Raw genomic sequence first — 143,661 nt, 5'->3', positions numbered from 1 at the left:
TCTATAGGGGAGCAGAAGCCAGATTATTAGAAATTTTAATTTCTGCCGAATGTGTTTTTTGTCGAATCAACATAAACTGAACAGACAGTCTTTCAATAGCGAAGGCTGGAAACTGAACCATTTGTTTAACTAATTTGCTCAATTTCCTTCATGAATGCAAAACATTTTGCCATTTGAAAATTTATTTGAAAATATATTTCAGGTTTCATCTAGCTCTTAAAAATTATATCTCAGGGCTAAGATATCATTTGGAAAATAAACTTAAAACGGCCTTATTTAGAGAAAAAAAAAACATGAATTTGGCATTGGTCAATTTAGATATGTTTTCTTTTCAAATGCAAATAATTTGAAAGAACATTTGACGTCGCAGTCGAAAACTGGAATGGAGCCACTACAATAACTTTGGGCGTCACTGCCTACGAGTCACGTTTGTTAACATTCAATTCGCTATATAACTTAGTAGTGAAATTATTTTAACTAACAGAAGGTATAGTTAATATCAACATGCGCCAGAAAGAGTGAAGAATCCTTCAACAAGTTCATCATTATTCAGTGGGAATCGAAGGACTGAAGAAACAGCAATTATATTTTTAGAGGCTTTGAACAAATCTTCGCCAGCATCTTAAACGAGTGATTCAGGCTTTCGAACAGCGAAATATCGACTGGTTCCTTCAGCTGTTGCTCACTTTGAAGACCACGGTAACAAATTGTAATTTCTCTGAAACAATTTCCAATCGTTGCACCATCGAAAGCGGAAGCTGTAGACAACGAAACAAATCAAGTTTGAATAAGCCTTGACTACATTCAAATTAAAATGAACAAAACTGGTATCCCTGACAGCTTCGCTGAGAAACTACCAATAGGGATCAAAGTCGTCTTCGTTTCTTTGTACGCTCTTCTCACAATTGGCACTATTTTCGGCAACCTTCTTGTGATAACAGCGTTTTGGAAATTTTCAAATCTCCGGAAGGCGTCTAACAGTATACTGGTGAGCTTGTCCGTAGCGGATATGTTTATCGCGGTTGTCTCTGTGTTGCATATTACTAACATCTTGGGCCCCAAAACATCTCCTCACCAATTATGTGGCGCCACATCAATGCTAAACCTCACAATCAATTCCATCATCATTCTTCACCTCGCGTTGATCAGCGTTGAACGTTTTATCGCCGTCAAGTTCTCCTTGAGGTACCAAAGCATAGTGACAAATCGCAGAGCGCTGATAGCTTCCATCGCGGTCTGGCTTTGGGGAATTGGAGTTTGTATGGTTTTTCCTGAGCCGTTAAAAGTAGACGGGTTGAAAACATTCACACAATTTTTGAAGGCCCTGACACCCTGCTTCGATCACTTCAAAAGCCAACCATTCATTCTGCAATCAAATTCTGTCAAAGCCTACCTTATTTTCTTGGTCATGACATTGTTGGTTGTGCCTATAGCTATCGTAGTAATTTCATACAGTTACATCTTCAACATTGCTTGTAAGCAGCGAAAACAAATAAGCCACGAAGAAGGCAACTTGCAAGTGATCATGAAGCGTGAGATGAAAGCTGCCCGTACTGTGGCCATTGTTGTGGGCCTGTGTCTCGCTAGTTTCGTACCGTTGGTAGTAATACTGTGCCTCCGTTTCCTCACCTCAACAATAATCAGCTCAGAACACATGTACGGGACATATTTTGCAGCGAGCTTGAACGCCTTATGGAACCCTCTCATCTACTGTTGGAGAAACGAGAGCTTCCGAACAAATTTTAAAAGACTTCTGACGTGCAATAATACGTAGTCAGATAGACTGAAGTTACTTTTGTTGATTCGAATGAATGAAAAAGAAATTCTTATCCGAAGAAAATGACATATCATACTTTAACAAGCCCTGTGCATTATAGGTAATGTTGTCGGTTTATTAAACCTAATGAAAATCATCATTAAAATGAAGGTTCTTCCTACCGTCTCAGGAGATGTTTATCGTTGCGGCGGACAATCTTTGCACTGAGGGGCGCAGACGGAAATTGTTCTATTTCAGTATGTCCTTTCTTCCTGAGTCAGAAGAAGAAAATATGAAGAACAGACGGCGTACCGAGATGTCAAGCTCGGTTTATATTAAGTGGACGGCCGGGCAAAGTTAAAGCCACGATATAAATAGCGCTTGCACCACCCATATTGACGACGAGTAGACTTAGTCTTGTTCACACACTTAGGAGAATAACATTCGTAAGCTCAAGCCTTGGTTATTGCAGATCAACAATGGATAAGAACATTTCATACTATCGAGAAAAGGAACGATCTACCTTAGAAGGCTTCAAACGTTAGAAATGTTAATGCTTTTCAGTGCATCGTTTAATTATTACATCTTATTGTATATTTCTCAACTATAATTATCTATTCTTAAGTAGTGCAGCTATTATCAGTGTGCATCAAGGATTCGACCAGAGAACATATCTTCCTTTATTCTCACAAGAGAAAGATTTCTAATAAATCAGTTAATCTAAGTGGGGCACAGAACCATAATAAGTTAATGGCGATTTTTCCATGTCTCAATAATTGAAGTTTAACATACTCTTGTAGGGAATTTTAGCAAATCTGGAGGAATAGTTCCCGTTAGTAATTATAATAGAAATAATAATAATAATAATATTTAATATTTACATTGCGCATTTTCTGTAAAAATAATCAAATGCTCATTACAGACATTACAATAAAATCCAAAAGAAAAAAAATAATAAGAACCCGTTAACATTACAATTACTATGGACTAAAAAGACGAAAACTACAATATTTACAATTTGTTATAAGATGGCAATATTTACAATAGCTGTGAGAAAAGTAATTTACAGAAAACTATACAAAGCTAAAAGGCTAATTATAAACTAATTGTTCTAAGAAAATGCCTTACTGAATAAAAATGTCTTCAAAAGTTTCTGTTTAAAATCACTTGTGGTGCAAGCAGATCTAATGCTTGCGGGAAGACTGTTCCAAAGCCGTGGCGCTGCCACGAAGGATCGATCCCCCATGGTAACTTTTGTGGGACGCTTTGGGGTGCTCAGAAGAATTCCCTTGTTATTTCGCCGTAGATCATAACGGGATAACGGTAAAACAGACATTAAATAACAGAAATATTTAGGAGCTGAGCCTTGGAGTGCTTTAAAGGTGATCAAAAGGATCTTAAACTCGATACGTAGGCGGATAGGCAACCAGTGAAGTTGTTGAAGGAGTGGAGTAACACTGATACCGACAACACTGATACCGATAACACTGATACCTATGACAGTGTTTAGGTGCGCAGATCAGTCGCGCACTGGCATTCATGACACGTTGGAGTTTGTGCATGTTATAGTCGGGAACTCCTTACAGAAGGCTGTTGCAATAGTCTAACCTACTGGTTATAAATGCATGAATCAGTTTCTCAGTACATTCACTAGTAAGGTATTTTCGTATGTGTCGGATATTATACAGATAAAAGAATGCGCTACCACAGGTCTTTGTTATATGCGTTGCCATATCCATGTGCGAGTCGAACCAGGAACCCAATTTTTTGGCCGAATGTACAGGAATTACGTCAACGTCGCCGACCCTTATTCTGCTGAGAGACACTTTAGATAACTGCTTGCTCGTGCCAATCGCCAAAAACTCAGTCTTATCATCGTTCAACATCAACTTATCATTAATCATCCATGAACGAACATCAGATGCAATTTTCTATGGCATTTAGCGCCACGGGTTCACTCGTACCCTCTAACGGGCGAAATGACAAGAGGCACCCCACATTCTAGGGAAAACGTTTTGGAAAGAGCACCATTAATTGTAATTTGTTGCGATCGACTTCTCAGCTAGGATTGAAACCATTCAAAAGCTAACCCCATTAGTGCAAATTTATGTGCAGTGGAGCCGAGCCCCTAAAAAGCTTTTGCAGCTTATTTCAGCAACGAAAACACAAAAGAAAAATAAAGGAAAAATAAGAAAAAACAAAGAAACGAACAAGAGAAGAAAAAGCAGAGAAAGAAAACTACCACTAACTGCGCCAAAGGCTAAAATTTAGTGGAATGTACCTCAGGATTGAGTGCACCTTTATTAAGTGCGCCATGCCATTAAGCTGCTTATAGAGCGCAGGAAGCTTATTAACAACGTTTAACCCTATCTAGACCGCGCTTCTTTTTCTCTTCGGTGACCGGAGAAGGCGGATGCCCCCCCATTGCAAAGATATTTCATTTGAGGTCCGCAAAGGAAAATGATGACGTCGTAATTACGTCATGATTGCCAAATGGCAGCCATCTGGGATTTCTTGGTTTCCCCAAAACTTCAGGAAAGCACCAAAATTGAACGAAAAGCAATCAAAGCAAATAAAGAAACACTAATATGAGCTAAAAACATACAAGTTACTGTAAAAAAAGGAATTTCTTCATTTTAAAACGTAATTTTCCATCTTCTAAAAAAATTATCAAGCATGGGTTAACATGGCACAATCAAGGTCAATGAACACCATCCAAGCTCGTCAACTTTTTCCCCAGACAAAAAAAAATTCTTGAAGTTTCATGCCGTTTGCTCTACTATTAAAAAAGTTATTCAGGTTCAAAGTTGCCGCGGCAGAATCCACCCCCACCCCCCTCAGACCTGTAATGATATATATATTTTTTCATTTTCATATTTCAAACAAGAAAAGCCCGAGCCCTTCAACGACATACAGGTTGCCATTAAGTTTGCTTGTCGACTGGAATTGGTGGTATTACAGTAAATTGTACGCGTGCCATTGGAATTAAAAATAGAAAATAGCCCATTTTACAGTTGTGTGCTAGGTAGCCTCCCACGCAGACGTCCTTAGGGGTTTTCATCACACGTTGGGAAGGAAACGCGTGACGAACCCCTAAGGACGTGTGCGTGGGAGGCTATGTGCTAGGTGACAGGCTGGTCTTGGATTGGATTTTAAAACCCCTTATTCAAAGATACTTCCGGTAAAATATAAAGGCCAATCAGATTTCGATTCGCTGGATTTTGGCATTGATATTAGCCCACAGGTCTTGCTTCCTTGGTGCTGACCAAAAGGAACGCAGCCTCTGGGAACGAGATTGGGCGGCAGGCTGCTGTAAAATTAGCCCCTGCGTATGCGGGTCCTAGTAAGCTTTTCTGTACAAGCCACTGGCTCAAACTGATGAGGCTTTTAGTTAAAAGCCAAGTTATGGTGAGGCTTCTAGTCAAAAACCAAGCTGAATAATAATCCCAAAATTAAAACTTCTCTTTTCCTACGCATGAAGAACTTGTCTTCGAACTGGAATTGGATGTTCAGCTGTTGAAGAAGGAGAATTAGAAAGGCTTAGCTGTCAAGAGATGATGTATTTACTCTTAGTTGTGACAGACGTTTGTGGGTCTTGTTTTCTTTAGATCTGGAAATAGCCAAATATCTTGTTAGCTTCTAAACTGATGTAGAGTACAAAAAAAAAAGGGAAAAACAGGTGGTTTATTTAGCCCAAACATCCCACGGATAACAGTTGGGTGTTGCGTTTATTCTGATCCGTTCACGTAAACACCCAATAATAGTGTGGGACAAAATGGCGACTGAACGCGTTAATAAATTTCGCCTCAAGGTGTGAATTGCATTTAGTTTCTTTCTCAATTTTGTGTAATCAAACCGAAAATAAATGACTCGACAGTTCCATAACAGCCTTGTGCATCAAAGACCCCTTCCAGCTCACATCCTTAAGTCGCTTTTTTTAGAAGTTGCACTGATCCTGATAACACAAGGTTCTGACTATAAACTTGTAGTCTCGGTTGCTTGGGGCGACAAAAAAAAAGAGACACCTTTAACTTGCTATAGAGGCGCAGATACAAGATTATTAGAAATTTTAATTTCTGCCTAACGTGCTTGATGTTGAATCAATATAAATTGAAATGTCAGTATTTTAAAGACGGAGGCTGGGAGCCTAGGTCTTGAACCATTTGTTTAGTTAATCAATTTCCTTTACGGCTACAAAACATATTGGCCATTTGGCAATTTAATTTTTGGGCTTAATCTCCCTCTAAAATTTATTGCACAGAGCTTAATTATCATGTGGAAAATAAACTTATTATAAAAGCCCCATTTACGGAGCAAAACATGAATTTGGCATGGACCAATTTAGAAATAATATTTTCTTTTCAAATGCAAATAATTTTAAACAATATTTGAAGTGGCAGTCGAAAATGAATTGAGCCACAAGAATAACTTTGGACATCAACGTCTTCGCGGTCAAGTTTGAAAACATACAATTCATTATATAAGTTGTGAAATTTCTTTTAACCAATAGGAAATATATGTTAGTTGATATCAACATGCGTCAGAAAGAGTGAAGAATCGTTTGACAAGTTCCTCATTGTTCAGTGAGAATCGAAGGAAGGAAGAGCAAATTTATTTACATTGACTTTGAACAAATCTTCGCCAGCATCTTCAAACGAGCGATTAAGGCTTGGAACAGTGAAATAGCGACTGGTTCCTTCAGCTGTTGCTCACTTTGAAGAACACAGGGACAAATTGTAATTTCTCTGGCACAATTTCTCATCGTTGCACCATCAAAAGCGGAAGCTGTAGACAACGAAACAATTCAAGTTTGAATAAGCCTTGACTACTTTCAAAACGCATGTCCCTTCTTACAAAATGAACACAACTGGTATCCCTGACAGCTTTGCTGTCGAACCACCGATCGGGATCAAAGCCGTCTTCGTTTCTTTGTACGCTCTTCTCACAATTGGCACTATTTTTGGCAACCTTCTCGTGACAACAGCGTTTTACAAATTTTCAAACCTCCGGACGGTGTCTAACAGTATACTGGTGAGCTTGTCAGTCGCGGATATGTTGATGGCGGTTGTCTTCGTGTTACATATTACTAACATCTTGGGTGCTAAAACATCTCACAGATTTTGTGACGCCACATCAATGCTAAACCTTTCATTCAATTCTATTATTATTCTTCACCTCGCATTGATCAGCGTTGAACGTTTCATCGCCGTCAAGTTCTCCTTGAGGTACCAAAGCATGGTGACTCATCGCCGAGCCCTGATAGCTTCCATCGCGGTTTGGCTTTGGGGAATTGGCGTTTCCATGGTTTTTCCTCACCCGTTGAAAGCAGACGGGTTTGAAACTTTCGAAGAATTTTTGGGGGCCCTGACGCCCTGCTTTGATCACTTCAATACTGACAAACCATTCATTCTGCAATCAAATTCTGTCAAAGCCTACCTTATTTTCTTACTCATGACATTGTTGGTTGTGCCTATAGCTATCGTAGTCATTTCATACAGTTACATCTTCAACATTGCATATAAGCAGCGAAAACAAATAAGCCATGAAGACAACTTGCAAGCGAGCATGAAGCGTGAGATGAAAGCTGCCCGTACTGTGGCCATTGTTGTGGGCCTGTGTCTCGCTAGTTTCGTACCGTTGTTGGTGATACTGTACCTCCGTGTCCTCACCTCAACAAAAGTCCGGCCACAATACTTGTACGGGACATATTTTGCAGCGAGCTTGAACGCCTTATGGAACCCTCTAATCTACTGTTGGAGAAACGAGAGCTTCCGAACAAATGTTAAAAGACTTCTAACGTGCAATCCATAGTCAAGTAGACTGAAGCTGTTTGATCCAAAGGAACCCAAAACTTACAAGTTCAGAAGACTGAGACATATCAAACTTTAACAAGCCGTGTGTCTCTGCTGCACTGTTCTCTCTGAGGAAAACCTACTGAAAATGTCTTCAAAATGAAGGTTCTTTCCATCGTCTCACGTCATGTTTATCGTTGCGGCCGACAACCTCTCTACTGAGGCGCTCAGACGGAAATTGCTCTATATCAATGTGTGGAGGGTAGGTCCTTCCTTCCTGGGTCAGATGAAGAAAAGACGACGTGTTAAGATGTGAAGCCTGGTTTAGATAAGGTGGACGGCCGGATGAGGTTAAAGTAGATAGCGCTTGAGCCACTCAAAATGACCCAGAGGGTGTTGCTAATACACTTAGAAGAATGACACGCAAAAATGACATTCGTAAACTCAAGTCTTGGTCAATGCAAGTACACAGTGGATACTACCATTCCATATGTTCCAGGAAAGGAACGATGTACCTTAGACTACTAGAAAGTAGTTTATCGTCCCGCAATGTCAAGCCCGGCTTAGATGAGGTAGACAGCCGGGTGAGGTTTATAGCCAATAGCGCTTGAAACACTTATACACATACACTTAGGAGCATGACACGCAATAATGACATTCGTAGACTCAAGTCTTCGTTACCGAAAAAAAAAATGGTAAGGAAGTCAAAGAGAAACCAAATGATTTATAGAAATTAGGCTTCGTCGTTCATGGCACAGGGGTTAAGTTGACAATACCAGTAAAAACTGGTATTGTTATTGACAGACTGCTGAAACGGATCTAGTGGTTTCTACAAATACAATTTTTTAAGCCTTGCTCGTACACCAGCCATGAGCCAAGAGAAGAGAGAAAGTTCGAGTTAGAAATATCTCTATCTAAAAAATTAAAATACTTAGGTTTTTGACAACTCACTAAAAACGGTTTGGTGTTTCAGTTGTTCTTCAAGTGAGCAAATTTAAAGCATGAGCATTACTCGTATTGTAGGAACCAGCTTGTGTGATTATTAAGTGGGAATGTATTATTTAAAACTTATCGTGGTCATAACCATAACCTTCTTGACGCCAATTTGTTACGCTTTTCTATGAGTTTAGATTGAATAAATTCATGTTTAATCGCAACAATGGACGCGGTGAATATTTCATTTCCAGGCAAAAAGAAGACAGAAGGCTTGCATAGTTTAGTCATATCCCTATCTTAACTATCTGAGTCCGACTAAAGGATATTCAATCCTATGACGTTCCTAAATACCGGTATTGAGGGGGCTCTAGCCAATGATCTACCGGAAGATGCATGGTGACCTGTAATATGAGACTTCCCAGCCTCTCCTCAGACAACGGGCTTGGAGGGGGGGGGGGGGGGTTCAAGGCCATTCGGACCCCAGAGATTTCACTCACGGATCTAGTAACCTCGTTTCCAGAGGAGAGGTTACTTATTGACCAGGGTTAGAGGTCTAAAAGAAAGGTTTATGTCACCAGCAAGCGAATCCAGTAAAAACTTAAAAGAGCTTGTTTAATACATTAAAATTGGTTGGGTCAAATCTCTTCTCGCTGCCCTCTCTGTGTTGATTAACATATTTTCTAACAGAAAGGGGTGAAGAAAACACAGGAACGAGAGGCGGTAAGGTATTCTAACAAAAATGTGTATCATAATGTGTGTTCATGTCACATACATGATTACATCCTACACACTGTTGGGAATAGAAATGTCCACAGCATCCTGCGTGATATAAGAATAAGAAGATGATATGGTAAATTTTAAGCGCTAGCTCAGCACAACATATGAAAGATCCGTGCGTTCTTTTTTTGTTTTGCGACGGAGTTCAAGTGTAGCCATTTTTATCTGTGTCAGCTCTATCTTTCAAGCTCAATACTATAGTCATTTGATTTTTTCCTTGGCGCGGGGTGGGTGGGGCGTGTATTACCCGAAATTCAATGTTTAGAATTCATAAAAACAGTAACAACAAAACATCTTGCTAAGTTTATTAATTGTCAGCATTAATCGGGTTGTAATGACTACTCGAAACGTATGAGCAAGGCCTTACACCCTTTTACTCCCTGAAACTTTAGCTTCTGACGACTTCTTAGAAATCGGGTTGCCAATAAAGACCATCTTATGGAGTAATATCAAAGCCAAATTAGCAAATTAGGAGAATTCTACGAACACTTTCATAGACCTTTCCTCGCTTGTTATCTTCAGAAGTGACCTGCGTTCACTTTCATTTGATAGTATAGTAGCTTTTCTCTTGACTCTACGCGTCTTTTGAAGGTGAATGTGTTAGTCACCCAATTCATCAAAACTGTTTTGCATAGAATCACCGTGGTAAATTATTTATGCTGCGAAAAACATAGCAACATTTTAACATCACCTCGCAAACAGGTGCAGGTACGGGAACTCTCATGTAAAAATTTTAAAATCAACTTGATATGTTTGGAAATAAAAGTGCTGATACACGGAGGTGAATTCTAGCTGACAATCTGGCAAAAATGAGTGAATCTATTCATCATCGAAATTTCAGTCATAAATAAAAATAAAATTATACAAAACATTTAATCGAGACAGAACACCGCTTTGCAAATTAAACCCGGGGTCCAAATGACATATCGTGCGTCAAAAAGATATTCCCATACGATATCGTAAAATAATAATTTTTAAGAGTTTCTATTTATCCGGTTTGCAAAATTTAAATTGCCATGTCTTTTGTGCTTTCTGTGACGTTTTAGACTGTTTGCGACTGACGTTGATTGAAGTACCGCTCTCTAAATGTATTCACTGTTTCTTCCACTCACGCCGTGTGTTATAAGGTAATTCTGGCAACTTGGTGCAATTAAGAAAATATCATTAATATTCGATGAACGTAGTTAGCTCTGAGCGGGATGACATAGCATTAACTTCGCTCAAGACACAAAAAGAATCATTCAAGGAAACGGAATATCCTAGTCAAAACTGATCCGCGTTTTGTTCTAAAATGATTGTCTTAAGTTGTGTGGTCCTTTTGACGACTCTCTCAGGTATAAACTGAAACCGTTAACTGATTTTATTTTTGTAGAGCGCACACATTTCCGTGTGTATAGACTGGGTATTTAACAACTCGTTGTTTCCCTTCATATCGTTTGTCCAAATTTCATATTTTTCGTTGAATATTGCGACGTAGTGTGTATTGATGATCAATTATTTTCTACTGAAATTTTTTCTTTTACTTGCTTCAGAGAAATAAATGACCGTAAAGTAAAATTGTTGTTCACGCGAAAGTTATTTAATATTTATTTTCGTATTTTTTTTTTTGCAGCGACCATTTCAGGTGTATCCAGCAACCCAAACCAGGTATTTGTAACGTGAAGTCTTTCGATTTACGACAATTTTCCAATTTTTGTTTTTGAATATTATGAAGAAATTTCACTGCGTTCCATGAAACTAAACGAACTAACAAGGTCATTTTACACGGCAACTGGAAGCAACAAAAGTTATTCAAATTATCTTCTTCGACTTCCTCTGGGCGTACTATCTGCATTTCATCCTTTGAAAATTTGCAAACGACAGGTGATATATTTTAGCGCCTTTGCACTAATGTTATGATTACTCGACTGAGGCAGGCGGAATTTTACTGGTGCCAGTTAACAACTGAAACTCAATATGTTTGTCGCTGCTCAGCCCGATATTAGCGACTGCGAATTTCGTCTGCGTATAAACGTTGACAAAAAAAAATAAGAAAATATACCTCTGCTGATTCAGAACACAGCATTAGTAGACTACTAGACCATAGAAAGAAGACGAAAGTCGGGGCTGCAACACTTTTATTGTTAAAAATTCGAGTTAAAATTTGACTAAAGTATATTTACTCGGATAGTGCAAATTAAATAGTTAAGATGCGAGACATTTTTTAATTACGATGTAGATTAATTCAGCCCATAAATTAACTACTTTCATCCCTTAGATTTCTTTAAAAGCTTAACGCTGTTCAGTTATATTAAACTGGGTTCTTTGTTTTCTTAAAAGCACTTATTTTGATAATTTTACAAAAAGACGAATTTACAGTTAATTGTCCGGCGTTACTTAGAAACCACCGTCATTTATGCAAAACTATATTATTGTTAGACGTGAGGGAGTTAGAAAAACACCTGAATTTGTTTTGGATATTATAGTAAATGTCTTTATTGGGTTTACAACAAAATACCAAAATTCTCTAGTCTTGAAGATTTAACTCAGTAAGTCAATCAGGGGAAAAAATTGATGAAATAAAATAAGTTCAGTTCCTTTGTTTACCCTCTGGTGATATATGTTGCTGTTGGTGCTTAGGAACAATCAATAACACAGCTATTAATAATGAAAACCGAAACAGCCCGAGTCAAACCTTTAACTGAATTGGGGGATATTTTGGTAAATTCTTAGCGAACGTTGGCAAGTGAAAGCTCTCCAACCGTACTTTTCACCAGCATTACTGTAAAAACGGCGCTGTTTTAAGGGGATGCCTCAATGACGGGGATTTTGACCTTTTATCGTGAAAATAGCGCGACAACACCTTCACTTTGTCACAACATAATTCTAGAATATCAAGAAAAAAAATAAACTGAATTCATGAAAGGAAGAACTTTATCAGATGACCTTCTCTAGTGCATTTTGGTATTAAACGAAAACGACAGAATTTCAAAACAGTTAGCCGAACTTTTTCAAGTTGCAGCCCGTTCTAGTCCAGTCCATCTGTGGCCAGAGACACTCATCGATATAGTCTTAGTACAGTGGGGTGATAATTTACAATAAATTTGAGCAGTATCTCTAGGTTTTCTGTTGATAAAAAAAAATGAATAAATAAACGTTTTGGAGATTTTGATATAACACCAAATTCTCGTGAGACTTCCCCTTAAAGTTATAAACATAAAGTGAACCCCTTTAATTCGGAAAGCGCTTAGCCGCGCCTCATCAGTACATCCTCATTCGTTTCAGGTTTTGCTGCCGATTGCGTTTCACAAGGTATTGACATCGCTGGAGGACTGAATTCTAAGGTGTAAACACTCGCACGCGGTCATTAAACAGAACTTTCCTTGAGCGCCATTTATTATGTTTTACAAGGTGGCTCTAAATATACATTCTGGGGACAAACCCTGCATAAACTGTCACTTCTCAGACGATAGCTATCGAAAAATTGTTTCTTCAGTGCTGTTTTGGTCTTACTTTGACTTCCAATTGGTTTCCAAGCGCAAGTTTTTGTTTTATACTGAGGGACAATGTCACCTATTTTAGCAGCACTTTGAAAGGCCAAAAAACATATTTGAATCGATGGATTCGTCAAAATAATAGTTCAGTGTTGTTAAATAACCTTGCTAGTGCACAGAAACTAGTTAACAATTATTCACCGAAGTGGAGGTAAATATCCATCACTTTCACCGACACTGAGGTAAATAATTGTTTTGGTATATATCACATAATTTGAATAGCTAGTGGACCAAAAAATTATTTAACTTCTGACAATATACCGACAAATTGTATGAAATTTAAAATCTCGCGCGCCACGCGGTAAGCGATTTCTTATTGTAGAAAGTTCGGTCTCGCTTTCTTGCAGACAAGTAAAACTTTTGCAGACAGTTGTTTAGTCCCTACGGTGTCATTTCGTCAATTTTCTGTGAAATTCGTCTTGCTGTTGAAACCATGCTGAAAATATTAGATGCTTCATTGCTTTCATTAGTGCTAGGCAGTTTTCGTAAACAAGGGATTGTATTTTTATTTTTCGCCTTAGAATATGAGGTTGAAAAGATTAAATAAATTACCATTTAATGCCGTCAAACCAAACTTTGTTGCCATTTATGTATTTTTTTAACAACCGCTTCGTTGATCGAAATAATTTCCTCTAAGTAACCGTAGCGAAACGGGAAACCATCTTGTTTCTCTTCGACCGCTGGGATGACTTGGCTAATCACCTCCGAGCTTGCCAATCAGCGCGCGCGAAAAGGACTATTCACTTGTGTGGTATATACTAATATCAATTATCTTTGGCAGCAGATGGCTAGGATAGATTGCAACTTGAAAAATTTTGCCAATTTTTTGAAAGTTCTTCTCGTGTTTTTTAGATATATCAATAAAAACTAAGTATAGTTAATTCTTCGTTAGTAAAATCCTTAATATTTTCTTCCCGGTGTTCAAAGAGCAATTTCATGCTAGCAATAAGGATTTTCGTCGAATATTTGAGCAATTTTGAGCAAAATACAGCAACATCACGGTAACAGAGTGCTCCTTTAATCTCAAAAATTTTGGAACGAATAAACTTTCTGGCCAAAAAAAATGTCTGCAACTTTTCCGTCCGAACAAAAACATAGTCCGACCGAACATTTTACCGTCCGACCAGTTCCGATTATGTATAATTTAGGTAAATGTACAAATAACTGCTATTCTTCGCGGGTATATTATGAACTCAGAACAAGACCAGCTCCCAGTTGGCTTGATAGCTCAGTTGGTAGAGCACTGCACCGGCATCGCAGAGGTGAGCCATGGGTTCAAATCCCGTTCAAACCTGTCTGGTTGCGTATATAACTGCAAGAACCTTTCCTCTATTTATCTTTCATCCGCAGTGCATTTACATGTTACACATGTATTTCATATTTAATATTTTAAGAATGTTACAACCACCAAGGCTTGAGGGAATGCTCTACAGTGTAACACCGTTACCCTAGGATAACCAAAATTTAACACATTTCATATATATCGTCTCCAGTCTTCAAACTGCGAATTGCGAGATTTGTTGGGGGAACATCAATTGTTAAATGCACGGTACTCTCCATTCGTGTTTTCCTCAAAATTTATCCTGTGGATTGTTGCGTTCGAAATAAATTGTCTCAGCGGAACAACATTAAATTAATTTAGCAGTATTTACACGTTATAGTTTCTCAAAAGAAAAAAAAGTGCGAAGTGAGCCAACAAATCGTCCGAAAGGTTTTTTGGGCGAAGTTTATAGTCCGAAAATATAAAAGTTCGAACATTTTCGTAGTTAAAAGGACTTATCACTTAGCTTGCAATTGGTAAAACAAAACCGAAGCAAACCCCAAATTCATTATTTTCGACAGCCACTTGATAACTTCTCCATCTTTCCTTTTTTGTTTTGGACACAACAGTTCTGGTGCAACTTGCCTGGCGTGGAGAAATGTGTGGATAAAGCAAACAATTTAACAGAGTGCAACTGCACAAAACAAGACAACAAGTATTGTCCCTCTAACAAAACGTGTGAACCACCAGAAAGTTACAACGAGAGTCAGTGCTGGCAGAATGCAAGCTGTGTTGTAGGTGAGTGCTACTAATAAAGTAAAGACCGCCGGGCTGATAGCAAATGGGAGCCGTCCACAATAGCGGAAGAGAGTTACATTAGAACAAGAGTTTGATTGTTTCTCGAGCACGTTAAAAGGTTTTTAGGCCGCTTGAGAATTGATAAGTTCCACATATGGCCACTTGTCAATACTCCCTGTCGAAACAGGAGTTCACGCCACTGAGGCCCTTATCAATGCATAAGAGTCATACGATGAAAGAGCATGAGACTTGTGGGCAAATAAGACTGTCAAAGATAACAAAAACTTGAGCACATTCAAGCTTCTTGAGAGTGGACAAGAGCGTGTGAAAGTTGCAGGTCAAACGGCTTTCAAGTTATCCAGAACTGTTCTCCGGTTCTATTAAAATGCGAATAGATTTAAACTCGATGAGACGGCATGAGAATTGTGAAATGGCTAAAGAGAACGAGATCCTTCCCCCCCCCCCCCCCCCACTTGAATTAACTGTCACGACTTTCTTTCTTTTTTTTTTTTAATTCGTCTTTAACTGTCTTAACAAGTCTGAATTATGCACTAATTGACCCTGAAGACTCAATATCAGATTCGAATTTATCCCAAAATTGAACTAAAAGGACAAATAACTCAAGGTGCCAAAGAAGAACGGATGAGAAAATTTGGAAAAAAATCTAACGGATTGAACCTTGGTTATTGTTGGACTATTGGCCATACCACGGGGATGGTACGTGTGTCTCAGTGCTGATAAGTGTTGTATACGGAATTTGCCTCCTATCTGGATTAGACTGATGTCCTCTCAAGGGTCGTGCCTTTTTGTGACATAACTGGGCAAAGACTACACTGTGAATTCAAACGATATGTTTTAGCTCCCAAATTGGGGCCTATTCGATGCGAGTGAAATATAGTACTTCTTTGCAGGATAATTTGGCTCTCCTTAATGAGGATCAATTATAGCCTAAATCTAAAGGGCTGAATGCAGCTGAGGGCCCTGAAAGCTATTTTGATCCTCATAAAAAGGGCCAAAATAGTTCTAGTTTCAAGCCCTGAACTTCAGACTTCAGTTTCTTGATGCGCCCAAGGGCTACAATGAGTTCCAGAGTTACGGCTTAAATGATCTCTGGTGATAACAGCATTTTGCTTCAAATTGTGACCAAAATGGCGTCAGCCTAAGCCACAAGGGCGATATTGTCAGTTTGGGCTGAAACATCTTTTTAGTTTACAGTGCATCTTAGCGTTTCTAACCGAGAGGTGGTAATGCAACCAGGTGCCTTAAACAACCTTTTTATCAGCCGTCACCGCATTTGGAGCGCCAGACGGAACTAAAAGTCATTGAAACTTGTTTGCTCTTACTTGTTTACCAGCCACATCGACGATTACACCTACTTCTGCATCTGGAAACCCCGTTAACAATGGTAAGAATAATTGCGTTAACAATATGCAGTGTGGATGGAACTCATCCTCGAAGACCCAGGGCCAGATAGTCGGAGAGGGGAGGGGGGGGGAGGATATTATGGGCGAAATTGGGATTAACGAAGTTTACAGGACGTCTTGCAAACTTCGCTAGTCCATTTCGCCCGCGAAATCTACGCCCCCTCCCGACTAACTGGCCCCGGCTCTACGAGGATGGAAAGTAGGATACTAAACTTATATTGTCGGTTCGCATGTGAGCAGGGCTGCATGGGTAAGATTCTGTGTTCCTTATGGAAGGTGTCCCGTTAGAAGGGGTCTTTGTCTAGATGCCACCGAAATTCCGGCTCCTTGTTAACATGGGAAACATCACCTCGCTTAATCCTTTTCATCCTAGTATGAATTGTTTGTATTGTAGAGTGTAGTTCTAACTTTTGATTGTGTGGATTAAATATGACAGTGAAGTCATTAAAATGAAAGCGTTTCCGGTGCTAATGTTTCGTAGGCTTTTCTTAAAAGTAGTTCTAGCTTTTGAGTCTGTGGATAAAATCCGAAAGTGTGGTCATTCAAATTAATGAAAACTATTACACGAAGTAGGTCTTTCCTGTAGTGATGTTTATGACGTTGTGCATAACGGTTAATACATTTGTGTATGTGGATAAACTCATGAAGTTTATTCATGCCTTTACAAAGCAAAATTTAGGGATGATGCATCTAATGGAGTTAGGGTAGGCTGAGAAACTTTCGTTCTCCTGCCTTTTCCCAGCATAACCTCAAGACATGACTCTGCAGCTGACACGCTTGTTCTCTCGTATTTTTAGGACAATCGGCAACGGCAACTGTAAACAACTCTATGAACGGTAAGAAGAACTGCTGCAAGCACGATAAAGGTTTAGCCGTCTTGCAAGAACTGAATTAAAATTAAGAGAGCTTTTAAAACCTTCCTTCAGCTCCAATTTAAGATCAAGACATTATGGGTGTCATGGGGAAGTTTAATTTAGTTTCTTGGTCAAAATATGCTAACTTTATATCTAGGCCGCCTAGCTCGTGCATGAATTGCTTTGAGATTACCAGAGAGGATGTGAATTTTCAAAACGTGAAACGCCGGGAAGCTGCAATCAGTGTCAACTGATTTGCGTTCTCAAGGAAACGAGGGAAGAACCAAGAAAAGAAGGCTCGACGTTTTGAAGTTGAAATCCATCCATCCATAGACTTGCAATTTTATACAGATTAATATTTATGGTAGATTACAAGAACGGTGGGAAGTAACATTACTTGAGAGACAGCAAACGTAACTCCATTTATTTTTTGCTAGTTTTCTCAGTCTGCTGTAAGCGCACAAATAACTTTTCTCTTATTGTTCAGCATCTTTCATGTGCATGCACAGACTTCTCATTGTTGAGTTAGCTCGCAGTGACAGATATCACCATTAAAGATTTAATATTTATTATTAAAAGCTGGATCATTGTATAATGCAATTCCATGGATTTGATTGGCTTAGCGGCCATGGTATATGAGCCATTATACCATGCCCGAGAAACGGCGACCATTAAATTGCCTTCTACTTGTTCTCGCAAAGCAAAATAAGCAAAATCTAGCAATATTTCTTGATTTTTTTTAATTAAACAATTATTCCATACACGCTTGTTGGATATGAGATGATCATAGCCAACTCGGCGTTATGCGCCTCGTTGGCTATCTATCATCTCATATCCAAAGCGCGCTCGTGGAATAATTGTTAAATATTTCATCTCACTTTAGTGTCAGCGAACTCAAGCGTCACGACACCTGGGACTCTGAAGTCAACCACAACAAGCAAACCCACTACGAAACTGTACGAGCTGGAAACGAACTACACGCCAATCATAGCTGCAGTTGGGGCGGGATTTGGAGGCTTCATTGTGTTCGTCTGCTGCATGTGCGTGCTTCAGTCATGGTGGCTGAAGAAGAAAAAGTTCACGAACGTGAACAGCAGGACGCTTACCGAGATAGAAAAAAAGAAAAGAAAGAGGGAGCTGAGGGAAGCCAGGCGGCAACAAAAGGGTGTGTATAATTTGCCGAAAGAAGACTACAAGCAATATTGTGTTTTCTCTCATAAGAAAGATACAGGAACGAATCGAAAAGAGAAGCACTTGAGGAAGCGTGAAATTCCTTTATCCCGCAAACTGAACTTGAGCTCGCTTGAAATTTCCTTACCCCGCAAACGGACTGCGGAGGTACCGCGAAATGACTGGAGGTGCTGTGGGAATAACGAACTGTGTATTCTTTCCCTTCTTCCGTTCTCTTTCCTGTTGTCGCTTATTTCCATCAATTTTACCCCCAAACACTCAATCTTGTCCTTGGGTATAGCTAGCCGGAACAATTAACAACACCTCTCGCTTTTAGCATTATTTCAAAACATACTTGAACACATCGCCCAAAACACTTCAACGAGTTAATGTGCTTGCAAAACTCTCTCTCTCAAAATTCGGCTCAGTGACTGTACGTAGGACAAACTCTTTTAAATCATCAAGGTACTTTTCCCTTATAGGATACGAAAATGATCTTCCTGCTATTGACGCAAATTCCTCTTCAGTAACTAATTGTCTCTTTAGCTCTCGGTAATAAGTATAAGTCGCAAAATAAGAAAATGCGATGTAACCAATTCCAGCGCAAGAAAGCGTGCAAGAATTTTGGTTTTACTCCGGCCATTACAAATATTAATATTTCCCCTGAAAAGTTTATCGAACTGGACAAGACCATTCTATTATTATCCTAGCTTGTCTGAACTTTACATTGTTAAAGAAAATGACAGGAACATTTAAGGAACATTATCACAGTGTTGTCCAAAGTTAATTTGTCAACCCTTTTAAAAGTCCTCATCGCTGAGCATACTGAGGTCACCCACAGTCTCAATTTTTTCAATCTTGCTGCAACTCAGAAGCTTTTGAAATAGTTGATGCTCAGTTAAGCATCTCCAGGATTGTTTCCAGGCTTCTTGCTATACTCAAGTTTCGCCATCGCTCGAATCTACCATCTCCCTCCCTTTTCGGCGCCTGTCATGTAAGGTACACTGATGTGTAGCCAATCGAATTCCGCTTTCTTGTTCTATTACTGTCTGAATGATTTCCACTGCCAGATAAACATTAAAAAAAAATGAAAATTTATATATTTTTTTCTTCTTCCTGTTGTCAGCGGAAGAACAAAGAGAACCATCCAAGTTTGACATGGCGTACAGAAAGCCCCCAACAGTCAACGAACGCGCTTTGGCCAACTACGACTGGGCAAGAACTTCCTACCTGCCAGGGATGCTTGAACCAACAGCTCACGAGCAAAATCCCGCGGGATCAATTCCGAAACTCATTTGTGATGATGACGACACGGATGTGGGCGAGCTGGACCCGAACGAATTGGGCGAAGAGAACATCGGCTACGAACACGGGCGGGAAGATCCGAGCACGCGCAATGTAGCATCCCCTTCGGTAACATCCCTTTCGAGTGCATCTTTGTTTTCAGGAGAGGGAATGGAACCACAAGAGCCTGTTGTTGTCGAGCCTGAGATTTTTGAGAGCATGGAAGAACTCCCGCGTCCTCCCCCAGACGGTGATATGGACGTCGACTCACTACCACCCGGTCAAAGTCAGGATTACTACCGAATGATGGCAAGATTTTAAAAGGGTTCTTTGCATCTTGACTTACATTTCATTTTAAGCATACTTTCTTCATCTGGAGTAAAAGCTAAGAAATTAACGGTGACAAGGAAGCATAAAAACATGTAGGCAGCACGAACAAAGACGATAAGGCTATCCAACATGGATTTGTTGCAACCAAATAACGTTGCATAGTTAAATCTTAAAACTGTGCATAAGGATTAGTATGAGCGAGTTCGAAACCTAGTTCCCAGTGTTTCTCGAATGCCATCCGGACAATCCGGCACGACAGAGAACCCTTTGAAATAACCGATGACGTCATAATGTTGACTCCTGGTCGGAAGAACATGACCAGAAAAGGAAAGTGATTTTTTTTACGTTTGGAGAAAAAAGGAAGAAAGAAACCATTAGCCGGTGATAGTTTTAGTACATAGTTATATCCATGTTAGCGACCTACACTATTTAATATCCATTTCATTGTGTCACTTCTGATTCAGATTAGTTTAGAAATAGAAATCTAAAACATTATTGGTTTTTAAAATCGTTCACGCCTTTATATTCAAAGGGACCATCTCACGTATTTTTAGTATTACTTTTAAGATCTAAATGACACATGGAATCAAAGCGAATGTAAAATAATGGTCCAGTTCTGTTTCAAAGTGTTTTACTAGTTTTTCTTACATTATATATTGTAGGTGTCCTTGGCTGCGAATGGCCAGGATGAAAATAGGCGGCAATTTGCAAACTTGGCATCTGCTGCCTTGGAACTGAATCGCTAAAGAATGATTATCGTTTGAACTTCCTTGGACAAAACTAGTTTAGATCTTCTTCTCTAGAAGCACTTTGCGTACAAGAAACGGTGCATACACATATTTGAGCCCAAGAAACTGTGAAAAATATCATATGACATATACATGACATATATTGCTCCTTTAAGCCTACTTCCCATCAAAAATCAGACTCATACCCAGACTCACGTCTATGGTCCGAGACCGGAAAGAAAGGAACGGCAAGAAAATGTTATTTTCTTATACAAGCTACCTGAACCGTTCCAATCAGTTCATCAAATTCACTTTCGTAACATTTTTTCTTTTTCACTTGTGTGTGCTTGTGTATTTGTAAATACTCATTTATTAAGTACGCGTTGGATTAGATTGATGGATACCCTTATTTCAATTTGGTAACTCTGATCTTACAGTTCTGAGTTGCAAAAACCGGCCCTTAAACATAATAAAAGGCACTAGCAAAGTAACCGTGTCCTTAACAATGACAGTGTGCTAAGGGCCTCTTCATATGATCCCGGTTGACCGGGCTAGCCCGCTTACCAAGATCTCGCCTCATTCCTATTTCTTTTGTAAAAAATTCGATGTGTTCATATCAGAAGGCGGGCCAGCCCGGTTATCGAGATCTCGGTTTCAGTGACCGAGATCTCGGGAGTCCGGGACGAAAATTTTCTAATATGAACACGGTATCCCGGTTACCGGGATGAAGTCTATAACCAAACATTCGCGTCTTAGAACGGATATATTTGATTATTAAAGCTCATTTCTGAGATGTTCTAGTTCAAAATAATTCCTTTTCGTAGCAGAGATAAAGATATAATACTTTTGAGGTTTGTAGAACCGATAAAAATGAAAAATTCTTGCCGGGCTTGTTCGGTAAATGTCACGCTCGATTGACCGCGTCACCACTTTTCATCTCGGTAACCGGGATGAAATTTCCCATATGAACGGACTGCAAAATTGATCCCGCTAACCGAGCCATCCCGGTAACCGGGATCATATGAAGAGGCCCTTAATAAAGTAAAAAAGAAATAGAGCTATTTCAATTAACGTTGTCGGATTAAAATCAAGCTAAAAGACAAGACCGCAATGTTTTGTGGGATTATTTTTTATGAATAATTTCATCAAAATCATCCCGGCACGTGCAGGTCATTGTACTGCTCATTACAACCTATTGTTTTCTCCAGGCATGACTGATTTTGATGAATTTATTTATAAAAATCCCACGTAAACTTTCGGTCTTGTCTTTTAGCTTCATGCTTTGAACCGACAACGTTAATTGAAATAGCTGTGTACGGTATAAAGCTAAAAAGTAAGCCGGACTATTGAAGATTGGACACGTTTGGCAAAATGAATACATACTAGCTGTAGGTCGGTTCACAACAAACACCTTAAAACTTAGAGCTGCTGGAAAACGAATCGTTTTTTAAACGTTAAGTTCTTTGTCTCAATAGTTACTTTTCCATAATTTCATAATTCGTAATCTAATTCAGCCATTCCAAAGTGACCTAAGGTTGCACTACGAGTAAAGTGATTACTTAATCTATAAATAAATGTACAAAAAATGTAACGTGTTCGCGATAAACTTTTTCAGGAAAGATCATATTAATAAACTCTCAAGAGAACTTTGCAGAGTTGTAGTAGTTGTTTTTGTTTGCTTGTCTTTTTGGTTTGTTTTGTTGTTGTTTTTGCTTTTTTGTATCCAAAACATTTTTCCAAATTTCAGGCGGAGTGCAATACGCTAAATCCCAAGTTACATCACAAGAACCACAATGCAACGACAGCATATAAACCAAAACAAGATATTTGACAACAGAACAACACTTAAGACTCGGTACGTGGTAAAGATAAAGGCAAAGTCGCACTTCGCATCCAAGTTAGTGGCATACACTGCCGGAACTTAACAAAGTTTCCATAGCATGAAGCAACTAGAAGTATTACTACCCCTCCCCCTCCCCTGGATGGGATGCTAGTCCATCACAGTATACCCAGCACGAAAAAATTAGGAGTATTACTACTCCCCCCTTGAATGGGATGTTAGTCCATCACAGGATACCCAGCATGAAGTGACTTGGAGTATAAAGCCCCGTCTACACGAGCAATTTTTACATGGCAATTTTTTATGTGGCAATTTTTATTTTCCCGTGTAGATGATGAGAAATGATCAATTTTTATGTGACAACTGCATTTGCTGAAAAGCAGGCGTGTTAGTTTTTATGTGGCAAATAAAAATTGCCACATAAAAAATTGTCCGTGTAGACGAGATGCCACACAAAACGTGACAATTTTTTCAACGTCATCTGTAGAACCCAGTCCCTACAATCCCTAACATTTGCGCATCCAGCATGGCGCCATCTTGCTTTTTGCCTTTCCATGGTCATCTCCGCTGTACGAAATCATTACTGACGCGAATTAACAACAAATATTTGTCGAGCCATCTACACGGGCAAATAAAAATTGCCACATACAGTTGCCACATAAAAATTGCTCGTGTAGACGGGACTTAACTACTCCTCCCTGGATGGGATGCTAGTCCATCACAGGATACCCAGCATGAAGCAACTAGAAGTATTACTACTCCCCCCTGGATGGGATGCTAGTCCATCACTGGGACTAGCATCCCTTGGGATGGGATACTAGTCCATCTCATGTCTCTGGTAGCCATTTACAGACCTGGCCGCGGTTGTTTAAAGAGCAAATAACTCTATCCTCGGTATAAAATGTATTAGCATACCTCAGTGACCGACTATCGCGTAACGCGCAACCTGATTGGCTACACAGGTGCCGTCTATCGATCGATAGACGGCAGTTTGTCAGAGCGCGCGCGATTTAGCATGCGTCATTGCACAAATATTTCAAAATTAATGAAATAAAAAGATTTTTTTGTTTGATAGATCGATCACTGAGGTATGCTAAAACAATTAGACGGCTCGCTCTCGGTTTCTATCGCCTTTGATAGTTGGCTCGGGGCATCGCCCCTCGCCAACTATCAGCCGATAGAAACCTCGAGCTCGCCGTCTAATTGTTAATTGGTTGGAGTACATTTATCCGCTGGATAGCGCTCTATCCACTGGACAGAATTATCCGCTCTTTGTACAATCTGGCCTTGAACGGAGAGACAACGTGGTATGAATTTTCTTGTTTATACCTTCAAGCCACTTACCCTCCCATGTATCTTCCGATCGAAAGTCCTCCTCTCTGACCAGCCGGATCACTTTCCCGCAATCAACTACCAAGCAAGACTACGTAAAAAGCAAAACGAACATTCTCCCGTCAGTTCAAATTATTTTTTTTAATCATATTTTTGTTGTCCAATAGCCCATTTCGGAGTTGTTTTGAACCTCATTGCAAAACGAGGCTAAGTGCAAAGCTTTTCACGTGAAAGTTTCATAATAAAAACTATGTACGAAGGCTCACTTTCATAATGAAGTTCACAGCAACACGGAAATTAAATGGCCTTTTTATGATGTTTATCAATTAACCCATGAATGCGCCAAAATGACTTGCTCATATCTTACCAGCATGAGGACTATAAAAACAATTATCCTTGTTATTATTAGACTCTGCAGGGCTGTTGTTGTGGACTACTCTAAAATGACTGAGTTACAATTAAATGCAAAATTCCTCAAACTAATATCCATGTCATCAAGGCACTGGTTGGTTCAAAGACGCCGTTGATTCTATTTTGGGCGCTGATAAGGTAAGTTAACTGAATTATTCGTGATCGGCTTTCCATTTAGTGGTCAGCCAGTGATTTATTTATATTATTCATTAAATTAAAACTCCCGAAATGTTTAAGTGAAAGGCAAACTTTAATGTTTCAATTCATAGACTATTTACAAGAACATTTAGGTTTTAAGGAGTGAAACAACTGATTACAAACTATTTTAGATCTTTTATCATAGTCTTTTTTTCTTAGTTAAAACTGATGCTGAACGACACGTTTATGCGTTTAGCGCGCAGGTTAAAAATTTGAACAATGTGTATTTATCTCCCCATGCAGCTACCGGATTCATAGCATGTTCCAGGTGCGCGGACAGTGAAGAGCGAAACAAAAAGCTGTTATCGCCAGAACTGTGGAATGGCAGTGCAATTGAATTCCTTCAACTATTCTTTGATCTCTTGTCCTAGCCGGACCCCCTGCCCCATTTCCCCCTCACAATATTTTTTTGGTGACTTGTCATACTCCATTCATTTCCTAAAACCAGACCGCTTTCCATTTGTCAGAAATAGGCGGCCAGATCGTTCAGTTCGTTATCGGAACGTACCAATTTGACGGAAACGTTTTATCCTAGTCCTTTGAATTTCTTCAACATAGCGCGCACCATTTTCAAAGTGGTTGTTTTTCAAGATTTTGCGGCAACACCCCTTCAATGACGCGTTTGATTTACAGACTGGCCGTCCAGACCGACCAGCTCTGACAGATGGAAAGCACTCTTACACAACTGGAACAGGCTATTAGATTTACCTCCATATATGATACACTATCATCAGACCTGGGCTCAATTTCCGCTTGTATGTTTTATAGTATTTCCAGTATTAGCTTGTATTAGTATTAATATTATTGATAATACAGTCGGACCTCTATTAAGCGGCCACCCTGGGGACTTTGAAAACTGGCCGCTTAATAGAGATTGGCCGTTAAATAGAGGTATCGAATACAGCACTTTACTGACAACCGATTAATTCGGGACTTTGGAAAGTGGCCGCTTAATGGAGGGTGGCCGCTTAATAGAGGTCCGACTGTATTAAGCACTACTATGACAGATCTTGCAATGAAATGATTTCAGTTTCCAAATTTACTTGCCCGAAGGCTGTAATCTAGGCTACTCTCAAATCCGTGATAGAAAGTGAATAACAAAAAACTGCTTGACTCGCACAATTTCAACTTTAAAATAGCAATGTAATGAAGCAAAACGTTATACTTTTAATGAAACATTTATCAAAATGTATAGTTTAACAGTTAAATGAGTCTCTCTCGATTTCTGTGCGAGATAGACTTATTTTATTCGGGTTGTTCCTTCATCAATTATCCCGCGATAGGAATCTTGAGTTCATAAATTGATTTATAAACAGCATTAAGAGAGTGTATGTCAAACTCTCGGCGTAGTTAGAGCATGCAGATTAGTGGCATCTTTTGCATGAAGAATGCAACCGTTGTAAGCTGGAGCTAATTTGGAAAACTGAAAGTCAGAGGACGGTGACAAGGAAGCATAAGGGGAAACGAAGTAACAGCGAGAGCAAAGGCGATGACGTTTTCCAACATGAATTTATCGCAAGTAAATAACTTTGCATAGTTTAGTTTTAAAACTGTTTGCATGAGAGACATTTTGTGTACGTCAAAAGGTACTTAGTTTCAAATTTAGCACGGTTATGACCCAAAAAATGAAAAAAATATTCCTAAAATATATTGCTCATTAAATGCCACTTTCGCTGAAAAATTATTCTCATACCAAGACTACGAAGATAAACCGGACCAGGCAAAACTTGTTGATTTTCTTACACAAGCTACCGGATCTCTAAATGCTGTTTTGGATGAAGTATGCAACCGTTGTCATCTACAGCTAACCAAAAACAGTTTAAACTGATTATAACTTTATTTTCCATGTAGTGTTTTTAGTTTCTGTTATATAGAAGTTGGAGAGTTAGCAACAAAACGTGAAATGTCTACTAAATATTTGCATTATGCTACAGGAATACCAATAAGGACATCCAACTAAATCTGTTCAGCAAGTCTTTAGAACCCGGGGGAGGGGGGGAGGGGGTACACCTCGGAATTTTTAGCGGGGTGTGTGGTTCGGTACCCCAAACCCTGTCCCTATTTCAGACCAAAATAGGTAATTTTCCGGTACCTTTTTTCAGAAATGGCCTCTAAAATTCGTGCCCACTTTCAGACGTGGTTTCAAGAATCCATATCCGTTTCTGTAAAATTCATATACCCATTGTTGAACTTTCAGACTAAAATGGCTCAAAAACCATACCCCTTGGTGCCACACATACCTGTACAGCTTATGTAGGGGAGTCCCTTCCCCCTCCCCTCTCCCCGGGATTTAGAATCGCAATGTTGAGGAGTTTTAGCTGAAATCCTTAAAGAGGCCAGCTAGCATTTCATATGGAAAATTGAGTTGATTAGGTGAATTGGCCAACTTTATTAAAATGCTGATGTTTTGAGCGTTAGCGGTTTGTCAGACGAAAGCTCTGAAGAAGGTTCTGTGCTTCACGGCGGCCAGTTTTACCTTATGCGCAATATCGGCAATTCATTTTAATTGTCTCAAACTTCTTGGTATAGTTTGATAGCCAGCTCTATAAGCTTAAATTTGATATAAGGGTTCAGGTATTCAGGTATCTACAGTTTAAACTGGATTCGCTACATCACTTGGACGCGAGACACCTCTGAAGGCATATGGTAACCTTAAGCAAAAGAGAGCAAAAAGATCAAACTGTGATTCAGTTCACAAATATCCCTTTCAATCATCTATGTAACAAGCATGGTCAAAAAGTACAGAAAAGCGATTTCTGAGTCTTTCCTCATTGGGTGCCCTTTGAACGATAACATGCTTACATCTAGGTCGTCAAACACTCCTTAAGTTATGGTTTATAACTTGGTTTAGTTAATGCAAATTTTAAGTTAAAACATTACGTTTGTTGTTAATTAAATGTTGAGTACAGCGGTGCAAATATTCGCCATTAGACACTCAGGCGTTGAATGTAGATTGGTGTTATGCACGACTCAACTTTTCTTCGCGTTCATCATAATTAGGAGTTCCAGGCAAAGGTATGTCGGCTTGATGTAAAAGAAGAAATAAAAGAAGAAGAAATTACTAAAGCAGTATTTCGAAGTATTCAATCGAGTATCGAAAAACCAACACCAAAGTATTCAAAATTTAAAACAAATACATGTCACCAGCGCCAAGCGCGGGAAAACCCGTGCAAGGAAGTCGCGTTGGTTTGGGTTTCGCTTTTCGCTTCAGTCACAGAGCACATTAGCCTCACACGCAGACGTCCTTAGTGGTTCGTCACGCGTTTCCTCCCCTACGGAGTAGGAGGAGGAGGAAATGCGTGACGAACCCCTAAGGACGTCTGCGTGGGAGGCTAAGAGCACATTAAAGCAAATGCTAAAGTGCTGTCGACACTGAATTACAAACCGCTCTAAGGCCACATACCTTCTTCTCGAAGATGAATCATGGGGTACTCATTACTCTGCTTTTCCTCTGTTGACAAAAAAAATAATAAAATAATAATAATAATAATAATAATAATAATAATAATGATGATGATGATAATAATAATAATAATAATAATAATAATAATAATGATGATGATGATAATAATAATAATAATAATAATAATAATAATATCTATCGTACGCATGAGAATGAGAAAAAGCGCCTGTACTCAAGGAGAGTTCTCGACATTGAGCATGGAACATTTACACCTTTGGTCTTCACTACAACCGGCGGAATGAGCAATGAATGTTTGAGATACAATAGTCGATTAGCGGAGCTGATTGCTATCAAGAAAGGGGAGCAATATGCCAAAACCATGTCATGGATCAGATGCCGAATTTCATTCGCACTGTTAAGATCTGCACTCGTCTGTCTTAGAGGTTCTAGGACATTAAGAAGAATTCAACGTGATATCATGAACGCGGACATTGACATTGAAACTGCAGAAGGGGCCATTTGAGAGATGCTTATTTTGTTTATTTTTTTTTCTTTTCTTTTTATCAAGTGGAACTGATTTTAAAATGCCGAATTTAATTTTTTAGAAAAAAAATGACATTTTCTTTTTCGTTTTCTTTACAAAAACATTATTGCTTGAAAATATTATCTTTCTTTTTAATCGAAATGAATTGTGAATAGGTTTTTTAATAGCTCTTTTTTATATACTTTTAACTTGTAAATAGCAATTTGTGTGGAATATTTTAATAAAGAATTATTATTAATATATAATAATAATAATAATAATAATAATAATAATAATAATAAACAAAAGTAAAAAAATACGGCAATAGCACTTAAACTCATCTGCACGCAGAAACCAAAACTGATAGTTGACGGATAATTGATTTAACCAAGAGAAAATGAGGGGACAGAGAGAAAAACTAGGGGCGTTGGCTTGGATATGTGAATTTCACTTGATTTATTTTTAGACATCGTCTAAATGGAAGTCAGTTTCCGGAGACGTCCGCAAACAGTCAATGTTACGTCACGGGAAGTCATCGGAACGTGCTAACGTCACAATACATTGTTTAATGGCGGCTGTTGAATTTTCAGTATGGCTTTCCTAAGTGGCATTTACAGGCGTCTATATACGTTTGCAACAGACGTCCGTTTTCACGGCGTCTTAAAAAAACTCAAGTGAAATTCACATACCCAGAGGGCTATACTGGGGGTCTCCCGAAAGACTACAAAAGACGCGATATCTTATTCTTTTTTTTTATCAACTTCAACATTTACGGACAAAAAATGCCACTTTCTGATAAACAAGGAGGCAATATTTGTTAGTGTCCTCAAAGAAAAGAAAGAATTAAAGGAAAAAAGAGACAAGAAATAAGAATAGAAGAAGAAAAACAAACCAATTGTGTGCTGATACCTTTTCGTATTTCTTCATAGATAACTTCATTATGGTGAGCTAAAACACAAAAACAGAACAAAATCAATAAAAAATTTTGCAGTTTTTAAATAAAAGAATGTATTGTAACAGTCCTCTTTACAAAGATGATTTAATCCTGAGTGATCATTCTCGTTTAAATCTACCGTATCGAGAAACTCCTTGTAGACTGAAAACGATAAAACACGTATTTATTGGCTTGCTTCTTCTTCTTTTTTTGTTTTGTTTTGTTTTGTTTTGTTTTTTGTTGTTGTTGTTGTTGTTGTTTTTTTTTTTTTTTTTGGGGGGGGGGGGGGGGGCATTTTCTGTGTATTCTGAAAAAGGAATACACTGAAAAATCTGTTGTATCTGTTGCCCGGTAACGAAAATCTTCCAAATGGCTAAGAAAAAGAATCGAACTGTTTTTAATGTTTCAGAAGAATATATTTCATTTTGAAATATCCGAAAAATGTCCCCCCAAAAACGCACTTTATTTGTTTTGTTATCTGATAAATAGAGGATTTTTTCAACCTCAACTTTATTTAGGAACAGTAATCTTTTCAAGAGAGGATATTACATGACCGCGCGGAGATACGAAAGTTCTGTTCGAGTGTTGAAAAATATTTCACGGGTGAGCGCAGCGAACGAGTGAAATATTTTTCAAGAGGATAAGAGAAAATTCATATCTCCAAGCGGCCATGTAATGTTCTGTTTGTTATATAAACACCAATGAAATACCAAATCATTGCAAAAGGCGCGATTTATTATGTAACCATAGCAACAGCGATCTTTTCAAGTGTGAAGATATCATGTTTTCGCGCTAAAGCTCACCTGGTATTTCATTGGTGTTGATATAATGAAGTATGGTATTTCAAGGTGTTCTAGAAAAAGTTCAGCCAGCTATTTGAGCGCTCCGGCTTTAAACTCAAAACCCTGGTTTACGTAGAGTGTGAAATGCGTTAACCTGAATGTTTTTCAGTGCGTCAGTCATCAGAGTTTCGCGGTCTAAAAATTATAATCACCTGACAGAGGAGCCAGTTTGTTTTCATCCTCGTGAGGAGTAGTGTAAGTAACTTTAGAGAATTTGCTTCTCGCGTTTGCAATTAAGATCACGCCAAAGACAAAAAGTACCACGCCCAAAATTGAGCCCAAGATGATTCCAATCAGTGCGGCTGTGCTGAGTTTTGATGAGGTCTCGATCGGCCTTTCCTCGTCTCGAGTTGTTGTTGTTGTTGTTGTTGTTGTTGTTGTTGTTGTTGTTGTTGTTGTTGATACGGGGTTCTGGGAAGTAAGTGTCGTGAATGGGATCGCGGAGGACTGGAACGAGGTCGAATCAGCAACCAATGTCCGACCGTCTGCCAAAGTAACTGAGAAGTTTCCACTGGTCACCAACTCCCTTAATGTCGACTCGGCTGTTGATACATTAGTCTCGCCAGGCCCTCCCGGTAGCAAAGTGAACGAGACCACAATGCTTCCTGGTTGGGCATCAACGTTGGAAATACGAGATGCGGGGATTGCCATTGCGTCAGCGATCGCTTGCGTAACGCTGTTAATAAACTCTGGTTTGCTTGACTCGGTAATAAAGGCGTCATAATTACCAACGAGCTTAAACTGGAGATGAATTTGTTCTTCTGGCGTGACTTGTTGACTCGAGACAGTCGGCGATTGAGTGCTGGAAGTATGTGGTGGAAAGACCGAGGAATTAACAGCAAAAACTGCCATGAATCCAAGTTTACTAGATCTGCAGTCCACAAACGCATTTCCGTTACCGCTGTTGGGCATGACTGTGGTGGTGACACCATCTGCTTTCCATGTCAATGAGGACTTGTCCCACAAATGGCACTGAAACAAAGATGATAAAATTTGTTTGAATAATTTGTTTATGGTACCAGGTAATGTACCATTCGGGCACAACAGTGGCATTAAAGGGAACCTCCACTCCGACAACAAATGGACGGTAAATTGTTTGAAATAGTGTCTAAATTCAAAATTTTAGTTTAAAAAGTAGCAGTGACATTTAAGCGCGCTAAAAATTAATTGTGATTGTTGCCTATTTTCGCTTTCAAATTTCCCGGGCGCCGCCATTTTGGACTTTATGACGTCATAAGGTTGCCGCTATTGTTAGTAAGCAGAGCTTCTTTTGTGTGAAAAATCCAAGATGGCCCCGCTCGGGAAATTTAAAAGCGAAAATAGGCGACAATCATATCTAATTCTACCTCTTAAACTAAAATTTAGAATTTAGACACTATTTCCAACAATTTACCGTCCATTATTTTTCGGAGTGGAGGTTCCCTTTAACAACTGGGAATACCTCTATTGCACCTGGATTGGGGGCTAGCCCATTGCAAAGTTTACCTATGCAGAATATTGTCATATTTCCTACTAGAACCAGCGTATTGATACACTGGGTTGGTCAGAGACAACTTCAGGTGGAGCAGAGTCCGATCAGAGACCGTGCTCTCAGCACAAAAAAGATCTTATCAGATGTAAGGCTTACTGAACTTTTAATACAGGTACTACTGGAAGGCGAATTCAACGTAGCAAAAATCGGCGCGAAAAGAATTACCCGTAAAGTGTTTTCATACCTTTTTTTGTGATTTATGAGAAGAACGTACGGAATTTGCAGAACAAGTATGGCCATGTCAAACATGTATTTGGCTTATTCTTCTTGTACTACGAAATAACTGTTTAATACAGGTAAAAGGTAACCATGATCACTTAATAAAGATCACGTTTACAATAAATATAGGAACGATTTTTCGGATCGACTTTGAGAACTTGCTTCAGTCTGACAATTTTCATAGAGGGTCACTCTCAGAGATGATTTCAACTTTAACTTGGAGGAAACTGCCAGATATTGCTTTGTAATTTAAAGCTTTTTTGAATCATGTGCTTTTCCCGCATAGGCATAAACGTGCGAAAAAACCTGTGTAAGGAGGCACCATTTAAGTGTATTTATTAAATAAAGTCATTTTTATAAATTAGATTTTTCCGGGTCTTATCCTCGGTGCTCTAGAATATTTTCATCGCATTGCAACCGTTGCTATACAGAAAGTCAACTGAATTCAATAATTCTCGGAACTATCTACTACACGTGAGTGCACAGCGCTCAGTAGCTAACCATAGGCGTTTACATTGAGGGTGACGAAGAAAAGATATTACTCTGTGAAGGGAAACGAGCAGAGGATTAACAATCCCCCCCCCCCCCTCTTCACAAACACACCCCGGTTTAACCTTTCTCGTTTTTCCCATTTAGTACAGCCCTTTCTCCTCGCACGCAATAGGCCATTTCCGAGTTGCTTTGAACCTCATTATCAAAACGAGGCTAAGTGCAAAGTTTTTTTCATGCAACCAAAACTAATTTTCATATGAAAAACTTTGCACTTAGCCTCGCTTTCACAATGAGGTTCACAGCAACTCGTAAATGGCCTATTCCTTCATCTTCGCTTCCCACAAACTAATCGATCGCCTGGAAAAGACTATGAAGTGAAGCAATGTAATACATCGAGCTTAAAACATCACACTGTTGATAAATCTCGAACTTACCACAGGCACAGTGTCATTTGATGAATTGTAATTTCGCAGCGGAATCCTGAACGTGGCAGGTTCAGAAAGACCGCTAGCTGACAAAGGAGCAGCATTTTCTGGGTTGAAGAGTTTGACGTACACCACGTCACTGACAGAGCTTCCGTTATCATACGCCGCTAAGAGGTCATGAGGATACTGGAAAAACAAAAACAAGATTACACTGAAAACGGGTAATATTCTTTCCCAGTTGATTCAAATATGAGCTACAAACTAAGACGGGCCGCAGTCCGTGACCATATAATATGGACCTTTAGATTTGACTACAAGTACGAGATTGAGTACGAATACGACTTTTCTAATCTAGTTTGCGTGGTTTAGATAAGCGTTTATATTATCACACCAATCTTGTTTCTAAGGTCTCCTCATCTGCTGGTAAACAACGAAAAGGAGCGAGAGTTCTGGGGATCAGCTTGTCACACCAATCTTGTTTCTAGGGTCTCCTCATCTGCTGGTTAACTACGGGAAGGAGCGAGAGTTCTGGGGATGTGACTGATTTGAAATTCGTAAAAGTCGTACTCGTACTCTGATCTGAGGGTCCCTAATAAATGGTCTCCTACAAGCAGTTCCTTGCTTCCCTTGCCTAGTTCTTAGGCCTCTCACTGTCTTTCATCTCAGTCAATCCGTTTCGGATCACGTGGTCCAAGCAAATGGTCCCAGCTGTTCGTCTCAGATAGTCACCGGAATGAATTGGCCGTGACAGCCTGGGAGAAACCCATATAGGAACTGGGCAATTTTCTCTCCTAATTTGCGTAGTGTGCGTTTGATCTAGCAAGGAGAGCCGGCCACCAGTTTAGTTTTAAGGTACGCTGGCCGATGAAATTGACATTTGCACTGGTGAAATCAGTGGTGCTGCCGCCCAAATTTCTGTTCCTATCACTATGTGTGCCCAAATGTTTCAGCGCTGACAGGTACAAGCAGTATTTTAAATTGTTTGGGTCGGTTATTAAAAGACAGTTTAGACGGTGTTTAACAAAACCCCGTTGTAAGCCATTGGTTGAGGTCACACTGGAGAAAGTTAACCATGGTAAACTCAAGTTTACCATGGTTAACGGCACGGCAAGTGTGACCCCCAATTTTCAGTTTACCATGGTAAACCAAACTCTGGTAAGTTGCCCTGACAACAGCGGCAAGAACAAAGTTGACTTGACCCTAGATAAGAATCTAGTTACCAAAAAAATAGGTGGGTACATCTCTTGTCTATCTAAACCATGCTTATTTTGTTGACAGTTTGTCATCTTTTTGGACAAACGCAGTAGTTACAATACATTTGTGGATTCATATTTTATAAACATGAAATTTATTTTCCCGCTCATTCGCGCGTGACTTTGAGTCCCTTTCAACGAGCTGGCAAATGAAGTCGAATGTTTCCTTTGTTAACCTGAAATGGTCTTTCCAAAGGGCTCGAAGGAGCCGGTTATAATACATTTCCTCAAACCATCCCTGTGGTCAAGGGTAAACCCAGGCTTGCCTGCGCGCTCTTATTTGTCTGTGTCTTTGCCGTCTACGGTTAATTAACGAAACCGCTGCACTTTCTTTGGCCCCAAGATCTAAATAGTTGTATGTAAGAAGGAAGTGAATTCTACGTGCTCGTCTAAGCAGCAGAATTAAAAGCAAAATGGGAACAATTGAAAATACAACTCTCTTGTTGATCCATAATTTTATTACGCGCTAAGTCACAGTTCAGTAACTTACCGCCGATATGAACTCACGCGACATGTCAACATTTAGTGTACTCGTCACGTATAAGTTTACTGATCATGCGAAAAAGTGTACATGGAAAGCGTCAAATCTATTTTTTATGACTTTGACAGCTTTACTACGGTAACTGGGTGTTTGCGCAATTTACCTTGGTAAAGCAATTTTTACCATGGTAAAGCCTCTAGTGTGACCTCAGCCATTTTCAGTTTTGCCAACAGTCATATCTAAACATTGTCTGCTGCTGACGGTAACAAGAAGGCTTGCATCCCAGACGAGAAAACTATTTATCTACTTAAAATAAACCACTTATCAACAAATTTGGAGGCCCACTGATTGTCTTAAGCCGCGGCCTGTGTTAGACTGTTTAAATAACTGGCCCATTGTGTTTCTCTACACAATGATGTAAATTTCAAGTAAACGGAGCGACCGTTCTTTCAGATCCACATCTTTATCGAGAGTACTATTGAAAACATTAGTTGCAACGAACAAAGATGCAAACGGTAAAACAAAGACGCGTACTTAAACGCCAAGTATGGAGGAGAAAAGCTGCCTACGAAATAAAAAATATTTTATACAAAAGAAGTGAATAATAACCTGAGCCGATACAACGCATGCGCCGTTACATCCATCCTCGTCACAGTCCCATGTCTCATATTGGTCTTTCAAAGACTGTCCCAGCAAGACTTGCGCACTAGCTTGAACTTTGTAAGTGCAGTTTTCGCAGGCAACGTTAGTAAAATTTACATCCACGGTGTCGAAGCTGTTCTTTTCGCTCCTAATAACCGCAATATGAGACTCAGCTACCAAAGCTGTTTCTCCTGTACTGAGGCCCTGGCACAGCCCACGCCCCAGATCATCAACAAGAGCCACAAAGGTTTGTTTTACTGCCATAGATGAGTTGCTGAAGTTGCTAGGCTGAATGAGCGCGGAATATATGCTAAGTGTTGTCTCAACCTGTGAGGACAAAGCATTTGAAATCACTTCAGTTGCATTTATACCCTGTTTATGTTATTGTCACTTCTCACTCGCCCAGGATCAGATGGGGTCAGGGACAATAGTCCACTGAGTACCCCAGACAGTAGATAGAGCCCTAAGGTGTAACCAATCAAATCACAATCAAACAAAAGCTAATGAGCAGAAATATCCTGAGGAGTCGGTTTCTTTGCACTGCACAAGATGACTATGACTTTTTTTTATCTAAAATTATACAGAATTTATATATTACAGATTCGCATGCAAAAGTAACAATGAGAAGTAAAAGGATTATAACAGTGGCGAGGAGGCCTAAACGAAACTATGACGCTTATGCTAATCAGCCCTCCGAAGCTACTGAGCAGTTACTGAGCAGCATGTTACTGTCGTAGAAACATGTCTTCAGAATATCGCCTCGTGTAACCTCAGCAGCGGCTCAGCTTACTAAATTGAAAAGTGAAAGTTAGGATTTATCGCAACAATCTTTTATTTGAACTAACCTCCTCTTTCGTCTTCGCCTCAACTTCGCCTCCCTCTTCTTCACCGTTATCAGCAGCTCTTCGTTTTCTCCGAGGTACACTATCGCCTTTCTTGCGCTTCGGAGAGTTCATTTTCTTCACGTTTTCAGCCAACTCTTCTACATCCTCCAAGGCTTCGCTTCTCTTTCTCGCCTCTTCAATACGTTGATCGCCCTTACCTTCCTCTTCAGTTCCAAGTAAGCCAAGCTTTAGGGTCTTTAAATTTTCATTTATCTCCTCATTGTCAGGCAGTTCATCTTCGCTTTCTATGAAATTTTTAACTTGATCAGCGGCCTAAACAAAAAGAATAACATGTATTATTTATTTCTCTGTTCGTCAGCAGGCGGTATCTTGAAAATCCTACAATCTGATTGGCTCCGGGAGCGAGCAGAGATGGTAACCGAGTCCGTGGGAAATCTTGAAGTGAAATCATTTTACTCTGATCCGGCGCGACGATATTTAGATGAAACGAAATGAAATGAAATGAAACTTTTCGCTCATTAAACGTTGAAAAACGAACGAAAAAAATCAGCAATGGAATTAAAGGTCTGGGGCCCGTTTCTCGAAAGTTCCGGTAACTTACCGGGCCCGATTAGTGTCTTTGGTGATAAATGTTTCTAAAAAAAAGTCAATTTTTGTTAGCTTTGAATACTAAATTTTAAAATCTTATAATTGTATGAAACCATTGGCCAAGAACCATGTCTGTAATCACTTTGTAATCGGCGAAAAAAACATTAAGAAATGTACTATAGGGCCCGGGGGGCCCGTTTCTCGAAAAACCCTCGGATAAAAACCGGTTAAAATGCGAAAGGTATGCGCGGATTAAACGGAATTTTTCCGGAACAGACGAACATTTTCCGGATCAAACGAAAATTTTCCGGAACAAACGGCCGACCTATAGAGGTACTCCACTTTAACCGCTTCAACCCGTCGGAATGAAAATTACCATCCATTTGCACAAAATTTCCATTTCCATTTCTTCGTCTTTTCGCCCCATCATTGTGCCATCACCTACATCTTTTGCAAATTTGTAACGAATGGAAAAATAGCCTTCCTATTTGACAAGGAAAGTTTCCTGAACTTCCAAGCAAAAATTTTGTCTAAATAGAAAGCGCCCCAGGTCTTTTGAGGGTTATTCATCTGGGAGTGAAAGATCATGAGTAATTCAAAGCCTCAACTGTATTTTCTTCTCATTGAAATAAACCGCACCTCTGACTTAAAGGCGAAAAATCACGCAAATTTGCTGTCATTTGAAAACCTGAAAATGTTTGTCTGTCAGCAGAAACAACAAAATAATTGTCAAGTTTGTTATTAGCCTGCTCCAGGCTCCTAGAGAAACGCGCGAAGGAGAGGGCGAGGGGACGAAAACGAGGACGGACTGGGGGTCCGCTCGCCCTCTCCTTCGCGCGTTTCTCTAGGAGCCTGGAACAGGCTAGTTAGTTGTAAATTATCCCCCCAGTGCAATAAAACTGTCGATTATTGCCTCTGGCCAGAGACAGAGTAGGCCGGTATGAATTGAAACTTGAAAAATGTTAGGCTAATGTTTTTCAAGTTCTCGCATTTTTGTTTCCAAAATGCGCCAGAACAGATCACGAGTTGTTCCTTTGAAGAATTGAGTTGATTTCTTTCCTCTCGTCATTCTAGAATTATTTGTCAGCTGATTGAAGGTTTTATTTCATCATTTTTAACAAAAGATATCAAAAAACTCCATGATACTTCCCCTTTAACACTGTAACAGTCACATACGTTCAAACAAATTCACACCATCATTCCTATTTTCCTACCCCCATTGTCACACTTTTCAATAACTCCTCCTTGGCTTCTTTGTCGTTTGATCCACGCAACATTTTTTGGACTTGGCCTAAAATGTAAAATTATAGTAAATTGATTCGACACTGACCATTACAGTATAAGATAAAGACTATTAAAGGAAACCTCCACTCTTGAAATAAATTAACGTTAAATTGTTGAAAATACAATCTAATTTTAAATTTCGTTGGAAAACATAGAAAACATTTCTGTGTCGGACAGAACAGAATTTGATTATCGCCTATTTTTCATTTTAAATTTCCCGGGCGCCGCCATCTTGGATTTCATGACGTAAAACGGTCGCTCAATTGTTTCACACAAAAGAACTTCTGCTTACTGACAATAGCGGCAACCATATGACGTCATAAAATCCAAAATGGCGGCGCCCGGGAAATTTAAAATCCAAAACAGGCGATAATCATATCTAATTTTTAGCACACTTGAATGTCATTTCTGCTATTTAATGTAAAATTTAGAATTTAGGCACTATTTCCGAGAATTCACCGTCAATTTGTTGTCGGAATGGAGTTCCCCTTTAAAGTAAAACGATAAAGCCACACCAACCGCAGCTTATGGTTTTCGTTTAAGTCCCACTTATTCAGATCGAATGGGATTGTAACTACGTTTTTGTAATTATAGGCGCGTATGATCCTCAAGGCTGACTGAGCTTAACAGCATAATAAGCACTAGTTGGCCAAGAGATGAGACCAATTGCAATTTCATTTGCCCATTTCAACTTTTTCTCTGTGGTGGTAAGGTCCATTTTTAGCGCACTCAAATCACGAACTCCTTCCCTCATTTCGTGATGGATGGGTTCTTAGCGGGGAGGAGAAAAGGAAGCGGAGTGGGAAATGGGATAGGAGCTTTAACCTTTGAGGCAAACCCCTTGTTCTTTTTGCTAACTTTTTTACTGCACATTTCATAACCGCGCCAACTTTTTGAGGCTTTTTTCTTGAACGCCGCGAGGACTCGGGATCCTCCGGAGGCCGATCGTGTTCGATCGGAACCCGAAACCGCGTCGGAAAAAGCCTCTGGCACCCAGGGTAACCTTTTGATACCCACCTCGAACTTCAGGCATTTTGTTCTGGTTCATTTTTTCACTGATTTCTTCCGAGGCATTCTTCATTTCTTGATTGCTGAAGTTCTGAGGAAGAACAACAACTTGACAAGTAGTCCTGACTGTGGCTCCACGCGTGTTTCGCGCTTGTACAATAATATTTACCCTGTGACCATTGTCTGGATCGCCTGCAACATGAAAAACATAGGTACGCAATGAGTGCATTAAAAAAATTTTGCATCAGTAATTATTAAGCCGAGACCATTGCTTCAGTTTAAACTTTGCAGTTTTTGCAAGGCAAGCTGCGGGGCCGAGCGGTTAGGGCACCGGACTTGTAATCTAGGACGAGTTGCATAAAACTTAACGGCGGGCGTAAATGCTATCGTCAGACGTTAAAATACTGAATGTGACTGGGCTGAAGGTCTGGCGTTAGCAGTTACGCCCGACGTTAAATTTTATGCAACTCACCCCTGGAGGTCCCGGCTTCAACTCTCACCCAAACCGCTTGCTGGAATTGTTCTCGGTAGTCCAGAGTTCAACTCCTTCACTGAACTTGTAAATATCCAACTAGTCTGCCTCCTGCCAGTTGCGATTTTAGCTATTCTATTGAATTTGGATTATTTGTTTTCCATCATTTGAATGGAGTGCCTGAAAAGTAACTTGGTATAGCTTAGCTCACCTCCACTATACAAACAAGGCAGGCAGCAAGCAAGCAAGCAACGTTAGTTTTTGATGAACTAAAAAGTGAAATATCATCTTCAAAATCTATGACTAATTCAGTGGGACAGTCACAACAAATGAAAACAGATAATGGCGTGTGGATGAAATGCGTTTTCAAATAAAATGATTACGAGCAAATGCGTGTACACGGTACCTTAGTCTATGCATATGAATTTACGTGCTTCTCATTTCTCCAGCAAGGCTTACCAGAAATTTTGAAGTGTAGTTCATACCTGATGGTATATCCAAGTTTTCACAAATGCTGCTTGTGGACCATGAGATAATAAACTGTGGTTTTCCGTCCTTCGGGATATATCCACAGCGATACTGCAATACCTCCCCGGCGGGATCTTCAAAATCATTGGCTTCCACTGAAATCCCGCCATCTTCCGACCTCTCTAATTCGCTGCCTGAAAAATAAGGCAAAAAAAAAACGTAAAACGTTTACACTAGATCTTTTCTTGCAAGGTACGGCATTGCCTGTGTAAAGCCGCCCTCTTTTACTCGGCGTGGAGGGTGGCTGTGTACAGGCTAAGCACGACACTTCTTGTTTTGGCTACGTGAGAAACTTCTTACGTCTCTGTTGACACATGTGTATGTGGCTTAAATCAACTAGATGATGAAATTCTAGGAGTTGTCCAAAAACTTTCCAGAACAAAAATTAACATGTCCAAATTAGCCAATATTTACTAAAAAGCTGGTAAGATGCAGTGTAATCTTCACGGAATACAGACCAAAACTAAGTAGGTTTTTTTGTATATTCAATAGTGTCAACATAGTTAGCTGAAGGGGACTGTTCATGAAACCTAGTCAGCTTCAAAGGCGATGATAGAGGCGACCCAATTTATAATCAGAGACCCCAACTGTGCACAATCTTTTGTTTCACATTCACTTTATATAATAATGCTAACAATCTGTTGGTGAGTTCATCAAACACCGTTCATAACCTATTGCCTTTTTTGTTATGATTGGGTACAGCCAAAGTAAAGTAAAGTAATTTATTAAATAATCCAGATCGAATTAGAATTTGGAAACGTTGGTTTCTGAGGAGAGGAGAAAACTGGAGTACCCGTTTTCAAGAAGTATTATTAATTAGGAACTTACAGCGGCCCTCAATAGGTGGTAGATCATCTTTCACCTCTTCCTCTGCAAAAGCTTCCACTTCATCCCGAGACACTTTACATTTACATTTCACGTTCAATCCCTCCTGTAATCGTTTGAAGACAAGAGCCACTCGCCTTTTGATCACAAGTTTATTTGGACGCTTCTTCACGATCAGGGCAAATCGAACAAGGGCGACCGACTCAAGATCAAAGTCCAACAAGTTTCCTAAAAGAAAATTGAACGTTTGTTTGGAACGAGTTTTGTCAAATTAAGGGGAAAGATGTGATCTTTTCGCAGCCAAAAAAAAAAATGATGATGATGATGATGATGATGATGATGAAAAAATGTAAATGCTTTGTTTATGGTGGAGTTGCACTCAGCTATACCAAGGTAGTTTTCAGGCACTCCATTCAAATGATGGGAAACAAAATAATCCAAATTTAACAGAATAGGATAAGACTCCCAACTGGCAGGGGGCAGACCATTGGCTATTTACAAGCGCAGGCGAGAAGTTGAACTCGGGGCTGCCGCGAACAAATCCAGCAAGCGTCTAGAGAGGGAATTGTAACCCGGGGCCTCCGGATTACAAGTCCGGCGTCCTAACCACTAGACCACGCCGCCTCCACTTGCAACTTACAATGCGGGTGACTTGGTTTACTTTTACCAGACAAAACGCTGCACCGAACTAAATTATAGTTATCGTAAGTTGGATTGCCTATTACTGAAATCAGTTGCTTCCTTTTCTCTAGATTATTCATATCCATCAATTTTGTCGCCGTAAAAGCCTAGCGACAGTACAGTAATGAAGTTCATTTCGAAATCGTAATTTGTAAAATGAAAGACATAACTCTCTGTTAAAAAGCGGTTATCAATTGAGTGTCGAAAGCCCGCTGCGTTTCCTGTAGTTTTGCTCAGTTCAGACTAGGCTTTACTATACCACTTTAATGTCACTTTCTATACCAACGGTAAGAAGTACAACTAAAATCAATAATAACTTGCTCGCATTCGTTTCCCTTGTAGTACACCGGTTACATGTGATTACTTTGCCTTCTAATCAACTCACTAGGCTGATTCCATCTGATGCGATTGGCCAAAGTACTATTTTGCCAGTGTTGGCATTGCGACACTCAGTAGAAGTTATTATAGTTGAGCCTGTATTTTTTTTTTCCATTATGTTCTCGTGCTCGTCTTGTCCCGCCTCGACTAGCTTTGTGGCTATTTGCGGGACAAGCCCCTTATACAATCTGAGTTTGTAAATAAATTGTTGTTGTTGTCAAACATTTTTTTGCTCAAAAACGCACGCAAAGGAAGCAACAGGTACAGTATAGTGTAGAGGAAGTGCGGAGTGCTTAGTTTGTGTTGCAAACTGCTGTCAAGTGTAAAATACAGCTACTGACAACCGCCCTAAAGCTGAAGTCAAATTTTAGTTTTACCGTCTTCGTCCTTTTGCTTGCATGACCATTCAATCTTTAAATCGGGCAACGGGCTCCTAACAACAGCTATAAACACCACCTTGTTGTTTTTTGAAAACACTGTAACGATCTTCACGAAAGGAACTTCCTGCGCCTTCACGTCAAAGTAGACTGAGGTACTGGCATTCATGTCGCCCTTGAAGTACCTCAGTGTCACTGCACATCTGTCGATTAAAATGAATAATAATTAAATAACGAATGGTAAAGTAAAAAGGTAAAGTAGTTACTCGAACCAAAGCAACCACAGTGGGGGGGGGGGGGAGCTACACAGGTGAATTACCCCTTCTCGGGGGGGGGAGGGGGGAGAAAGTGCTTTTGGAGAACTGAAACGTCTGTTATCTTTTCTTTACTAGCAACCAAATTGCTTCACTTGTTCTAAACCTTTTACTGGAAATACTCTGGTATGACTTGTCATTGTTCTCCAAATTTGATGTTTCCATGGCGAGGACCTGATTTGATTTCGACAGAAACGTTTTTTGAAATTTTATTTTATTTTAGTATATTTTATTTCATCCATTCATTCATTTATTTATTTATGTTCACCTTTTAAGTTGATACTTTAAGTTGTTCGGCAATACGTTTACTATTTGATGACATTTTAGATTTCCTTTATTGCTATTAATTACGTTTGAGTCAACTGTCGCTGTTTTCTGAGGTTCCAAAGATAATGAAAAATTAAAGGAGCCCAAAACCCCAAATTGCAGCTGTCTAGAAATTGTGACAAAATTCCCGCGTTAACTGACGTCATTATATCATTTTGCGGACATAAAACAAAACGGTTTTGGATGCGCTTTTTGGCCTCTAGGCTCAGAAACTTCAAAACAGCGCTGACTAAAAAGGGGCTAGCATTTCATCAAAACGGGATGGTTTTAGTGAGTGTGGTTCATTGTAGGGTTACTCCAGCATTTTGTTATGTTTCCTCCCAGTAAATCTTGTAAGAGACGCCCTACTGAAATGAAAGGTATCTATCTAAAATGGTCATTCCATGAGAGACAAGACGTGTTTAAATCATCGGGCAAAATGACCAGACACTTACGCACATTAATGAGCCATGACGGCAGACTATTCGAATGGAAAGTTGAATGAAAGCGCCGCAATTAGAGAGAAAAGGGAGTAATTTGCTGAAGTAGGCTCGCTAAAACCGCCATTTCGCAGTAAAAAAACGGTTTTTAAAATGAAACCTGAAACTAATTAATATAGTCGGAGGAGGGAGAAGACTCTTACTTCTTATTTGCAGGGAAGGTGTCCGGGGGAATGCGAACCACCCGTTTATGTGGCAAAATCACTTGCTTGAGATGCCCAGTTGTCTTGTTCCTATGGATACACGATTTCCAGCCGTCATCATGTTTACATTTACAAGTCCAGAGATAGATGGGGTCGCCGCGAAGGTTGTTGGGATCGTAAGAGGCACCGCCATCACAAACTGCCTCGTCATGCGCACTTATCACGCGCTGTTCGCCGCCTGAAACAGGAAGTAAGTTTAAATTTGAGCCCTTTCAACCACCAGTGCTGTCGGAATTTTACCGTTCGGACTAGCGCGGCAAACTGGAATGGACTACTCACGAATTGGTTTACATTGCTTTCTGAGGAAAAAGACTGTTTTGTGTTCAGAAGCAACCATTTACAATTTTGTTTAGCCTACATTGTCAGGAGAATTTTAAATTCTTTGATATACTTAGTTTATTAGCGTAAGATTTGAAATGCATGTCAAAATTTTTATCTTGCAGTTTTTACCTTATAGTTTACACGACCCCACAAGCATTTCTATCCTTTAAACCTTATCACCGGTGTTTGAATAAAGGATGTCGGTTGTTATTGTTGTTGTTGTTGTCTTATAGGAAATGCTATCCGTGGTCCTACCCGAATACGTGATGAATCTATAAAGGGTTGCAATAGTCCAAGTTAAAAAAATAATCTACAAACTAAATACTCCCACGTGATGGCAATAATTGTTGGACTAGCGCTGCGCTATCAGTTATAAGGGCATTCTGTTTTAAGACATCCCACTTTTCCTAAATGGGCAGTGTCACCGATTTTTACTGTGCCTTTGAATAGCGCAAAAAACATTTTTGTATCAAAGGAAATGTAAAAATAACGGTTCAGTATTGTTGACAATTACCTACCCTAGAAGTATTGAAAAGCTAGTATTTGTTATCTATTGCTGCAGATGGCTTGGATGGAAATGGATTACAACTTGAAAAAAATTGGGGGAGGTGGTGGGGGAGAGAGAGAAAGCGGGGGACCTGGGTCCTTCCCCTAGATCTGCCACTAACACTGAGAAGGAGGGGGACATCTTGTTTTATTAAAAACCAGGGATTTGATTGGCTAAGCGTCCATGATTTATAACCTATTATACGAGAAATAGAGACCATTAAATTGTCTTCTGGTTGTTCTTGCAAAGCTAAATCAGCAAGATCTACCAATATTTCTTGATTGTTTCTATAAAACTATTATACCATTTGCGTTTGAGATGATTATAGCCAACACTCGGCTCTATGCCCCTCGTTGGCTATCTATCATCTCATATCCAACGCGCGCACGTGGAACAATTGTTTAGTATGACCACGCTTACAAGGGACAATGAAAGATTCCTCACCCTTTATTTTGGCAACCATGTTCTTTTTCTTCACTACTATGGTCAGTCTTGCGCGTGCACGCAACAAAGCGTCCTTTCCTAAGGAAGCGGTTACATGGCATTTTAATACCTGAAAGGAAAACCAACATGTTACGGGTGATTTAAAAGGTTTGAACAGGAAGAAATGGGGTTTCACGAAGAAACCATGAAGCAACCATGTTGGAATCCTCAAAGCAACTGCGTAAAACCATTTTTAAGTCTGTCCACTTTTTCGGAGCGGCTTTCAAATCCTAAATGTTTTGAAATGTAGTTTGGGGTAGGTTTTAGAGTGGCAACTTAATAATACGAAGGAAAAAGAGAGAAGCGAACTGAAGGAAAGAAAAACGAAAGCACAGAAAAGAAGAATACCGTAAATTCTACATTAACCCCTGCGGAGGGCTCATTTTTTCAAGCACGTTTGAGGGAGGGGGGGGGGGGGTGGAGGGGCTTAATGAAAAGGGGGGCTTTTTTATTTTAGGAACAAAGTGAAAAGAAAGAAGAGAAAGTAGACTAGAAGTACAGCAACCTACTTTTGCATTTTGGAAGAGATTAGAGTGATTGTAAAAGTTATTTTTAACATTCTTATTCACTTATGGGAACCTACTTAAGAGTTACCAAAAATACAATTGAAATGTTAAAACCAGATACATGTAATGCAAACTTTATGTTCGTGATTAAATACAGTCTGTCATTTATTAATTTCACTGTGAAATGAAAGAGGGAAGGTGTGTGTGCGTGGGGCAGGGGCTTAACAGTTTTCGTTTTCTTAAAAGGGGGCTTATTTGAGAGGTGGAGGCTTAATAATGGATTTACGGTAGAAAAGAAAACAAAAAAGTAAAAGGAGAAGAGAAGAGAAATAAAATGAAGAGTTTCTTACTTGTCCGGCCTGTAGCTGATCAGCTCCTATCGTAAGTGCTGCACTCCGTTCATTAAATTCAAGACCTTTGTCATCACAAGACCACCAATAGACCATGGATCGCTTGCTTCGCTCCAAACAAGATGGAGGTTTCACCTTGGCTGCAAGAAACAAAAGATTTCAGTTTAGTTACATTATAGAGAATGTAAAGAAGTAAACAACTGAACAATGTGCTGATCACGTAATCACGTTTCCCTTTTGCCATCTCTTCCTTCAACAGTGGAATGCACTTAACTCATTAAACTGGAAATCAGAATGGTAATTGGTTAAGGTCTTCTGTGTATGAAACTCCACACACGAGTGTAAAAAGAGCCCTTGGTGAGGTAATCGACTGGACTAGGCTCGCGTATATGTACCTGCAACAACCGTTCATTCTAATTTGTGTTAGCCTTTGGACTATATACCGCGCCTATATATTGACAGTCAACAGAAGTCAACAGAGCAGCTGCAATCCTGCGGGAAAAGAGAGAGAGGAGGAAACTGCGCTCCGCTACTCATGCAGCATCTGTGGCCGCTCGTGTGCGTCACGAATTGGTCTTCATTCCCACATGAGGACCCACCTCGGCAAATGACTTGTCTACCTACTCATCTGTCGTATCGGCAGGAGAATCCATACATACATGTATTGACAGTGAACAACCTTGCCCATTGAAAAGACATAGCTACTAAAACCTACCTCTAAACTTCACTCGTAAAGATGGACCGATTACAATCCTTGATGTGGGGAACATAATTTTGGGGACCTTTTTACCAACACGTCGAACGGCTACTGTATCGCAAGCTACTTGGCCTCTAAATTTCTCCTTCCCACACACAGTGACATTGTAAGTTATTCCAACTTCAATGTCCCGGGCTCTAAACCACACCCTTCTTTGCCTGGAAGGGACGTTTGCGAGTCTGGCATTTAGCTGCTCCAGGTCAGCAGTCTGCGAAGGAGTGGCTGACGACGAATCGTTGAAGGCCGCTGACCAATTCATCGCTGCGCGTTGGTTTCTGGTCACAAAGACAGCAAATGAGTCGCACAGACCTGCAACCACACGAGGGTAAGAACGAGTTAGAATTCGATCGTCCATATAGTTGGGAACAGCTGTCAGTTGCTATAACGGTTAAAAGGAATTTCAAATTAAACAGATTTGTCAGTTTCACTGAAACTTTTACAGTAATTTTGCAAAAGACTTTTCGAGCATCTGCCGTGCATCTTTACAATTTTCAACGATTTTACAGCAAACGTTTACTGAAATAAGCTCACTATTGGTAGCAGCTTTCGATGATTTCCCGACGTTGGCCTGTCTGAGGGCTTGTTTACATGGAGGCGGGTGGAATACTTTGTATGCCGGTATTGGCAATTATTGTAAGGCGAATTGGAAATGCGCAATCAAGTGTAATCAAAGCCATCTGACCACAGAATGAGTTTTTTAATGTCTAAATTTATAGTTCCTTAAAGTTCCTGGAAGACTTTGAGCTCCAAACAAAATATCATTTTTTTTTTTATCAATGACTGTACACCTATTTTAAGCACCTTAGTAAACTAGGACACGTGTGCAGAAACAGTTTTTTTTTCTAATGGTATGCGCCTGTAAAACCAGTTTTTTGCTTAATTCAAAAATATTTTCTTGCTTCCAAGACGCAGGCGGAATTTGCAAAATGTGACTCTCGTGCTACTAAACTGGAGCAAAGTTTCTTCCGTAGAAATTCCTCTGGAACAATGCTTTCGAGTTTGATGGGGGCTTTAGGGTAAAGTATCATTGGTTAAAATTATCTTAACATACCCTTTTACTTACCTACTTCTTCTGGAGAAGAGAGCTTTACTGTAAATTGAACGGGTTTCGAAGAATCTTCACAATTAAGCTGCTTTTCCTCAGGAGAAGAGCGTTTTGTATAGCCTGACCGCTGACGATTTATGAGCCTCAGTAGAACACCAACAGTGTCACCGGGACGAAGACTGGAGTCAGGGGCGAGCTGAACAAAAAGAGTGCGACCCCGACACCGACATCTGGACTTCCCTGTAAGCTTACTGACTGCGTCACCATTGAAATAGTGTGAACAGTTCCCCCACTTCCCGTTACCGCACTCAATTTCTCTGTTAAAAATGGCGTATAGATAGTTGCCCTTTTCACTAAACACGCATTTTCTCGGCTGGGGAACAAGGTCGTAAATGCTGAACTTCTTCGCCATTGCCTTGGCTTGTTTTTCAGCCTTTGAATCGAGCAGCACACTTATAAAACCATGCTGAGATCGACCGTTAGGCGGCAGCGGGCAAATGATGGTTTCTGCACTTACGTAAGTGGCTTTGAACTTCAGAATCTTTCCGTTATTCATGAAGAAAACGCACTGCAAAGTACGAGTGTTGACAAATCTTGCTCCATTTAAAGTTACGTTGGTTGCGGTATCGACCAAGGTTTCATTTGGACTAACAGCTACGATAGTCAGATTGCCATAGACCAGAATTTCCTCCTTGTAGACAATCGTGTTGGACGAGCGATTCAAGGCGCACTTCAATTGATGTTTACCACGGGGTATACCAGTCGGCGTGGACACTATTATTTTCCTTCTTGATTTTCTCTCTATGAAGTTGAGGTTGTATTGTCTGCAAGGAATACAACAAAACAAGTAAAGAACTACCTTTCGTTCAGTCAGCCATGCAGCGGACAAGTGGACAGTGGACAAGTGGACAAATTTCAGCTAGTCTTCACATTTCTAATGGTGCATCCCTAACGTTCTGCTAATTACAGTACAAAGGCAGTACGTTCTCAGATGTTTTAACACCCTAAGTGTTGGTCCGGTTGAGGCTCAAACCCGCGACCTCCCACTCAGCAGTCCTGTGTTCTATAAACTTAGCTAACCCGGCGGCTGCTGTCGGTGGAGAAACGCATGATACCAGAACAATAGACCAATTTCGACATATTAAAATTCTAGCTTGGCTTCAAGGCTTAGGGGAATAAAACAAACGAAATAAATTATTCATCTCTGGACCTCAATGTAAGCCTCGTAGCCAAGCTAGAATTTTAACTTGAAAACATTTTTTCTCCTTGCTTTCCAATGCAGGATTCTTTTTTCTTACATTTTGGTTTTTCCTGCTCATGGACCCCCCCCCCCCCCTCCCTGTCCCCCGTTCACAATTCTAATGGTGCATCCCTAACGTCCTGCTAATTACAGTGTGTCACTCCCAGAGTCTGTGGGGATGACATCGCACAGAGTGGGTTTGATCACACAAGTTGCACAAGGGTGGGGTTATTCAAAGGCCACACTATCCTCTCAATCACTATCATAAAAAACGAGACAATTCAGACTTCCTAGCCGCCTTAGCCCATTCCTTCACTTCAAATCAACTGTCCACCCGGCCCTAGCTTTGCGAGGTTTTGCGAGTCACGTATATCTAGTAATATATCAAAATTGGTCTATTACCTTCTCCCTGATGCTTCCAGATAACATGTGGGGGGCTCCTTCACTCCCGCAAAAGTCAAACAAAGCTGTGTAGACTTGTCCCCATCTACCACTGTAACATCAACATGAGTGATCTCGGGGCACTTTTGAAATGCCTTCTCATCCGGTTCTACACATTGCTGGCAAAGCATGCGTTTTGTCCCATGTACCACCCCCGCACAATCGACACACTCGTTTGTGCCATTGCACACCCCGCAGCGGTCCTGTCCCAAGTCAACTGGCTTGTTGGTGTTCCCTCCAACGCAGACATTAGGCATGCAATCAGACTGTTGATTTTAAAAAGGAAACGATCTAATGGTTAAAGATGAAAAAGGTCATGGTTTCCAATCTCATTCAAGCCTGAACGTCTAAAATAGACTTAACTACCCACATGTGGCCAAAGAATTATTGTGACATTATAAAAATTCGTCCATATATATAAATATATATATAGAGAGAGAGGGAGAGAGAGAGAGCTAAGCTAGGCAAACTGTACGACAAAGTCAAAAAACTTAAGATACGTATTAAATACTAGAAAGAACGTGGAAACAACTTTTAAAACCTTTTAAAAAAGGTAGAATTTTACCAGCGAGCAGACCTGCCTTTTCAGCAGGAAAATGTAGCCGTGCAGCTGGTAAAGAAATAAAATTCTTCATGTTCCAATTCGTTGCCCAGCTACTGCTAGATAAAAAAATCAATAAAACTGCTGTTTCACGTGTCACACAGTACATGCACTCGACTGAAAAACCGTTCTCCCATGTAAAGTGTGAATCGTAAATGATGCAACCTGATGAGATAGGAAACCCAACAAATAGATCATTGTGCGCTGTGTCGTGTCAAATTCCTTTGGCAATGCGAAGGGGTTTTTAGGTGTTTTCAGGTGTTTTTAGCACGATGCAAATGAATAAAAATGCTTTTATAATTATCTCTTAGTCTCAGGTTGGGTACGTTCTTGGCATGTTCTTAACATCTGGGTGAATTTCAGCCTAAACGTTCTTATAAAAAAGGTTCTTATTAAAAAATCTGTTGTTCATGTTTTATGTTTCTTCAATCAACTATATACAGGAGTACCCAACGGAGCTGCTCCTCAGATTATAAAATTCTACTAGCTTGGCATTTAGTAGGGAACTAAAATCCTGGCTAGGATCTAACCCCAAACGCTTTTTTTCTTGCTGCAGACAACAATTAATGCTTCCTCTCTAGTTTCCTCTTGCTTTCAATATACTCTTTGGTTCTGGTGTCATTTTAACTCGTGAACGAGTTATGGTGAACTTTTTCACTTGGTGGTTCTGTCGTTAACTTTCGGGCATGCGCAGTGAATAAGTTTTAAATTCAATTAGTGGAAAAACACGCGAAAATTTTCCTGTTCACGGCGCATCAGGATATTCTTATTCAATCTGTAGAGAATAATTTGACAATCATTTTAGTGTAAGAATGGAGATTTTTTCGTTGAATCTGGGCAAAGTTATAGGCTTTTTCGTGTCTTTCCACAAAGTGCGGTGTCTTTTAAGAATTTAAAAATAATTTTATTTAACAATAATTGAATTTAAAAATAGGTGGCGTTGTCTTCGCTGTTTAGGGTCCCTAACGACAGCCGACAGACTCACCCACACCGCTCTGCCGTCACAGTCCCCATTGCAGTCTCTACTGGAGCTTTCAATGCCGTTGAATTGACATACGTTACAGTCATCAACGTAGGATGGGATCAGACAGCTTTTCGAGCAGTAGATGGGTTTGGCTCCCACCGCTACACAGTTGCCACACTCATCTGGCAGAAGGTGAACAAATCAAACGTGGTTAAGCGATATTCTTGGTATTGGCTTATTACCTGGGCAAGGTTCAGAAGATTCTTTTCTCGGACTAGTCGGAGGGTAAGGGGTAACATGGAAAGGCGGGAGGGGGTGGGGGCACCCCTTCCTGAGATCCCTACCGAAGGCTTTCAAAACCTATTTTAACTCTGAAAGACATGCTCGGTCATGTTAGATTACAAAAGGTTTAAAAAACACGCGCGGGGAAGAGGCGCAAGCAATGGGATGTGTGGTAAAATTTGGACTGGAACTGGATTTAAGCAAAATTTGGGCTGGAGATTTGGTGGGATTTGGATCCCCACCCCAACCCCCACCACCAAAACCTTTTCAGAATTCTCTTACAAGAAAACTCACGTTAAATAAATGTTGGAAATAGTGTCTAAATTTAAAGCTTTGGTTAAAAAGTTAAGAAGGCAGTTTAAAGTTCTAAGCAATGGATTTCATTATTGCCTGTTTGCTCTTCGCCAATTTGGATTCCATGACGTCATGTGGTTGCCCAAACATTCTACACTGAAAAAAACTTCTGCTTCCCGACAACAACCTCCTCTTAGGGTCCTCTCTCTCTCCCCCCTCGAGGGGGGAAGAGAGAGGAACCTGGGAGCGAGGTTGTCCTGACAACAGCGGCAACCGTATGACGCCATAAAATTCAAATCGCAGCTCGCGGGAAATTTAAATGCAAAAATGGGCGAAAATCATATCCAATTTTTAAAAACTGATGCTATGATGCTTTCTCCATCTTTAAAATTAGGCTATGAAATTTAGGCTGCTTTGTTCGGTTTTTAAATTAAGCGTTGAAATTTAGGCACTATATCCAACAATTTAACGTATATTTATTGTTGTAATATCTAGACAGGACGGAAGCGTCACCTGTTTTCTTGTTGGAATATGGTCGTCCATCGCATCCCACACACCTATCCCTGAGCCTCTTTACTTTCGTACACTGGCCGCACAAGTCTCTCTCCAATTCTGATCCAGCCACATTATCACAGCCCAGCTTAAACGCAACGCACTCAGCAACTTGACGGGAAAAAGCAGGCTGAGAGTCCATGAAGGTTGCGTTCAGCTGGTGATATCCTGACGTCCTGTTATCGGAGCGGTCCCAAGCTCTTAGCTTAAAGAAGGTGAAGTCCCAAGCAGCCTCCTTTCCCCAGAAACGTTTACCGCCTCAAAATGGATAGAAATAGATAGAGTTTATTACGTTAATCCCATTGCAGCCATAAGGCTGAATTGTTAAAAAACTTTACAAAGTAAAAATAATTAAGACAAAAGCAAACATTATGTCTAAATATGAAGCACCTACAGAAAGGAATGAAAACCATTTCAAATTGTTAAATAAAAAAGTGTTCTTTAGTCTGTTCGTCCCACAAATGCGCACGTTAAAATTGCGCTTCTTCCTTAAATTTACATCGTATGAGTTGAAATCAGGTAGAAGATTGTATAGCGTATGACTAGTATTTTTGCATATCTCCTCCAATTGGCTAGATGTCAGGGACTCTCTGCGACCGAATGGAGAGTTTACGTTACTAGTGTTTAATTTGTCTCAATTCGTGGTTAACGGGAAGATATTCTGTAAGCGCGCTTCTGCAGTCTTTCCATGTCATCCGGGAGGTACTCCGGCAACATAACGGTGCTTAGCGCTGAAAGGGTTTGAACCCTGAAGTCATGTCATAGGTAGGTAAATTAGATCATCCCTCCTGAGAAGGTCTGTCTGGGGTGACAATGACTGACGCTTCGACGACCAGAGCGGAAGTTATCATCAGAATCAAGTAAATTGTATCAAGCAAAAAGGTTGTATATTGTCAGTGGAAAGTATAAGTCTCTGGTTATTGAACTGACTGGTCAGTAAGTCGCGATGTAATGAGTCATCTATCAGTCAAGCCGTGATGTTATTGGCTGTGAAGACTGTAAAAGGTGATCCGTCTTTTGTCAGTCAAATGTCCTTTGTTAGCAAAATTAGTCGGTGTGTCTTTTGTTTGTCTGTCTTGTTGACGTCACTCATCAATTAAGTTGTGTTTGTAAGGAGCTGGAAGGCAATTGTTCAGTGCCCCAAAAGGGTTATTACAACTACAGTCGAACCTCCCGTAAGCGACCAACCGTAATCTCAAGGATATGTGGTCGCTTACGGGAGGTGGTCGCTTATCAGAGGTCAGACCACAGGGGGTCTAAATTTCGGGTAATTGACATATGGTAAAGAAACTTGACTCTTTTATTACTCCAGGTGGCGCTGTCTAAAGTTTATAATTATAATAATAATAATAATAATAATGATCGTTTATTCAACCTTTTTGCAGTATAAACTGAATTACAAGGCGGGTCATTAATTACATACAAATATATATCGGACACATAAATATAACTGTTAATGTTAATACATATTACATTTCGCTATTTTAAACAAGATTCTGGTATTTTTATATGGTGCAAAAATTTCAAAATCTGTTAGTTCTTGCGGAGGCATCCACAAAAACAGATTCTCCTGTTCTAAGGGCATACGGTCTTGGTTCGCAACTCTCGGCACTAAGCTTCGTAGCAGGTCGGAAGAGGAGTAACTTCGCTTGAGAAATGTTATACACGCATCCTCCCTCCTCTGGCACAGCAAGATTAAGCCTGACTTCTTAAGCGCGTCCTCATAGCACAGAGAAGGAAAGATAATTTTTAGCGCCCTCTTTTGTACTGTATTTATTTTTATCTTGTAATTATCTGTTGTAATACTTTACTTTTTATGTTAATGTTGTGTAAATAGTGTGAAATAAATGAACCTTGAACCTTGAACCTCGGGGAACGAAAAATAAGCAAAAAAGTTAACAACTCTTATAAAACCTGTGATGTACGTGGTTACAAGCATTAAAAACACCAGCAGGCCAGTGTAGGTTGCAAAACAATCCCACACTTGTGTTTCGATAAGTTTGGAGCAAACAATAAACTGCTGCAGGACAGTTCAACGCACTTTACTCTCTCAGAGGCCGCGCGTGTCAGTTTAGTTAAAGCTTAAAACGTGCACTGATATATATATGTTATTGAACTAGCGTGAAAATATTGGTCGAGTTCCTTTTTTTGCAAGTTTATGGACCGAGCCGAAGGCGAGGTCCATAAACTTGCAAAAAAAGGACGAGACCAATATTTTCCCAATACGGACCGAACAAGCTAGTTCAATAAGGTTTTTATTATATAGACTTTCCCGCTTGTTGCTTTCTAGTCCGCGTGAAACTTGTTTATGATCAAGTTGTGCGAGAAAAAGTGCAAGAAAGCCTTCTCAATGCTGAAGCGTACTCACAAACAAAAACCACGTGGAATAATTCTGATTGGCTCGCGCACGAAAAGGCGACTTTTTATTGGTCAAGGTTTGACACGAAAGTTTGACATGTCTCGTCAATCGAAGTGAAAAAGTTCGAAAAATGAAAATTTAGCTCATTTGAGATTCCGAAGAAAATGCATTTCTTAAACGTGTTGAATGTTTAAAAGTGTCAACTTTTGAGAAAGACTTACTATGGAATGAATGAAAATAGATGAAATTGAAGCTTTTGTAGTCAAAATTGCATTTCAATCGTCTTCATCGTCACTTAAAATGGCTCGGCGCTTGCGAAGCGGTGGCTGATCATGATTCGTAATCTGGGCCCAGTTGCTCGAAGCATGGTTAGTGCTAACCCGGGTTAAACACCATGACAACCTATAGGTTTTAATACCTCTTAACCAATGGTTAGCGCTAACCATGCTTCGAGCAACTCAGCCCTGGATGTTAAACGAGCAGTTTTGGAAATTTGCTCCCTGAAAAATAGCCGATCCGGCTTCTTTTGTGGTCGTCATACTGGTACTTTCCACTGTAGTTGTTGCCTGTGTATTGCCAACTGCTTGGAGCTCGCTTGTGGTTGTTGATGAGCGACTGAGGGCTAACGACATTCTTCGTTGATGCTGAATGGAAGCCGATTTGTAGGAATCCAAGCTTCTCAGATTTCGATGTCCACTCAGTTGGGCCACGTAATTTTCAGGAACATCTGAATCCAGCAATCGTGAAATGCAGGTCTTTCGAACCGAGTGATTGGTAACGCGTCCTGGCAAACCAGCATTTTGGGGAGCTTTGGTGAGTAGCTATGATTTCATTCTTGCCAAGCAGACTTTTCTTGTACCACACTGCATCAGTAGCCTTTCTTTGATGTTTTACGGCCAAGTAGAATGGTGCCTCTGGTTGATTCATCTCGATGGGCCTGTGACTTCTGAACAGCTTATAGTACTTGACTGGACGTCGCTCGTTATCAGTAGCTTCAGCAGTAGCATAAAATGCTCGGTGACCGCTTGCTTTGTCCTGCCCCTGGCGCGTCTTCGAGCCTCTCTCAGCTTTCCAGAACAGCATTTCATTGCCTGTGTCCGAGTCAGTTTCAAGGCTGACGTCGCCCCACTGAAGCCTTCTACTTTCATCTCTTGCTCTAAAGCCAAAATGTAAAGCCAGGAGCCACCAAACTGTGCGCTGTAGAGAACCGGGTTGTGCTCGCCAAATTCTCCTTCGGCAAAGAGCTTGTCTTCTTCAACAGCGGTGACTTCTCGGCTTGCTTATGGACGATTGCCTTTCCCTCTCTCCACGACAAGCTGTTTTCTTTTTGCACTGAGGACTTCTCGGGATAGCTTGAATTCGTCACCTTGAATGAGATTGGCTTGTGACCCGTAGGTATTAAGATAACGCCGGATGCTTCGTTGCAGGCAAGTCAGAGTTCCAGGTTCGTATTCGTCGCCATTTTTCTTTCTTACATCTTTAAAAAAAGCGCAGAGCGGCAGATTAAGTTCCACCCAGCGTATTGCCTCAATATTCCTGAACTTGTTCCGTTGGTGGCAAAATTTTCCCCATATTTTAAGGTCAGATTTGGTTTTCTCTGTAGTGCTTCTGGCCTGCTGTTGTTCAATGAAGTCGCGGTACTCTGAGGCCTTGTCAACGGAATCTTCTTTGGTTTTTTCGTCGAGTTTAATGTTTTCAGAGCTTGTTTTCGTTCCTTCGTCAGTGCTCTTGGAGTAAAAGTCCGACATCACGTTTTAAACCGACAGTTCCTACTATATTAAGTTAATTGGAAACAGTTTTTACTTTGCGTTGTCAAAACTGAAACAGTAACCACGAAACACTTGACGCTAGCGGTCCATCTTAGCGGTCCGTATAGGAAAATTCGGACCGCTCAGGGAGCCAATTAAAATGCTCCTTTTCATCGCGGACCAGTTCAGCTATATAATAATAAGTTTTAAATCACTGCACAGGGCACGACAGCTCAACACGCTGGACTCTTCTACAAGGGATTCAATCTGATTATAGTTTATTTCAGTGTACGGTATAGTGCATGTGTATTTTATCAATTGTTTCAATGCTAAGTTATATCGGGAGACACTTCTGTCTGTGAGATTTACGGCGTCTGCTGCAATGATGTGGCCAATATGTTACAGCGACACATTTTTCAGTTTCCGCACGTGACAGATACAGCAGATTGTGTGTCAAGTGGTCGCCTACGGGAGGTTCAAAGCAATTGGAAATTTTAAATAATCATCTCTAGAGGTGGTCGCTTACGAGAGGTGGTCGCTCACGAGAGGTACCATTTATAGTGATTTGCCTTGAAAACTTTTGGTAGTTTGGAAAAGTTGTCGCTAATGAGAGGTTACGAGAGGTGGTCGCAAAGGGAGGTTCGACTGTATTTAGTGTTACTTCAAAAAGCTTAATGACATGTTTGCATCCGGCAATGGAGACCTAAAAATAAAGGCCTGAGTTTGTTTAAGATTAGATATTTTACCAGCTTTTTGAAACTGCAAATAAAACTAAGTGGCCAGGAAGTCAACCTCTTTCAATGTGTCTTTAAAAAAAAATGCCAAATACTGGATACGAATTGTTCTCCATTAATAAATGCCTAATTTCAGACCAAAATCGCAAAATCTCTTGCCCAATAAAACATCAAACGAGCTTAGGAACCATACACTTTGAGGCGATACGTACAAATGTCATGCTTACATACGTATTTACCCTCACCAACCCTACTCCTTCCTCTCGCCTTCAAACTGGAAATTAACCCAAAGGACTCACCTTCTGTAGGCTGGAATATAATACAGTCCCCCGGTTTCAACAGAAGCACATGGCTAGCATTAACCCTAATCTTCCGAAGAACGCCATTACCGCTCTGTTTAAATTTCCAAACCCCGAACCTCTTATTGGGTGCTTCCGTGATTGCCAAACCAGGTTCTCTGTTATCGGGATCCACTACAAGAGGCATTGTTCCTCTGATACGAAGCACTTCTCCTGCTGCCATTCGTTCGAACAATTCTTTACCCCTCCTTCTTCGGATATATATGTCCACATCCAGTTGGCTCGTTCTGGTTAGCACGGAAACATCTATGCATTTTCCATTGATATCGCTCGCGTTCTCCGGAACCGGTGGAAAGTAAACAAAGCCTTTACCCTTGGCCAGGTGAAGAGTAGGCCGATCGTTCACGGGTCGAATCCACACGGTAAGATTGCGCTTTCTCTTTCCTACACTACACTCTCCTTTACCGGGCGCTTTGCACGAGTCCTTTGAAGACACAAAAAGAGACACAAATAAACTTTTCACTTGGGAGGAAGGCAAGAGGCAAATAAAGAAATTGGAGTCTGGCTCCATATGTTCCCTGCGTTAAATGAAAAAAGATAAAATCGATCACAGTTGTTGGGAACAAGACGCGCAGCCAATCTTGGAATTCGTAGTGAGTGGGGCGATTTCAAACGTAATGCCGGGTACAGTAATTGCACGACTAGACTTTTCACAGTCCCGTATTTTTACGTGGGATTTTCGAGACTCGTGCGCTTAGATCGAATTCCCGCCATCTTGGTTTATAACGGTAAAGGCAACCTGGGGAGAGTGTATAAACTACCGAGGCGGGAGTGGGGAGGCAGCGGGAAAAGAAACGCTTTACGGGACACTGATAAGGACAGTACGTCAAACCTCTTTATTACGGACACCAAGGGGACAGGAATAGGTGTCCGGATTATAGAGGTGACCGTTTTAGAGAGGAAGACTTTATATGGATTTCGGTCTCTCGGGGACCAAGTGAATTGTCCGTAATAGAGAGGTGTCCGTATTATAGAGGTGTCCGTAAGGAGAGGTTCCATGTACATGAAACTGATGGAAGGTAGGGACTGAATAGGTAGACACTTGTACGGGTGTAACACACGGACAACAAGGAAACATTGTAAAGTGACGAGCACGTACCGTTCTAAATTTAACAAGTCGGTTTTAGCAGCAAAGAGGAAAAATAAACATCAAATTGAAAGTAATACGTATGATTTATAATTAATGAAGAGAAAACAAGGGAAATGACCATCGTGAAGGAGGTTTAGACGTGTGATCTCAATTATCACAACAATTTGCTAAACTTTTGCTTTGAATTTCTCCAAGTATTATTAATGGTTTAAGAAGCTAAATCAAACACTTGAAAGAGTGTATTATCCGATTTTCAAACAGTTCCAACTTTGCAACTAAGTCCGATGGCCGAGCCTTAATTATTCAAAATGGCCGCCGATCCCATCAACAGCGAAGGTCAACTTCTATTCGTGTTTTTTTTGTTGTTGTTGTTTGTTTGTTTGTTTATTTTGTTGTTGTTTTTTTTTTGTTTTTTTTTTTGTCTTTTGTCATAATATATGTGATCAATCCTATGTTGAACTTACCGCGTTGAAGTTAGGTTCCTGAGGAGCTGGAGCCTTGCACGCCGGAGCCACTGTAACGGTAACACGACCAGCCAAGTTCACAGCTGGGAAGAAAGATATTAACGTGTCCGGACTGAAGAACCATCGCAGAGGTATATCCACGGGAAATCTTGCTAATGGAAGAAACTGTTTCAGCCGAACTGTAGAAGAAAAATCCGTACAGAAAGCGGTTATTCACCAATCCATGTTACGCCGCTGGTGGGAAGGGACGCGGGGGAAAGGTAGAGGATTTAACTGCAATTATGTGTACCGTTCTGGGGACGTTCTAACAAATTTTAAAGACATTTTAAAGACTCTCCTAACCATCAACAAATGCCCTGTAATGGGACACTTTTTCCACACCCCCTCCCCCGACCTGCGGCTTAACATTGATAGGTGCATAACAATCAAAACCTTGCATTGAGCGGTCATCCGCTATTTCGTAAAGTCCCAAGACTTACATCATAAAAGGAGAATATACCAATATACATGGAGGAAGGCCATAGTGGTAATCACATTCAGTAATTCCTTCTCACAAATTACAAAGACTGAAATGTGGAACACGCTCAGTTGTGGTCACGAGTCTTCTTTCCAGTCAATTTATTTCGTTATTCGCTGAAGTTTTGTTAACCCGGCCAATAGTTCAGTATGAAAGTATGTAAAGCGAGGCTAAGTGTAAAATTTTTATTATGAAAATTAGTTTTTATTCATACGCAAACGAACTAATTTTCACATGAAAAGCTTTGCACTTAGCCTAGCCATAGTTAATTGAGGGACTGGTTAGGAAACCTTGCCATGAAAACAATGGTGCTGCAATTTATGTTGGAAGGGCCGCGACCGTGCACAATCCTTTGTTTTAACGTTCACACCACAGTTGAATATCTTAACAAAAACGTTTCGATTGGTCAGTTGCTCCAACACATTCCAAATTCTATTGTTGTTTGTGCAGGGTCAAGGCCAACAAAGCAAATGAAAACATATATAACAAAGACGTTTGTCAGGTTTCATAACTATTGCCTTTAATTAACTATGGCCTAGTTTTCACTATGAGGTTCCCAACTACTCAGAAGTGGCCTGTTGTATCTGTGTTTAACGGTCAGTCTGTAGTATTATAGTAAGGTTTGACTCTACAGTAGTATGCTGTATAAGACCAGTGAAAAGATACCCTTACGCAGTTAAACAGGTTTCCCACCGAGTGTTAAAAGTGATTTGTGTTTCATCTGGTTTGTTTTGTTACTCTCGGAGATAAGTTGAAAAAATAATTCTCCAATTCATGATTCTGAAGAGAAAACAAAGAAAATCACTACCGTGAAGGACGTTGGGAAACGTGGTCTTAATTATCATAACATTTAGTGAACTTTTGCTTTGATTTTCTCCAAGAATTATCAATGGTTTGAGAAGCTATATCAAACACTCGAAAGTGTGTTTCATCCTATTTCAAACACCTCGACGTTGATTGAAAAGACTCGGCCTCGCCCCGTTTCTTCAACCCACGTCTCGGTGTTTGGAACCCCCGGTGAAGCACTCACCTTCGTTTTTGACAAATTACTGGAAATCGACAGTTAAAGCGAGCTTTGAAAATACCCACGAATTTGATCATGATCTGGCCTAGAAGGAAACAGTTTTCGACGAACTATATATATGTAATCCCACGTTTCACTGTTTCAAAACTCTAGCTTTAATACAATCGGAGTTATGGAGGGGCTTAAAGTTCCCCTAGTCTTTAAACGCCAAAAAATCGTCCAGTCACAAAAGTTATCATTTACCTTTGTTTGGAGGATCGGTGCCTAACATGACCACTCCCAGCTGCTTTCCTTCTAACCGCTTCACAGCTTGGTTGTATCTTAATCTGAATCCTCTGGGCACTCGGCAGAACAGTGATTCATTCACTTCTAACACACTACAGTTCATAGGATTGCTTATAACCGTAACGAATCTGGAGAACTGCGGAGAAAAAAAGGAAAAAAGTTTACCTCATGCATCTCACGCAGCCACGGCTACACGAACGATTTCCCTGGCGATGCAATTTTGTTTTTGATTGTCACCTCGCCAGCGCGAGGCAAAAACCGCCAAAAGATCGAACAAAAATCGCGCAAGAATTCAACAAAAGTGCAGCCTTGTTGCGTCGCCCGCGGGAGAGTGTCTCCAAGTTCAATTTTTGGCCTCGCTCTAGCGTTGCGAAATATTCTAAAAATTGCGTTGCATATATCCATAACAGTTTTTCGGTCGGTCCACCCATTAATACACTTGTCGTGGATAGAGAAACCGAAACAACATGGGTTAAAGTATATAATATAGTACAAGGAAACAACAAGTCTAGCGCGCTAAATACTACACTACCACGCTCCTATATTTATTAGAAAAAGCGTATTAGTATGCACAATGAAAGGTTTCATAGTGATTAAATATTTCCCATTAGTCGCTTTTTTAGTTCTCTTCTTTTTGTTTCCGAGAAAAAAAAAGCGATAAACATCAAACTAAAAAATGTATATATATAAAAATATTTCTATCATGAATAAAATTAAAAAACCCTCCATCTAATCTCGTACCCAGATCTTCTCACTCTCCCGAAGATCTGGGTACAAGATTACCGTCTATCACTTATTCACCAGGCCCCAGTTGTTCAAAGAGCGGATAATTTTATCCACTGGATAGTTCACTATCTGGCAGATAAAATGTGTGCAAGATTTTCCCGATAGCCCTATAATTTGTGGATAGAATAGAAGCATATGTGAAATTCAAGTATGAGATTGTGTGGAAAACTTGCCAAAAGCATTAGTTGGAGTCAAGAGAGGATCAAGATCCTCTCTTGTTGGAGTACATTTGCTCCCGCTGGATAGTGACTTACCCAGTGGATAAAGTTATCTACTCTTTGAACATCTGGGTGCAGGGCAAAAATATAACATCAAATTTCTTTCACATAAACCACTCATCGACATACAGATCCTACTAAGAAGTATGCAAGATGTTTGTCACATGGACCTTGTGGATGGCCTAGCTCCCACGGGTAGAGCGTCCGAACTAGTAATCGGAAAGGTTCGAATCCTGTCGGGAGAACTCGGATTTTCTTTTTCGATCCGAGTATGCCTGTATCACTGTCTGGAAAAGATACCCCTACACATCATGACTCTTGCCTGTTCCTTGTTAGACGGACGATCCTCCTGCACGATTATGCTCCGAGGGTTGACTGCAAGAACAAGACCAGCGGCACAGTGATCTAACTTCGGTAACAAAGCCATACCAACTGTTTCTCTGAACTCAGGCGAGTCGGGAATGTTGACGCATTGCCCATGCTCAGAATTAGCCGGGCTGGAGATAATGTCGAAAGACAAAAAGCCATGGGCGCACGACGAAAGCCTTTAAGGAACAAAAAAATATATTATTATTATTATTATTATTATTATTATTATTATTATTATTATTATTATTATTATTATTATTATTATTATTATTATTATTATTATTATTATTATTATTATTATTATTATTATTATTATTGCCCCCGCAGGGTTTTGGCCCAGAGGCCAAAACCCGAGGAGGCACCCTAGGATTCCCCGCGTATATACATATAAGGAATTTCAAAATAAAAGAAAGTAAGTACTGTAAGTAAATTTGTAGGTAGTATGCGAAAAAAATCTCGATTTGATCAAACTAGGCGCGCACGGTGGTCTCGGGTAATATTTCCGCAAGCGCGCAAGGTGGTGTCGGGTAGCTGTCATTCTGCAACCACGAGGTCTTCGAGCAGCGTTTGAAAGTCTTGCGAGCAAGAGTTTGCGTTATGTCGTCCTCTAGCAGCATTTCGAGTTCTTTCTAGCAGTGTTTCAAGGTCTTGAAACCACGAGTTCGCATTCCGTCATCATTTAGCAGCATTTTAACCACGAAGTCACGTTTGGCCATCTTCTGCATCTTTAGCAGCCTTTCAAACCACGAGTTCACATAATTATACATACAGTACGTTGCTGTTTCACAAAACAAAACTGTATGACTGTAATAGATTTCAATGTCAAATTTACAGAGAAATATGCTAACCAGTTACATGGATGTTAACTTCAATAAATATTCAAACGTTTCTTTTTTGAACATTCGTATGCACAGTATTTATATCCAGTAAAAACCATATACAGGTGTTAAACAGATCTTCAAAGGCGGGGGCAGCTCTAGTGAAAACTATTACTAGTTATTATTATTACTCTGAATAATTGACGCTTGTGTTTATTAAGGTAGTTGATCACCTCGAATCTAAGAAGAAAATAGTTCCGACTACAGAAAGTTAGCGCGAGGGAAGAAGATAAAGAAACGCTGCTGAATAATGTAGCCATCTCCAATGTATTTCTCAACTGGGTGGTGGCCACGCGCGATTTCACGTTCGTTTTAATGCCAGAAGGAGGCTACCAAAGTTGATATCGCGCTTTTCCTGCGAAGTTTTATTTGGACATATGCCGATTCAAGGAAACGTTAGGTTCTCTTGTTTTAATGCCTGGAAATTGACCACTCGCTCGCACCCTGCGTCATAAGACACATTATGACATCAACCAATCAGCGCGCTCTTTAGTTTTCGCGGAACACAACACTTGTGCATTTCGCGTGGAAAGAAAAGAAAGTTGCGCTATGGCCACGAACAAAGTGGTGCTTTCGATAGCTGTACTGGTAGTTTTGCTTATGTTACCAGATTTCATTGCTGATTTAGAAGGTAAGATTTTCTTTTGTTTGGAAAAGAAAATATAGTTTTTCTTTTTTCTTTTCTAAAAACTAACTAAAGGTAAAAAATTGCAAAATGAATTTTCCCTCGTTTTCAAACATTTTTGTTTTCGCTACGAATTTCACAGTTTTCATTCATTTCGTTCAGTAGAGCAATTAAAGGAATAACTCGGTTATCCCTTACAAGAAATAATTTGTATACCGACGACAAGTTTTGCAAGCGTTGTTATTGTTTGCGAAACAAACAATATTCAGTTGCCATGGTGGTGTTAACGAGCGCACGTTCCTTCCTATGAAGTTCACGCACTTTCACATGACGCAGATTTGCATGAAAACCCCTTCGCGAATCTTTCCAGGACAAACATCTGAAATCAGAAACATGTGCACCACAAAACAACATAAACTAATTTCACATATGTATACGTTTCGAGGCTTCTAACCATCAGTTTCGCAGTGCGCGAATAACACTGGAGCTTTAAATATCTCAAAATACATCTCTGGATTGCGTGCAGACAAGAAAACGAAGACTTCCCTTAAGGCAACTACATTGATGATTTCATAATTTGTTTCTTCTCCCCTTCAGACGAAAACGGATACATGTGAACAGGGGCTGAGTCCCCACCAAAACACGAACACGACACTAAAACGTTAACAATTAGACAATCAGCGCGCGAAAAATTTGACAGTTATTGCAAAAATGCGAGCTTTGACAATGCTATGATAAAATTCAACATCGATATGAGGACAGAACGCATACAAAACTGGCGTCAATTTTATTGCGCGTTTTTTTTTTTTTTTACTACAAAACGAATAGCTTTGAAATAATTGTAAAAATTTATTTTGTTGCTTGAAACAGTTGTACTTTCAATATTTATTGTGCCGTTCTTCAACAACTCGTTAACGTTTTTTACAAACCTTGCCCTCGCAATCAAATTCTCCGGTTGTAATAAAGTCGTCATTCAGCGCGCGCAGTGTAGAGTTGTTGTTCTATAGAGCGTGGTGCTACTAAAAGTAACAAAAGCCAAAATAAATAACAAACACGGGAAATGTTTTCCACAACAAGTAACCGCACTCTGTTAAACGCTGTCTTTTCTTTAATAGATAAATTGTCCAAGAATGGTAAAGACAAACTCCGAGCAGCGGTTGCTCTTTTTGTTCTCAGCTACCTTTTCACGCTTGTTTACATGTTGGTTTCATATCCTGTAAAAGTCCTTCTACGACGAAGGTGAGTTATGTATGCGCAGCATTTACACAGGTGAATTTGATGTGATTTTAGCTGCGATCTGTCCGATCTCTGTTGCTATTTTTCTATATTTTTTTGTGTGTGGTTGTTTTTTTTTTTTTACAGTGTAGTGTAAAGTGCAGCCAAAGGTTGCGTTTCCTTGCCACCAGATATTAATTAAATAAAATCCCACAAGACAGGCGATACCCAGGTATTCATATCGAATTGAATGTACTAAAGTTACAATATTGAAGAAAAGACAAATGAAAATTCCCCTTCCACCGAAATCAGCGATGAGTTCACGCTAAAACCAGTCATGCCCCAAAACGCGCCATGTTTTTCGTCATTAAAATGAGGGGAGGGATGGTCTTAATTATTCATTCAAAGTGTCCACGATATCTTACCACTGCGCCTAAACTGAGTGATGTCTACTGCCGGACTTGAAAGGAAAGTGAATCTTACCAAAAGCAAAAGATAATTTTATAACGCGCTTGGTCAAACTCGATATAAAAGCTGATTATTTTTTTCTCTGGCTTTACATTTCCAGACAAATTCGGTTAGACAAGGAACTTGCTGAACGTTTGGACGCGAAATACAAAAAGCCGGTATGGAGGCCAAAGAAGAGAAAGAGGAGACGCAAATGGTACGGATGGTAACAGGATGTTGAGCTATTTCTACTGGAAATAAACATTTTTTGAATCTGTCCTTGAAATAAACACTGCGTTCTAATTTTACGGCATGTAACGGCTAACGATTTTCTGAATAAAGTTCTTGGTTGTGTTTTTTGTCCGTTTTCTTGGTTGTTCCTCGTCCCCTGGCCGCTCCCGAGCTTATGATGCATGTGGACTGGACAAACAATAACCTTCAGTGAAACGAAATTGTGCATAAAAAATTTTCCACGCAGACAATGTCTGTTCCGAGAAGCGAACACAGTTTTCCGAGAGCAAATAAATGTTATTGTATTTATATTCCTTCAACCATTTCACCCTAAACGCGCGTAACCGTATGATGTTGACTTTACATGCACCGAGAAGTATGTCGAAGTACCCCTCTGTTCCAACAGCAAAACGCCCTTCCATCTTGATATTTCAAGAAGTCTTTCTATGATGAAGCCACCAAGTTTTGGACACTAGGGATATCACTTGTGCAATAGAGCGGTTTTCAGCTGAGTGTCGTCAAAACAAAACCAAAGTAATTATTCTGACCAATTGCAAAAGACGCAAACAGCGCAATGAACTACTTGTAATAACAATTCGAAGACATGCAATACATGTAACCGGCACAGAGCATTTGAAAACGCGTGCGAGCGAGTCACGATTGTTTTAGTTCTCATTGGTTGAAAAAGTTACGCGAGTTTTGTTAACCAATCACATCGCGCAGTAAAACAAACCCAAATGAAAAACCGCTCTATCTGGCATTTAGCTGATGTAAATTGTGTTATTCGACGTATTTTGATCAACCACCGCAACCAAGCAAAAATATTTGATGGATATATAATGGAACATGTCCCTAATATTCCGGAATCAGAGTATCTAAAAACCTCCTCAAATTTCTCTAGAAAAAAGATAGAAGAAGTGGTTATTGTTTTAGTTTAATTGGGAGGAGGTCGAGCAAAAAATTACCTTTAGGGCCGGTTACTAAGATGCTTCTTATTTTTATGTTGATGAATACGTGCACTCTTCACCGAAAATAGAAGGTACGGGAAGCGGCACTCTACACTCTTTAGACTTTCTTTTAGTTAAATGCTCCTTTTTTTCTGGTACAGGGGGTCGCCACAACCTCAATTCTCCATTTCCCCCCCTCCCTCACCCCCTGAACTTTTTGCTTGGTATTTTTCACTACCCGAGAAAAAATTCCTGAGCTCCATTTTGGGGGCAAACGTATTTCGAACCATAAATATGGGCCAGCACCTTTTTTTTCGCTTTTTTAAGCCTATAGGTATTGGCATTGCTCAGTTAATTTCTCACTTCTCAGGCTATGTCCACACTATGCTGGATAGCATTTTATGCCGTTGTGAAAAATACTCCGGCCTGGTGTGAACAGACGTCATCTTTCCACTATAATCCAATCCTAGCTCCTCGTTGTTGACTTCCGTTTCGGTTGGATTCTCTGTTCACACTACTCAAGAAAGTGTTGTGAAAAAACTGTCCCCGACATGTGACCATTCACTTTAAAGACCCTTTAAAGACCGAAACAGCGCAGTATCGCCCCGGCACAAAAATCGATCCGAAATCAGCGTTTTGTGCGGAACGAAAGCCCTATCCGATATGTTTCTGGTGCCGGCACAAGAGCTATCCGGTCTAGTGTACATATAGCCATAGCCTCAGTTTCTTGGCCCACCTTAAAATGCTCTCAGTTGAAACCACTGGCATTCGACCACGCCCACAGCCCTTGTATTCCTTCCAGTCTCCCTGTTGTAACTTAAGCTTCAAGTCGTACCCAACTTCCTTGGTTGCTAGCAGGCCCACGAAACGTGAAACCCTCTGGTTAGGTGCAAACAGTTTTTTGAGGGGTTCACCAGCCCACAGCATTCGTAGCTCGGGGTCCGAAGCATTACACAACGAACTGCGATTAGCTGGTCGGGTTGGTCGGGTTGGTCGGGTTGGTCGGGTTGGTCGGGTTGGTCCAGTTGGTCGGGTTGGTCGGGTTGGTCCGGTTGGTCGGGTTGGTCCGGTTGGTCGGGTTGGTCGTGTTGATCGGGTTGGTCGTGTTGATCGGGTTGGTCGGGTTGGTCCGGTTGGTCGGGTTGGTCCGGTTGGTCGGGTTGGTCGTGTTGATCGGGTTGGTCGGGTTGGTCGTGTTGATCGGGTTGGTCGGGTTGGTCCGGTTGGTCGGGTTGGTCGTGTTGATCGGGTTGGTCGTGTTGATCGGGTTGGTCGGGTTGGTCCGGTTGGTCTGGTTGGTCCGGTTGGTCCGGTTGGTCGGGTTGGTCTGGTTGGTCGGGTTGGTCGGGTTGGTCTAGTTGGCATCGATAGAGGCCTGTCGCGTGTTGGTTTGGGGCGACTACTGCAGTTTCCCAACGGAACACATCTGAAATAAGAATGAAGAGTTTTACACAGATTACTATCAAAACTAAATCATAAGACAAGCAGACTGTAGCCACTGTCTCTGATAAGTGCTGGCGCTTGGCACAGTATCTTGATAACCTCTTTGATTCGCCTTCATTGGATATCAACTTCACTCAATGAGATCTTGACGCTGACTAAACATTGAATGTGACCATTTTTCGTTGCAATGGGGAGCAGGGATGGCGCAGTAGTGAGAGCACTCGCCCCCAACCAATGTGGCCCGGGTTCGATTCCCGGACTCGTCGTCAAATGTGGGTTAAGTTTGTTGTTGGTTTTCGTCCTTGCTCCGAGAAGTTTTTCGCCGGGTACTCCGGTTTTCCCCTCTCCTCAAAAACCAACACTTCAAACGTCAAACTTGAACATGTTTTCTGGCTGACAAACGTGACTTCAGGCTTATAAACGCTTTATTATTTTTATTTATACGGTGAATATAACAAGGCTCACCTTCCAAGGCGACGGCAGAACTCTTTCTCGTCTGGGCAAGAAGTCTTAGCGCGACAAGTACCGTTTGGCCGGTTCAAGAATTTTTCACATTTTCTTAAACCATCATCCAACCTCGCAGAAAAGGGAACAAGAACTTGGCACATGGCAGCCCAACCTGGTCACAGAAACAATTAAATATGTAAGCGTTTGATTTCACATTTGTTAAGAAATTAGACGGGTAAATTATTAGTTGCCTTGTAAGGGTGCGGGACAAAACTGGAAATTTAAATGAATTAGGAGGCTGTTTTTTGACATTTGTCCACGTCACGTCTCGTATCATTCCAGAGTCTTTAGTATAATTTACATGGATCTTAGGTCTTGTCAGTCTGTTTTTTTTAAGGATAAATAAAATTCAGGAGTAGCTCGAAATTTTTAGCGACTGTAATATTTCTATCGAAGGAACGAGTCATCGAAAGCTTAAACGTTTTTGCACGCAAAATAACATGACTTAAGCCAATGTTTTTTCTCATGTTTTTTATGCTGCATCAGTCATTTCCAGCAGGGCCCATCTCCTACTCTGGCCTGGCCTCCCTCGCAAACGCGTGACGAGTCAAAAGAGTGTCCCAAAGGGATACTAACTCTCACCCTGTAGAAGACTAGTTCTACTAGTCAAGATATCGGTCTACAAAAAATCTGCCCTGCCATCTATCCGTTGGACTAGCACTGAAATTGTAACTGCGTTTCTTTACTACTGGAATTGACTGATGCATTATGGAAAAACAAAAGCTAAGCTCTCTTTCCACTGTTCTCTCAAGTTCCATCCCTCACCACCCTGCCGGCACACCCCCCTCCCACCCCCGCTTTCGGCATAGTTTTAAATCAGGCCCAAAAGAAAACACCAGGAAGTAAACGTACCGGAACGGTTGGCAAACCCGCTGACAGAAAAGAAGTCGAACTTCTCAGGCTCTGTGCAGTTGGCACGTTTGGGAAGACACACGTGTCGGCGCTTACAGAAAACATCACCAGCATCATCACACTTTGTGTCATTGAGTTCAGGACGGCGGTCTCCTCTGTCTTCAGGATTCACACATTTCATTCGCGACATTGAGAAGTTGTGGCCTTCTGGGCAACACTGACCAAACGGCGAGCAAGTCTTGTCCTTACGTGCTAACCATTGGAGCATGACACGGAACGAACACGAGCCGTTTGGAGCCGGGCTACAACGAAAAGCTAACATCGTCACACTGGTGTTTGTCTTTGGAATGATTTATCCGTCATTTTCAAACTAGCCCGTAGAACTGGCGTTATTTATTTGCGTTTCTTGTTTTGTTTTTTTTTTCAGGCGAGCGGAGGCAAGCGCGGGGCGCAAGTCACGCGTGACGGGAGTTTTCCCGCCCCGGCTCCCGTCGCCCGTGACTCGCGCTTGCCTCCGCTCGCGTGAAAAACGCAAAAAAAAATATAACGCCTGTTCTGCAAGTGTCTGAAAATTGAATGTTGTAACAGAGTTACAATACCATCTCTACTTAATGTTTAAACCTGTGTAATTAGTCAACTAAGGAATCCTTTTTATCTTAATTTTTATTGTCCACTGCTGTTTTCTTTAATTTGGTCATTTTTGGTCAACTGGTAGATTTGTGTTGGACCATCTGGGCACCCCAAACTCTGCACACACACTTTTCCTTATTTGAATTTCTTTGTTTGGATTTTTTTTATAAATGTATTATTGTTCTGTTAACTGTAAATGTTAAATGCGTATATCAGTGTGAAAGCTTGAATAATCTTGCAAACTTAGTAAGTTCACTCTGCGAAAAGACTTTGGGTTGAGATTTCACATATAAAGGGCGCGGAAATCCATTGTCTATTCCTTTTGTTTTCCTAAACAAGTCTGGAAGAAATAAATGTAACCGATGCCAAGCGAGGGAAAAAATGCAAGTGATGTCAAGCGCGGGAAGCCATGTAGACGGTGTCTCAGCCAGGACAAGGGGCGGGAAAACTTGTAACTCGGAAGCTAAGGCCAAATGAAGGTTGTTATGATTTTGTTGCCGACTGGTTAAAAACAAAAAATAAATTAACACAACCATCTTTGAGATCTGCAAATTAGGAAGGAATTATACTTTCATAAGGGGAATAGTTGCCTGGAGGGGATTCTAAAATTCAGCGTTGGAGAACTTAAACAGGGAGGGTGGTATCTCAACTGAAATAATAGTTTATGACAGTCGTCTTCCAAGAAGACTTAACTGTATGGAATAATTCATTATGCAAAACCATGTATTTTCAACTTTGGCGAAAAATGTACATGTATTCAACTAACATCCTTATACTAACAATCGTTAGAAGATTACAGCAGTGTATAGACAACACACATTTGATGCAAAGCTTCAAACAGCATTAGCATAAACAAACCTCATAAAAATGCAGCAAAACCTGTCACCAGCTTCCCTTGAGTGGTTCATCTTCCAAGGCGGTCTGGTCAATCCCACTTTGCAAAACTGTTCATCCGCCCTACATTCCGCCGACAAGCGATCTTTAGGCACGCATCGCATCGAAAGTGGACAGAAAACGTGTCCATCACGGCATTTCCCTCCCCACGGCTTTTTGGTCCAGTTACTTCTTATTTTCTCCTCAAACTTGACCGGGTTATGTCTAAGGAGATGGCAATTGTTGTGATTGTTTTTGGCAAAGGACCGTGCCATAGAGGCGAGTTTCTGGCAGAACTCTTCGCCTTGGATGCAGTTTTTGTGCTCTTCGAAGCCAGTTTGATGACAGTGGGCTTCGCGAGACATGCATTGTTTTAGCCCGTTTAGAATGCTGGCGAGTAATGGCATTCTTAGCAGACAAAACGGAGACCAACCTACGGAACACAAAAGATAGTGTTGTAGAATGAACATACCAAGTGCGGAATGTCAGGGTTTGCTTCACTTTTCTTGCCGGTTATGGTCTTAATCGAGCAAAAATTGATCAAAGACCTAAAATGTATTCCGCTTTTTCCCTTCTAACCCTTTCCAGCCTAAGTTTTCTTGGCCTAATTTTCTAGAACGGCAAATAAAAACACAATGCTGAAGTCTGGTGTACCACTTAAAAGTCCTGATGAGTGAAAATCATTTCTCATAATCAAGATAACTGAAGGAAATCAGGTGTTCGACAGAAATGGTTTTCAAACAAAAAGAAATTAAAAACTGCAACATTTCACTGATGGCATACGTGATAGGTCCACTCCCCAGCTTTTTACAATGCATTGAACCACCTGAGATATGTCAGAGTCCGTAAGCGCATTAAATTAAAAAATTCGAAAAATTGTAGGGGTTGTTTAAACCACATCATAGGGACCAGGGGTATTCCAAGACCAGGTTGCTGACAAATTTTCACTGCAATTGATCGATATTGACCTTGGCTTGTAAAGCAATAAGATTAATAAATGATAATGAATGTGGGCAAAAGTTTACCTGATTTTGTCAAGTTACGCAGAGCTTCGTCTCCGATTTTCCCTACGAAACACAAATACGACATTGCTCGATCAAAATGATTGAGAAGTCAGCTTCCAGTTCGGAAACAGATTAAACCTCTGAAAACGGTGTAAAATTCAACATAAACATGATAACCATTGTGTTGGACTGACGAGGGTGAACCACTAAACGTTATTGAAATAAGGTTCAAAAAAGAGATTTTCCAGAAGAAAAAAGTTTGCTATAAAGAGCAAATTTTATTAAGAGACCTTATAAAAAATTACGGAAGAATCTCTTTGACCGTGACTTACTTGGCTCAAGACTCAGTGCAGCTTGGCGCAGTGCCATACTCATGTTCGCTGATTGTGGGCAGCTCTCTTCCTTGGAACGACAGAAAATCTTACATCCAACGCAAAGACGCTTTGAGGGGCCGCAAAAAACCTTCGACGCCCAATGAATCAGCTCTTGTGTGCCACAGCCTCGCTCCTTTGGCCGGCAACCAAAGGTTGAAAGACAGAACTTTTCGCCTCGAGGGCACGCTTTTCCGAAGGGAAGAGCACTTTTGTTACTGGCTGCCAACACCTTGATCAGAGCTGGGTATGTACAAGGCATCGTTTGAGGAATGTGCGAGTTGATAAGGTAACAATACTTGTGTCCTTTGCTTGATTTACTTCCCCAGGGTGACCAGTGAGGTTCCGAAGAATTTCGTTCGTCTGAACGATTTCCGAGCCCGGCGGAGCAGTTTCTTCCCACGGGGATGCAACCGTCGCCCCTGAAAACAAAGCGGAAGGGACAGAATTTCGTACCCCTGGGGCATCGGAATTCCCTGGTGATGTTTCTCAACTCCCGTGCAAACCGCTGAGGATTCTCAGTCATCCTGCAGCACTTTCCATCCAAAGATTTCAGAAGCATGAAATTGCTGAGCGCCTTTTGGACGCAGGAAGCATAGCGTCTGCCACACTTGTCTTCATCTCTGCCACCAAATGACCTGTTTCTGTCATCTTCCCGTGCGTTCAAGATCGAATGGTTGAAAGACCTACGCACCATTCTCCTCAATCGGGTCTCATTCAGAACGCGTCTAAGATCGCTTCCGTCAAAGTCGTGTCCACGATCCCGAGACTCGCGGGACGAGAACGGGTTGTCATCGCTATCTTCGCGGGACACGTCGCGGCGATCTCCACCACGTTCGGGATTTGGACTGCTGTCATTTTTGCGATTTCCGTTGTTCGGTTGCCTGCCATCGAGCCCACCTTCGCGGGAAAAGAGGCTGCTATTTCTGCCCGAACATCCCTTTCCAGGAGTGCAATTCAATGCGTATGCAATTGGTGGGCCGCAAAGCGTCTTGTTTCCACTACAAGCTTGGAGGCCGCATCTGAACTCAAAGCGAGGGACGCAACCACCGGTGTCCCGGCAGTGAACCTAAATATCAGAGTTAAAAACAAAAACTTATGCACGATCTGCTCTCCCTTTGAAGAAATCACTCTATGTATCTACATCTTGAATGCACTTAGTAGAGAGTTGGTTTTGATGTCAGAGCAATTTTGACCCCACTAACAGCTAATGTGGAATAACAAATAGTTTGAAATTTATTTTTCACCCCATTTAAGTATGTTACTTCATTTCTAGTATGATTATGGGTAATTCCGTTTGCAGTGCAGGACACCTGCAGAGTGTTTTCGCTTTTCATGGGCAGAATAAATTTCGTGCTTTTCCGCCGACATTTGTCGACTTCCGAAGAATAGAATAAGTACTATAATTACGCAACGCCGCACTGTGAAACCATGGGAACTGGAAAATACCCTATCCAGGTGGAAAGTGTTATTGTTTTCAAGCACTTTCAACTATTGAAACAGAATAAATATAGAATTCATAACCAAATGGAACCGTCCAGCATTATCATATTTTTAGCAACCAGAAAGAAAAGCTGCAATTGCCTCATTTTATTAAGAGGTTTATTTTTTCCTTTTTTGGAAGCAAGTTGAGGAACGGTAGTAGCGGAGAAGCAAAGGGCTTTTGTAAAAGAAAAATCGCTTCTGCCTGGTAGTAATTATAACAGGACTGAGTGGTGTGCAGTTTAGGGAGTCATCGGGCGAGTAATTTCAGCGCGAGGGCGGTTTGAAATTATTATGAGTACGATTACCTCTGAATTGTACGACACGAGGTCCGATTACCAATTAATCGTGTCCATGACAAAAGTCGAGGTTAGAAAGTCTGAGAGAAACTCGTTTGCGTGAAAATGTCAGAAGTGCATTCAATTACGTTTAGAAAACAGTGCGGAGACATGAAGTTGGAATCCATAATTGATGCGTGAATGGCGTAGGTGTCCAATTACAGGTATCCAATTTGAAGTTCAAATACGACACTTTCACTTTGGCGTCATTTGCTACACCTACTACAATCCTTCTGTTTTTTTGTTTTCTCCTGCTAATTAGAGCTATTGTTCTTTGCTCTCCACTGGGATTACAAAATTTAAATTTGAAAAGAAAAACGAATTAAATTCTGGTAGTCGTAGTCAAATGGCGCCATCATGAAGATGGCATATTGAATACCTGTAATTGACACCCACGTGATCGCGCTCCAATTACGTAACAAATAAGCGCGCGGGGAACCAATCAGAAATGAGAATTTGTTATCGGTACGATCAAGGCAATATCCAATAAGCTATTCTCACAGACTACCACCAAAGATCCTGTCACACGACATAAAAGCCCCAACAAAACATTAAGTGTCAAGTTAAATTCAAAGAGTACCACATTTGTATTGTTGTTGCACGGGATTGTAAAAACCTCCTTCTAATCACCTGAATCCGTAAAGGACAGGAAGTGAAAATAAAGGAAAACTCAAAACGACAGAAAAATAAGAGCAAATCCGTTAAACGAAAGTTCGACTAATACTTTCTAGTTGAAAAGCGAGAAGGTCTGATAAATCGAGGTTCGCTACCCGACAAGTTTTCATTGAGAGATATCAGTTTCGTCGGTGAGCGACGAGTTTTGCCAGGTTTGAGCATTCAGGAGACTTATCAAAGAAGAGCTTACCAAATTTCGTCGCACGTACGATAAAATAAAACTTTTCGTTTAAATCGCTTCGAGGAAAACATGTGGTTCAAATACACAGGAAAGCTTCGCCACTCGACATAGGTCCTTGACATGTTCAACTCGGTGAACTTTTTTGCCAGTTTTGAACATTGGCAGGAGATTTGTCAAGGAACAGCTTACCAAATTTCGTCGTATGTACGATAAAATATTTTTCATATCAGATCGCTTCAAGGAAAACATTCTGGTTCAATCACACAGGAAAGTTTTGCTACTCGACATAGAAGTTCTTGACATCTTCAACTTAGTGAACTGTTTTGTGAGTTTGAACACAGAGACCTATCAAGGCCGGAAGCGCATGACAAGTTTTGTCGTACACCTGACGAGAGTATAAAAATTATTATATGAAAAGACAGCCTAAACTGTAGTCTTTGATTCGAAAGAGTCCTAAACTGAGTTGCCGTGTACTGTTGAAGGCGAATTCCAGTGCCACTGAACATGTTTTCCAGAACGTTTTATCAGGTTGCAAACATCCGCGACATTTGTTAAGAAAGCAAAATTTCTCACGATTTATAAAAACACCTGAGCAAAGAAATCTGCACCGGAATTAAGCAAAAAGTTTCTGAACCAACTGTCAAACTGAGCAAATTTTTCGTGCGTACGCAAACTTGCAAGCATTTTAGGAAACAACTTTTCTTCGTTTGCAACACACCTAATGTTCTGGTTGTACACAAGCAAGTTTTTCTTGACAAGTTTTTTATTCTTGTATGTGTGTAAAATTTGTCCGGTTTCCGTTAACAAATCTCAAAAATAGACGAAAAAAGAATGTTGCATAAGGAAACTTGTCAGAAAACAAAAACTTGGAGCGGAAATTACTCATGTGGACGCACAAAAAGCTTCCCTTGGCAAATATTTATACAACACTGTAATCTAACCCAAGGTGCAAGACAAAATTTGACATTTTTTCCTTGACAAAGGAAAAGGAACACGGAAAACGTGTTAAACTTGCTCGTTTGCAGCCGTAACAACACAATGTCACTTTAATCACGAAAAACTACCTGTGTAATCTATATTGGTAGCACAAGACTCCATTCCTTGTTTAAGTTTGAAATTCGCGATAAAAAAATTCATGTTAAAATTTTTATACACTGTAAAAGTTTCTTTCTTTTTCTGAAACTTGCAAGACCAAAGCTTGCGTAACACGGTGAAAAGGAAATTACGTGAGAAACTGAGAGCCACTGTGTGTAGTGTGTGGGCTTAGGGTACCGGTGGAGCAATTTTCTCATCTGCATGTGTTGCGACAAGGCCTGTAACTGTAACTGACTGTATAGTTTTCGTCGTCATGATATCTAAACGTTATCGACCTTTTCGTTGAGTTAAAAATTGCCAAACATTGGCCGGACTAAAGAAATTCTTCGGAAATTTAAACACTTGTGAAATCTTTTGTCTTGAATGGCTGTATTTAGTGAAGGATCTTTGAAACCGCAGGAACAAAATTGGGCAAGCACTGGCCGGAATGAGTACTAAATTATGCAAAACTAAATAAACGTCAAAAATTGCACTGGCTCGGTATAACATGCAAAACATTAGAAACTGCAAAAAAATAAATAATAATTGTCCCGATAGATAAATTTCAACACTTCTAAAAGACCTGCGCTGCATTTAAAAAAGATATATTGTTAGTACCTGACCGGGAGAACATTGGTTTCTGTCGGGTACTTCTTTCTTGCTGAATGCGCCATCGAACAATACAAGGAGAACAAAACCGCAAAATACTGCAAAACGAAAGAGAGCTCAGAATTAAATTAGAAATCCGCTACCATTATAATATACATCGTTTAGACGATGTATTGGTTGTGTTACAAAACGAAGTTTCGAACAAAAAATATGTTACTGACCATGAAGCTGCATCTTGCCGGTTCAGCAAACTTTTCAAAGGTTTGACTTACGAGAGACGGGTCTCTTCACAAGATCCTGGAATTGACTTGAATCAACTTCTAAGGCAGGTGCATTTTGATATTGTAATCGCTGCCTTTTTCGCAGCAGGAACAAACATTTGCATAGAACCGAAGGAGATTAATAATTAATGGTTTTCGCTTGTGTGTAAGGGCTCTTACAAATCACAAAGAAACTTTACGCAAGTAAGAAAGTGTTTATTCACTCGTTTCCATGGTGAATAACTATAACATCCTCCCTAATGATTTCAAAAATAAACTAAGGAAAAAAAACAAAAAAATAACCCTGAACATTTTGTTGAAGTCGCATTTCCTTTCAAAGATGATTTGTAAGTTAGAATTTCGCTCCATTAAACATCATGCCAGCGTATTTTCCTGGCCTTTTTCTTAACAACCGTTCGCCTCGCTTGGCATATTTTCATCAGCCATAGTAAGACGCCGGGACAATGAGGAAAAACTGACCAATTTTCTTAAACTTCCCTGACTTTGGGTGAATATCAAAACGAACGGCATCACTACAAACTGAAAGAATGCTGCCTAATAGCTTTCATTGGAAAATACACAAGACTCTGAAGACTTAGAACCATCTTTTACTGCATAATAAACAATTAACGTAGCAATACCACAGCAAGTAGCGTTAACTACAGCTGTAACTACACGATTTTTTTCAATGAGGAAAAACTGAAAAAAACGATTTTTTTCAATGAGGAAAAACTGACCAATTTTCTTAAACTTCCCTGACTTTGGGTGAATATCAAAACGAACGGCATCACTACAAACTGAAAGAATGCTGCCTAATAGCTTTCATTGGAAAATACACAAGACTCTGAAGACTTAGAACCATCTTTTACTGCATAATAAACAATTAACGTAGCAATACCACAGCAAGTAGCGTTAACTACAGCTGTAACTACACGATTTTTTTCAATGGTCACACGTTGTTTTGGATTTTGTTCACAGACTGAAAAAATAGAAACATCCTCTAACGCATAATAAACAGTACAATCGGGGGAAATGAGTCAGGAAGGTACTAACAGGACCATTCTCACCTTCAGTTGTCAATCAACAATCAGAGCGTAAACAACTGACAAACAACATGCGTCTTGTCCTACAACCCTTACTGATAAAATTGGCTCAGTTTTCGGAATAAACCCTGTTAACCGAATTAGAAACCGTTGTCTTATATTGTTGTGGTGATATTATGAAATTTGAGGCATATTTTTTTCAGAGGACGCTCGAGTCTACAATGTGCCACGACTGAACGGCGTCTAAATTTGCATTTCATGCCCACAAAGGTGTGCGAGGAAGGAAAGGCTTGCCCTTTTATAGCGGAACTTCAGCTTATTTTAAAAACATCATGCCAAAAGAATACGTGAAAAAAGGAAAACTCTGTTGTCACGGCGAAAATCATATCACCTCACTTCAGTTTGGCGTTTAAGATCGTCACCATCCGTGTAAGACCTTCACGTCTAATTGTAAATTCTTTCCATTTTCCTTTCTTGTTCATGTTAGAACTTTGAGACGCGGTACGCGCTAGTCAAATGACTACCAATTACCTACGCCAAGTTTTGCGACAAGTTGTTCAAAGCGTGATTAAGTTAATCCAGGTTTTTTATGAGTTTTCATTCTAGTTTAAAAATTTTCTAGTTTAAAAGATTTTTGGCCGTCAGCTTCGACTGCAACTTAAATATGTTTTTAGCTTAAAATTTCCTTTTAAAAACATTTTCAACATGCGAGATGAAAACCTCGATTAACTTTTATTAAGTGAATGCATGAATGTGCACGTCTTATTGTCACTGTAATTTACGAGTAATTTGTAAATAATTATTACGTTACTGTAAAACTTTTTTATTTGTTGTTGGTTGGGGGTTTTTTTGTTTGTTTGTTTTTTTTTATTTGTTTGTTTGTTCTTGTTTTTTCATGTACAGTGAGATTATTAGACCCATTAGGGTCAATAATTCACTAAAACAAATTTTAAGTACACACACCATATACAAAAATAACTATTTTTACCCTGTAATTAAAAACCTGGTTACGAACCGCAAAGAGCACCTCAAGAGCCCTAACAAAAATGGCAAAAACAGTTTGAGGCCAGAGATTGTAACACATTGTATGTTTGTAAAACTTGCACATTTTAATTTAGTCTATGGTTGAATGTAGTTTGTTATAATATTAAACACAGTGTATCACACACTATCTAAATTTACTATAACTTGGTCTATAGTTAAAGTTCTCTCTACATTTTAGTCCATTTGGGAGGAAAACTACCTACAGAGCAACAAAACATTTCTCCTATGATGCTATTTTCCATAAGTGGTTATTGCGCTGCACAAAAAAACGCACTGCAGTCTTCTTTGTAAACATATCAACTCGACCTTGGCCTCAACAATTACCTCGAGGTAATGGTTTGTGACTTAACCGAACTACACATTCAAAACATCAGGCACTTGGGATACCTCTTGCGAAACTTTTTCACAAGCCTCTTGTCATTGTAGTACAGTGTATTGTATTCTCAGATATTGTTTGTATTGTAACGTAACTCCCTTAATTTTTTACTTATAAAGCGTAATGTTTACTTTAAGAAAAAGTCCAAAGACAGCCTGAAATATGGGAAAAGATATGGCATACATGCATTACAGCAGTTAGGCAACACACACTGTTCCACTGTTACACCTATAGAGTCAATGAAAATAACAGGTTGCTCATAGAGTTCTGAAATGCGATTTGGACTGTTACTGGCAACCTCAAGTGGTCCGAGGTTTCATTTTCCCGTGTCCTTTCTCAAAGTCGGCCACAACTGATTCCCAAACCTGATCACTCCACAACACCTCCAAGGCTGTCAAAGCCATTACCTTGGCTTGCAGAATTGCTCTGGTATGAGCTTCTGCCCTCCCTGATGCTTCAGTGAACTCCTGCGTATGATTAGCCACAGAAGTCTCGATGTCAAAATAAGGATGGATGGAAGGTTTAACATGAGACACATTACCCATATCTGTGGAGCCAAACGTTGCTTTGGCTTGTTCCTCTCGCGACGGGAAAGTCAGACCAAGCTCCTGTGCATTGCTTTGGTAAATTTTTGCAAGTTGTTCATTCGTCGCTAGGTTTGAATAAAACATAGAATTCCATTCTATATCCACAGTGCAACCTGTTATTAGGTAAGTTAAGAAAATGAGGTGAATCAGCAAAAGACAGACTTTCCTTGCTGCATCCAATACTAAGTCGAAAGATGATTTATAAATGCACCGAGGGATGCAAACCTTGGCGGCATTTTCATAACAAACAGTTGATGGCTTTTTTCCCTGCAAACAGAGTCCCCTTTAACTTACTTTGTGCATGTAATTAATATGGTTAAATTCACATTGTCCTTCTATACAACTATGACTGTTCGTATAAAAAAAATGCTGTAAAATCTTTGAATTGCGCAAACTGTTTATAACGAGCTGATCAAAGCTTAAAGTACATTTTATTTTAATTACTTATATTAACTTAAGGTAAACTTTTCAATCAAAAACTGTACAAACAAAGCAGACAATAATAACACTACAATTAAGTTCTTCTGGCACAAATCTCAACAAGGCCGGTAACAAAAGCATCTGATTCCAAAATAATTGCATAACGTTCTCGTGAGGGGAAGGGCATCTCCACTGCAACAACTTCCCCTTTGAGAATGATGCATTATTCAGTAATGCCACAGGCAAACTCGGAAAAAAAATTCCGAGTGCTCCTATCAGGAGTCGAACCTAAGACCTTCCGATTACTAGCCCAGATGCTCTACCACTGAGCTACGGGAGACTCGTGGGAGCTAAGGCCTTAGCTTAAGGCCTTTTAGTGAAAAAGGTTACTTGAATAGAGACATTTTGACTGGAGAACATCCAAATGATATAAGCACAGTATGCCTACAGTGCAGAGGAGAAGAAGAGGGTCAAAATTATTCAGGAACAAATTTCAGGAACTTCAGCTGTATGTATGTGCAATGTGAAAAGCAATCTTTAAATTATATAATTTATAATGAACACTCACCAGTGGCTTTAGCTGCTGACTCAAAACACCTGTGTACTTTTCCACGAAATTCACTTAATTCCTGTTCCGTTGGCGCTCTCACATAATATGCCATTGATGTTCTATCAGGAATTATATTTGGCTTAGTTCCCCCTTCTGTTATAACACCGTGAAGACGCCACGTTGGCTTCAACTGCTGCCGCAGAACACTCAGAGCATTGTATGCCATGACAGCAGCATCTAATGCATTCAATCCTTCCCAGGGGAATGCTGCGGCATGAGATGACAATCCGTGGAATGTAACCTGAACATCTTGCATTGCGAGACATGTTGGATAAACACAGCTGAATGATTTGGGGTGTGCCATCAAACAAAAATCCACTTCATCAAAGCAACCATTTTCAATCATTCGGATTTTTCCACCCCCACCTTCCTCTGCAGGAGTCCCAAGAACAACTACTTTTCCCAAATCCTGGTTTGATGCTTCAATTGCTGCCTTCAAGCCTTAAAATAAATTCAAAAGTTTTACTTGTTAATTTTAATTTTAATTGCATTGTCACTGAAAAGCCCCACCAGTGGAGTGTCAATAAAGTATTGTATTGTATTGTAATTGTCACAGCCAAGAAAGTATTTCAATCTAATTCCTCACGAAGCGAGGGCCGAAGGCCCGAGTGTAGCAAGGTTAATAAATTTGTCGGGCCGAGCCAGCCTGAGCAGAGCCAAGCCGCACGAATTCGAGCGAAAAATATATTTAATATATTTTTCGCTCGAATTCGCGCGGCTTGGCTCCACTCGGGCCGGCTCGGCCCGACAAATTTATTAACCTTGCTACACTCAGGCCTTATATACGTATATATATATATATATGTATATATATTTCATTGAAGGTATCTGCACTGTTGCCTAGCAACAGTGAAAAACAAAGTATGAATGACGTCAGACTGTCTGGCGTCGTCTGGAGCAAAATTTGCATACATCGGGAAAGTTTGCGTGCCGGATCAAATTTCAACTGCAATGTTCATCAATATTCACTGGATACAGAACTATCTCTCCAGAATCTTTTCCCTTTCTTATAGAAATCTTTTTTGTGAAAGATTGCATCGAAGAAATTATACGTTTTGTGGCTGGAGTAAAATAATTTTCCGTGGGAAATAAATTCATCGAACAAGACAGGGCTTCACGCACGTTGTACATTTCGTGGCGACAGAAATAGATTTTCAACCGCAAACTGGCCTGTGGAACCTCGAAAAGACCATGCTCATCAAAATAGTTGCTATGCTCAGAAACCTTTTAATCTCCTTATTTGATGCTACAATACCAGTAAAGAGGGCTTTCCACCCAGCCCCAGCTTCGCGAGGTTTTGCGAATCAGGTATTCCTAGTAATATTATACTTTATAAAACATCACCTTGATCAGGACACACCTTTCAACATGCCAACACATTTCAATGACTTTGTAACTTAGCAAGGACCACTCCTACAGACAGCAGCAATTTGTAGCTGAATTTTTCGGTAGATCAGGGTCAGCATTTATCAATTATGGCCTAAAAAACTTAAAGATGCAAAGCTGCGAGATTTTTCCCCCTATTTTCTGAGAAATTTTCTGCGGTCCAATCTTGAATCTTGTATGTCATTATTATGTTGTGACAATTAACAGGGTCTTTTATTCACCAACTCATGAACAGCATGGTGGAAGAGCTTTTTTTTAATTCTCGGTTTTCACTGTCACGCCATTGAAAAAAAAAATCGAAACCATTCCATGAATGAAGTCAAGAAATTGACATGGTATAGAGGATAAATAAATAAGGCATCTGTCCAAGTGTCAGGTCTGTGCGGCATTCCATACTCGAGTTATTTGACAAAATGTTCCACATAAATTTATAGGGCTTAGTATGGAGACGCCATGTTTGTGTCCCTCTGAGGGGCACAAACATGGCGGCCGGAAATAGGAAAAAACATCTGGAGTTCGCTTTTGCCAGACAAGATGTTTGTTTGCCCTTGTGAATTTTTGAATGTTTAGATTAATATTTCTCCTCAAACTTAACTGTTTAGAATGCTGAAAATCACCCGAAGAGTCATTTTTAAGATACGGAAAAGCTCTGTCACGGCTGTCCTCCTGATGTCACGCACGATGGAAACTCGGAAATTGAAACTGTTCTATTTTCAAAAGGAAGCACGACATCGAGCTAAGAAATTGTGAACAGACATATTTTTAGGTAATCTTTCCTTGAATGAAGGTAAAAATTTTGTAGGGGCCTCCCAGTTTTGAATTCTAGAATTTGGTGACGTCACGTGAAAACCAAGAATAAACTGCAGTCACGATTTAGCATCCTGGGCAAATTAGGTTGTACACCCAATTATGCAAACTTGGGTTGGCTAACTGGACATTTTTAAACTATACCAGTGGGCATTCAAGAAGCTTGTTTGTCTCCACCAAGAGGCATTTACCAGCTGGGGGCGTTGCAATGGGCACTGCAGGAAATGCTGCACAACCCAGTAAAGTCTCAGTATCTGTGTAACCCCAAATGTGGGCCTGTCTGTGATGTTGACAGCATCAAGTCAATAGTCCATAAAATATTAATCTATAGATGAACCAGTCGAGATCAAAAAGCTATACCCTATATATCCCATGGTTTCCCACAGTAAGGGAGTCAAACACTCCCCCCCTCTCCCCCAGACCTGGCAACTCTCCCAGTTTTCCTGGGAGTCTCCAAGTTTTTCATCAAATCTCCTGGTCTCCCAGTTAGAACACCAAATCTCCCAGGAAATGCCTACCGTGGCCTTTTTCAAATTTTTTTTTTATTAATTTCGTTATTAGGAAAATAAAAACAAGAAGTGGATTTAGTGTTCTTATTTGCGCTGTTCTCGATCGGAAAACATAAAACAGAGCAACCAAACTGATATATATTAAACAATCTATAATTGGTCAGAAATCAACAGATCAAATTGCACAATACATGATACGCAAATGCTGTTCTAACCGAGAGACGTCGGGAACATTTGGAAGGCCTTTTCGGGTGATTTTCGAAGAGTATTCAGACATTGTCGAAAATGACATTCTTACAACGCAAAGATTTCTAGACGTCTCCAGATTTTTGAACTCCGGGGGTTGGCAGGTTTGCCCCACCCCCCTTCCACCCTCACCAAGATTTACTGGTACCTCTGAACATTATTGTATTGTCATTTTTAACTTACCTAAAGCTGCACCTACTCCAACCTCGGCGATAAGATTATGTCCACAGGCATGCCCTATACCCGGCAGAGCGTCATACTCACAAATCAAACCAACAACCCTCTTTTTACACAGGCCACTGGAAGCACGAAAAGCAGTGTCCAGAGTGTATTGTCTTGTTACTTCGAAGCCTTTTTCCTCGAAGAACGTCGTAAGCACCTCATGTGCGTATTTTTCCTGAAAGCAAAGTTCTGGTTTTCTCCAAATCTTCTGGTTTAACTGATAAAGTTCAGGTGCGAAGCTGTCTATTGCTCGAATAGCAACTTCTTTTAAATTTCGTAAAACAGCCGCCATCTTTTCCCCTTTTGTCAACTTTTTCCCATGAGAACCCTCGCACCGAACCCATGCAAGGAGGGAGGGAGGGGTGAGAGAGTGTGGTGTAATTTATGTTTTGATTTGCGTGAAAAATCCTTATCAATCGTTAATCTCTGCAAATATAATGTAGGAAATTAAGTTCATTGCTTTAGGGATACTGTATGTATTCACGGCCGTGCAAATAAAATGAAGCCACTTGTTGTTGTTGTTGTTGTTGTTGATGATGATGATGATGATGATGATGATGATGATGTTGATGATGATGATGATGATGATGATGATGATGATGATGATGATGATGATGATGATGATGATGATGATGATGATGATGCACGCCATCTGATCTTCTCACTCTCCGAGGACAAACCTGAACATCTAGGTACGAGCGAAGCCGGGTTCCAGAAACGCGAAAGTTTACCCGACGGGCGTGTCTCGACTTTCACTCCTATGGGCTCCTGCCATGCATGATCGGAATCGTTGAGAAAAGTGTTTATGATTACCCCAACAAAAGAAAATCAATTATTTTTGTCCAATACACTTAGCGAGTGCGAAAACAGGCCCTGGCCCAGTTCTTTGGGCCAATGAATGTAATGGCAACCTTTTTGTACCTGTAGGCCAGGGAGGCGGGGGTGAATTCGGAATTTCACAGAAATTACCATATAAACGAGAAACCACCCAATGAAGTAGTTAGAGCGTTAGTACCTATTATCTGGTGTTGTTTGCTGTATGCTTATGCCGGGTCAATGATGCTCCCTTTTTCAACGATGATCGCTAAGTGACTATCTCTCCTGCTTTTCAGCAGTTTCTTGAGAGTCGAATGACGAAACGACGCACTGACATTGCAACCCAATGCTGTTCTATGGCGCGGGAAGAAAATAACATCTTTCCTCGCACCATCCGTCCTACTGCTCTCCAAAAAAAAGGCTTCGGTGCGCTATTTTCGGCCAAAAATCAACAGCGCATAAACGTTTATAAAGGGTGGGAAAACTGAATACTTTATTAACGTATAAACATAAAAGCAACTTTAAAATTTGTCTTTTATACTAACTCCTTCAGATACGAAAATTAATATTGTTAAATTAAACCTCCTCGTGCAAAAAACAACAAACGAACAAACAAAATTTGCCGTGCTTTTTATTCCACCATTCTCCCTTTAGTTAATCTACATGTTGACAGCAATCAATAATGTAACAAAGATGTAACTTTGGATAACTGGGGATTGCAAGTCGAATGCTTCCCAGAAAACTCTCATGAATGAATGAGGGAAGGAGGAGGGCACTTTGGTAAACGAGGCCTGTTTTGGCCAAAGAACAAACAGTAAACTAGCTTCTGAAAACCGAACAGTTTTGGTCATCAAAACATGTGGCTACGCCGGTCTCTTCAATTCTGAAACTTGGAAGGCACATTGTCACTGTGACTTTCTATGGTAAGAACACCTTTGCCCATAATTTAGCAATTTTTTAAAGGCAGGAAGACAAATATGAAAAACGTTTGCCTTTCATTTCCAAAATGCCATCTGAGCCCGCTCAAGGGACCAACAATTTCTTATTTCTTTCTTCTTGAAAAAAAAATCATCATTTTGGGTTTTTCCAAAGACACATTGACAATTTCAAAGTACAGGTAAAAATAGAAATTAAAAAATTAGGCACAATAAGACACTGATGCCACTGTTTAATTTTGACCATTAGCAAAGACAGCTTTATTTCGTTTCCTCAGTTATGTAAAACCACTCCCTCACGACATAGTCCTTTTCAGTAGTAGAAAACTGGGAGAAATCCAGCCCAGGTTCAATTTTTAATTAGTTTAATCATTTTTTTTCTCCGAACTCTTAATAACCAATCTGTACGAGGAATGACGCCCCGAGCCTCTCTCCCCCGCCCCCTTATAAATAAGCTTGGTTCTACCATTGAGGATGCCTTGAATGAATGAAGTGTGAGTAGATCTTGCATTACTCCAAGTTCAAATAATATTGCTATCTATTGTCGTAAACTCTCTTTATCAAGGGGCAGGGGTATCTTCGGAGAACCAGTGGCAGTATTAAACCAGCCCATTTTCCTTTATCTACCTTACCATCAGTGGCTCTTTGATTTTTACCAGGATTAAATGTTTTAGAAATTACTCAGAGGATCAAAATATAAATGAATCCCCTTCCAGCTTGCTGGTATACCAAATCGGCCCTGGCCTAAAAGAATGTCCTCAAAACGGTCACCCTCGAAGCATTGCTTCTCAGGAAACTGTTCATTTTTGACAGTCATTCAGCCTCGGGCCTTATCCTCTGATATACTAGACAGCTGAATGGGTTTGTTTAGCAACTACATGTATGAAGGGAATCAATCTATTTGCACTGTTTAACCCTTTAAGCCCCAACAGTGATCAGCATCAGATCTCTCCTTGTAATGTAAATGCTTATTCAACTCCTGAAGTCATGAGAATAAAGGACATGATCATTCAAGGTGAATTTTCTTTCTTTGACATCAGGCATCAAAGGGTTAATGTTTAAAATTACAGTTACGATACTTCTTGGGGTGTTAAGTATTAAAATGGGAACAGCTTATCAATGCTGTGTTTTAGACTTGGGTAAAACCGAATTCAGTGACCTTGTTCTGTCAGCTCGTGGCATTTCCTTTAATCCCTGAACCAGTGCCCACAGACCTGTCGACCCCCCCCCCCCCCTTCCCCCAAGAAAAAAAGTTTAACAATTTTATGTCAGAGTTCTAGTGTCATAATGTCCAGACAAGCTCATGATAATATCTTTTCTCATTTTGATGCAAAATGATCAAGGCAAGCTACAGTTACACTCTCTTCATATAACAGACTGGGCCGGGTTGTTCGAAAGCCGATTAACGATTAAAAGTTAATCAAGGCTTTCATTGTCGCTCGTTAAAATGGGTTAAAAGGCTAATTTCAAGCTGAAGGTAAAGAAAAGTCTAAGTCAAAACTGGGGCTGAAAATCTTTTGGAAGAATCTTTGTTGATTAGCAATTAAACTCGAGTCAAAGTTGCGTTAATCCAGGGTAAGCTCAATCGGCCTTTGAACAACTGGACCCTGGGCTTAAAAATTTTCCAACACCCAACTTGCTATTGTTATTTAAAATATTGCTGTAATCATCTTATGTACATGCATGAACTGTTTCAAATGGAATTTTAGAAAGGAAGAATGGTGTGAAGGCTCCAAAGCACAGAAATACAATGGGTCAATGGAATATCTCTGCCTTAAAAGGATACAGTGTATGTTACATAATTAAATAAAATGTTCCATGAGGTTGCAGAAACATGTCACAAGTAAGTTCTGGTTAATTTATCCTGGTTTAAACAAGCAACACAAGCACAACAAAGACGAATGCATGCCAGCACAAGTGCCTGCAAACATGAAAACTTGTTTTTGCATTTTCCAAAAGTGGACACTGCAAATGCAAACACAAGCAAGCAAGGGATGACTCCCCCCCCATCTTGGAAAACTGCTCCAATTGCAGGTGCATTTGTGCTGGTATCTTTGCCACTGCATTTCAATTTGCATTGTATCAATATTGCTTACATTTGTGACTGCTTTTCCATGTGTTGCATATGTAAACCGGGCTTGATAGTATCTGCATCAACAAAAACTGTGACACGCAAAATAAACAAACGAGAGCTGCTACCAAATTGAGGTTTCCAACACCATATGCAAATGAGGTTCTCAACTCAGCAGGCTCATTTGATGTAACATATCGTTATTGTACATTAAGCTCGTATGTACAACAAAAATTGAGAATGGTGTACCAGAGTTCATCAGCGTCACTCTCTAATCAGTCTGAAAAATTCTGCTTGCCAACCCTTGTAAAAATTGCCTCAGGGGCTATTGAGACACAAGTCTAAATTGCCACAAGCCAGATTAGCTCCTCAAGGAGTCCCTGTTTACTGATGTGCACACTGAACACGGGGCCCATGGCCATTTTCATCATCACTTCCATCCTCGTAGGCTTCTCTTCTCTGTTGATGGTATCTGGGGTCGAGCTCCTTTAGGTCTACTTCCTCTGCGTCTTCTGCTGGTGGGGGTTGTTTTGGCCGAGTTGGGAGTAATGATTCAAGTAACTAAAACATAAAACATTCCACCAATAAATGAATTGTTACAAAAACCCAACTGGAGGCAACTTGTCTCACACTTTGCATTACAATGTCAAGAAATGCAAATGCGTGTTTACAGTGCAAATCTGGTCTGCACTGCAAATTTATACTGAGCCACAGCATATAAAACATTAAAGATACACTTGTTAATCAAAATGAGACAATCTACCTTGTACTGTCTCATGGGAATGAACAGAGGTCTAAAATATAATACAGTGTAAAAAAACACTGGTATTTGTTAACATTCATAGCAACCCCCGGTAGAAATGCACCTTGGCAATTTTTAATCCAATAGTCTCAATTTACTAGAAACTGGTCTATGTTGTATCCCTTTGTAAGGTTCATAGGTAGCATGGCAAAGTGCCCTAGTTTACGTCACTAGATGGATCCAGTTATAAATCCTTGGCCACGCTTTGTACAGAGCCTACTGGTAAGCTTCCCTGCCGGTTGGGATTTTTAACAATGTTTACATGTATGACACATTTGCATTATTTCTTTCAGTTATTTGGAGACGCTTAAAGTGCTACTGTGATCAAATTTTCACCTCTTAAATTATTTTTAAGTTTTATCACATAGAATTCTAGGAAAGATTAAAAATGCCGTTTACTGTTTCTGAATATCTGCATTGGTTCTGGAGATATTTAACTTTGAAAAATGTGTAAAATATGTAAATGAGAGGACTGATGATGTCATAGTATCAATTCAATAAATAAGGCCACTAGTGCTAAAGGTAAAAGCTCTAAAAAGCGTCTTGTTTATTCAAAGTCCATGCCGGCAATTACTTTTAAATTAAATTATTCTTTATTAAATTATTTCTAAATTAAATTATTTTTAATTCTTAAAAGACACCGCACTTCGTGAAAAAAAAAAAACCTATAACTTTGCTCAGATTCAACAAAAAATCTCCATTTTTACACTAAAATGATTGTCAAACTATTCTCTACAGAATGAATAAGGGAATTCTGATGCGTCGTGAAAAAAATTTTCACATTTTTTTTTTCACTAATTGAGTTTACGACCCCGGACTTTCTGAAAAACTGAAAAAACTTGTAACTTTGCTCAGATTTAACGAAAAATCTCCATTCTTGCACTAAATGATCGTCAAATTATTCTCTACATATTGAATAAGAATTTCCTGATGCGCTGTGAACAAAAAATGTTCGCATGTTTTTTCCACTAATTGAATTTAAAACTCATTCACTGCGCACGCCCGAAAGTTAACGACAGAACCGACCAACCAACCAAGTCAACAGTCAGCCATTGCTATGACTTGTTCATTGTGCATGCACGCATTCACTAGTTAAAAACATTTAACAAGGCCACGAACTCGACCTAACATATTTATGCGCTTGCTCTGGCTGGATCATGCAGATGGGGCACCATTGGCAAATATCAAAACAGAACGCCAACGGTGGCTAGCAAAGCCTTAAGTATCAGGAAGAACTGGAAGCCAGTATGTTGCCATGGTAACAAAATTGATAAGCTCGTATTGTGGAGCGCACCTAGAACAATGTCACTGCAAAGAATAAAGCATTTCTGATACAAATTGGCTGAGATATCTTTTTTCATAATATTTGATTAAAATTCGGTTGATATTATGACATCATCACTTGGCTTAAATTTGCATATTTTAAAAACCTGAATATCTCTAGAACAAAAAGAGATATTTGAAAATAGTAAACAGCATTCTTCTTCTCGTACAGACTACTTGTTTATGTTTTAAAATGGCTTAGATTTAAAAGGCGCGAATTTCGTCATAGTAGCACTTTAAGTTAAAGTTACGAGAGGCAACATGGCCTGGTGGTTAGGCCGCCAGACACGTAATCTGGAGGTCCTGGGTTCAAGTTCCGCTCTGACCACTTGGATTTGTTTCATGGTAGCCCCGTTTTCAAATCCAAGGCCATGCTTTGTACAGTATATACCCAACTGGTTTGCCTCACACCAGTTGGGATTTTTAGCACATATTATGCTCAGTTTGTGTATTTTTTTCACTGATTAATAGTGTCCCCAATTAGCACAACACTGCTAAATACTTCAACACTTAAATTTATTTTATATATTTATTTAATTTTTTTTATTGTAGTTATTATTGTTCATTAATGAGATAATATTAGGCAAATGGAAGAGAAAGGATGTCAATTTTATGCAATCTACATATTACAAACCCTTTTGTGTTTGCTACCCTAGTTTGTATTGCAAGTTGCAAGAAAAAAAATGGCCCTAGGTAAAAACTAGCAACTTGGAAACTTAAACCAAAAAACATGCACTGACCACAAAGATGGTAACAACATCAACTACAGACAGGTAAATTGCTTCAATCTTTTATCTAATTAACACAGATTTCAATAATTCACAACAAACTATAAAGGTGATGACGTATTCCGTGATGTAGCAAATAACAGATAGAAATACTCACTGATATTTTGTCACAAGGGATGAAATCGTTTGGTGGAAATTCAATTTCAAATTTGATGAAGAGGTTTCCTCTGTCAAAAGGTCTTCTGTAATATGGCATCCCTTCACCAACCACGCCTCTTATACAACCTGGTAAGAAATGAATCATTATAAATTCCACCAGCTAGTCCATCACCTAGAAGATATATAGAGAAAACTATTTTCTTTTTTCATCAACATGAACTCACACAAAAAAAGCAACACCAACCTGGTTCTATGACCTGACCAGCTGGGTATTTTACAATTAAATTCCTCTTATCAAGGTGCTTGATCACCATATGGAAGCCACAGAGTGCTTCTGCTAAGTGAAGTTTCTTGGTCATAAATAGATCATCTCCCTGGCGGGTGAACAAGTCATGATCTTTTTGTTGAAGAACCAGGATGACATCACCAGGTTCCACATTAGGCTGCAAGGGAGAGAATAATTATATTCATCAATGGATCATGCAGAACACAAGAAACAATTATAACATAACGCGCGTGCATCCTAATCTAATTCCTGTTGGCGTCATCATGGTACATTTCTCAACATACGCATGGCCCTGCGTCCATTCGATGACATGTGCAAGTCAGATGGGGGAAGCGTGCGTGCGCTGTGTTATTAAAAAACTTTTACAGAGAGACAACACCATAAAAAATCTATATTTATAAGAGCATGAAGCTTAATGAAACGTTAAGATTAAACCCATATGAGAAATCATTTTTGCCTTTTTTTTTACAGAGAATTTTGTAATTAATCTGGAACAAAACCTGTTTTCCAGGAATCATTTACTTTTTTTTCACTATGTTATAAAAGAATTGGTTCATGCTTTTAGCTGTGCGTATATCGAGTTATGGATGCACTTGGGAAGTTTGGAGAGCACTCAAGAAGCTACAGTTGCTCAAGGCGTAACGCTTCTCTCGTGCTCTCCAAACTTCCCGCGTGCATCCATAACTCGATATACGCACGCTAAGCATGAACCAATTCTTAATTATATCATTCATACCTCTTGGTCTCCTTCCCCTCTAAATGTAAGCTTCTGACCATCATTCATCCCCTTATCCACATGCACCTACAAAGAACAATCAACACTAACTTACTTTCAGGACATCCATGATGATTCCGGGTTCACCAATTATTACTTTTCTGGGTCCCACCAAATACATGTACATCAATCTATGTACAAGTACAAATCATCTTACCTCTAAAATCTTGCTTTCTTTACAAACTTTTTTCCCCTGGCATTTTTTACACCTATCTTTTGGATTGATTACTTCACCTGAAAAATAAGATGTAAGAAAATGTCACTAAAATGCAAAAAGGAAGAAAGTTGGCAAACAACAACACAAAATTGTTCAAAAGATAATTTATTAAGCTGTGGATTTAGGAGGAGTGCTTTGAGGTTGCAATTCATCCTTTGAACAACATGTTTGAGTACACAAGTACAGTTCAGATAACTTCAAAAACTAAACAATAATTCATGAGCCCATTGACCTATCAAATGCCCGATTAAACATCATGTGCAGTGGTTTTAAAACCGGATAAAACCTCCTCCTTATTAGTATGCAGTGTTTAACGTTTTTCTCGTATGCTTATTTCCAACGTTCACGAAAGCATCATTGTTATGAACTCTCTTAAAATAATAATAATAATGATAATAATAATAATAATAATAATAATAATAATAATAATAATAATAATAATCAGTTTAATTACTCTTTTTGTAGCTTAACAGCTACATTACAAGAGTGGTCAGGGTACTTATCATATATATACATTAACATGAAACATTAACCATTTAAACATTATACTAAGAATATCTATATGTAATAAATTTGTCGAGACGATTAGTAGAGGCCATGGCAAGATCCTCTCTGATGGTGGCTGAACGTAGCCTCCCACGCAGACGTTCTTAGGGGTACGTCACGCGTTCCTGCCCCACGAACAGGAACCCCTAAGAACGCTGCGTGGGAGGCTAGGCTGAACATAGATTATATCCATGGGCCACAGTTGTGCGCTGTGGTAGCAAGTTAGCAAGGACGCCAGTGTCCCGAACTCTCTGGATAAACTTAGTGCATGCTGTGGCGCGCCGATCCGAGAGAGTATGAAGACCACAGCGCACCAGTGCGTCCCTGTAGGGAAGCCCAGGAAAGGTTACCTCTAAGGCTTTTTTTCTGCACACCCTCAATTAGGAGGCTAAGATATTCCGGCAAATTTGCCCAAACTGGGGAGGCATATTCCAAACTGAACAGATCAGACTGGAGTACACCAGAACTACCTCCCTTTCTTTCTTGAAAACAGTACATAACACATATAAACACCTTCAAAAAATAACATTACAAGGAAAGAAAACCTGGCAAAGCAGCCAGTTTAGTGGTGCTCATCAAAAGTGAATGAAGCATGAACAGTATGGAATAAATTCAAGCCACTCTGCACATGCCACACTTGTTTGTCACACTTGGCTAAACTGACTGCTATGCAGACAACAACATGGCATAACCAAGTATTAAGGAATGAAACCTTTTAGGGCAATCTTTCAAAGGCATGGACTCATTTCTGTGTTTTAAGAGCCGTTGTCAGTAACTTTCGAGAATCCGGCGACAGAAGCGAAAATTCGAATTTTTTTTTATTTGCCCCAAAAGACCCTTTTGGTGAGCTATTTTCAAAAATAATATTCAAAAGTTCCAGCGAATTTTTTTTTCGGCAAAAATTAGGAAAGTTCGAAATCGGCCTCAACGTGCCCGATGGCCCGATTGAAATTATGCAAATTAGTACATTTTCAAAACTCTCGTTCAAGACAAGGCAACGTTTTCTCGAGTTGAAACTTTCACAATCGTTTTTACATCCCTTTTGCTTGCTTCCAAACTATATTTTATCTCGACCTGAACATTCTTTCATTTGAAGTTAGCAACGTAAAGAATACAATGTTTGCTATTTCTTAGATAGGGTGATTTTAGCCATATTTCAGATGACCATATCATCGGGGGTATACGAATATACTGGTAATGAAATAACTTTTTTGAACGGGTAATTTTTCTTATTTATCATGTTAAAATATTTAGTTTGGCCCGTGAAAAGCGAGCGCGCTAGGTCGAGATGTGTGGAATGCACTTTGACACAATTCGCCATTTCAGCACTTCATGTTCCTCCTGTAACTTTGCACGTGTCAATACAGTTCACGGAAGCTTTTAGATAAAAGCCAAGGTCTCTAGTTTCATTTCATGCTTTAATACACGTAAATAACTAGCTTTAACCTTGAGAGCTCCCCATATTAGCATTAAGTCATCAAATGATTCGTTTCAGGTGAAATTTTCGAGTTTATATTGAGCCGTTCAAGTGAGATGAAAGAGCAGTTCCCAGGGAAACAACTTGAAATCAGTGAAATTAATACCCTGTCTCTCAAATCATGCTACACTTCCAAACTACCGTTATTTTTAAGCTAGAAAGTGTAAATGCTCCCTTTTTGCGTGACCTAAAACAGAATTTGCCTTAAATATTACGAATAAAGTCCACTGCAATAAAAAACTGAAAAAATCGCGCACCGACGTAAATGTAAACATCAGCCGTTTCTCAACTCGCCACATGGGTGAAACGCGTCCGTTGTTTTACCTCTGTATACATTTATGACCAGAAAGTAGAAACAAAAATTCTTCTCTATGCCCATCTATATAAAAACACTTGCCAACCAAGCTTTTGTTTTTCTGTGTGTTTGTCGAAAATACTGAAGAATAGTGCACCATTGTTACTGACTACTTGACTCATTCAATTACAACCGGATAACACGACTGAATACTAGATATAAAGAAATGCTCTTACTTCTCTGCAATCGTTACTCACGTTATATACGGCGATATCACATCCCCGAGGCAAGGCTGAAAGTTGTCTCAAATTCCGCATATTAGAAATTTAAAGTTTTGAACAACGCTGGAACGCGAATAACTTTCATTGCGTGACAAGTGAAATGTGATACGCAAGCGCGCGAAAAGAACAGTAATAAGCTTTGTCAATATTTGCGCTTGTCAGTGATGACAGTGCGAAAATAATTTGAAATTACAAGATGAAATTGAGACAAGTCAAGGTTTGCAAGGTATATTTAATGGACTGAAACGATAATCATGTAGTTTTCCTCCTCCGAGATTCACTCTGTATTGTCTGTGTCGGATTCTCATCAATAACATTACAGGAAAAGTAAAACCGAAATTAATTTACAAATCAAGTCAACAAATTAAGACCTTTTGAAACCTCAATGCGGTATATCAATACTATCCTCAAACAAAAAGCTAATACACTTAGGAGAGTGAAGTTTGTCTTTCGCCATGGATCAATGCTCAAAAGTTGTGGATCAAGCTCAAAAGGTGCGCAAGATTTGCAATGTGTTATACGGTTAATCAATGCAATAAGGACTTTTACCATGAATGGAACGAAAAAAAAAAAAAAGAATTTTTTTCAGGTTAACTTGTTAAAATACAATAGGCCTTATCACGGTTTTCGACGCCATTTTGACGAGTAGGCAAACAGACTTGAAATAACAGTGTTTGTATAGAAATTCGATGTCAAATAATTTTCATAAAACATTGCTGCTGAAAAATTCATGAATTGGAAACTTTTGGCATTAGGAAAAGGATTTTAAGAAAAAAAATTGGAGGGATGTAACTGTGCCAGAAAGCGTCCAGTCGTGTTTTGAACTTTCCATACATTTGTCTGTAAAGCGAACCAGCCGTGAACTGAAGTACTAAAAATAGTTCGCAGGAAAAAAAATACAGGAAAATGTATGGAAAGTTCAAAACACGACTGGACGCTTTCTGGCACAGTTACATCCCTCCAATTTTTTTTCTTAAAATCCTTTTCCTAATGCCAAAAGTTTCCAATTCATGAATTTTTCGGCAGCAATGTTTTATCATTTTATGAAAATTATTTGACTTCGAATTTCCATACAAACACTGTTATTTCAAGCCTGTTTGCCTACTCTTCAAAATGGCGTCGAAAACCGTGATAAGGCCTATTGCAGTCAAATATTTAACGTAGCTTTAATGTCAGTTTGAGATGAGTCAATGATGGTGATAAAATGTTAACTGGAAATACACAACATTATTCTGCATTATTGCTGACGGTAGAGCTGATCGAATTTTAAGATAAGAGTTTAACCTTAATTTATTTTCTAGCGCGCGCACTAGTGTCAAAGGACAAGGGGCACGGCTGGTATTTCTCAGATGTTCGTGTTCGGTCTAAAAGACGGTGTTATCTCTTACGGGCCGTCACTGTTCAAGTCTGACGTTGTCTTTGTTAAAGCTCCAGAGTATCCACCACACAAACAGCCTTTGAAAGGCCAGTGAGAGTATCTTTTGAACCTGTGTACCAGAGTCTAGTGATTATTCAATTTATAGTGGTCTTTATATGGAATTGGTTGAAGATATAACTTAATTACGAGTTCCATTTGGATTAGGTTAAGCCACAGTGCATACATTGATCATGATGAACAACGATTCTAAAAAAATAGGGGAAAATCAGAAAAGGAAATAAAATGTTCTTTCATGCTCTTAGTTTCACTCAAATGAAAACACTTTACCTGCCCTTTCTAGCAACAACACTATTTCGTCCTGAATTTCTTCATAGGCCGGATCTTTTGTGCCTGTATAGGTGCGAGCGAACGCCCTTTTTGCATTGATTAAGCGTAACACATTGCAAATATTGCGCATTTTTTGAGTTGATCGATCCGCACGGAGAACGGAGAGGTTCCATGGCGAAAGAAAAACATTACTCTCCTAAATATATTAGCTTTTTGTTTGAGGATAGTATTGAAATACCGCATCGAGACCTCGAAAGCTCTTGATTTGTTTACTTTTCATTTTAGTTAATTTCGGCTTCATTTTGAGGAAAATAAAGGTTGTTGTTGTTGTTGTTGATGAGAATTCGGTAAAACCCCCCCCGGGGGATACATGATTTTCGTTTCAATCCGGCAATCAAATATACCTTGCACACCTTGACTTGTCTTAATTTCTTCTTGTAATTTCAAAAATTATTTTCGCACTGTCATCACAAGCGCAAAGTTGACATAGCTTATTCCTGTGCTTTTCGCGCGCTTGCGTATCACATTTCACTTGTCACGCAATGAAAGTTGTTCGCGTTGTTCAAAACTTAGCCTGCGTAGCAGTCGTTTCCGTTTCCTTCAAGCCAAGCGGGGCAAGCGCGCGCGCGAGGGCATTGGGCAAAAAGGAGCAAAAAAGTAGGAGCGGGGGGGAGGGGCTGAAGGAAACGGAAACGGCTGCTACGCAGGCTATTCAAAACTTTAAATTTTTAATATGCGAAATTTGAGACAACTTTCAGCCTTGCCTCTGGGATGTGATATCGCTGGATATAATGTGAGTAACGATTGGAGAGAATTAAGAGCATTTTTTTTATATCTAGTATTCAGTCGTGTTATCCGGTTGTGATTGAATGAGTCAAGTAGTCAGTAACAATGGTGCACTATTCTTCAGTATTTTCGACAAACACACAGAAAAACAAAAGCTTGGTTGGCAAGTGTTTTTATATAGATGGGCATAGAGAAGAATTTTTGTTTCTACTTTCTGGTCATAAATGTATACAGAGGTAAAACAACGGACGCGTTTCACCCATGTGGCGAGTTGAGAAACGGCTGATGTTTACATTTACGTCGGTGCGCGATTTTTTCAGTTTTTTATTGCAGTGGACTTTATTCGTAATATTTAAGGCAAATTCTGTTTTAGGTCACGCAAAAAGGGAGCATTTACACTTTCTAGCTTAAAAATAACGGTAGTTTGGAAGTGTAGCATGATTTGAGAGACAGGGTATTAATTTCACTGATTTCAAGTTGTTTCCCTGGGAACTGCTCTTTCATCTCACTTGAACGGCTCAATATAAACTCGAAAATTTCACCTGAAACGAATCATTTGATGACTTAATGCTAATATGGGGAGCTCTCAAGGTTAAAGCTAGTTATTTACGTGTATTAAAGCATGAAATGAAACTAGAGACCTTGGCTTTTATCTAAAAGCTTCCGTGAACTGTATTGACACGTGCAAAGTTACAGGAGGAACATGAAGTGCTGAAATGGCGAATTGTGTCAAAGTGCATTCCACACATCTCGACCTAGCGCGCTCGCTTTTCACGGGCCAAACTAAATATTTTAACATGATAAATAAGAAAAATTACCCGTTCAAAAAAGTTATTTCATTACCAGTATATTCGTATACCCCCGATGATATGGTCATCTGAAATATGGCTAAAATCACCCTATCTAAGAAATAGCAAACATTGTATTCTTTACGTTGCTAACTTCAAATGAAAGAATGTTCAGGTCGAGATAAAATATAGTTTGGAAGCAAGCAAAAGGGATGTAAAAACGATTGTGAAAGTTTCAACTCGAGAAAACGTTGCCTTGTCTTGAACGAGAGTTTTGAAAATGTACTAATTTGCATAATTTCAATCGGGCCATCGGGCACGTTGAGGCCGATTTCGAACTTTCCTAATTTTTGCCGAAAAAAAAATTCGCTGGAACTTTTGAATATTATTTTTGAAAATAGCTCACCAAAAGGGTCTTTTGGGGCAAATAAAAAAAAATTCGAATTTTCGCTTCTGTCGCCGGATTCTCGAAAGTTACTGACAACGGCTCTTAAGAAACATGTCAAAGAGCATGATTTTTTTAGTAAGCTCTACATTGTCATTCCCAATTCTTATACCCCTTTTTTAGACTTTATTTCTAATGTTCTATTTTCTTTTCTTTTTTTTTTTTATCTACAGGGCGCCACTAAATAAAATAAATAAATCAACTTTGTTTAACGAGGGTGACACTAAACAGTCTGATGACGGACAAACCTGTGGCCCTTGGATTCCAGATCAAATTGGAATTTGGAAATGTTGGTTTTTGTGGAGGGTGGAAAACCGGAGAACCCGGAGAAAAACCCTCGGAGCATGGACGAGAACCAACAACAAACTCAACCCACATATGATGTCGAGTCCGGGAATCGAACCCGGGCCACATTGAATGCACACTGAATATCACTTCCATGCTGTGATGTTATGTCAGATGTAACATGCTCACTTTTTCTCAATGGAAAATAAAGCCAATTCCACTGGTATATTTTCCATGTTATTGTAAATCAAAGGCTCCTGTGAGCCAACTCGTGAATGCAGATGACACATAGTAATTGCAATTTAGACGGCTACGGAAACTTCCTCAAAAGCTAAAAGAAATTATATCTTTGCCCGATTATGTAACGAAAAATGACCATTCTTGTACTATTAAAATGATTGTCAAATTATTCTGTACAGATTGAATAAGCCGATTATTCTGATGCGCCGATTAAAAAATATCACGTGTTTTTTTTATTCAAAGTTTATAGGAGCACGCCATGTGCAGCTACGTCATGCAAATTCGTGTGATAGTCCGCGGCTACTGGATTTCGCGATCGGGCTAGTGGATTCTAACCATCACTTGCCCGATGGGCAAGTGAAGTTTTTTTGGGAATTAAAATTACAAAATTACTGTAGGGCAAGCCGATCTCACAAAGGGAAATATGTTCAACAAAGTATCGCATTACGATTCATGCCCGACATAAATGCGTGAAATTTTTCCTTTGGAGTTCAGTCCACGCAATCCTCAAGTAAAAATAATGAACTATGACAAGCTCTTGCTAAATAAGAATTATTTATCGACCGCGTCCTTTTGCTTTCCCATAAATTACCAGTTGTAAATTTCGAAAATGAAACATTTTTTCCCTTTGAAACCTCTATGAAAGCTGACAAGATCTTAAAAGTGTTCATTTCACCAGAAATTTGCATAATTTTGTTTACGACGTCAATGATGCGTGACATGGCACGTTCCGCTTTCGCGTGAAAACTGACAAATTAAATTATTTTTTAATTAAATTATTTTTAAATTAAATTATTTTTAATTCTTGAAAGAAACCGCACTTCGTAGAAAAAACGAAAAAATCCTATAACTTTGCTCAGATTCAACGAAAAATCCCCATTCTTACACTAAAATGATTGTCAAATTATTCTCTACAGAATGAATGAGAGAATTCTGACGCGTTGTGAAACAAATTTTCACGTTTTTTTTTTTTTCACTAATTGAGTTTACGACCCCGGACTTTCTGAAAAACTGAAACAACTTGAAACTTTGCTCAGATTGAACGAAAAATCGCCATTCTTGCACTAAATGATCGTCAAATTATTCTCTACATATTGAATAAGAATTTCCTGATGCGCCATGAACAACATATGTTCACGTGTTTTTTTCCACTAATTGAATTTAAAACTCATTCACTGCACACGCCCGAAAGTTAACGACAAAACCGACTGATCGACTGATCGACTGATCGACCAAGTCGAGAGTCAGCTATCGCTATAACTCGTTCATTGCGCATGCGCGCATTCACGAGTTAAAAACAAGTTGACAGCAGTTTTCTATGGTCTATACTCTAAAAGACTATAAAATGATGTCATAAGATGTTCAAACCTTGGCAGTGAAACCACAAGCCCGCTGCTTGTCGTTCCACTTGAGTTGTGAACATTTTATGACATCATTTTACAGCCTATAAGAGTATAGACCATAAAAAACTGTTGTCAATTTGTTAATTAGTAAATTCTTATTAATAACAAAAGGAGAAGTGCACTCAGTAGGAAGGCAGCATGGAGATTTCGTCAAACAATGTTGTCAGACTACTGTAATCAAACCATGGTTTATCATCACTATGCACATCTCAAGAATCTCAAAGTTCAGCTGTATATGTGAGACATGTAGTATTTTCCTTACCCTCGCCACTACATTCATTGCAGGAAGATTGCATTTGTTGCACCATTCCAGGACCAATCTGACGAAAGGTCACCTTGATGCCACGCCCTTTACACCCCGCACAAGTGCGAACAGCTCCAGCTTTTCCACCCGCCCTATGGAGGACATGCAACATCTTTTATATTTCTTTTTTTTTTTACTGACAAAATTACTTACAGTGAGCATTCCACTTTGTAAAGAAATTTGCCTGTGTAGTTAGAGACATACGATGCATTATGTTTTGTTGGAAACTGGTAACAGTAGAGTTAAAATTTGCCATTACAGTTGAACCTCTCCACAACGGCCACCTTGGGGACAGAAGAAAGTGGCCGTTGTGGAGAGGTGGCCGTTATGTGGAGGTAGGGGTGTAATATGACACCTTTTTTTCGGGAAGTACAACATGTTTATTGTGCCAAGTTCATGCTTACTGTAGCCTATAATAGCAATCCAATCTTAAATAATATATACAGATAAAATACACAATAAAACGTTTATAATAGACCCTATGCAAAAATGCTGACATTTTATTATTCTTTTGTTTGCATTCAAATTTGCCTTACTAACCTCGTTCTTGAGTTCAAAAATCAAAAGAATATTTTACATTGAACGAGGCTTGTGAGGCTAATTTGAATACACACAAAAGAATATTAAAATGTCAGCCATTTGTGCATAAGGTGTATGTTTTGAAGCAAAATATTAACAAGACGAAACGAGCAAGGTTCGCAACATTCGCTGTATTATTGTAGACAATTTTATGCTTACTGCAGCATATAAATGGAACACAATCAAAATACGTATATCATTAAAATGCATACAGAAACGTAATGTTCCGAAGACAAATGTCGATTACTGCATCAACTTATAAAAAAAGGTTTTGTTTTTACAAAAAAGAGCTGTACTGGCCGTTGTCGCGAGGTTATTTTGGCAGTTGGGGACGCACTTTAGTGGCCGTTGCCGTTGTAGAGAGGTGGCCGTTGTAGAGAGGTTTAAACAAGAGGTAATGTATGGACTGTCCGCCGGGACAAAAAAAAGTGGCCATTGTAGAGAGGTGGCCGTTGTGGAGAGGTGGCCGTTAGTGGAGGTTCGACTGTAGATGCAAATTCAGAGAGTAAGGGCGCGTTTTTTTATTCACAATTCTGGAATGAGAATGGACAGAATGTAAAATGCGCGCGTTTTTCTATTCCGCATTCCTATTCCGGAATGGACAGAAAGCCATTCCATCCATTCTGCTCCCAGGGGCAGAATGAATAGAATGTTGCGAATGAAAATCCAAGATGGCGGACGGCGAGATGAGCGCTGCGTATTCAAATACGTCTCTACCGGAGAAAAAATCAGGTTACGCTTTTGGACAAAATGAACCATTGTTTCTAATTTCATTGTACCAAAAGTACGGGGAAAATTGCTGCGATAACGGCTTCAATGGCAGCCTCTTCATCGGCCGCCATATTTGTTATGCAATGTTTACTCGGCCAGGACCAACGGGGGTTTTTTTATGCAGACAATCCGAATTATTCCTAGCATTCCGTATCAACCATTTTTATTCTATTCTACAATTCTAGAATTGTGGATAAAAAAACGCGCCCTAAGTAACAAGGTACACCGCTGATTTTCTAGCAGGCAGTGGTGAGTGGGTAAGAGTAAAATTGAATGGGGGCAGGGGTGACAGTTGCATATTTTTTACGTACAATTGAAGCCATAGCAGGGAAATTATTGCACTAAAATCCTCTTTTTTTAAGTTCCCAAACTAGGTTGGTGATTGTAGCTGCTGATCAATTTGCTGTGACGCAGTTGCTTTTAATTACAACAAACTGTTCTTACTAATCATTTACACCTACGTGAAATGACAAGTCGTATTCTTTCACTTACCCTTTACACGTTGTGCAAATCACATTCTTACTGAGTTGTAATTTTGTTGTTTTTCCATTGTAAAGATCTTCTAGTGTAACTCTGTAAAAATCACCAAACATTTTGTTACCATTTGCAACAGACTCGGGTGACTTTCACAACTTCAGAACAAAGTCTCCAACAAACCCCCCTTTAAATCTGTCACCTTTGTTCATGTTTTTTACATTTTGACTTGTACTGGCCAACAAAGAGCAATATCAAAAAAATCTACTAGGATTACTTTTGCTACTCAAAGCGGTTTCAAAAACAAAACTCACTATTCAGTATAGTACATTGTAGTATCTACCAAAAAGTTAGAAACACAGTGGCTCTGTGACCCTAACTACAAAAGAACACCACATTTCACTAACAATAAAAGTAAAATATCAAGAAATAAATGGTGACTAGTAAAAGAACTGTTCAGTAGCTTTCCTTTGAATCTGGGCAACCTTAAGGTTTCATCTATTCACTCAAAAGTTAACAGAATATGTATTAACATTTTTATGATTTCAATCAGAATGGATATTTGACTGCGAAAGTGAATGGGTTAATTCAAGTGTAACTCCTACAATGTACTCGATGCAATTTATTTCTTTTGTAGAACTAATGACCAGCTGCTAGGGATTAAAATAAACACCACAAGGTTGGAAACAAGTTGATGAACCAATATGACTCAATGTTCAATTTCTGTTGAACCAAGTAACAGAGGCAGTACTTTAGCCTGAACTGCTTTGAGCCACTTGGGGTATTGACACATCGGATGGGATAATCAATGATGACTTTGGGAAAGAATTAGTAATGAAAGTCTAGTTTTTTATCATGGTCCAGTGACATAATAATCTGGAACACATGCATTAACTTTTGAAAAAAACAACAGATTCTCATGAGTATTAATTATGGTTAGGAATTTTAATTGCATGGACAGTTAACATGTGAAGGGTGAGACTACAGTGTAGCAAGCTGAAATAGTTCCTAGTATTAACATTGATTTGGGCATGTTACGTTTATCTTGTTAACACTACAGTCCAAGAAATTGTCTAGCACTCCACCCTCAAGAGTTTCTTGTCGCAAGATGACTATCATTGAACTTACTGTAATAATTATTGTAACATGTATCATGAAAGTAGTGTTGCAGCACTGTTGGAAGTTGTAACAAAAACATTGCCTGTGAGGGGGCCTCATCTCATAAATCTAGGCACTTTTGCACCCAAAATCATCACTTAGAGACTTCTCCAGTAGCCTCTTCAATAATTGTTGTCTGAAAAACCATCAGTCATAACTTCATGGAAATACTTTAATTTGAACTAGATGATTCAGTGCAAACATTTAGCCAGAAACGTGTCCAGGCATCCTTCTGAACATCTACTTTTTGAAAAAATAAAATAAAAATCCACTTTTTTTTTTAATTTCGAGGAGATATACCTACTTGGATGTCCAGTTGCCCATTTCTGGCTAAAAGGCTAGTTCATTGTAAATAGCAAGAGCCCCATGTCTACATGTACATACAGTAACTACATTTTAGATTGATCACAAGGAAGTTCTGCTTTACATTCTACACAAAACATAGATAAAAACAGAAACAAAATAATTACTTCAAAGGGTGGAAGAGATCTTCTCCTCGTCTCCTTCTCTGTCTAAACCCACGACCACCACCTGGAAAATATATACATGCACTTGTAATAAGATTTGAGAAGGATAATAATGATAATAAAATATTGGGATGCCAGGGTTTTCCTGTGATTAAAGATAATAATAATCATGACAATAGTAACAACAATAGATAATACTATTTCCTATGGATCAATAGTGCTTTACAATAATCAAAATGAATAAAAATTTTCCAGAAAAGAATACAAAAGTGCTTCCCAGAAACAGAAGCGAAACAGCCAAGTTTTATATTATTAAGTCTTCAGTGCACATTTAAAACTGTCTTTCGAGATGCTGTTAATTATGGCTAAGGGTGCAACTAAGCTTAGTACAAATGACAATATGTAACACAATAAAACTGATTTTGTTGACAAGCACAATTCCACTGGAAAACTAACTTGAATGAAAAAATGATAGGGAAAATGTTCATCAGGGAAAGATACCTTGTTTAGAAATGCCCTTTACGTATAATATGAGAGGTGACTTTATTCACCGGTAACCAAGAACTATCAATTTACATAAATATGGAGTTTCGTTTCCAATCCTTTAAAGGACAGTTAAGCTTAGCTTTATCATGACTCAAATGTTAACATTTTTTTTCTATACTTGGGTTGTACTTTATTTGGCAATGCAGATTATCTACCAGTGTTTACAGTAAATTACATGTGACTGACTGCATGTGATTAACTACAAGGGAAATAAAGAAAATAAAATTGGAAGAATCAAACTTTTACAATTAAGTTATCAATTGTCCCCAATACTGTAACCTTGACTAAAGAAACATTGCTAATTTTACTAAAATTGTTGCCAAAAATAAAATGGTAGAAACTTGTTTCATATCAAAAATGCAGACCTAACAATAATGAGCAGACATATATTTATCCATTCAACATGAAACAATCCATTATATCATGTACACTTTGCATAAACTACCTATATTTATACGAGTGCGACAGGAACTACAAAATGTCAGAATATCCTTGAGTTGCTGAAGAAAATTCCAACGTAAAGGTTGAACAGCTGTTTCCCTGGTTACAAGATATTATAACATTATGCAAAGTAGACATGACTTTTCTATTTTTGGAGAAAACTTGTACTCTACCAGAATGGGTCATCAATTTTCCACAGGTAAAGAGCATAAATTAGAAAGCTTCCATTTCTAAAGTAATTGCACCCAAATGCATTTAAAGCCACTTGTGCTATATTATGATTACATAACAACAGCACTTATTCTGAACTTGTCACATGTGAGCCAAGTTCGAATTTCTGGTTTAATCATGGCATAATATTTGGATGAACTGTCAGAGTTTTTCCATGGTAGAGGGGCTGAAACTTCCCAATAACTAGGCATTACAGAAATTCCCCCAGCCAAACAAGATAAAAGGATTATTTCATGACGTATTAAAGCCAAAGGAGCCGCAAACGTAGATGGAATTTTCTTAATACATCACCGATTTTGAGAACATGGGCTGATATCAAAATCTCGACATCAATATCTTTCCCAAGACGACTTTCTGCGCCTTTTAGGGTCTTTGGTAAGGCATTGCCGCATTAACCACTGGGTAAATACGTTCCTCACTTCAAAATGTTGCCAAATTGTTTCTAATTCGATATCTGCGACTTACCAAAGTCGTGAAACGACTAAATGATTTGTCAGTTTTTCGGTTCTTAGCTTAATCCTACTTCCGGTTAAGATTCGCTATTTTGGCATTTTCTTCCATTCTAAACATGCTTAGAACCATAAATGTTGAGGCGCCAACGGGATCAAAATATCCACTTACCGAACATTCCACCGCCAAAACCACCAAAAATATGGGACAAAATGTCTTCCATGCCACCACCTAAGGAAAAATTATCGATAGCAACAGCGTAAAAACGCGAGAAGAAGAGAAATAAGAAGAACTCACGCGACACGAAACTTCATTATCTCAACTTTAAGCTTCCTTTCAAAATTAAACATGGCAGACAACACGTCATATCTAAAGCGGAAAGTAAATTATGGGTCGTTTGCGATGTTTAAGCATGAAAAGGTCGGTCCAAATGCAGTAAAAGAACGACTTTAGTCGACATTAACTCACTCACCGCCCATTCCGGCTCCTTCGCGAAGTCCTTTCTCTCCGTATTTGTCATAAAGTTCGCGTTTTTCTGGGTCTGAGAGCACCTCGTAAGCGAAGCTTATTTCCTTAAACTGAAGAAGAAAGATTGAACTTTAGAATACCAGATAGTTCAATCACCGAATAGCTTGTAAAACTGAATTATTTCAAAGCAAACTGACTTACTCGGTCGCCAGCGTCCGGATTTTTGTCAGGGTGATACTCTTTCGCGAGCTTCCTGTAAGCCTAGGGAATTTTGCCATTTTAAGAGGTTAAAGTCACCTTAATCAATGGGAAAATCTCAGAAGACTATTCTAGCGTTCAAAGGGCTTTTCATCTCACCTTTTTTATCTCTGTATCACTCGCATTCTGAGTTACACCAAGAATTTCGTAGAGCCGCGTGTCCGCCATATTGGGCAATAAAAGGCAACTGTTGTGTGACCGGTAACCATCGTATGACGTAACAGAACACGTGCTCGTACCCAGGCAGGCCCCAGACGACAATTAAAGATGGTCTCTTGTCCTAGAGATTAGGGGGACAGTCACGAAACCAAATTTGGCGTCCAATAACACTCGAAAATACAAAACACACCAAAGACTTTTCCTGTAAGCTGCCACAAAGCCGTGGGGGTATTGTATTTGGTGGATTTTTCGATTTTACCCTCAGTTTCTATTTCGTGTTGTTGGAGGCAGCTTTTAGTGCCATGTTGACAATTTTGAATGCACTCATCGAATCTCAATACTACTAAATGTCGGTTTTCGTTGGGGAAAGCCCATTAGCTGAGTCGAGTTCGTGTCCCCTATTGTTTGACTTTGGATCTCTTTGGCAGTAATACTAATTTTTCTACAATTCTAAGGCAATTGATGCATGAGGCCGCGAGTCTGGTATTTCCGCATCAGAGACGGTAAAAATCTCCCGCCAGATAACGTGCAATTGGGAATTTAGTATACGGGAGAAAAAGTGAAAAAGTACTGTGACCTATAGAGCAAATAAAAAACGAGCTTTTGTTGAATTTGTTTTCTAGTTTTACTTTTTATTTTTTTTGTTTTGTCAAGTCGTTGTAGCTTCGGACAGCTGTGAATAATTCATCACCATTTATCAGACAGATAGAAGTTCCTTTGGAACAGTTCGTGCACGCAAGGTGTAATTTGCTCCTGCTAAGTAAATGTTTTGCCCAATCTTGAGTTGTCAATTTAACTTCGACTTTGACAAGCAAGCTGTGATTATTAATACATCAAGAGAAAACATTGAAAGCATCACATTTCCCCCGCACAGGCAAGCCTTCCTGCCACACGCAATTCTACATTACTCGTGGATACGTCAACTGAGAATCTCGACTGACCGCGCACGATTCGTTTAAACTGATAATAAACTATAGAAAGTTGACAACTACGGGCAAGCTATTGAACTGCTTTTCGTGTGATAGACACTAAAGTCGAAACTAAGCGATTGCATGATTTTCGTGGTTAAGCAATGCAAGCCTGCCTTTTAATATTCTTATATCTCGATCTCTCAGGGGTTAATCACTTTGAAGGGGAAATGGAAGTGCTCGTGTGGTATCCGGGTTGTCGTTTGGCGATGAACTTTTCAATGGCCACAGAACTATCAAGTCAGTGAGAGCAATTATAACAGATGGTATCCTGGCGTAAGAAAGAGCTTTTCTAAGTAGCCAATAAGAGCGTCGCAGCCCTGAAATATCTATTCAAACGCAGCTTAAAATTTACAGCTATAGAAAATCGAGATAATAAAGCTGTTTTCAGGAAAAGAACCATTACTGTACCATTCAAAGTAAAGGCGTTGAAATAAATGAATACAAATTATTTTTGCGTCGCGAGTCGATAAAATCGTTTTGAGCGATTGTCTTCACAAAAGAAAAATATTGAACATCAAGCAAGGGGAAGACAAGTGTATCATTTGTGACGTCACGCATTATAATGGCGAGTATTTATAGAAAGCGAAGGCCGTTACAAGAAAACTGAAAGGTCGTGCGCAATAAATTTCACGTTGTATTCTTTTGAGAAGAGCTATACTTTTTGTAGAACTTTCGTCAAAACGAAGCTCGGGGTACTTATTCTTAATTTTTCCTTATGCGATCGATGACCGCAGACCGAACATTCATGATCACCTCTAGTAGCGTCCTCTGAGCATCTTTAGACGGAACTCACAATTAGTTTTCCAAATTGTTGAGAAACAAAGACGACGATGTGAAAGTAAAACTCAATGGCTTTTTATCTGAACGGTCAAACAGACTCAGTACAGCATAATAACCAGAAACACAAGGGAAAAAAAACACCCGGTACCAAAAGAAACTACCGGCGGCTGGGTAACTATTATTAATTTGATTTGAATATTCTAAAATTTCAGCCTTCGGGAACTGCTGCTAAAATCGCAAAAGCTGATTCACTGTGAGTTTAACTCTGAAAGCGAAAGAGTGGGGAGTGCAAAACTGCTCCGTTAAACTGAAAAGGGGCTGCAGTTTTGTTGCGTTTCAGTTTATTTAGATAAGGATTAAGCTGGGCGTTGCAGGACTTATTTGGTCAGCTGATTCGATGTTGTAACTGAAACCAAGTTCCTTGTTTTGTTAGAAAAAATGTAGGCTTCCCGGCGCGTGGTGTCAAGGCAGCGATGCAAGCGTAATTCTTTCAAAACCACAATAGTACAACACTAAGAAAGCATAAGTTCGGACTTTATTCCACCCACTTATGGATAGAACATTGGAGAAAAGAAAACGCCGAAAAGACAGGGCTAAATATAATTGGGTGGTTCTTTACGGGCTTGAATCAAGGAGAACGTTAACCGTAAACCCCCGAACGCAACCCTTCACGCTGTTGCGAGTCAGTCTTCATATAAAGTCCTAAAGTGTGACATTTAAAATAAATGATAACTTAGCTTCCCGCTAATAAAAAGTTCCGGTCTATGGAGGGATGAAAGAAGAATTGTCACCAATCGCTGAGTTGTCAATTTCCTCAGAAAACTGTTTGTTTTCCAACATCACGCAAAATAAGAATTTAATCTTTTTTGTTTTCAATATTTTTCAAAGCGTAAAATACCCCTAGAGAGTTTTCAATAACAAATTATTGTACAATTCTGATTTGTGGTTTTCCCATGAAGCGAAGCAGGAAAAGGTGTGTTTCTTTCACCTACGGCGAAATGACCTGACACGCTGTCCGCTTTGTGTCCAATACCTTTAATTATGGGCATATATTATCGGTATCGCTTCAGGCGCTACTTGAAGTAGCTGGAATGAGACATTTAAATTTTAATATAATCACTTATCAGTCGAGAGAAGAAATTATCTCGCTTATATTGGCCGAGCAAAGTACCCAAGACAAAAAAAATTACTCAAACGACAAAATGAAAAATGAGTGTAGTAAGCCAGCTTTTCGGGAGCTGCATGTATGTAAACTGCATACCATATTTTTATAATTATAATATCCATTTTTATGGTATTATTTATTACTTTTATGGCAAGCGCAACGTGAAATAACTATTAATTTTCTAGTGACCACAGAACATGATCTACTAAGAGCTCGAAAACATGATAGTGAATCAGCAATGAGTTTTTTCTTAAATGTGCGTGATAAAAGTTCTTTCCGGGAAGCAATGAATTGCCACATTTTTAAAGTATTATTTATTTATAAGGAAGAAAGATCTGCTTGGAAGTCGAGAGACAGTACCTGTCACGCTAAATGAGCATTGGGTTACTACAACGTTATTTTAATATTACAGCCAAGCCAAGCTAACATACAGAACATATGATGAACTCCGTCAACTTAGCTGAATCTTGCTTCAATTCGGCACTCCCCGCCTCACCTGGTTTCCTGTGTAGAGACTTCAGTGAGTTCATATATGAAGGCGTCCTAGCCTTGCTAGCGAGAATTGGGTTTTTTTAGATCGAGATCCATTAGATCATGACATCTATCTATGTACTGTAACCCCGATGGATATATATATTCCGTGTGAACACAAAAGAGGTCTACATAAAATCATCACTGACAGCCTGTTTCTTGGATTTTCTTGATCAGCACTCTCCGCTTTCAGAGGCACCCAACACATCAAATGTTGTCTCATCTCGTGTGGAGATCGTTTTGTACCCTTTTAAAAACATATTTTTGTAAGCTAATACAGATTGATCTGTCTGGTGGATGCTTTAGATGGAAAATTTAAGCTCAAGAAAGTTTTAGAAAACGGTATTTTATTATCCGAATTTACTGGCTGTTGTTGGTTCTTCGAAAATGCTAGCTGACTTTTATCGCATTTTTAACGACATATTTGGACAAACAACAAAACTTGAGATGTTCTTTACAACTATACCCGAATTTCTGAGGCAATTAAGGCTATACTCGAACTAATATCCACCGAAATAAACTACTGGGTCTCCCTGTGCTTTAAGTTGTAGAAACGATGCAAAGATAAAAAAAAATTTTCCGACACACGAGCAATCTTTGCCATTACGTCAACCGGACTTAAATTTCCTATCAGTCAGACAGACAGCAAAATCCGTCGCTTTCAGTCCGATTACAACAAACGTATACTGGCTCATATGAACAGGCTCGTATCAGTACAAAATGTTGCATTGTATCGGGGTTGGCGATTAACATTGATCATACAGGCATCAGACTTTTTTCATCCCAAATTTCACGAAAGTGACTGATTTCTGAGCCTTGGCAGTCAAGCATGCATGAGGCCTCGGATACTTTACAGGGATGCTGTGGAAGATTGAGAATAGAGGATCCAGGATATAGAGCATCAGAGATGAAATACAGTGGTTTGCAGTCCTTCTCACTCCGAACAGTGCCATATGGCACAATTGCACAAGAAGTCATTATTTGTTCAATATTGGGTCAATTTGTATCAAATTTGGACACCAAACAGGCTTGCAGAGATCTGTTCATTGGAAGCATAAAATCTTAATTCTATGCAAGATGTGCTTAACTACCCCTCCATTTTTTTGAAACGTTTTCCTCAGTACACTTTTAATACCAAGTCAACATTTGACAATAAATTATGTACTGAGATCTGCAATTAAAGCTATATTTTATGGGTATACCCAATATACACGACTGAAATGACATATTTTTAAGCAAAAAGGTTTTTAGATGTTTTGGTTTGGACACCTTTATAATCTTATCTGTTACTTCCTTTGTCTTTGCTGGAATGATTTATGCAATGCCCCACTGCAAAACCTTTCAATTGGTATATTACTCATACAAAAAGGATGGCATTTCCCGGTGGGAGTGAAAGGGTTAAGCCGGAATATCCGGATGTTCATCCCTCCCCCAACCCCACCTCTTCTGATGGGGGGCCATTTATATAAGCGAGTGAACGAAAATTAAACAATGAAGAAAATTAAATGATTATTACTTCGGTACCACCATCCATCAAATAAGAAAACGCTGGCACGCGTGTTACTTGACCACAAACCAGAGAAATGCAATTCTGGAATGTTAGACCCAATTTTTGAACTCCCTCAGTTGAAAATTTAAAAAAGTGGGTTGTTCCTATTTAAGAGGGGCAGGGATATACGAACAAAAAAATGAATTCAGAGGGCGGGGTACTGTAGAACGTAAAGGAACCTGATCGATGGTCCGATATTAAAACAAAAAATTTCCGGTTGGGCAAAAAAAAAATACTTATGATGCGTAGGCGTAACCAGGAGACAATACGAACATTTTAAATGCAGAGGACCACACGACGCGCAAATGAAATGTCCGGGAATTTTTTTTCGTTTTCCTGTTGTAAAGACGTACGTGCCAGACATCGCTTTGCGTGTAAAAGACTAAACGTATTACAAGGCCGACACTAAGACAAAGGGTAATTTTAATTAATCAGTGCCAATATGTCATCTAGAACAACTACTCATTTTAAGAGCCATGGCTACAATTAAACAAAATAACGGCTCTATTAAATATAAATTGGAAGGTAAAGATAAGTCCATAGTATCACCAATTTTTCTTTCTTCGTTTCTTTTTTTCCGGAGTTCCGAGGAAGCTGCTTTCAACCCCCTCCCCCACCCCTATGAAAATCAACGATACCCTAATAATTATCTTTCTGTAATTACAACCAATACAGCCGCCTCTCACCGGCTAATATTGAATCCTATTGCGCGAACAGCTGTGACTGGAAGTGATAACATTGTTCTAAACTAAGTGGACGGTGAGCTGCAGGAAAAATACGTTTCGTCACTTAAAAAAGTGAAATTATACGTACTCTCGTCCTTTCTACCCATGCAATTCGTAAATGAAGCTTGCAAAAATTTATTGAGCAAATTGCAGACATTTAAGGCAGTCGAATCCCTTGTCTTTCAAGATAGGCGCGCAAGAGGGTACGCGAGAAAGTGGCCTATCATTGAAGACAAGAGAGAGAATTGGGGACGAGTCAGTAGCTTCTAGCTTGGTGGTCGTTGGTGGTACGGTTCGCGCGAAGTCGCGAAGGCAAAGCTTTGTAATAGCCGCGGAGCCACAATGGGTGTAGCAGAGGAGGCGAGTTCAGCTGCTGCCAAGACAATAGGGACCTTATACAACTAATTAAAGAAACTGTCACTCTAAACAAAAATGTATTCATCTTCTTCTAAATAGTCTCCTTCGCAGCCGCTTTTAGGCTCGTCACGTAACGCTCCTGCGTGACGAGACTGAAAACGGCTGCGTAAGAGACTATCTTCTAAACAGCTTTGTGATCATTCTTGATTGTTCAATTTGCCTACGAGTTCTTTGTGTGAAGTCCAATTTAGAAAGCTGGGCAAAGGAATAAAAAATTTACTGCATGATATAATTTCAATCCCCACCCCCCCCCCCCCCCCCACCCGCTTTAATTCAAAGTCCTGACTGGCCAAGTTACATAAGACTCAAAAACTGAACCAACATGAAAGAAATGAATGAATAAATTAGCGCAGAATGATAGAGGGGAAGTCCCCAACAAGAAATCCCTCAAACTTTCGAATTTCGTTTTCCTGAATCAGTCAACTTTTATCGTTAAGGATAATCTAACGCACATCTGTCTGATAGTTTCATAAATGGTACTAGATTTTGTTAAATGCCGTCCGGCAACACACACCATTAAAAAAAGAATAATTTTCAAGTCGATCTCTTAACGCACTCTAGAGACAGGCGGAAGACAAACCAACCAAACTCAGTCACCATTGTGACACCCAATTTCTCAATACAATGATATATGACCCATTAATTCCCGCAGAATTACAGAAAGTTTAATGCTTTCTGTCAGCAAGAGTGAGCGATTTAATTGACGCTGTAAAGGGTGAACACGAAACTCTAGCTTACAATTTCCTTGGCCGTTTCCCTCTCGTTGAAGGTAAAATTTATTTCACGCATCCGATATTTATTTTTTAAGAACACATGAAACGTTTATCCTTGTTCAGAATTCGTAAAAAAAGAATCCGTGCCACTCTGACTCTTCCTGACTGAGGATTTACAAAAGCACTCTCGTAAGCCTAAAATGATTAATTTTTTTTTCATTTAATGAGATATTGCGGTTTCCATAGCTTCTGTGTCTCAATTAGAAAAAAAGAAGCTTTTTCACACTGAATACGGCACGAAATCACTGCCCGCTTTGTTTTGTTTTTGTTTCAACCGATCTCTGAAATTCTGATTATTTGCAACTACCTGAAGATTTCCGTGATATTCAGCTCCTTCGAAAATTCGACGGTAAGACTTATATTCACTTTCCCTAAGGCCTTTGTCCATTTCGTTTCATTACTTAATTCGATTCACAGTATTCTTTATTCGATATTAATGTTTCAATTTAATTCTTCTTCATAACCTCCGGCAATAAAGCGCCCGAATTGGTTTCCAGTTAGGGCCAGAAAGCCCTAAATAACCATGCGCCGAATCGAGTACAAGAAACCCACTCTTATGTAGTCAGATAAACCAAGACGTTCTCTAAGATCAGCAACGTCGAGAACATTTCAAAGCGTGGGACCCGGCCGACAGCCATCCCTTTAATACGGTCACCTGGTTGGCCTGTGTACTTGGTGATACAGTGATGGCGCAATTAAAGGAGCAGATTTATAGCAAGACACCCCTTTCCCCCTCATTCCCCCCCCCCCCCACCTCCTTCCATACACACAGACTGACACACTAATATGGGCACTTTATTTTTTACATCCTTTTTTCTTTCGTAAAATCCCCTCTAATCCGGTCACCTCGACAATAGGCGCGGTTTTTCGGGTCCTATTGTTGGTAGGATTAGTGGTTTTCCACTGTAAAGCCAACAAGTCTTGCGGTTGAACCCACCATTCTACGGCTTGAGATAAAGTTGTCACGAAAATAACATCGGCTATTGGGGAACTTCTATTCAGACGTTGGAACGCCACGCGAGCGGCAACCGGAAGTCGTATTTTTCCTTTTCTAGACACATTCTGATGCCATCTGTGACGAAAAACCGTTGGGCAATTAACCCACAGTCCTCAAAATGAAGTCAAGAACTGAGGAAGCTTTAAAATCCTTATTTCCCACAACTATGGGGAAATGGCGCGAATGATGAATTGTGGGATCATTTGGACTTGTACACACGCAACATTGCATTTCACCAAATATCAGCACTGATTTTATTTTTTGCGTGCAACTTTGCGCGAAACAAAATCCGATGTAAAATTTACCTGCCATCAGGCCAAACCATAGCGGCGTTCTTATTTCCACTTATGAGCAAATGAAACAAAAATTCAGCCTTATTAAGGATTAAGGACGCTGTACTGCCTACCTTTTGTTTCTGCGCATATGTTCTGCGCATCTTAGGATCGGCTGGTCCAAGAAACTAATACAAAAATATTTTTTGATGAGGTGATAAATGACCATGCGGAAAAAGCAAATCTTAGAAAGGGTTATTGTAAACGAAGTGAAACTGCTTATTTTTTCAGAGATAATTTAGCTTCAACTTGGAAAAGAATACCACACATTGTAATGTATTTCAAGACTTCTAAGAATAAAAAGGCGTGGTTACGCCCAATTTGCTTTTTAGATTCCAATAGCCCTCGCTAAGATCTGCTTTTCTGCATAGTATTAAACTGCGCATAAATATCTTTATATTAGGAGGTAAAGTCTTAAAGTAAAATTAATTTCTACTTCTTTGAAATTGCCCGCAACAATCGCATGCAACATGATGCAACTTTTCACGTTTCAGCCAATCAGTTTCCGCTGATATGTTTCCTAACCGCTGACCAAAATGCACTATACTTACTGACAGAGGATTTGCAGAAATAACATTCCAACCGTCTGCTTGAATAAGAAATGAAAAGAAATTAATAAAGAGAATCCTTAAACATACTTAAAAACTTTAAACACTTTATGAAAAGTGCATTTTCATGAAACTTTTCAATTAAACAAAAAAGAGCAAGAAAACGTACTCTATCGATTTCGCATGTCATGTCAAAGCCCCAATTAATACTTTTTGCAGTTGAAAACTCTCAGTGATGGTCCAGTTTGAAGTTATTTTAAATCGTAGTACTCTTAAATATTGTCACGGTTTTGGCCGATCATTCGAGCTCTGACAAGGTTTTTCCTTTACATTGAAATTATTTTGTCTTTTAGCGAGAATGCCATACTGTATGGTATGTAAAATGAAACAAATTGTTACAACTTAGCACTGGTGTTGAAAGAAGGTACTTTTGGGCCCTCATATAAAGACGAAAAAGTCATTAGAAAAAGACCTTGGCAAAGAAAAGAAAAACGTTTAAAAGTTGTTCAATATATTACACGAAATGTCTGCGCGTAATGCCACGATCCTGTGGCTTGCGCGATTTTAAAGTTGCGTGCGATGTTGGAGCGGATCTAAGAAAAATCCAGAATTTAACGGTATGTGGAAAAGAATAATTCATTCTAATCACATTCAGGACCAAGCGAATTTTTTGATGAGAGCTCTTACGATCATCTTTACTATCTCACAAATCAAAATTGGGTAATTTTGTAGAGGCGCTTTTGTATCAGTGAAGCTTTGTTCGATTGAGAGTGCAAGGACGGCTGACTTAGGTCCAGAAAAGCAGATCTTAGCAAGGGCCATTGGAATCCAAAAAAGGAAACTGGGGGCAACCACGATTCTAAACAGCTTTAAAATATAGAACAGTGTATGGCATTCTTTTCCAAATTGAAGCTTAATTATCTCTGGAAAATGCCGCGTGGAAAACTGAAACTGAAGTTTCTTTTCTGATCAGTCCATTTAACAGCACTTGCTAAGTTCTGCTTTTCCCGCCAAGTTCCTGGGACCATTCTGAGATGTATGCCAGTAGCAACAGTAGGCACTTCCTTAAAACACAAGTGCTGGCTCGATTTCAGGTTACAGTGTGGCAAACTATGGGAAAAGACTGAAAACTCACATTCTTGATAACAGTAAACGCAGTATGCGCAGTTTTATGAACAGCACGATTTAACGATCTGCGGTCAATATCAATATTCGTTTACGGTTATTTCAAAGAAACACCGACAATTAAGTTATAAAACTTGTAGAAGTTGAAGCGCGCAAGAAAAATAAAGATGCAAACAGAAAGTGAAACAGGAAAGAGACTCGAGGATGCCAATAACTTGGACGAATAGGAGTTACAGAGAACTTTGGTAACAAGTTTAGCAAAACAGGACAAAACCCAAACTCTAAAACGGCCAATGTTATCTCTCGTGAGAAGCATGAAACGTGACCAAATATATATAACAGTTTAGATTTCCAGATTAGATAGCCATCATCATGCGAGGCTTTTTCTGATGGCCAATATTGGCCTATTTAAGTTGTGTGACGTGTGCACAGACGCAGTTATATCGCTTACAGTGTAATTAAACTGGTATACAGTTATTGGGATTATTATTGTAAAACAGGTTAGACTACAAGTAGTCTCTTATTCAACTCAGGGATAGTAGAACGCGTGAAACACGCGAGCGTTCGTGAAGGCGGTTTCACGCGTGTTCGTACCGTGCGTTACTATCCCGGCCGGCCCTGAGAAAAATACAGTTGACTCCCGATAACTCGAACCTTCAACGGAAATTGAAAATGGTTCGAGTTATCGGCGGTTGAGAACAAACAACCGCAAATAAGGGAAAAAAACGGTGTTTACTGTGTATGTCTATCAGTATTCAGTGCACATTTAAATTAAATTTAATTATAGAGAAGTCGAGTGAAAATGGAACAATATTTCTAAATTATTAATCAGAACGTAACGTAACGCGAAACAAAACAAAGCAAAGTAGCAGGAGATCGAGAGGACTGGGTACTGCGAACTTGAACTGGACTGACACATTTTGATAATGCCGGCAAAAAAGGCAAGGAATGAATAGGCTGCCTAAAAAAACTCAATGTTTTCGACTACAGTACTGTTTGGTTTAGCCTGCGAATACAGCCGCCTCTCATCGCTCCCGGCCCCGATGGGCCTTTCTGTTATGTCCTCACAAACATGGTACGAGTTATCAAAGGTAAAATTATACAGAAAATGACGTGAAGGGAAAGGAAAATTACTTCGAGTTAGCGGAAGGTTCGAGTAAGCGACGGTTCGAGTTAACGGTGGTGAAATTACAGTAAATTAAATGTATGACGAAAACTCCAAGGGAAATCGATTTTGGTTCGAGTTAGCGCCAGATTTGAGTTAGTGAGAACAGCGTGTAGGTGGTATCCTTCAATTTGATGCCAAAGGAGAGCTTCGATGATTGACTTCTAATTTCTCTTGAACTTTCTACGATTGTTTTCAGTACTGTCGTAAATTTTGCTTTGTTTTGTTTGTTTTAAGGTGGTGTTTCACTCAAAATTTGAAAACTTTTCCTGTTGTTATCAACGCGCTTTCAACGTGTTATGAACGTTTTTTCAACGCTTTTTAAACGCGTTTTAAAGGCGCTTTCAACGCGTTTTGACCGCGTTTTGGACGCGTTTTAAAAGCGTCTTATAGGCATTTTTAACACGTTTTGAACGCGCTTAAAACTTGTTGTGAACACGTTTTGTTCGCGTTTTAAACGTGCTTTCAACGCGTTTTGAACTTGTTTTAAACGCGTTTTGATCGCGTTTAGAACGCGTTCTGAACGCGTTTAAAACGGGTTTTGAACGGGTTGTGAACGTGTTGTTAACAGGTTTGAACGTGTTGTTAACGCGTTTTGAACGCATTTAAAAGCGTTTAAAACGTGTTTTGAACGCATTTTGAACACTTCGGCATCCTGTCTTCATCTCCCCGCTTCACCAACGTTTTCAAAGCCACACCCCTTATTGCCTTCCGATGGACCAACAACCTTAGTGATTTACTAGTTAGCGCCAAACTACGTAATCCCACACATGTTTGTTTTCACACTTTTCTTTGAGTTTGAGAAATATTATGGAATACCAGCTGAGAAGAGAATAAAATTGTATTTGAGAAATAACTAGAGTTCTTCATAAATAGCTTAGGAAACAATTTTGGATGTGAAATACATACCTCTTACTAACCGAGTTCGAGGTCATATTGCGCACAGTCCCGTTGATTTATGGTGCGCGTAAATCGACGGGAAAACCGAGGATCCAGAACTTGCAGTACGGACCGAGCAAACGAGGTTAGCAACTGATTTATTGTATCTCTGAAGTTAATCTTGTGCGCGGGAAGGGAAAGTTTCAAATTTAGTGCGCCGTACAGTGAAATAAGTCCCGCAAAATTGACCAATCACATTGCACGTAATAACTGAGAGATATAATAAATGAAATTAATATAGATTTAAATTGCGGATGAAAGAATTCAGAAATGGGACCATGGCATTTGTGAACGCAACTGTTATGTTAAACAGCTGTAAAAGAAAGCTTAAAAGAAATTCCGGTTTGGGCGGGATTTGAACTCATCACCCCTGCAATACCAGTGCAGTGCTCCACCAACTGAGCTATCAAACCAACTTGGAGCTATTCGGGTTAGGTCATTTGTTTTTAATATAAAGGGGAAGCTCTTTAAAAGAGAGATCTTCTCAGGAAAGTTCATTTCAATTGTCTGATGGCAGAAGCAAGACCTGTGTCACCTAAAAAGATTTTTTTGACGTGAGGGGGCGGCGTATACAACGCCCTGAAGAAGGAAGGCCGTGCCTTTCGAAATATTTGCAAATATACTTCCCTAACATAACATAACATAACATAACATAACATAACATAACATATCCTTTATTTAAATACGATAGAGTTTAAAGCTCAGAGCTTATGGGGTCGTGTGAAAATAATTACAATATGAAACTATATTAAAATAGTGATAACATTACTTACAGAACACAAAAAAGAGAATATTCAATTAGTTTCTAAGAAAGAGAAATGTTCAAATGAGTTCACGTATTTACATGTAAATAAATGACTACAGCAATTAAGGCATAAAACGAAAATATTTAGAAGCATTTGAAATCTTGGTAGTGCCTCGCAGGTTAAAATAAAACAAAATAAAAGTCCTTCTTCACTTTACGGTCACGCCTTGACCGTGAAATCAGCCTTCAGTTGCTCTTTCTTTAGATTATTTGTTTTACCAAAAACTTGTCTGACAACACGCCCACGGTGCGCCTGGTTTACGCTCTATATATTTTTACCCTGATTTTTGCAATGTAAGTAGACGGGTTAACCGACTTCAAAAAGAGCGCCGAAGAAACCACAAACATGGCGGAAACATCCTAAATTTATCTCCGTACGAGTGTTGGTACTTTATATGATATTGGTGGCGCCGGTGAATAAAGGAGAGCGGTTGATGAAGGACCAACTGTTAAGTCTCCTCTTTAAATCAAACCGTGTATAAATAAATCGGATAAATTTGCTTTACTTAAATGTCGCGCTACTCGATTCAAAACGTTGTAACTCGAAGGACTTCTTCGATCGCCGTACGTGTTTCTTTGTCCGCTATATCTACAATGTATTTGGCTTTGGGTAGTCCACTAGGGTCAGTTTTACAAACAGGCAGGTTTTTATCCGCTTATATTGGAATTAGAGTAATGCCGTTACCCCACAAATAAATTCCGGATTGCTTTTCCGAAACATTGTCAAAATATTTTTAAAACTGCCGGACAGTAGCGGCTTTCGAGTTACCGGTCGGACCAATATCCCTGCTTCGTCTACAGATGACTAGTCACATAGAACATTACAAGATGAATTTTCAGTCAGATTATGTTGTAGACTGATAAATAGTATATAGTGGTTGACAGCGTAAAGAGGCGAAACCGCATTCCTTTCGCTTTTGGGGTAAAAATGGACGGATTTGTTTTGCAGCCTAAAAAGCTCCATTTTGTAAATTACCGTACTAACAGTCATACATATCATGTAGTCATATTTCCTCGTGGAATGAAAATGGCATCCGAAAATTTTGTGTATCTTGCCTTTTGGCTGAATCGCCAGGGAGGAAAAGGGTTGTTATAAAAGTCTGGAAACTCAGTGAAACCGAAAAACACGCAAAGTAACGATTTTATGGTATTGAGGGTAGGCAGTAGCCATTCCAAGTAGAATAATCACTTTCGTTTGCGGCTATCAGGTGAAATCTGGTGATTATGATTGTCTTGTGCCGGTAGCACGCGAATGACAAACTGTTTAGAACGCACGAAAATAAAGTCGCCAACACGCGAACGGCGGAGCCAAGTTCTCCCCGCGACTTCGCTGCCAACACGTATCGCGCAAAATTACACACTTCACCAATGGGCTCCTGACTTCACCTAGGAACCGGACATAAGAGTTGATTAGGTCAAATCTATTAGATCAATGCAAGAGAGGATGAAGTCCTCTCTTGATTATATACAAGCCATCTTCGCTTATATTCAAACGGTCTGGAACTTGTTCCTATTGAGGTGACTGTAAAATGGGAAGACAGAAGGGTGATGGACATTTTGCACAAGAAAGTAGAAGTGAGCTATCCCCTTGGAGATAATGATCGTATACATTGACGAATCTAAAAACATTTTAAAACCAATATTGGAAATTTGAATGACGATGTGCTGACTGACTCTGACGGTGAGCTAGATGACATGTAACTTTGTTGGAAATAAAGGTGACTTAAAATAACGATGCTGTAAAATACTGTGATTTTAATTAGCAATGACGTTTTTCAAATTTGCGTTAATATCATGCATCGTTAATTTCCTACAATAAGGTACTTCATTGTGGCTATTTTGCCTTTCGCTTCGCACCTCAAAGCGCTTTTTAAGGATGGGGTTCCACCTGAAAAAATGGCCCATTTTCCAATAATTTTTCACGTCTAGTATTTTACTCCAAACCATAGCTCAACATAGCGTAAAAAGGCGGGAAAATGTTTCAGTTTCTTATTTGATACTCATCGTGGAATTGCACCATCTGCTGGGCACTAAATGTGATGAAAACACATGTTTTTGAAGATATGGTTAGGCACGTAAAAAAAAAGAAATAAGAAATCTCCGTTAAAAGTATTGTTTTTACTCAACAGCTCAACTCAGCTTAACAGGAAGATGCCAGATAAATTTTTTGTGAGTCCGTGAGTTTACTAGATGATTTTACGATTTACGAAAGAGTTTCATGCAAGATTTTCGGGCCATAGGAGTCACAGGCCAAAATCACCCCATCCCCTCCCCCCATCCCCGCGCGTCGAACAAAACTAAACTAAAAACAATGTGAATTTAGGACGGAGAGGAGTTGTGCGGAGAATTCAATCTATTTGTCCACTTCCAGTTTATTCCTACTGAGCATTCCAAAATTAATGACGGCGATTTCGTTGTCTAAGTTCTCCCGACTCAAGTAGCATGCAAGTGCCGAGCACAGTCAACTACTGCGCACACCCTTTGGGACCGCGAGTTAGGCCCGGTTCAGACGCCGAACTTTTCATGAGCCGAACCTAATACCTCGAATTAAGTACATGAAAAGTTCGGCGTCTGAATCAGTTGAGAACGGCTGTTTCAATTTGGAACGGCTCAGCCGTTCTTCCCGCCTGGCTCAGCCGGGAATTTCGGCTTTGGAACGGCTTTGATCCAGACGTCGAACTTTTCATGAGCCGAACCTAATGCATAAATTATTATAACGTATTTCAAATAAAAAAAAATTAAAAAAAGTAAAACAAACGCTAACATTTCGATTGGTTTTGCTTCGAGTAAATTAAGTTCGGCTAATTAAGTTCGGCGTCTGAATCAAAAGGCGGGATTTTCGTGATTCGGGCCGACCCTAATTTGAATTAAGTTCGGCTCATGAAAAGTTCGGCGTCTGAACTGGGCCTTAGTGTCCTTTGTCATTAATAGCGGGAATTTATTTCAGTCAAACGTCTGTAATCTATTTTTGTCGAAGATTTGGTTGCTGTCCGTATTATCGGGGTGTCCGTAATTGCGAGGTGTCCGCAATTGCAGGGCGAGAGTTGACTGTACCTGGAGTATGTGCTGTTTCATCGAGTGAGGGTCGTAGTGGATGCGAAGCATATGTACGATGATCCCGGTCGGAGGGTGTTGGAGCGGCGGGGGGGGGGATATGGGGAGAGTTCGCCCAAAAGGGTTTTTTTTACCTTTGACCCTCACAGTATAAAAAAAGGGTAGCGAGAAACTAACCCCAACTCCCCCATTTGGAAAAATAGGGGGACTGTGAACAGTCTTCCTACGTTTAGCCGTACCCACCCCCCGAAGTAAAACGGGGGGTGGGTACGGCTACACGTAGGCTACGAGATCGGTAGTTATCAGTCTGTACATGTATTTAACCAGGGTTTAAGAAGGTTTAATCCTATTGATAGAAGCCGTAGCAAACCTGAGCAGAAACGAGATGCAAAGGTTAAGCTGAGAAGTGTTGCTGCCGCCTATCGTTAATGTATAAGAAAGTATAAAGTATAAGAAAGGAATACATTTTTGCTTTATGTGAAAAGGCTTTTTCAGGTTTTCTTTTCGCAACTGAAAAAGCCCTTTCACATTGAACAAAAAATTGTATTCCTTTTGATAACCTCCGGGTAGAGACTTTATTGGGCAAGATCCTGGGTGGTTGGGGAGGGGGAGAGGGGTGTAGAGAGTGCTTGAGAAATGCGGCCTGCTTAAAGTTGAGAATTTTAACTCAAGCGACTTAACCTGATTTCAGACAAGGGAGGATTTTTTGCCTGCATGGTGTTACAATTGTAGTTTTGACGTCCTCAAAAGCAGCCCAGTCTGTCAAATAATTGCACCTTTTAATAAACTTACGAAAAATCGCTGGCCTCATTGGAGCTGTGAACCTCTGTCCGTAGCAAACACGGTACGCCGGGTTTCTTAAGCAAAAAAAACTGCCATCTAACTGCCGATCGAAGGAATTCTTTTTGATGACATTCGCACTCAAATAACCCCATACCGTAAATCTTCCCTATCACCCCCACCCCCAAAAAGTTATTATCCTTTTTCTACAGATAGAATAAAGTGTGTATTTGTTCAATGTTTTACGTTTTGGGTGTGCCAGGTGTAGTTTCCGGTATAGTCGATCACTTTACGTAAACACTAAAATCTTATCAAAATATCCGGATTGTAAACCAGATGTACACACAGATCTGAATCGTTTTCACGACAAAAAATGTTGATTTTTGGTTATATGTAAGCAGGACGAAGACGTCTGTGGGATTGGAATAGAGACACGTGAGAATATGTTTTCTATCGTTCATTTGCCGGTTTATACTGTCACGTTGCGGGTGCGATAACCAACAATCAGCAATACGATCCCCTCTTTGTGTGTCGACAAACGCATGACATTCACGATAAAAAACATTCTTTTTAACTTGAGTGTCGTATCACTTTCGCCACGGGTCGTTTTCAGGGCAAAGGCGCAAGGCTTGATCTAGATCAGATGTGTTTTTGCTGATCTCTTTTAACCGCTTTTAAACCGAGATACATATACGTGTGTCACTTATGGCCACCACGACAGCCGAAGTCGTTTATGTCCCGGAGAACGTTAATGGAAAAGGCTATATGGACTATCACCGCTTCAGGCTTCGAGTTGGCATCTGTTCTGGCATATCGATGTTGATTGTTTTATCAGGCGCCGTCGCGCTGATAGTTCAAATTTTGAACTTCTCAACGTTTCTAGCACAGAAGTACGATCTTGCCGAAGGAGACATGAGGGCGATTTCGGTATCAACAGCTTTCTGCGAGGAAATTTCCCTCGGTAAGGACGCTCCTAATCGAAATCTCTGGATACTATCTTCGTTGAAAACAAGCTCCCAGCTGCGGCGTACAAACACGTCGACTGAAGTGTTCGTCTCAAAACATCACTACTGGTACAAGGGGTTTTATTTGCTGGAGGGGTCATCCATTGCTGTAAACGCCGAGTCTGATACACTGTTAAAACTCTTTATTTTCAAAGACAAAAAGCGATTGAACGAGTGGATCAGACAAAACGACGACACGCGGAAATCGGAAGCCGGTGAAAATGGAAAAACATATGCCCCTACCGTGCAACCCACGAAGATATCATACAGTTTGGACGTTCGCGAAAGGGGAACCTATTTTGTTCTTTTTAAATACAGTAAAGGAACGAAGGACTTTGCGCGGATGAAACTTGACTTGAATATAAACCGTAAGGTCTATGACTTACAGTCTTCGGTTTATAGCTGTAGCGCGGGGGCTGGGGAGTCTTGCTCTTCAAGACTGTTATTCTTTTCCTCGGAAGTTGGTGTGCTCGAGGTCACGGACGCTTCATCAGAGCATTCATTTCACAGTACAAGGGAACTTGTTGCCACTTGGCAGTGCAAGCCACGAATCTGGTTCTACGTAGCGGTTTTCGGTGGACCCATCTTGCTTGCTATCGTTGCCAGTTGTGTATTTTACTTTTTTTACGTTACCCGGAAGAGAGAAAAACATATTTACAGGCTTGCGGCTCGCCGGCAGCAAGCTTTAAGGTGCGCAAGTGGCGTTGGTCGAAGCAGCTCTTTTAGTAATCGGAGTTTGAATGGTTCAGTGAGGAGGCCTCCCAGCAGGACACCAAGTGCTCGTAGCCTAGGGAACCAAACTGACTTGTCACGCGCACCATGCCTGCCGCCTGTCGTGACAACAATGTATACGGGAAACGCAATTAGCGCTAGTGAAGACAGTGGACACGATACAGACGAGGAAAGCAAACGAAACAACTTTGTCCAAGATCCAGACCGAAAATCCTCTGTTGACGGAATGTCTTTGGATTCCATAGAAACAACAGTTTCTAGAAAACCTAGCTTCAGTACCTTTCAAGGAAGCGAGGATGAAACTGCTGTTGTGTCACGTCACTCATGTAGAAAGTCGCGTGACGGTCACCGAACAAGTCGTGATCGTCAAGAAATGCATGATAAAACTCCGACCGGTAGAACCGAAAGAAATCCACCGGCTCGGCGGTATGCTAGTGATGAATCGTTTGACCGTGTAAGTAGAACGTTACCAAATAACCGCAGCAGCCAAGCAGCCCACGTGCCTTATCAGCGGGTGGAAGCCACCGCATCACGCAACTCGAAGGAACGATTACATGACCTTCGTGATGGAAGACTTTCTTCTAGTGAAAGAGCACGCAAACCAAGATCTGATTGCCGTGAGATGCATGATAACATTTCGAAAGGCGCTTTAACAATGAACTCGCCGACTAGACGCTATTCTAGCGACGAATTGTATCACCGTGATTTTTATGAACGAGCCTGCAAGACGCTGCCGCAAAACCAAGGGAACGCAGGACCTACTGCGTCACGCAACCCTACTGGACGCTTGCATGACAGTTGCGATGGTGGAATTTCGGCTAAGAAAAAAGCGCGCAAACCTTCTGCTGGAGAAAGAACAGGTTCTCTTCGCGAAGTCATGACTGGTAAGGTACCAAATGGTACCATTCCATCGCACTCGGCACCAACTCGACGAAATTCTAGTGATGAACTTTACGACCGTGCAATGTATAAACCTGTCAGCAAGAGTTTGCCTCGTAACCGTGGCATTACGGAGCCAGCCGATGACCAACGCACCCTACTGGAGCGGTTTCTCCTTCCCAACAGGCCTGCTTCTCTTCCGTCCTTGCAGTATACAGACGTTGCGCCGGACTTTCAACCATATGGAAGCAGCAGCGATCATGGAGATGAAAACATCGTCGAAACTCAGAAGATTAAAATGCGGACGCATTCTGGGAGACGAAGAGAGATGGGTTGGACTCCCAGACTGTCTATGGTCTCCGAGTCTGAGGTGTGAGAGAGCTTCAATACTTAATTGTGTTACACTACGCGGCTTCGTTAAGTCATTGCCTCAACTGAGACAAGGAATTCAATTAGTTGTGCGATGTGGTATTAGCCGCCAGTATCTTTTTGTTTCCGAACACGTTGGAGACAAATGTTCACCTATTGGATGTTGTTAATGCGCTCATTCCGCTCAAAATTGTCATTTTTGAATCGCGCATGCTCTATGGGGATTCTACGCTGTTAAGAGGAAAATAGCTCGCAGAACAGGTGCAGAGGGCGAGTTACGTACGACGGGAGAAGGCCCGCGCCCTGGACGGGAGAGGACGGGTGAAACGCATAAAAATAACATCTGTTCTTCAGGCTAGAAAGCAAAAGCCTGACTACAACCAGCAGCATTCTTCTCGAGTGATCGAAGGAATCGGATCGGAGGAATGTGAACTAGCCTGCACACATTGAGTTACCCGTTCGCTGGACGAAGTAGACCAGGTTTTGGAGCACGCAATGCTGTATACTGCGAGCAGACTCTCATTTGCTCGAGAATCCGCGGGAAAGAACGCAAAAACCTGGGCGAGCACGACATTTAAGAGTCGCGCGCGCGGGTTCTGCGCTACTCACCGCCTTACCGCTCGCGCGCGCGACTCGCTCCTCGAATATCGTACGTTCTTCTCCGCAGATTCTTCAGCAAAAGGGAGACCGCTCGCAGTCTAGAAATGCTGTGTGTTGGGATAATGCAGTGTGCATTTGCACCGAGAGCAGCGGCGGGTCCAGAATTGGTGTAAAAGGTCGCGACCCCGCGGAGCGGAGTGAAAATGTTTCAGGGGGGGAAAGCACATTTCGGCTCTCATACTGACAAATACTTTAGTATACTCGTTACTGTACAAGAGAAACGCAATTCGCTCGCTGCCGCATGTATTTATGCTTCGATGTTTTGCTTGCTGTTCATGTTTTCAGTTCACTCTGTATAAATCATAAGTGACGAATAAAATCGATAGATTCCGACGCAGTCGCTCTTATTTTAGAGCGGTTTCCGGATTTCCATTCAGTGTCGTAAAACTAAGATCAAATTTATTACTGACTGATCAGACCAGACATAAACAGATTAAGCTAATCCTGGGTTAATGTGAACTTTGAATTGCGTTTAATTACTAATCAAGTAAGATTCTCAAAAAATTATTTTTGTCTCTCAGTTTTGACTAGACTTTTCTTTACCATTAGCTTAAAATCAGCCTTTAAAATCGTTTATAACGAGCAAGAAAAAAAGCCTCGGTTAACTTTTAATCGTGCATAAGCGTTAATCGGCTTTCGAACAACTGGTGTCCAGGCACCATGCCCGGGCACAGGCGCTACCTTTGAGGAAAGCGACTCCGGCACCGTTCCTGGGCACGGGCACTGGTCTGAACAGAATTTTGTGAGTTCCCGTTGCCGCCCTACGATGCAGTAAACAAAATGGCGGGCGCTTAATTGACGAATGAGAACGCGATTGGTCTTTGGACGCCAAGGAGTCTGAACAATTCCGTTTTTTTTCAATACCCGGGCACAGGGAGCCCAGTATGAACAGGGTCTGTCTTATATCTCTAAGAAAAGCTAAAGATTCATTTCAGTTCCCTCAAACGTCGGACCTGTCTCACAACCCTTGTTTGTTAAGAACTCTGTGGGACGTTAAGAACCCACTGTTCGCAAAGAGTAGGGGACGTAGTTCCCGGTGTTGTGGTCTGGTCTTTGTATAATCTCATGGTTGGGTGGGTAAATGCTCGGTGATATTAGCTGCATTAGCTACTCTTAAAATCCGAGGGTAAATGAAGGTGATGTGACAGCAGTAGGACTCTTCTGCCATAAATTTCTCCCTCGTTTATTCTATCCTTTCTAATGCTTCTATTTCTGTACAGTCTGTTTTTACACGGACACTTCTAAAATACAAAAATGTTAAATCTCGATCCCCCCTTTCGCACATTACGATTTAGGACAAGGCAGCCCTTTAGGGCAGGAAAAGTTGGCAGTCACAATTATATCACTTTTTTTCCACACTTTATTGAAAATTAAACCACCACTCACAATACGACATAGGAACTGATTAAAACTTTTGTGTGAAAAGATCAAACTTTTTACAGTGGAACTTCGATTTCACTTGGACTCGCCAAGAGACCAGGGAAATTGAATCGTTATATCGAGGTTGTGTTTCATACATTTTAAAAGGCCGGGCTGAAGCTAAAAGTATCGTTCCTTATGCCGAGGACTTGATTCTATAGAGTTTGGTTAAAGGGACTTTGTCACGGTGATTTTGCTGTATTTTTGGTCAAAACTCCTCAAAAAAATTTCACTAAGAACTTTTTTTTTCTAAAATGAAATTGCTGTTAGAGTGCCAGGAAGAAAATATTAACGGATTTTCAACAAGGAAGGACAAGCCGTGATCAGGTTTTTTAGCGACGTCTCTACAATAAACAAGATGAACTTGAAAAAATAGGCCAATTTTTTCAAGTTGCAATCCATTTCCATCCTAGCCATGAGCAACCAAACATAATTATTACTAGTTTCTGTGTTCTAGTAGGGTTATTATTAACAAAACTGAACCATTATTTTGGCGATTCCATCGATTGAAATACGTTTTCTTGGCTACTCAAAATGACATAAAAAATAGGTTACACTGCCCCTTTAAATCAAGGTTCAACTGTTAAAAACAAGACTAGAAGTTGGCTCGCTCCAGGCGGCACTGTTGGTTACAATTTAAGCGTACTTAGTAATACAAAAAGCATGCACTCCGAACGATATTTTCAAAAAACAATATTTTACAAGTGTAGCTCAGTGGCCTGTTTGCCACAAACTGCTGAACATATTGTGGTTTAGACCGTTGTGATTTGAATGTTTTTGGTTGGTTTAAAACAAATTTAAAATCACAACATTTACCAGGCTGATACCTTTAAAAGGAGTATTATATAATTACGCAAAGTATACAAGGTGTCTTTACAGTTGTCATGCAATGCTTCTCATGTGGGACTACATGTCAAGTGAGGACCAAAACAACATCTGATCCTATACATAAAAAAATCGTCATTTACAAAAACCGTATCCAAAAACTGAGCAAGGTATGTACATGAGGCCCAAACAATTCAAACTATTCAAACTATTCAAACCATTCAGTCCGCGAATAACATCCTCAAGTGTGTTTTTTCAAGTTCAAGCTCTTTTCACGTTACTTCCCAGCCCTGACTAAGGTGGTACTTCTGAAATTAAAATTTTGTCCTTCTCCCAAAAACTGATTGTTGGTACGCTTGGACATGAATAAGCATTTGAGGACTACAATCTCCTCAAGTTAAATATTAATATTGTAATTTTACAGACCTGAAAACTCAATGGACAGGAGTCAGGCAGGTTCAAGTGACTAGCAGACCCCTTACTAGAATTTTTTTAGGTTGCTGCCGCAATAATTTAAAAATTATCCACGACTTAATGGGCACTTAAAGGATTATTACTGGAACAGTCAACGTTTTCATTGATATGCGCCATCTGGCGTTCCGAATATCTGTGTTTTAGAGACATCCATCTTGAAGAGAGTTTGAAATTGATCGCAGAAATGGCAGTGTGTCTAAATCAGCTGTGGCAGGGAGATATGGTATAATAATATATAAAAGAGAGAGATGACTGTATTGTATTCTGACCAATAGCTCACAAAGAGTACAGTTAAACCAAGGCTCAAATCCTTGATCTCTGGATCTCCAAAGGCTTGCGCACTGGCCTTTAAAACTTCCTTGGCGTACTTCCTTGAACGCAAGCTTATTGCCTTTCCCCTCCAACTGGCATGCCATTTTCCCCAAGTTCACTGATTCAAATGACATAATCCCTGGGTATTACTGCTAGAGAACAGAAAAATCTTTGTCGGTTCCATGCAAGTGAGGTTGTGGGTTGTCAACCAACTGGTAGCAGGTAAACTTGCTTTCCTCAGTGGCTATCCATAGGTGCACATTTTAAAAGAAGGCGGTTTAAGTAATGACTATGGATCCAAAGCAGGATTGTTATTAGAACCTGTGAAAAAAACAAAACAAGCAGAAGTATTAAAATTTCTGGTTTTCAGGTTTAGTTTAGGTCCATACAACATGACTGTTTAATTTAAAGATGCTTTGTGGATCTAAACAAGGACTCGGGGATCAGATACACATGTCAAAGTGAACAGATTAAGGACAGTGCTTACTAATAAGGAAGTATTTTTGTGTGGTTTATGACTATGTGCGGAAAGCAGATCTTAGCAAGGGCTATTGAAATCCAAAAAGAAAATTGGGGGTAACCACGCATTTTTTTAGAGATAATGAAGCAACAATTACTCCAATAAAACAGTAAAATACAAAGCAATGTATGGCTTTTTTTCCAAATTGAAGCTTTATTATCTCTGAAAAATGCATTATTCACTCTTTAAGTCCCTAGGGACCTTGGGGTGTCAAAAAAATCACTTGGGAACCATTTTTAAGTACAAACAAAGCCCTGGCAAAGAATTTTAGTTTTGACCCAAAAATGGCTTTTTTCTTTGTGGGGCCTATTTCTTTGTCCCCGGTCCCTTGGGAGGCCTAAAAAGTGTCCTGTTCAAATGCTGGACATTACAAAGAGGAATTCGAATGTTCATTTCATTGTCGGAAATACTGGTCATGCGTGACATAGACTGACTGTAACCATTCACATTACTTACCAGGATGGTCTTTACCACGGCGCCTCATTTCCAAATCTTCATCTTCCCGGAGTGCCTGTCTTGAACTATGTGGTGAGACCTTGCCCTGCTTCTTCTTCTTAATACAGCAGTATGCAGTGACGGCGATTATTACAATCAGCACAAATCCACCGACGCAACAGCAAATTATGATAATATCCGTGTCACTCAAACCACTAGAATCTGTTGGAGTTGTTGCAGGGGCTGCTGTTGTTTGAGGTGTCACTGGTGCAGCCTTAAACGAACTGGGATCTGGCTGCACAACCAGGCCTGAGGGTAAGGTTATATTAAAAGAACCAGATGCGATTGCAGTTTGAAGTTGAGTGACGGCATTTTTCAAATCGTCAGCAGTTTGCCCTTGGGCAGGGACTGCAACAAATGATATGTTAATGCTTCCCGGTATTGCGTCAAGTTCAGAAACACAGCCCAAATTAAAAGTTGAATTAAGTTGATTCTTAAACCCTTGCAAAAAAATCTGCTCGTCTCCACCAACTTCACTGTCAAAGTCAACGTCATTTATTGAAAATGTGATACGGATTCCTGATTCCGAAGATTGACATGTTGAGTACTTTTGACAGCCTGATGTGGTGTCGCAAATTCCAGTAAAATTACACAAGGATTCTCCTGCAAAAAACAAAAACAATTACTCAATTTAATTAGACGTATTTTCAAAATTCTTACAGCTGGAGGACTCTTGCTCTAAACTAAAAATTTATTAAGGTAAGGCATCAATTTGGGCCCAACATTAACACCAAAACTATTCCAAAAGGGTGCAAATGATAACTTGCAAGATGACAAGGCTAGCACTTTTTCTTTGAACCCATGACTCTCTAAGCCTTGTAGAAGCAATTGTTTTAAGTTACAGGGGCTCATGATCAGAACATCACAGTAGGTGACTGAATGTATTTCTTCGTTTAACCCTTTAAAGGGAACCTCCAGTCTGAAAACAAATGGACGGTAAATTGTTGGAAATAGTGTCTAAATTAAGAATTTTAGTTTAAGAAGTAAAAATAACATACAAGTGTGCTTAAATTTAGATATGATTGTCGCCTATTTTCGCTTTTAAATTTCCTGGGCGCCGCCATCTTGGATTTCATGACGTAATATGGTTGCTCTATTGTTTCACACAAAAGAAATTCTGCTTACTAACAATAGCGGCAACCGCATGACATCATAAAATCTAAACTGGCGGCACCCGGGAAATTTAAAAGCGAAAATAGGCAAGAATCATATTTAATTTTAGCACACTTGAATGTCACTTCTACTCTTTTAAACTGAAATTTTGAATTTAGACACTATTTCAAACAATTTATCGTCCATTTGTTGTCGCAGTGGAGGCTCCCTTTAATTTCCAATATCGCCATGCACATTCTCCATACTGTTCTCTCTATATTTTTATGGTAGTAGTTGGGAGAGTTTGTTTAAAAATCAAGGCAGCCTATCTTTGCTGATCATTTCCTTTATTCTCATGGCCCATATGCTTGATCAACTAGTAATATTGTATGGAGAAACTATACATTGATCATTATTGAAGCTTGAAGGGTTAAGGGTGGCGCAGGTTCTTTTCCCACCATGCATACATTTGGCGCAAGTGGTGATTGTCCAAGTAAGTCTGTTTCTTAAAGGCGCCGTCTAGTAATATTATATTGGTATTCTTGTGCAGTTTATGGCTATACACAAAAAGCAGATCTTAGCAACTTGGGCTATTGAAATTTTAAAAGAAGCTTGGGGGTAACCATACATTTTTCAGAAATAATTTAGCTTCAGTTTCAATTGGGAAAAAATGTCATAAATTCTTCTGTATTTTACAGCCTTTTAGAATAATTATTGTGGCTAAATTAATTATCTCTGAAATATGACTGGTTACCCCCAATTTTCTTTTTAGATTCCAGTAACCCTTGCTAAGATCTGCTTTTTCAGCATAGTTATAAACTTGGCAAAAAAAACTGCTGTATAAGAAGGCACCGTCATTAAGAGAATTTTCATCATTATCACAGACAGCTAGCATATTTCTGGATTACGGGCCATTCAGGCACACAGAATTATGACTTACCTTCGGCACAACACACAGTTCCTGTGGCCAGACATTCACGATTCAGTTTACAATAATCATATCCATCTGGACACAAACTGAAAAAAAGTAAGATAATACATTATTGTCACTATGCTCTTTTATACAGTGAATAACAAGCATTTACTATTTCAAATAGTTCTTACCATCAAGGCAAAAGCCATATGTTTGCTACTTACCTGCAATTGTATGTGTCCCGAGCCTCTGCACACCTAACCATGGCACGTGATACACTTGGACAAATCAGGTTTTGCATGTGGCATAAATGTGCCCAACCTAAGGACCAAGAAAATTTTCCTTTAATCCATCATAAAAAATTGTTTCTCAGTGTCCTCAATCAGGCCCCAGTTGCTCAAAGAGCAGATAACTTTATCCAATGGATAAGTCGCTATTCAGGAGATAAAATGCATTCAAGTTGTAATCGACTTCTTTCCTTTCCATATGTACCCAACTACTTTTCAGTGTACCATCTGAATCACCATTTTAAGCTTTACAGAAACAAAAATGTCTTTTGCCACTTTAACTCTTTAACCCCTAATATAAAAGCACAACTTCTCCTATCTTGCCCCCAAGTACTGGAAGTTAGGAGAAATTTGATGCTGATCACTGTTAGGGCTAAAAGTGTTATGGGATACTTAATATAAAACTATGTGATTTTAACAATAATTTTTACCGTTTTAATTAATGATATTCATTTGGTAAAATGTTATCAGTGTTCCTTAGAAACTGTTTTGCACCACACTGTAGCGTAAAAATTGTTTTTTTCCACATCTATAGGGATTCATTTTTTTAGCAAACCAAGTTTAGTTTGGCTTCCATGGAATTACATATGCAAAGCTCTCTGACAAAACAAACAGTGCCTTACCTCCTAAGTTGTCATTTGCCAGTGCCTCACTGTAGTTCCTAGCTTGAGCGGGGTTACAATCTGCTTGAACCTGGCAGGAAGCAGTGTAAGGGCAGAACACTTTGCCACTCTTACAAGCAAATTCAGCCTTTTTTCGAGAGGAGACATATTGGATATCTTGTATGCATGTACTTGTATTTGGGATGCAGCTCAATTGGTCAACACAGAACGTCTCATTTGCTGCGCACACTTTGCCAAATGGTCCGAGGCTGAAGTTGTTATTTTTCTGCCACTGAAACAAGTCGTCATAGGAGCAACTTGTATTTTCATTAATGCACTGCATGTACAACGGGCAAAAGAACTTGCCAGAGGGGCAGTCTGCACACCAGGGTGTGTTTGTCAGATTGCGAAGCATGTCATTGGTAAGATGAATGGTACAATCATCACTATTAGGAATGCAGCTTTGGGTTAGGGCACAAAACTTGGTACCATAACCACAATCAGCACGTTTCTGTATATCATTCACCAGCCAGTTACGAAATCCCTCGGTAACATTATATGATGACCACCATGGGGCGACACTAGAGACGGTTTGAGAAATATGCTGGGTACTATAGGGGCAGACCATGCCAACCATACTGCTAAATGTTGAAGTAACAATAGTTGGCCAAGTCATAGAGAGACTGCTGCTGCTGCTACTCGATGAACTGGAGCTGCTGCTGGAACTGGATGAAATGGATCTGGAACTGGATGAACTGGAGCTGGAACTGGCTGAACTGGAGCTGCTACTGCTGCTGCTAGAACTGGATGAGGAAGCACTAACACTGCTACTGCTGGAACTGCTGCTAGAAATGGATGAACTGGAGCTGCTGACGGAACTGGATGAAATGGAGCTGCTACTGCTGGAACTTGAACTGGAACTGGAACTGGATGAACTGGAGCTGCCGCTAGAACTGGATGAACTGGAGCTGCTGCCGGAACTGGATGAACTGGAGCTGCTACTGCTGGAACTGGAACTGGAACTGGATGAACTGGAGCTGCCGCTAGAACTGGATGAACTGGAGCTGCTGCCGGAACTGGATGAACTGGAGCTGCTGCTAGAACTGGAAGAACTGGAGCTGCTGCTGGAACTGGATGAACTGGAACTGCTGCTGGAACTGGATGAACTGGAGCTGCTGCTGGAACTGGATGCACTTGAGCTCTGGCTGACACTGCTGCTACTACTTGAACTGCTACTGCCGCTGGAACTGGAACTGGAACTGGAACTGGAACTGGAACTCGGGCTGCTGCTGGAACTAGAAGAACTGGAAACGCTGCTGGAACTGGATGAACTTGAGCCCTGGCTGACACTGCTGCTACTGGAACTGGAACTGGAACTGGAACTGGAACTGGAACTCGGGCTGCTGCTGGAACTAGAAGAACTGGAAACGCTGCTGGAACTGGATGAACTTGAGCCCTGGCTGACACTGCTGCTACCACTTGAACTTGAGCCCTGGCTGACACTGCTGCTACCACTTGAACTTGAGCCCTGGCTGACACTGCTGCTACCACTTGAACTTGAGCCCTGGCTGACACTGCTGCTACCACTTGAACTTGAGCTCTGGCTGACACTGCTGCTACTACTTGAACTGCTACTGCCGCTGGAACTGGAACTGGAACTCGGGCTGCTGCTGGTAGAAGTGATAGTCACGCCAGTGCTTGTCAGACTAAGGTAGATAGTGCTTGACTGAGGAACTACACTGCTGCTTGGTGGTCGATTTACCAGTTCAGGACAGATGGTGGGTAAGCCACTACATATTTTTCCAAACAATTCCACTTTACCACAGAACTCATTGACATGACAGCAAGCCGTCTGCAAGTAAAAAAGGCATTAAGTCAGTAAAAAAGTAAGGGTTTTTAAAGTATTAAAACGATGATTTTGTAACAGGTAGGCTGCGCTAAAATGAAATGAGTCTGTTTCCGCCATGTTGTCGAGCGAAAGCTGGGGAGAGCATGAAACTCGTGCTTAGGCTCCACCGCCTGCTTGTTCCCGCTTCGCGCTTACTCGCGCTACACTTCGCGCACCTTTCGGGAAGAAAAAATTACGTGGATCACGGAAAGCGAGCGAGAGGGAGATCTTGAATTCCGCGACTTACTTGACTGGAAATGTGAAGCGAAAGTCCTAGGAAAAGGCTACTGTCTACTAACTGCTACTAAATGGTACAGTCAACTCCAGGCTAGGCCAGCCTTATGTGTTGCTAAGCAACGTGTCTTTTGGTGCAAACAGAGGACAACAGAATGTCAAGTTATTTTCATAATTAATCAAAAAAAAGAAAAGGAAAAAGATAAGCTCCTCGATTGCTAGCAGATATATCGAAAAGAGTGTTTTTAACACCAACCAAATACAGAAATGTTTCCGCCGATTTCGATCTTTCGGGGTGAATTGAAACGTTGGACGCTACTGTCGAATATCATTGAGTAGCGGTTGTTGTATAAAAATTTTAAAAAAAATGTTGTTCTACTTTGGCCGTCGTGACATACTTCGAATAGTACGAAAAAAGAAAAGAAATTTTCTTTCTAAGATTTCGAAGTATCCAGGTTTTGTAATGTTCGGAATATGTCTCTATGACAACGCGTTTCGAGTGAAACGTGCCAAGAAGTAAGTCGCGGTCAAAGTACAACGAGTACACTGAAGAACTCGACAACAATTGCGAGAGAATCATTTACAAAAGCAGTCCGCTAAAGAGAACTTACTGAGCTTATTTAGCTCTCTTAAACAGGTCTTTTAAAACTGTCCCAGGATAACTTCTTCACTGGTCGAGTTTATTGTCAGTACACTGACCAGTGTGTCTTTTGGTTCAATTCTTCATTGTGCAACTCACGCTTGAAGTTGGAATAAAACTGTTGTTATAAGTAACAAAATCAGTTGCCTCAAGCAATGTACTTCAATTTGTTTAAAAAGTAGAAAATCTCTTTGTTCTCAAATCCTATGGTTAGTCTTTTGTCAACAATCTCAAATTTGCGGTAAACAAGCGCTCCTTCGACGCGCAAGTCCATATGCACGCATTACAAGGTGGTGTTAATCATGAAATAAGAATGCAAGACCATTTTAATTAGGTTCCAGCAAATTTCGGCGATTTAATTTTGATAAACGTTGAATAAATGTTACGAGAAATATACCCAGGAATGAATTTACCTGAGTGCTAGTGTATTGCGAAATCTCGAGGTCTCGTTTACCTCAAACCGCGTGGTGTTTTAAGCACCAACCGCAAAGATTGTTAAGTTCATAATTGTATAATTCTTTTTTTTTTGCGGCTATTGGACAAAGATAGACAACATAAAAGATTGTAAAAATGTTGAACTAAAGCGATGAAATGACTGTTATCGGCCCAAGTTCGTGAGCTTTAGAAGACAGACGACAGTCCATCATTCCTAAAGGATTTCAGACGCATGAGTAACAAGAGTTCAGTCTAATAGGGAAACCTATTGAACGCATGCTAAGGCTTAGTTAGTTAAACTAGAAACTTGCCTTGTTGCTGCTACAAAGATTTCCATCCACATGTGCCACTAGACTTGTCGCTATGATCAGCACTAGAGATGAAAAAGAAATGTGCTCGAGGTTACGTCAAATAAATAAGTGAAGTGAAGTTAATGTAACGAAAACAGGCAAAAAAAAGGGCGAAAGAGTTCTGCAAGAACATCCTTCTAACCTAACACTTCCAGGTAGTGCGCCATTGTTCACGTAGGAACCAAAACCTTCGTACTTTTTTCCCGCAAATCTAACAACTCTTTGCACGAAACCTCTGGTTACTTTGAAAGCGTCTTCTCAATTAAGGCCGGAAAATTGGGAATGAGATGATCAAGGTTTTCAAGTGCAAATCAAAGGAGTGGCTGAAACAAAAGGCAAATGAACTCCTGCGTTCTGGCCACCAATAGCCGACACCCCTTTGTAGTCAGAACAACGCATTAGCACTCTCTGTTTTGCAGTTGCCATAATCAACAGTTCTCGAGGGAAAATAACAAACTCGGTTGTTAAGCATCTCTTCAAAGAATGGATTAATTTGTTTACCATAGAAATTCTATGTTGATTGTTGGCTGTCTCGATTTGTTTGTAACTATGGAGAAACCAAGAAACAGCATCTACCTGGTCCCCTCCGGTCCAACTTACTTCTCACTTCAAGGAGCAACCCTAATTAACAATTAAAATTAACAAAAATACCTTCCAAGACTGAATGAACATACTGCTCGGTCGGGTTTTCATTTGAACTCGGTCATAATTCTGGAGTGTTTTCAAGGACTCAAAAGATAGAAACACCTTGCAAGGCATAAATAAATAATACAGCTCAATCAATTACATTTGAATTGTCGAATTCCTGAACCACGCGCGGGACATCGAACCGTTTAAAAAGCTCTCATTACGAAAAGCAACACAACGCACAATTACGCAGCTCTAGGTATAGTTGCACATACAGCGAATAGCTACTTTTATTTTATAATTTTGATGTATTTCAGAGGTGGTCTAATGTCGCTGTTTGTTCTGCTTCGCTGGCATACTGATTGTCGAATGTTTTGACGGCATAAGCAAGGCCCATTTTGCAATAAGCTTGGATTTTTCAGCAGCTCCGCCACATTCAGACGCTGTAGTGTACCTCAGCCTTGCGCCAACTGACCACTGACACGCAGCTGCTTGCCAGTGGAAAGACATCTACATTTGTTGTCTTCAGCAAACTCTCGTGGTACCGGAAGAGTTAGTTGTAGAGTTAAGTATCTGTAGTTAGCTGGTGTGATATCTTATCAGGATTTTACCGGCTTAATAAAGAGTAGATGTAGATGAGTTTGTACTAACCAGTGTACGAAAGTTAAAATGTATTAGGAAGGGGACGTGAGAGGTACCTCCGGCGTCCGGAAGTATTACGCAAAGACTCTCCGAACTTGAAAGCTTGAAAGAGTTTATCCGCCATCGATTATGTCTCTCTCTCTTTCACTCCAAGCACCACTGAACAGGATAAAACAAGTTTCTGGTTTATTTCCGTTGGCAGAATGATCAGAAACTGAAAATTCTAAGGCTCGATTAAGACGCCGTCCCATTTGATTTTCACTCCTATGAAGCTCAGTTTAACGTACCGTACCTTGGCTTTTGTGTTATGCTGTAAAGAAACTGATTTAAACGGCATATCGGTATCATTGTCATTGTACGCAAGACAGGTACGGTGGCTGGGCTGGCATCAGTCGACTTCAGAGGAGAATATATAACAGAAAAATAATTTATTGTGGCTCACTGAGTAGTTTTAGACTGTCTTTAGACTGAGTCGTCATAATTTTAGATTTCATGAAAAAAGAATTTACATTAGTTTAACATTACAAAGTTTGCTCCTGACTGAAGTAAAATGGATTGGTTCGAAAAAAAAATGTCGAAATTTTTCACAGGGTTTTAAGCAAATTTCAGTTTAGGAGTAGCTTTCAAACATCCGTGGCTCCTATGCGACAACTCTTAGAAGGAAAATATGACAAAAATAAAAAAAATAAATAAATAAAAAACAGTTGTCGGAAATTAGAACTTGTTGCTACTGACTGCCAATACAATCGATGAAAAGCGAAGAAAAAAACTGCTGTAGAATATGTCTCAACGAGATCACCTCCATCCCGATTTCTGTCGGTGAGCTTTTTAATGAAATTAAGTTACCTGATAGTCTGTTTTAGTATTTCAATAAATCTAAGCGACCATGACCAAGACACCTATCAAAGGGCAATATATATCCCTTCATCATTTGGGTTAATTGCACTGTATAGACTAAAGCCTAAAGAGTTTTACATTATTTATTTTATCCGTATTTATACTGTTCACTTTTAAAATATTTGGTCAAAATAAAAATGTTCTTAACTGCCTCTCAGGCTGGGTAATGTTCTTGGTGTGTTCATAAATTTCAGTTAATCTCGACCTCAACGTTCTTATAAATTTAGTGTAACTATCCCAACTTTTTACATTAATCATTTATTATCGTCACGGTAAACTCTTGTCCATTAACAGCTTACACGAAGAGAAATTTTATCGAAGGGCTACCATGCAGTTGTAAATGTATTGCAAACTCTAATTGACAGAAGTGATAATCTACGTTTTTCTCCATTAATTTGTCTTGTGCTTCCAGCATTGTGCTTTGCTGGTAATGATTTCACACAATTTGATTCTTACGTGCTAATAATCACACGTGAAAGGAAAATAATTACAATATAGTGCCCAAATTGAGTTACTGTTTTTGCCAACCTACAATTCTTTATACGTCAGCTTTCAACTGTATTTATAAAAAAAGATAATTTTGTCATTAATGTCCTCACTAAGAATCATGAACAACGTGTTTAAAAACTGGAGTAGTAAACGAAAGCTCATACTTTTCCTTAAAGCTGTTGCGACATCTCAGCATAACTTGCAACTGAGTCTACCAGTACAAGTGTGCAAAATTGTTTTCACAAATATCGCTTAATAAGTGTACGCTCCGTGAAATTATTGCTCTTGCACGAAAATATATGAAAGTAACGATAAGCTATTTCTGCATTATTTTTGTGGATATCCCATTCTTTGAATCTGACGTTTTCTAATGTTTAGTCACAAGAGAGCATCCTCTCTTGTTACTCAGTAATGCACTTCCTATCGTTTCCGTAATAATTTTCGACAAGTTTTCGAGCTATCACAAGATCCCATTTTACTACAGCCCTCCTAACTCATCGAAATCCTGTTAAAATGGAAATCTTACGGTTTGACGTTAGCATAAACTGAAACCATATAGACCCGATCACTGTAATTTAAAATTTTTATGTAGGCCGGGTCAGAATGAAAAACTATTCAAGACCCGACTCTGGAAAGAGAACCTTAACATTAGAAAAAGGCCAAGTCTGAGAGTCTGGTCTTTTAAAATAGCGAAGATATAACTCCGTTAATTCAATAATTTTTTTTAGGCGTTTATATGAAGACGGGCCGCAAAAAATGACGGTTTCTATTCAAACGTCTATAACTGAAATTTTCAGATTTAACGAAGCGATATATATATCTTCGCTATTTCAGAAGACAAGTCTCTGAAACTTGGCTAATTTACTAATTTTAAAGCGCTCTTTCCAGCAATGTCAATTGTTTTCCTATATACCGGCCGGGACACATTAAAATTTTAAATTATCGTAATCATTAAGGGTAATTGGTGCACATGTCGTTCGGTATACCACTGGCGCCATTTGGAAAGCGGGGTTAATATGGTATAAAGTACAAGGCTTCTAAGGGAACCCGATGGATGCCAAACAATTCTCGAAAAAATACTCCCAGAACCTTTTGATTGAGGAACGTAAGGAATCTGGAAACGGAAATTTTATTGGTCAAATTTTAATCGCTGTACTTGAGTTGGAAAGAGTTCAGTAACTTCCTCTACGATATGTGCTAAAGGTTCACGAGCCAAATATAGCTAGAAAGTAAGATGAATTATCCCCGCCTGCTGAATACATCAGTGCCTCCTAAAAGATAAGGCTATTTTTTTGCTTTTATTATTATATCAAGGCTGTAAATATGTCTCAAATAGAATTAAGAACGATCCTCGCAGGAAAACAAATTTAAAAGAAATTATTTTTACCTCAAATACGAACAGTGCGGCATTTTGTACTACGTTTTCCTACTCTTAAAATATAGGTAGGCTGTCACGAAGTGAAACCTGTCACACCTTTGGATATAACATTCTTGGAACACTCAATACAGTTTTGAAAGATTTTTCAAAAGTTACATTCTCTGATCAATAATTCGGGTCGTTGGACCAGATCAGGACAGAGAACCAAAATTTCCCGTTTGCTCACAGAATTTCTACCATTTTGTTTAGATTGATTAATTCGGTTTTCTACCAAAATTTAATCCTCATTGAAATTAAAACAAAAGTAGCAGGCGGAATCACGTATTTTATTCTTTGTAGACATAAGACCATCTCTATGTTTCAGTTTACATATTTTTCTTCTCACTGAGGCAACGGCAAAAATTAGTAGCTTCGGATCCGCAAACTCAGTTTCCCCTCGCGGTAAAATGATGCTCTTGTCTTGGAAGAAATCGATTTTAGACAGCCCGTCTGGGTTTTATCTTGCATGCGCTTGTGAAAAGTATTCAGTTGAACGCAATCGATCGTGCTAAGTATACTTCTTTTGTTTTTAATCTTTTACGTTGTTATGGAGTATGGCGGTTTAAACAATAGATGAACTAACAGACTTTTTAGTATGTTGTCGCGTTACTTAGCGACCCTCCACGGTCAAGGAAAAGAAGAGTAAACAATAACTATGCGAGAATCGTTGAATTAAGGCCCCCGCCTACGGCTACTTCGTTTATCAACAGAGTTGGTAAGCAGTAAAGGTAAATTGGCCAGTTTCGAGTGCTAACGTTTCGAGCGTTGGCCCTTCGTCAGAGCTTTGAAGAAGGACTAACACTCGAAATATCAACTCTCGAGCCTGGCCAATTTACCTTTAGTTATCAACTCTGTTGATAAACCAAACATGCGTTTCCGGTCTACTCTCACCGACGCAGCACCATAGTTTCTTTAGAAACCAACCCCCTTGCCTACTAGTACTAGTCGAGCTCAGAAATTTTTTCTCGGAAAGGAGAGGGAAAACAAATTTAAAGCTCAGAGCACGAGCGAGAGGAGGACCTACTAGAGCCGGCGGAAAAGAGAAGCGGAGGACTTTGCATTAGCACTTTCAGTGCGGTATTTTGCCAGCCTGTTCCAGGCTGTTAGATATAGTGGGCCAGCAAGTGGTGGAAAGTCAGAAAACAAAAACGAAATTAAAAAATGCCCTCACAACTTTCTCCCCTTAGTTCCCTTGTGTTTTATTTTCGCGTTTACTTTCTAATTTAAGTCGTTCGCCGGCTCCACTCACTGGAAACAAGAAGAACAACAAGGGGCTACACTTTGGAGGAATTTTCGGACATTTTTTTACTGATGCATGAGAGCTTGCAGTATATGATTTGCACTTATGCTGAACTCGGTCCAGGAACGATATGTCCTCGTGACATGCAGGAACATACGCAGAGCTCAGGATTCACTTGCAATACCAATGAACTCTTTATTGCAGAAGGGGTGGTGGAGCTACCTGTACGGCTGTGCGCACTTACGTACTTGCGTACCTGGGAAAAAAGAACGACTGTAAAGCTAAACGACCCCCCCCCCCCCCCCCCGGCACTCCAACGAAAACATTACGATCAACGTAGTGTCATTACGTCGACGAAGGAAACGTTCCCTTATCGAGTCGTTGTGCGTGTTCCCTAGCGCGAGCCGAATCGAGAAAAGAGGTTGTATGTCGGTTCCATCTTGAAACGTCGCAATAGCATCTTGATGTTCAATACTGTCCATCATGCCCAGCGCGCGCGTTTCGTACTGTTCCTCGTGGTTTCCCTTCGAAAACTACAAGGCAAGGTAAGATCCTTGCAAAATTCTGGAAAACCTGTCGAAATTAAATTTGGTAAAACTGTCATATGACATTCAGAACAATAAGGTAATCAATATGGACGATATTCACATTTAATTTACCTTTTGTTCTCGTCCGTCGTTGTAGTTACTCAAGATCCAGTATGCCAATTACGTAATATTCAACCTGTTTGTTGCAGTTCATTTTCTGGAAATTCCAGAATTAATCTTGTACATTGATCACTTTTTTTCCGAACAAATATTGTAATAACCAAGGTCTGATTTGATAAGGGTTGCATTAATCATACAAATCAAGAAAAAACACATCCTACACGAGTAATAGGCTGCAATGGGAAAACAAAGCAGTGATTGGAACTACAGTACCCTGTAAACGCTGGGACTGGTTTTATAAAACGTTTTTGTATAAGATAACACGGATTTCAACGATTGTTCTCAAACAATAACCTATTGTTTTGCAACTATACTAAAAAAACTGGCTAAACCCGCCTGGCGTTATTGTTCGCGAGAACGGTAAAGTTTTGGCGGCGTAGCTACCGCCTGGCCCAGTAAGCCAAGAAAACAAACGGCGATATACTTCAGGCAGTCTTGAGCTACTAGCCACGATACGCCCTCGCTAAGTGCTACAAAAAAA

The 143,661-nt window shown here is 39.9% G+C and overlaps 9 protein-coding genes and 1 long non-coding RNA gene across 13 annotated transcripts in view; 6 read left to right on the top strand and 4 right to left on the bottom strand.

The window, feature by feature from the left end:
* The window catches only part of LOC146463429 (uncharacterized), a 225,147-nt gene extending 202,853 nt beyond the window's left edge, over positions 1 to 22,294 (top strand). Inside the window, exon 2 of the long non-coding RNA XR_014856909.1 lies at positions 21,694 to 22,294. This is a non-coding gene — a long non-coding RNA (uncharacterized LOC146463429). The remainder of the gene's footprint in view (positions 1 to 21,693) is intronic.
* Positions 175 to 3,195, top strand: LOC146463431 (adenosine receptor A2b-like). Its single transcript, XM_085084428.1, has one exon. The coding sequence runs from the start codon at positions 815 to 817 to the stop codon at positions 1,772 to 1,774; it is 960 nt and encodes a 319-aa protein (XP_084940554.1). The 5' UTR covers positions 175 to 814; the 3' UTR covers positions 1,775 to 3,195.
* LOC146463430 (octopamine receptor beta-2R-like) lies at positions 5,942 to 8,698 on the top strand. Its single transcript, XM_085084430.1, has one exon. It carries the CDS (start codon positions 6,614 to 6,616, stop codon positions 7,565 to 7,567), a length of 954 nt encoding a protein of 317 aa, XP_084940556.1. The 5' UTR covers positions 5,942 to 6,613; the 3' UTR covers positions 7,568 to 8,698.
* Positions 10,430 to 22,294, top strand: LOC146463428 (uncharacterized). Of its 3 annotated transcripts, XR_014856907.1 has the most exons (8): positions 10,430 to 10,595; positions 10,874 to 10,908; positions 14,685 to 14,853; positions 16,208 to 16,258; positions 17,075 to 17,113; positions 18,015 to 18,296; positions 19,428 to 20,541; positions 20,578 to 22,294. XR_014856907.1 is itself a non-coding variant. In XM_085084414.1 (7 exons), exons 1-7 carry the CDS (start codon positions 10,553 to 10,555, stop codon positions 19,904 to 19,906), a joined length of 1,098 nt encoding a protein of 365 aa, XP_084940540.1. In that variant the 5' UTR covers positions 10,430 to 10,552; the 3' UTR covers positions 19,907 to 22,294. The 3 variants fall into 3 exon arrangements, 1 of the variants encoding a protein (XP_084940540.1); XM_085084414.1 differs by having other exon boundaries at positions 19,428 to 22,294; XR_014856908.1 differs by lacking the exons at positions 16,208 to 16,258; positions 17,075 to 17,113 and having other exon boundaries at positions 10,432 to 10,595.
* A 2,163-nt stretch (positions 22,295 to 24,457) lies between these two features.
* On the bottom strand, positions 24,458 to 76,630 carry LOC146463426 (uncharacterized). The gene is made up of 32 exons (XM_085084421.1): positions 76,418 to 76,630; positions 76,206 to 76,294; positions 71,799 to 72,906; positions 71,488 to 71,529; positions 70,448 to 70,895; positions 68,960 to 69,261; positions 68,066 to 68,219; positions 66,894 to 67,583; positions 61,768 to 61,990; positions 60,400 to 60,577; positions 58,616 to 58,794; positions 57,002 to 57,485; positions 51,823 to 52,119; positions 50,755 to 50,915; positions 49,130 to 49,434; positions 47,506 to 48,311; positions 46,401 to 46,751; positions 45,686 to 45,825; positions 44,791 to 44,899; positions 43,419 to 43,656; positions 42,156 to 42,358; positions 40,723 to 40,947; positions 39,852 to 40,028; positions 38,904 to 39,086; positions 37,817 to 37,893; positions 36,015 to 36,326; positions 35,137 to 35,496; positions 32,803 to 32,979; positions 30,279 to 31,098; positions 29,260 to 29,298; positions 27,828 to 27,875; positions 24,458 to 27,448 (listed from the first exon to the last, which is right to left on the bottom strand). Exons 1-32 carry the CDS (start codon positions 76,428 to 76,430, stop codon positions 27,384 to 27,386), a joined length of 9,003 nt encoding a protein of 3,000 aa, XP_084940547.1. The 5' UTR covers positions 76,431 to 76,630; the 3' UTR covers positions 24,458 to 27,383.
* Positions 63,173 to 65,338, top strand: LOC146463427 (uncharacterized). The gene is made up of 3 exons (XM_085084420.1): positions 63,173 to 63,323; positions 64,433 to 64,556; positions 65,101 to 65,338. Exons 1-3 carry the CDS (start codon positions 63,242 to 63,244, stop codon positions 65,207 to 65,209), a joined length of 315 nt encoding a protein of 104 aa, XP_084940546.1. The 5' UTR covers positions 63,173 to 63,241; the 3' UTR covers positions 65,210 to 65,338.
* A 1,952-nt stretch (positions 76,631 to 78,582) lies between the features above and the next one.
* LOC146463425 (peptidase M20 domain-containing protein 2-like) lies at positions 78,583 to 84,011 on the bottom strand. Its single transcript, XM_085084410.1, has 3 exons — positions 83,668 to 84,011; positions 80,495 to 80,977; positions 78,583 to 79,619 (listed from the first exon to the last, which is right to left on the bottom strand). Exons 1-3 carry the CDS (start codon positions 83,996 to 83,998, stop codon positions 79,219 to 79,221), a joined length of 1,215 nt encoding a protein of 404 aa, XP_084940536.1. The 5' UTR covers positions 83,999 to 84,011; the 3' UTR covers positions 78,583 to 79,218.
* Positions 84,012 to 85,135: 1,124 nt separating this feature from the next.
* On the bottom strand, positions 85,136 to 106,464 carry LOC146463424 (dnaJ homolog subfamily A member 2-like). Of its 2 annotated transcripts, XR_014856906.1 has the most exons (13): positions 106,316 to 106,464; positions 106,160 to 106,219; positions 105,963 to 106,068; positions 105,662 to 105,721; positions 103,826 to 103,886; positions 102,216 to 102,296; positions 100,332 to 100,465; positions 91,759 to 91,835; positions 91,563 to 91,628; positions 90,785 to 90,983; positions 90,539 to 90,666; positions 85,390 to 88,089; positions 85,136 to 85,345 (listed from the first exon to the last, which is right to left on the bottom strand). XR_014856906.1 is itself a non-coding variant. In XM_085084409.1 (12 exons), the coding sequence occupies exons 1-12, from the start codon at positions 106,382 to 106,384 to the stop codon at positions 87,913 to 87,915; spliced, it is 1,218 nt and encodes a 405-aa protein (XP_084940535.1). In that variant the 5' UTR covers positions 106,385 to 106,456; the 3' UTR covers positions 85,136 to 87,912. The 2 variants fall into 2 exon arrangements, 1 of the variants encoding a protein (XP_084940535.1); XM_085084409.1 differs by having other exon boundaries at positions 85,136 to 88,089; positions 106,316 to 106,456.
* Positions 106,465 to 123,371: 16,907 nt separating this feature from the next.
* On the top strand, positions 123,372 to 126,571 carry LOC146463423 (uncharacterized). The gene has a single exon (XM_085084405.1). The coding sequence runs from the start codon at positions 123,737 to 123,739 to the stop codon at positions 126,020 to 126,022; it is 2,286 nt and encodes a 761-aa protein (XP_084940531.1). The 5' UTR covers positions 123,372 to 123,736; the 3' UTR covers positions 126,023 to 126,571.
* A 1,914-nt stretch (positions 126,572 to 128,485) lies between these two features.
* On the bottom strand, positions 128,486 to 135,478 carry LOC146463422 (uncharacterized; the record flags this gene model as incomplete). The annotated part of the gene is made up of 5 exons (XM_085084407.1): positions 128,486 to 130,026; positions 130,682 to 131,323; positions 132,753 to 132,829; positions 132,950 to 133,046; positions 133,636 to 135,478. Coding segments are annotated over 5 exons (2,691 nt in total), but the record flags the coding sequence as incomplete, so codon positions are not given.
* Positions 135,479 to 143,661: the final 8,183 nt, after the last annotated feature.

Source organism: Pavona decussata, unplaced genomic scaffold (assembly GCF_977016875.1).
Source record: "Pavona decussata unplaced genomic scaffold, jaPavDecu1.1 SCAFFOLD_176, whole genome shotgun sequence".
NCBI lineage: Eukaryota > Metazoa > Cnidaria > Anthozoa > Scleractinia > Agariciidae > Pavona > Pavona decussata.
The sequence above is the reverse complement of the archived record's forward strand: the minus strand, read 5'-3'. Positions and strand labels throughout refer to the sequence as shown.

Excerpts from the sequence above, each read along its gene's own strand:
- LOC146463431 (XM_085084428.1), top strand. The coding sequence starts at position 815 with ATGAACAAAACTGGTATCCCTGACAGCTTCGCTGAGAAACTACCAATA.
- LOC146463430 (XM_085084430.1), top strand. The coding sequence starts at position 6,614 with ATGAACACAACTGGTATCCCTGACAGCTTTGCTGTCGAACCACCGATC.
- LOC146463428 (XM_085084414.1), top strand. The coding sequence starts at position 10,553 with ATGATTGTCTTAAGTTGTGTGGTCCTTTTGACGACTCTCTCAG. Across the intron at positions 14,854-16,207 it reads GAATGCAAGCTGTGTTGTAG|CCACATCGACGATTACACCT; the intron begins GTGAGTGCTACT and ends CTTGTTTACCAG. Across the intron at positions 17,114-18,014 it reads TGTAAACAACTCTATGAACG|TGTCAGCGAACTCAAGCGTC; the intron begins GTAAGAAGAACT and ends ATCTCACTTTAG.
- LOC146463427 (XM_085084420.1), top strand. The coding sequence starts at position 63,242 with ATGGCCACGAACAAAGTGGTGCTTTCGATAGCTGTACTGGTAGTTTTG. Across the intron at positions 63,324-64,432 it reads TTTCATTGCTGATTTAGAAG|ATAAATTGTCCAAGAATGGT; the intron begins GTAAGATTTTCT and ends TTTCTTTAATAG. Across the intron at positions 64,557-65,100 it reads AAAGTCCTTCTACGACGAAG|ACAAATTCGGTTAGACAAGG; the intron begins GTGAGTTATGTA and ends TTACATTTCCAG.
- LOC146463426 (XM_085084421.1), bottom strand. Across the intron at positions 72,907-76,205 it reads ACCAATGTTCTCCCGGTCAG|GTTCACTGCCGGGACACCGG; the intron begins GTACTAACAATA and ends TCTGATATTTAG. Across the intron at positions 46,752-47,505 it reads CTCTTCTCCAGAAGAAGTAG|GTCTGTGCGACTCATTTGCT; the intron begins GTAAGTAAAAGG and ends GTGTGGTTGCAG.
- LOC146463425 (XM_085084410.1), bottom strand. The coding sequence starts at position 83,998 with ATGGCGGCTGTTTTACGAAATTTAAAAGAAGTTGCTATTCGAGCAATA. Across the intron at positions 80,978-83,667 it reads TGGAGTAGGTGCAGCTTTAG|GCTTGAAGGCAGCAATTGAA; the intron begins GTAAGTTAAAAA and ends ATTTATTTTAAG. Across the intron at positions 79,620-80,494 it reads GTCAGCAGCTAAAGCCACTG|GTTGCACTGTGGATATAGAA; the intron begins GTGAGTGTTCAT and ends ACCTAATAACAG.
- LOC146463424 (XM_085084409.1), bottom strand. The coding sequence starts at position 106,384 with ATGGCGGACACGCGGCTCTACGAAATTCTTGGTGTAACTCAGAATGCG. Across the intron at positions 105,722-105,962 it reads CGAAGGAGCCGGAATGGGCG|GTGGTGGCATGGAAGACATT; the intron begins GTGAGTGAGTTA and ends ATTTTTCCTTAG. Across the intron at positions 102,297-103,825 it reads GATCTCTTCCACCCTTTGAA|AGTTACACTAGAAGATCTTT; the intron begins GTAATTATTTTG and ends TGATTTTTACAG.
- LOC146463423 (XM_085084405.1), top strand. The coding sequence starts at position 123,737 with ATGGCCACCACGACAGCCGAAGTCGTTTATGTCCCGGAGAACGTTAAT.